The sequence below is a fragment of the Punica granatum genome, chromosome 5, assembly GCF_007655135.1.
Source record: "Punica granatum isolate Tunisia-2019 chromosome 5, ASM765513v2, whole genome shotgun sequence".
Taxonomy (NCBI): Eukaryota; Viridiplantae; Streptophyta; class Magnoliopsida; order Myrtales; family Lythraceae; genus Punica; species Punica granatum.
Window position 1 is genome coordinate 12,525,247 of NC_045131.1, and position 141,822 is coordinate 12,667,068.

Sequence of the window (141,822 nt, forward strand, 5' to 3'; positions counted from 1 at the left end):
ACACTGCTTTGCCAATGTTGTCTAAGTGAAAGGCAGATATATATGCTCGATCACCTCTTTATGCGAGTCAATTTTTTCGACCTAGTCAGTGTTAAAAAGAATCAAGGCGACTCAATTTTGACTCTCCTCCTGCCTTGACCATGTTGCCAGCATGATCTGCCTCCTATGGCAACATGATCTGGGCTACAACCCACCTTAATAAGGCCAGATTGGCTCTGGCATGGAGTGCGGCTGAAGGGGCTCGACCACTCGAGCCCAACCTCCTCCCGAATGCAGGAGGTCATACGAAAACATACTGGGGATCTAGTCTCACTCGAGGAGGCCAAATTCGGGCAATTTTTGAAATGAAAAAAAAAAACTGCATATATTAGAGCCATCTCAAAATCCAAAGGGGGCCTAGAGTTGTTAAATCTTTTTTATTTTTTCAAATTTCTTGAATATCTTTTCCTCAAGCAGACTCTAAACTAGTCAAATTAAAATATCCATACATTTAAGCCCTAAAACCCTAAATTGTTGAGACATTACAACATGCCATGAGAAATATGTCTTCTCAAGGAATTATTATTTATTATTACTATTTATTTATTTATTTATTATTATTATTATTACTACTATTACTAGTACTATTATTATTACTATTACTATTACTATTATACTACTATTACTACTACTATTATTATTATTATTATTATTATTATTACTACTATTACTATTACTACATTTTTTTTCTCCACTCCAAATCCCTTGTTTATTATTATTGAATTCCAGCTCAAAAGAGAGGACCGAGAGTTTTCGAGTAATGTGGTAAATGGATGGTTTCCATTTAAGGAAATAAATCTTTCTAATTATATTACTTTTGCTTTAAGAAGAATTTATCTTAATTTCTGCCCTTTTTTCTGAAAAAAATGTTTCTCATTATGAATTCTTCTGAAATAAATTCAAGAGTAAAATGCAATGATCTCCCTTGAAATTTAAGCAAATGATACATATTGGTTGTAAAAATATGCACTTAACTTCATGTTGTAAAAATATGGCACATGCCATTTATGTGCAAAGATCTCCGTTGAAATTTGAACAAATGACGCATAACATTAATTATAAAAATATGGGCTTAATCCCATATCGTAAAAATGTGGCACCTGTCACATTTATTATTATTATTATTTTGTGAAAATACCACTTTCGGGCAATAATTTTTAGGTTTTTCATTCTTAAGTCAATATATTTGTTTTTCACTGAACAAAGGCACCACATTACATAGAGTGCCTGTATAGTCATTTCTTATTTTTAAAATATATTATTTAATTTTAGAATAAAAAGTTTAAAAATTAAACAAAAAAAAAAGAAGTTGCTCGAAGAGAGAGGAGAAACGTCTCCATCAACACTACTTAGGGAAGTAAATCACTGACAACAAGTAACAATTGCCATATAACCATTTGATGAAGTTATACAGTTCAAAAAGTGCTGCATTTATTTGTGAATTTGATTTTTTCATTTTACCCTTACCATCCTTGGTTGTCTGCATCTGGCCACAACCTTTCCAGATTAGGTCTTTTGCGTCTTCTAATGACATCGCGTGAGGTGATGATGGCCCGGCAATGAGTCAGAACCGCCCCTTTTTCTATGTTTGAAGCTTTCAATTTCCTTTTTTTGTTTATACTTAATTTTTATTTCTCGAATTAAAGAAAATACAATATTTGATGTAATGTGACCTTTTTCAGTTAGAAGAAATGTAGTCTTGAAAGGGGAAAAAAAATCAAAATTCATGATTGCAATTGTTTTTCCTAAAAATAATGATTTAGTCAAATGAGTCGAATGGACTAAATGCATATTCTTTCAACAAATGGGTTGAGTGTAATTTTTTCAAATCTCGAGGGAGGTTATTGCATATTACCCTGAATTTAATATAGCCTAATCATATGAATGAGGAAACAAACCTAAAAAAAAAGGAAAATTTTAAGATCCGGTAAGTATTTTATTAAAAGTACGAAAAATTTACTTAAAATTCATATATATTTATTAATAATGTAAGTAAAAATTCTTCAAAAAAAAATTCGTAGTTTACTCCAATTGTAAGTATCACTAGGGTTTAAGTATATTATTCCAACTAATTTCTTATACTATATATGTGTAAACTTACTTGATTATGTTCATGCAATATACTTAACATTGAGTTTTTTTTCCCCTTACAACTTTATATTATTTTACGTGTATGATACAATCCCTTTAGACCTCTCATAAAGAAGTGTTACGTATATTTTTTCAACTTTAGCTCTAATTGCAGTGTTCCCCTGGAGGTCAATTCTGTGACAATTACTTCCTTACACTTAAAATATTTGAATGATCAACCCCAATATGTTGGAATACGTGGCAAATAGTCCCGTAAATTTTGCAAAGGCGTCCCCTTAACAACTTGTTATTCCTTCAAAGCCAGTTTTTTTTGGGTGAGTGTGAGGTGCTGATGACATAAACATGACTTAGCTTCTTACGTAGAGATATGGACCACTCCATAGAGAGAGAGAGAGAGAGAGAGAGAGAGAGAGAGAGAGAGAGAGAGAGGAGAGACGTGACTATGTAGAGAGAGAAAGAGAGATGAACTTGGAGAATTCTTTTATATATATATATATATATATATTGTTAAGGATTATAAATTAAAGGGCAAATGACATTGAGAATGTCAGGTTCAGGCATGGATATGTAAGCATGGAAGCCATCATGTTCCCTCTTCTCCAAACCCTCCTTCTCTTACTTTCCCAATTATCCAATTCCAATTTACTTTGTCTATTTATATTATTTTGAATCTCTTTGACCAAGAGATTGCTATCCAACTTTTCACCTTACCCTAATCTATTCAATCATTTTAATGACATAATACAGGATTTTTAAAAAAAGATTAGAAGAATTTTATTCACCAAATTCAAGAGATATCCAAGTAATTGCAGTCTCATGAAGCTATTGCAGTTGTCTCAATCTCATAGGCAACAATTGATACAAATTACTAATTCCAACATATTTCTATAAGGATAATACAGACATACATGTCATGCCAGGATGCGGTATCTTAAATCTACTTTCAATCAACCTGGGTCAATTTAGATGGCTGGTTTATCACCGAAAAAAAAAATTAGATGGCTGGTTAAATACACATTTTTCTTAAACATCGTTTTAGATTCGAGTATTATGAATAAAAAACAATTGAGAAACTTTTACCTCATTAATGATTGTTTATTATCTCCTAGTTCAATACAATGACTTCCAATAGTGTATATATATAAATATATATTAAAATATCAGGCTATAATAACATGTATTTCTACATTTATTTATTTATACTACACAACATTAATATTGCATTCTTCTAGTTACAAAATTAGAGCGATGCGTCCTCAGACACAGTTCGTTCACATAATCAAACAGAATATGAGGCTGTCATGAGCTTAATATGTCAATTATTAATACTGGCTATGTCCATGATCTTATCTAGCTAGGCAGACATGAAGCCTATATCGATATTGTTTGCATTAATCCACCGCATCTTATTATTGTGGGGATTTCACTAAACAAATCTAATCTCTTCCTACGTCCTAGATTCTTTCAAATGACAGCTATATATCTTCTGCTCTTTTTTCTTTCAATATAATAAATTATCATGGATATATATATATATATATATATTTCAATTAATAACTCTATCCATCACTTTGTCCAAAGAATGAAGACCGGGAAGAGGATGCAGTGATTATTTAGGCCATTTGATAGTCGGACCAGAAGAATATTGCCGACATCTCGGAACTCTCTTACCCATAAATTTGATATCGTAAGTACTGATGATTAGGGCAGCATATTAGATTCTGATTTGTACACCTCAAATGATTACAGCCCCATTTTCTTATTAATTAAACATCAAATTACGAGGACGATTTATTTGCCTGAATGTACGTATCATTGTGAGCCTCCTCCCCCTTCTTTTCTTTTGGTTATCTTTTTTAGTTTTTCTCATAATTTCATACACAAAAACCTTTCATTTTCCATAAGATTGTGAAGCCATAACTATGGATGTGTTGTCGATAAGAGACATTCCCATTTCACTACATCGTCCTAGCGACATGCCAAAAGACATTGAACTTGGAAGAAAATTGTTGGGTCATGATCGTCAAAACGATAAATTGAATTCTTAGATAATCTCATTGATCTATTATCTCAGGCGAATGGTTTGACTATATCTTCCTCTACATCGGTGTACTTTCATCTTCTACATGAAGCCAAAGCCTCGCATTTTCAAAGTCAGTGACTTGTGCTTCTGTACTGAATCCACTTTCTCATAAACAACATTATTAATCACTTATACATGAGGTCCTTTTGTTAAGGCTACTACGAAGGTCAATGGGCCTGCAAAATAAGGGAGGATAGTTCTTGGGCTTCGGTGACTAATGGGCTTTAGCTCACGCTCTTACGCCGTAAATCCAACTTGTTGCTATGAAGCCCATGGACTTTAGTGCTATGGAGGATAATTTCATCCGTTTTTCGATTTACCCCGAAATAAATAAAATCAAAAGAATCGGTCCTTCAAGATTAACTTGGACCATAAGGTTCAGATTCTGATCTCGAACCAGCAAATCTTGGGCCCATGAGGTTCATTTCCCTTTGATTGTGAAATGAATAGTTGCGTTCATTCATAACGGTTAAAGGACAATTATTGTAAATTTAATGTCTTAGTGACTGCGTTTAATTTATTTCGACCAAATTGATTGTGAAGAGGCGTCAAACTAATTACAAAAGTTCTATTACATTTTGTCGAGTTTATTATTTTTAATGAAATTATCCTTTTGTCACTCCTCTCAATTTTAAGATATAACGTGCCCTTAAACTCTGTCTCCCTTGGACAAAATTCCTAGATTCATCCCACCAGAGGCCACTGGGAAACGACCCAATGAGTAACATGGTGGAGGCAAGAAGATCAAAGAAATTAGATACATAGGGGTGCCGAGTTGGAGCAATTAATCGTAATAACAAGCACCATATATATGAAGCACATGAAATATAAATGAACACTCGGTGAAGAGAGATTATTCGGTAATTCTATCTCGCCACAAGACGAGAAAGAACCAATTAAATTGCAATAAACTAAATAATAAGTGTTAATTACTCGATTAATTGTGGTAAGTCTTCTTAATTGAAGCAATCTTATTGGTTCTTCCTCACCACATCATTATGAGGTAGGATCACACTGTTCACCATCAACTAACTGCCGAGAAGGAACAAGAAATTACTGCCATGTAAACACTCCAAACACTCTTATCACCAAAAATCAACTCATCATCCAAGCAGAGCTTATGCCATGCCAAGAAACAGCATCAACATGTGAATCATTTAATGAAATGGGCTAGCTTTTGTAGCAACACATTCACCACTACGACATCAGAAGTACATATATTATCAAATTAGCAAGGAAAACAAAATTCAAGACTACCTGAGTAAACCCGACGTTTCTTCCCAATTAATTGTGTACCCCGTATTGCTCTTCTTATAGTCAAACTATCACATGAAGCTTTTGTATGGGATCTAAGATGTTCGGACACAATCTATCATCTAAGAGCAACTCCGCTGTCAAGGAATCTATGGAGAAACCACTATCACGAGTTTTGTGAAGAAGCTCTAGAAACAGCTAACTCATCTTTGCTCTCAAGAGCAGTGCTGATTAGAATATTGTGAGTGGCAGCATTCGGGGAACATCCTTTCTGACCCATCTCTTTGAGCGACTTATGCGCCTCATTTACATGGCCTTCCTTACATAATCCATTTATGAGCGTGGTATGCGTCGCTACATTAGGTTGACACCAATTTTGCAGTAAAGTTTTGCAGAGTCTATTGGGATCTTCTATTTTCCCAGCATTGCACATACCGTTTATGAGGATAGTATAGATCACAATGTCCAGATTGACCCCTTGCTCTTCCAACTGTTGAAAAAATGCCATTGCTCTTTCAAGATGACCATATTTGTAGTAACCATCCAAGAGAATAGCATACCCCTGCAGGTTAGGAGAGTGACCAACAGTTTGCATCTTCCTAAATAGTTGCTCTGCAGATTGCATGTCGCCAATCAGACAAAAGCTGCCAATAAGGGTGTTGTATCTTACAATTGTAGGAGTCAAACACTTTTGAAGCATTTCACGATACATAAACACTCCCTTATCCACCGCTTTCCTCTTGCAATATCCGTCTATCATTGTAGTATAAGTAACAACATTGGGTGGACAATCCTTTTCAAACATCAAATGAAATAAATTCTCAGCAGCATCCATTCTTTTTTGAAGGCAATAACCAACAATTAACGAATTGTACGTGACAAAACGTTAGGCTTGATACCTCTTCGAATCATAGCATCGAGAGTAGACTCTGCTTCAGAAAGCATCCCGTCCTTGCATCTATTATCGTGCTGAAGGGGTGCACATTCAGCATGATGTCCCTATGAATCATTCCTCTGAGGAGTACTTCAACCCCTTCCCATTGTCCATCAGTACACATAGCATGAAACAAGGTGTTATATGTGATGACATCGGGTTGAACACCTTTACCGATCATCTTATTGAAGAGCTTGAAAGCCTTCGTCAATCTTCCTTCCTTGCAAAGGCCCTCAACTACTGTGTAGTATATAACAACACTCACCCTGCAGCTTCTTCCTTCCCACTTCACGAGCAACCCGAGGGCCAGAGACGTTTCCCCCATCCCTACTAAGCCTTTGATTATTGCTCCATAGGTGACTGCATTAGGCTCGAACCCTCCATCCTCCATAGCACCAACCAACTAAAGCCATAGCACTAGAAAGGTTTCCCCCAACGCAGAGCCCATTGACCAGAGTGTTGATGGTCACCAAGTCTGGTTTAAAACCGAGTTTGAGCATTCTCAACCCATCGGTCTTGCAATTGTGCCTGACCTCATCCAAGAACAGCTCAGCCTTCTCCGACTCGGAAGTCATAGTTTTAGTGCTGAAATTATGACGACAGAGAGATAAGCGGAGAAGATTAGGTTTGCAATGGAAGAGAGATCGGCTTACTGGCTGTAAAATTTCATGTGAGTCCCCACACTTGGTCACGTGCACATGCCAGGATCATTACTGTGGGGTACATGAGATGAGATAACAGAAAAAATAAGGGGCCGTTTGGATTCAGAGTTAAAGTTACTTTGATTTTGATTATAATTTTTATTGTGGAAAAAGACAAATGAGATGTGATTATAAATTTGACTTGGGAAACGTGTGTTTTTGTTGTATAGTGTGTTGAGTTAAAGTTAAAGTTAAAATTTTTGAATTGGGAAATGTGTATTTTTGTTGTGTAGTGTGTTGAGTTAAAGTTAAAATTAAAGTTAAAATCAATGAACTCTGAATCCAAACGGACATTAAGATTGGACACCTCTCAACAAAAATGGGAAAACATCCCCAGTGCACGGCAGGAGAATCAATAGATAATGAAGCGGAGATTACAGCCCTCGGAGATGTCTCTCTCACTCTAATAACCTATGTTACAGAGAAATTTCTAATTCGATCTCTCAATTCTCTCCAACTTTCTCATTCTAATACCCTAAAGTTACGGAGAACTTTCCCCGAGAGAACTCTGGAAAAATCCATTATCATTATCCTCGTGATATAAGACTCTCTCAACCGGCCCCCAAGGGGACGGGGTTTAATAGCAACTGAAGCTTATTTTACAAGCCGTACAAGAACCTATTTATAACATCAAAAAAATGAGATATCAAGATATCATAATATCTCTCCAAGGATATTTTCCCATTTGAATAGATTATAAGATTACAAGAAATCCCGAAATATAGAAAATAATATTTCTCTTGATTTATTACTCGTTTATCGGGTCTTCAATATCATGGCTTAATGCAAGACACGCCTAATAATTCTCCACCTTGTCTTGCATTCAGCCAAGCATCGCAACAATCAATCTATTCACGGTCAAGGCCTTTTTGTTGGATCTCTAAGACTCCACCTTGACTCATATTTGTCTCCTACTCTGCTACATCCCCTAAGGGCTCCACCTCATTTGTCGTTGCCCGAGTCACAGCCATCGGGGCTTTTCCTCCTAGTGCTCCATCAAGGCCAGGCTGCACTAGCAATACCTAACTCGATCTGCACAATCCGCTGCTGCTCGATCCATCAATCTTCTCAATCTCAAATCTAGCAACCGACATCTTCAAGATTTGATTCCAACACCTAGGCTCTGATATCGATGTTGAATTTTCATTGGACTGATGCGGACTTGAGCCCATTTTCATTCTACCTTAATTCTCTTAGGCAATCAAGGCTCTTTCGACATCCCAATTCTCCAAAACCTCATTGATTTAACAACAAGCTCTCGTGCTTCCTTCCTCTTTCTTCCCCTTACAGAAGTACATTCCAAAACCTTTACTATTTTTTCACTCACTTCGGGTGGTCTTAACCCTCTTTCAGGGCATCCTCTCTTTGCAGGCCACTCTCTCATTTTGTGGCCATCTTTGTCGACTCTCTCTCTCTCGGTAAACTCATCACCCTGGCCCTCTCTATGTCAGGTGCTAGTCTCTATCTCCTCTCCTAAGTTGAGTTGAGTTAAGCTCTTCATTAATCTCTCACTGCGAACAAAGTTCCTTTCTTTTCTTCTTGTAGGCCACTCCCACTGCTACTCCTGACATCTAGCCACGATCTTACCATCTTGAGCTCCCTTTCAATGGTGCCCCTTCTCATATTTCTTTCAACATCTCTGTCAAAGTCACAATGGACCGGCCCATACCGAAAAAGTTTCAGTCACATTTTTAGCTTCTCTATTTCAGGGACTGTTTTGCTTACGGGTGAGTAATGCAAGTCATCACTTCATATTGGATTTCCACTAGTCTAGCATTTTGATTTCATCAGTCTCTCTTCATAGCATGTTTCACTTGGGACAAATTCAAGCTCAATGTCCGACATCTCCCGTTGTGCTTGTGGGGGAGTATTGGAGCGAATCAATGATAGTGATTGATATGATCTAGGAGATCGTGGGGAATCTTTCATATTTATGGGATGTTAATTATTATGTAATATTATGTTTCTATATTGATTGTAATTCTGATCTATAAATTAGAACAATCTTTACACAATTTTGTGTGTGAGTTTTGTACTAATTCTCTATATTCTTTATGGTATCATAGTAGGTTATGCTTCCGCGTGCTAGTGTGGGCTCACAACACAACAAGTCTAGTTTTGAGGTAGCCAAATCGGCCCAAGTGTGGTATCATTATCAATTATCTACCCTTCTCTCACTCGAGGTGCAAGAAGAAGTCCACCTCGTGGTTAAGTCCCGAGCACGGAAGTCCAGTCCTGCCTCATAGTATGTTCTTGAGGAAGAGTGTTCAAGTCCACGTGACACGTGTAGGTAAAACATCAAAACCACATGTTACCACATAAGGACGGGCGTTGAAACATATTGTCACAAACGGAAAAATTAAACATAAATCAACTGGTTTATAAATGATTGGATACCATAACTTATCAGTTCGAGCTTTTGGGTTGGAGATGGATTCATTCGCTTATATCTCATAACCTGCGTGTGTATGCGCGCACATACGCGTAACTTAAGTTCTGATACCATATTGAATTTCCATTAGGCTCATACGGGCTTGGGCCTATTTCCACTTAAGTGCTCAAACTGATAAGTAGTGGTTCCAAATCTCATATAAATTCATAGATATTCTTTCATTTTTTCCCTATGAGATTTTATAATTCCCAACAAGCTTTTTAGTGACAACATATCTCAACACTAGCTGTTGAGTAAATAAGAAGTAGTCGTGTAAAACCAACGAAAGGAAATGAGGCGATACCATCAATATCATCCGCCACGGGCTTGGCAGAGAGATAGAGAGAGAAAGAAGGAAATGTGGATTGTGAGTATGTGGCTGCGACTGCGAGCAAAGAAAGAAGAAAACGAAGAAGAAAAGGAAAGTTTTTACTTTTCACTCCCTCAACCTTTTGAAAAGAATATTTCAACCCCAAAACTTTATTATACACTCGCAATCTATACACATCTAACGTGTAGAGTTAAAAAGATTCGTGCATTTTATTATGCAATTAAATGTTTAATATAAACAAACATGGGTTAGTTCAAGAGGTTTGTCGTTTGTTTTCCTTAAACAAAATCTCGGGTTCGAGTCTTGTAAATGAAGAAAATCCACGCTTAAAGAGTTTTACTTCTTAGTGGGCTAACTCATGATTAGTCAAAGCCCATTGGGATTTCAGATACCAGAAAACACACCGAAAAAAATATTTAATATAATATCGAATTTCTTTTTTTTCAAAGCGTAATTAATTTTGATTTTGTAATTTAGGAAATGCTTAACATAGAAACACCTTGCAAGTTTTGTAACCTAGATAATTTAAATTTTCTTAATAGATGTATACAATCTAATATACTTTATTTAAATTAAACTAGACGGAAAGACCCATTGAAGGAGAGCCAAAGGGGTGCAAGAAGAAAATTGAGAAACAAATTAGGAGATCGAATGGTAGCTCTATGCGAAAAAACCTAAATGAGATTCACATTTTTATTGTAAGTATAGATTCTTTTACCCATTGTCTAGCTATTAGTTAATAGAACACTTTTCTTTTTCCGATTATAAAAGTCACACATGGATTTAGTACAATGAAATAGAAATTTAAATAGTTAACAAAATGGCATAAGTAGTTCCGCAACGAGTATCGAACTTGGAACATCTTGGTTATTAGGTGAAAGCATGCGCTATTACACTACAACCACTTTGATAAATTAATTAAACACTTTATTACCGAAAAAATAATAGAGCACTTAATTATAGATGCAAAAGGTGCATAAAGCCTAGGCCAAATTAAAAATGAAAAGTAGTATTGATGGACGAAATTAAAAGTATAAGGATATTTTATAGAATGAAATATATGGACACCATGATACGCGTTTGACATTTTCTTGGTGTGCCCGTGGTTTTCGAAAATCCAATGGTCACCGATTAATCCAGTTCGAGTAAGGTCGGCCCATTAAGAGGTAAATGAATAGAATTCGAACCCAGGACCTTATTTAAGGGAAATAAGCAAAGAACTTCTTGAATCAATTTATGTTGGTTATATTTTTATATTTCATTGTTACATTTCTTGATGTGAGCAATTTATTGATGAAAAAGTATATTTAGAACGTGATGAGTGGTGTAGAAGGCTTAATATACATGAAAAGACACATCTATCTATTTATACATAAGTAAAATTCACTTGAAATCGATAAATGTTCTTCAATCTAAACTTCACTTGAAGTCATTAAATGCTCTTCAAATAAATGCAACAATTGTTATAAAATTTATTATCAAAATAATATATTAATTCAACAATTGTTATAATATATATATGCTCAATTAATTACTTTGAATAAAATGAAAGTAATTCAATATTATATTTATTTATTGCTTTAATATATTATTTTTCGGGTGAATCCTTAATATATTATTTTCATAATAAATTTTATAACAATTGATGCATTTATTTGAAGAGTATTTAATGACTTCAAGTGAAGTTTAGATTGAAGAGCATTTATTAACTTCAAGCGAATTTTACTTAATTATAGATAGACAAGTCACTAATTAATAATTGATGGTCATATGTAAGAAATACAAATTTAACTTATGATAGTATAAATCTCAAAGAGTACTACTTTAAAAATATGTGCAAAACCATAGTATTGTCTAAACTAGATAGATGCAATAAAGAAATATGAATACATACTAAATAAAAAGATTAGTTGATTGCTACTTGACATAATTTTATTTTACAATAATCAAGTCAGCTTATATACCAGATTTCCAAAAGAATCATTTGCGTACTAATTCTACGAACTTATTTTCACAAAAAGAAAATAAAAGTTTGACTTTGAAAGTAAGAATATCGTTCAATGTTATTTTAAAAAATTGCCAGTGGTGATTATCGAAAAAATTACAGTGGATCATATAAATTTAGCATATTATATTAGAAATTGTTATTTGAAATTAATAGTTCTAAATTTTTATTGTTATTAAGAATTAAAAATTTCATTAAAAAAGTCAGAAATTATGATTCAAAATCCATGCATCCCCTCCTTACCCGGTTGGCATAGAGCTTATGTGTAAACATTGGTTACAATTGAAGGAACACTTGAAGGGATATAAATGCATGCATGTCTGTCAAAATGCAAAGGGCCGAGCATTTTTTAAAAGTAAAAGTCGATAAACTCCTTAAGAAACTTCACACTTTTTTTTTTTGGATGTAAATATAAATTTCATTATATGCTAAATATATGTACAGCATGGCCTCCCTTCATTACAGATTACAGACTTCAAGTTAGGAGGCGGATGATCTATATTCCAACAACCATACACACCATCTTGTCCAGCAACCTTACATAATTTATGAGCCAACTGTACAAAGCTTCTAGGTCTATATCCACATTCCAAAAAGGGCACGGACCCATGGAACCGCTTAGTATCTGATAAGACGCTAAATAAAGACACAGGTTGCTGAGTGCCAGGTCCCAGAGCTGCTAGCAGTTGGTGCAAATCTGTGGCCAGAATTATCGTCTCCCCCCGATGAGCCAATGCTAGTTGCAAACCCGACCTACGACCGATACTTTCAGCCAGAAGCGAATCGGTTCCCACACACCTATCGACAGCAACAGAAAAAATTCGACCTTTACAAGTGAATAACACAGCAGCTCCATATACAAACGCATAATAACCATCAAATGTCGTCGCCTCGTTCATTAATATCACCAGAGAAGGAGATGGTATAGCAGGGCACAACACACACATCCCTCCCTCCAGTCAAGTTGCAGCTGGGAGCTCCGTCGAGTCCTGAACCGGTTCCACAAGACAATTGATTTTCAGTACATAAAGACATAACAACATTCACTCGCAACTCGATCCATCTAAAAAATGCAGCATTGAAAACAATACGGTTCCACTCACGCCAAATCGCCCAAAGAACACAACACTTATAAACAAAAGATTCATGAAATTCCTGCTTCGATGCAGCATTCGGGCAATCAAATAAAAGCCAATCTCTAACAGAACCACAATGGAGAGAATCCAAACGGACATTAAAAGATTCGAGGCAAACCATACTGTCCTGGCTATCTTACATTCCCAACACGAATGGTCCCATGATTCCTCCCTAACTCCACACAGAGGGGCATGAAACATCAACATTTGAGAATCTCTTCCTTAAATTTTCCCGGGTTGCAGGACCGCCATTTTCCCCTTTCCATATAAAAAATTTTATTTTAGGTTGGAGTTTTGCAGCCCATAACACTTTCCATAACCTCGACGGGGAAGAGGCTGACCCATATGCCTGCAGCATATCCTGCATAATCAATCCATAGGCTGACTTGACAGTAAATGGGCCATTCTTTTGCCGGTACCAGCACATACCATCATTATTAAGCCACAATGACGGTGGGATTGAGGTCACATGTTCTACTGATTCATCAGGAAGAAATCTACTTAGATCAGCCACTTTCCAGGAACAGGTGACTGAGCAAATAAAGTTGCTCACTTTATCACCAACATTCCGAGGCTGAGTTATGCCCAAAAGTTCTAAAGGTGGAGTTCCCATAATCCATGGGTTCCAGTTCCTGCGAAATAGCAAGTGCCCTTCAATAATAATTCCCTTGCCTGGAGTATCATTTTCCAGACCGGAGAATCAGTCGGTTTACTCCGATATGTAAAAAGAGACTCACACTTCAAGTACTGCCTCCCGTCATTGTAGCCCATATAGAATTGTCACTAGAGAGGATCCTAAAAGCTTGTTTCGCATGTAAGGCCCTCGTAAATTTGAAACTACGCCGAATACCCAATCTTCCTAAGGATTTCGGTAAGGTGATAGTTTGCCATTTAACCCAATGTATACCCCTCTTCTCCTCCAAAGACTTTCACCAAAAACCCCCAGATTGTTTTATCCAATGCATTCGTGGCCTTTTTTGGAAGTAACATACATGACATCGGTATAGCAGAGGTCATAGCCTTCATCAGAATTTCCTTATCGGCATGATTGAGAAATCGAAGCATCCAACCTTGGATTCTCCTTTGGATTTGGTCAACTAATTCCTTTCCTATCTGCATCCCCCTCCCTTGCCACCTAATAAGAACAGACCCAAATACTTAACAGATTCCCTCAACACATCATCCGGAAAATGCTAATAAGATTTCTTCTCATTGCATGAGAAACATTTCGACTCCGGGTGATTGTAGACTTTGCATAATTTATACGTTGCCCAGATACTTCCTTATAAGTCGATAATAAATTACGACATCTATTGAAGATATTCTGAGTAGCTTTGAGGAAGAGAAAACTGTCATCAGCAAAAAAGAGGTGCATAATATTGGTGCATCCCCTACCCAGACTAATATCACACACCTGATGACGGCATTGCTCGTGCAATAATTTTCTAATAAGATTTGGGCACAAAGAATAAAGAGATATGAAGAAAGGGATTACCTTGGCGCAGGCCTCGTTCTGGTCTGAATGGTTCCCATGGTCTGCCATTAATGAGCAACTGGAATGAGACCGTAGTGATACACTGCATAATCCAATGGACAAAGGCCGCAGAAAAATCCATTTTGTATAAGACACTCTCCAGGAAAGACCATTCAACCCTATCATATGCCTTACTCAAGTCCAATTTGAAGGCAGCCAATCCCGTAGTTGCCCTCCGCCAGCGATGAAGTGTATGAAAGATCTCCGGAGCCAAAAGAACATCATCTGAAATCGAACGCCCCAATACAAATGCACTTTGAAATGGGGTGATAAGGTCATTTAGAACTGAACGGAGTCTATTAGCCAAAACCTTCGCAGTAATTTTATGTAGAGTGGTGCATAAATTAATAGGCCTCCTCCATTCACCAATATATTCTGGATTTGTCTTCTTTGGGATAAGAATAATAAACGTTCGATTCAACTCTTGAGCGAGAAAGCCCGTTTGAAAGAATCGAAGACAGGCCTGGGTAACATCCTTTCCCAAAGTTGTCCAATACGTTTGGAAGAACCGGGGAGGGAAGCCATCAAGCCAGATTTATACGGTCCTATCTGAAACAGCACTAATCTGATCTCCTCCGCGGTTATTGGACTTATAAGAGCCTCTTTGTTGGCCGGACTCAACTGGATCTTAATATTATTCAGGAAAACACTAGGATTTCTAGGTTAACCAGATTTAAAAAGTACTTGGACATGATTAGAGATATAAGCCTGGATAGAGATTGGACTAGTCAGCCACCTGTTAGTATCATCCTGAATCCAAAGGAGACTTTTTTTTTTTATTTTATTTTCTACGAGTGGTTCTCACGTGGAAAAAACCGAGTGTTTGAATCACACTTACAGTATATAGATATTATTGATCAGTACTTGGTGGCTGGTGCACTATTTTATAGGGCCATATTAGGAAACAGTTCGGTTCAATTGCCTGACATGATTTCCACAGCCTCTGCTTTCCTTCATACAGAAGAAGATAAGAGGATGCCATGGTCAGCATGACAATTTATCCCTTTCTTTTTCGATAATAAGGAAGAACAGCTTATCCTTTTCTTCCTCGGGTACCTTCACTTTCCTCCAAAACTTAAAGAAAATTCTCTACTTAGATTAGAAGAAATTCGAGATGCGAAAAAGAAAACCAACTTTGCTTAATTCCTCATTCAGCCATAAAGGAATAATGAATACAAACCTATAACTTAAGGGGAAAAAAATTCTTTACTTTCTTGTTGTCACTTTCTTTGCCGCTTTCAATTTTTCCATCAGTATATATAAAATCCGTATAGGCACATAAGCGAATGAACTGACTCCTACTCACCAATAATTATAGCCTTCTTGCATCATATATACATACAAAGCACTATACACAAGGAAGATGAGTTCGCCCAGACCAGGTGCCGACTATCAAGTGTTTCTGAGTTTCAGGGGACCGGATACCCGATTTTGCCTCTACCATTTCATGGTGGACGCGGGGATTCGCGTCTTCAGAGATAATGAAGAGATTCGGCCTGGTGAAAAGATCCAAGAGATACTGAGAGCCATCAACAACTCAATAGTCTGCATACCTATCTTCTCTAAAGACTATGCTTCCAGCAAATGGTGCCTACGTGAACTGGCAGAAATGGTGGAGAAGAAGAAGAAGATCATGCCCATATTCTATGATGTGACCCCCGACGATGTCAAGCTCAAAACATGTCTATATCGTGACGCCCTGACCAGACACTGGAAAGAAAAGGAGAAGGAGCAATGGGAAAAGGCACTTAAGGAGGTTGTCGAAACCAGTTGTTCGGAATCATCAACAAACAAAGAGGAGAAGGCACTTGTGGAGGTGGTTCAGATAAAGGGATGGGAATTGAAAGATAACGGGTACAATTACTTTTCAAAATTTATTTCGTTGAATATTTATGATTTTTTGCATTCCTTCATACGAGAAATAAGACAACTCGATGTGACACCCGATAATTAACTTAAGAAAAAAATAAAGAATAATCCAAATACAACATTCTAGTGTTGGGAATTTCCCGCATTAAGCCAAGTCTGAAAGACCTGAAGGTCCGTCAAGTGAGGATGAGTTAGAGGAAGTAAGAATAATATCAGATTTGGTTGATATTATATTTTCTATTTCGTAAGAATTTCATTATTTCTCTTCAATATTTGCATGGAGAAATTTTCCTAAGTAATATTAGGGATACTTTTAGGATGTCTTCATAATATTTTAAAGAAAAAAAATATTGGAGTTACTAAGAATATCCTTAATATATAGGGAGGATCTTGTGTATGTATAAAAGCGTGTGACAACCATGTAATCAAGCCGCGTTGCAAGAGACTTACAAGAGTGATGGCTGATAGATTTTTTAGGAATTCTCTTGGGTACGTAGTTTCTCTATAACTCTCCGGTGTTCAAGTGAAAAAGGCAAAAGAACTGTTGGGAATTATAATCTCATATACAAAAAATAAAAGAATAACTATGGGTTTATATGAGATTTGAGTACCACCACTTATTAAAGTGAATATGAGGTCAAGTCCGTGTAAACTCAATGGAAATTCAATAAGAACTAAGATGTCGTGTACCTCATCTCAATATAATCGGGTTGCGAGGGGCTTAAAAAATATGAGTGTGATCTTTATAACAGTTGATAGCAAAAATAATCACTATGGTTGTTTTTATTTTAGCCATTAAATTTTATTATGTGAGATTTGGACCGTACACGTGTTCATATTTCTGCAACACGAAGATTCTCAGCCCATATTTTTCCTTTCTATAACTTCGACCACGGATCATTTCGACAACCCTAGGTCACGTCCGAAACTGGCGATTCTTTTATAGAACCACGATTCACTATCCATATTTTTAGTTTTTTCTTTTTTTTCGTCCATATCTATTTACAATGACACAAGATCGCAACTAAGGGCTAGTCTATTTTAGTTTGAAATTAATTCTAGACCGAACCAACTAGTGCTTCAATACATTAAAAAATAATTTATAATTCCAAAGTGTAAAAAAGAAAAAAAAAAGAAAATTCAGTAATCAAAACACAAATATAATCGATCATTCAGATGGAAGAAAACAAGTCATCACAATAAAAAACCCAATTAAATGTTTGGTTGATAAAAACCCAAATAAATTAAAAACATAAAAAGGAACCTAATTAAGATCGATGACTTGGAATCAGAGTTGTCCTTCTTCTCTGTTGCCGGTCGATTTTTTGGAATATCCCACTTAGCTTCTTCTCCTCCTTGTTGCTTGTTGCTTGTTGCATCGCACATGATTGTGAAGTCCTCGATGAGATCCTTTATTTGATCTCGAGGTGGATTCTATTTGTTCAGCAAGGAAATTCTCTTCCGGTGTAGGAGGCCTCTCTCTTGGCCAGTCCTTGATGGATCGTGGTTCTTTCTTTTTTCTTTTTTCTTTTGTTTGCTTACTGTTGAAATATTGATTGGATTCTCTTCGATCATAGTGCTGCGTGATTAGGGTAGAGGGCTTCTTGTTTAATTTTAAGTAATACGGTTTTATTTGTTTTGTTTTTCTTTTTAATTTTGAAATCATAAAAATTGAATTTTTGTCTTAGTGAACCATCCAATTCGGTGATTTCAAATCAGAATATACTCATCCTCGGGTGTGAATGAGCGTCATCAGAAATATATGCGGATGAAAACATGAAGAATAAAAATATGGATATTGAATATTAGTTGTATAAAAGTATCATAACATGTAGGGACTAGATTTTTTTTATTGAAATCCAACCGCAGATATATAGCCAACCACCATAGGTGTTTTTTCAATCAACCGTTATAGAATTTCCATCTATGGGTTAATAATCCGGCTTTGTCCCTTTTAGGGTTTTATATTACATATATTTGGGATCTTGGCATAACAATGGGAACATCCATATAAAAGACCCGACCTTGAGCACTGAGCAGTCCATTACTGGTTGTTAATGATTGTCTATCCTTGTTCTAAATTAAGAGCAAATTGGCTTATGAATTTTTTTTTTATTATTGCACATTAACTAATTATCATTATTACAATGCTTTCTTTTTTAATCTATCGCCGAACATAAAAGAATTTGAGATGTTTAATCTATTGGAGAGTGTTGGCGAAATTCAAAAGGAATTTGTATCATAAAGTCAAGGGGGGTGAAACATAATAATTTCATTATGAAAAATGGTATATAAACTCGCCAAAATCTAATTTAAATTTTATAATACCCCCGGAAATTTATCCCTGAGTGTTGTAGTATTTTTGATCAAAAGTGGTGCTAGTTTCAGTATTTCATATGAACTGTGTAAGCAGTTCCCAAGTTATACTCGGGAGTGATAGTGATATCATGAAGGTTTTGTAATTGTAACTATGGATCGCGATGTTATCCTTCCTAATGTCATTTCTTTTTTATCTGTGGCAGCTATGGTGAAATATGCAAATCTATCGTCAAAGAGGTACTTGTTAACCTTAAGATAAGAAACAGAGTTATAAGTGACCATTTAGTTGGAATGGATGATCTAGTCGAAACAATGTCAAATCAATTAGACATCCATGTGCCTGGCGTACGATATGTGGGAATTTATGGAATTGGTGGTTGTGGTAAGACAACTCTTGCCAAGATTATGTTCAACCAGCTCTCTGCTTGCTTCGATGCTTGTAGTTTTCTTGCGGATGTTCGAGAATCATCAAAACGTGGTCTCCTATATCTGCAGAAGAAACTAGTTTCTAATCTTCGAGCAAGACACTCAAGCGATATTTCCGATGTTGATGATGGGATTAAGACGCTAAAAGATATATGTAAAAGCAAGAAAGTTCTCATAGTTCTTGATGATGTGGATAAGAGGGAGCAAATTGAGAGCCTAGCTGGGAGTTTCAGTTGGTTTTCCTCCGGAAGTAGGATAATTGTCACAACGCGGGATGTACGTGTCCTCACGGTAGTCCAAGAAGAATTGGATGGAGACACTCCCGTGAACACAAAGATGTCGACTTTGGAAATGAAAGGACTGGATTCTGAGCAAGCTCTTCAACTCTTCAGTACCTTTGCTTTTAAGACGGACCAACCTCCGGCTGACTACCTTGATCTTTCGAAGGAAGTCATTTCTCTTACTGGACAACTTCCTTTAGCTCTTGAAATCATTGGTTCGCAGCTTTTCGATAAGCGCAAAGTAGAATGGGAAGAAAAATTAAGTACTCTAACAAAAATACCTCATCAGAACATCCAAAGAAAGCTAATGATAAGCTATGAAGATCTAGAATACCGTACAAAACAGATATTTCTTGACATTGCTTGTTTGCCTGTTAACTTGAAAAAGGCAAATGCAATTCCCATGTGGAGATCTTACGGTTTGCATCCGGAGGTGGGGATTAAAGACTTAATTTCCATGTCCCTTATCAAAATTGTTGATGAGGACAAGATATGGATGCATGATCTTCTTAGAGAACTGGGAAAAGAAATTGCTTGCATGGAGAATTTCATAGATATCCGAAAGCGCAGTCGTCTCTGGATTCTTGAGGAAGCCTTTGGGATACTAAAGAGAAAAGAGGTAAGCTCCACACACTTATATAAAGCTTGTCAGTTAACTTAGTACAGAGATAAGTATGTTTACTTATTCTTTCACTGAAGCTTATCCTTCTACTGATCTAGCAGTAAGAAATTCCAATTATACATACATTAGCCCACTTGCAAGTGCTTGCACATGCGAGATTACTTTCAGGTTATTGTGCAAAATTAGTATTTATTTTATTATGGTTTTGGTTGAATTTTAGAAGGTAAATATTTTTATTTTTGTTTTATTTTTTAAATTGATCATTATATGGAGATCATGTGTGATTATTTGCAATGAGACTGGGAGATTATTTTAGTTTTACATTTTTTTTATATATAAAATTGCCCATAGCAAATAATTTTTTGTTTTTACTATAAGCTTGAGCATAGAGAAATTCCTCAGGCAGTGATAACTGGAGGAATTCTCCTATATAATAGCATAAGATAAGTTATATATAAGATATATATATATATATATGTATAAGGAGAAGTTTACCTTGAGAAGCTTACCTTAGTTTATTTAAATTGGTTTGTTAATGTTTCCTTACTATAATTTCTTCTCCTTAGCAGGGAAGTGGGAAAACTCAAGTGTTGCATCTATCAGATGATGGTTGTTTGCAAAATTACATCCTTACATGTGAAAATTTCAAAAATCTACGCAATCTAAGGTACCTTAGGTTGTGCGGGTCGAATATTGAAGGAGATTTTGAGCACCAATTTCCACGGTTATGCTGGCTATGTTGGCAATCTTGCCCTTCTGATTTCAAGGCGAAAAATTTGAATTTAGAGAAGCTGGCCGTACTCGACCTCTCAAGCAGTCACATCAGTGAAAACTGGGAAGGATGGAGCCAAATTCGAGTATGTACATATATATCCATATCTCTTTGTTTAGTTGATGCAATAACTTGAGCTATATAAGGATTGAATGATGAATAAATGTTAGAATTTGAAAATATACACCAGTTTTCGTGGAGAAATTGTATGTCACTTATATCTAGTCTCCTCTTTTTATTGCTCTTAATTCCTTTTGTGTTGCTATGTTGTAGGTTGGAGATAATTTGGCAGTTTTAGACCTATCCAACTGCAAAAGATTATATAGGACACCAGACTTATCACGGTATTCAACTCTTGAGAGATTGATTCTTAAAGATTGCTGCTCGTTATGTCAATTAGACTGCTCCATTGGGAAGCTGAAAAGGTTGAAGCACTTGAATTTGAATGGATGTCGGAGTCTTCGAGGCTTGCCTGGAGAAATAGGTTCTGCAGAAGCTTTGGAAGAGATCTTCCTAGAAGGCAGCCACAATAGTTTCACTTTGTTACCAGAATCGGTCAGTAACTTGACGTCCTTAACGACAATCGAAGTAGACAACTCTCATATCTGTCAACTTCCAGATAGTATTGGGCGATTAGGGAAAGTCACACATCTCTCGTTGGAGCAATGTCATCAGATGAGGAGACTTCCAAACACCGTTGGAGATATAAAATCATTACTTGAATTAGATCTATCATATACAGGGATCACAGAATTACCCGATTCCCTCGGACGCCTGAAGAAGCTCAAGCGCCTTTCTTTGATGGCATGTCCAAACATTAAAAAGCTTCCAGACTCACTAGGTGATCTGAAATCTTTAGTCGAGTTGGATATATCTTCCACACAACTCATTGAGTTACCCGACTCCATTGGGAATCTGGAGGAATGAAATTATTGAAGATGGATGGTTGTCACGTGGAGAAGCTACCTAGATCTATTGGGATGATGAAGAAGCTTGAAGAGCTACATGCTGATAGCAGCTCCTTGAAAGGCGAAATCCCCACTGAAATAGGCATGTTGTCTTGCTTGAGAGTCTTGGAGTTATCATCTACAAAGATATCCTCATTGCCCTCTGAAATTAGTCAGCTCTCTTCTCTCCAAAAAGTCTCTTTGAGATGTTGCCATGGACTAGAAGATTTGCCGAGGCTTCCCATTTCGTTGTTAACGTTACAGGTCATGTCATCGGCATTGAGGACGGTCCCTGACCTCTCCGGACTGAATAACCTCACTGATTTACTCTTGCTCGGTTATATCCAAGGGTATCAGTTTAGTCAATTAAGCCAATCTGCAGAATCAATGAATCCGAGTAGATGGATGAGGAATGAGTGGACGGTGAAAAGAAGAATTGGTCAGATTATCAATCTACCGAAACTGGAGAATCTAGTGCTCCAGCTTTCGAATGTTACCAGCTTACCAGTGGAGATAGGTGCTTCTCAAGTACTCAAGTTTCTCGTAGTGGGTGGTCCACAATTACGGCACATCCCTCAGCTTCCGTCCAGTCTCTCCACTCTGGTTTTCTGGTGCTTGAAGTTGAATGGGAAGCAGCCATGCCTTTCAAACTTGAAAAAGTTGACATCTCTAGGTTTCCTCGAGTGTTCGATAGGAGAAGATGGTTTGGAATGTCTGGGAGTTGGAGAACTCGAGCAACTGGAAACACTCAGTATTTACTGTGACACGACAGATCTTACTGGTCTTCAGCTCCCGCCAAATTTGCAGAAACTGTATGTAGTTGACTGCGCTTACGTGAGGAGATTACCGGATCTTTCACACTTGAAGAATCTGAAGTTGTTGAAATTGCAAAACTGCAAACAACTCGCGGAGATTCCAGGCCTTGGAGAGTTAGAACCGTTGCCAAAAATATCTATTGTTTCGTGCGATTCATTGGCAAATCAGGAGATAAGATCAAATATGCCAGAAGAGACCTTATAACGGGCAAAGCGGAACACAGGGGATTATGATTATCCACCCCAAAGACCCCAAAGCAGAACGCAGGTGAGTTTTTGATGTCATTATGTTGGCTAGGTTTGTGTAAATTGAAAAACATCTCCCTCCTATCCTATGTATTTACAAACATGAATTTGCAGCTGCAAAATGATCCTGGGATTTACAGCATTTGACGAACTAATAATGGCTTGGTTAAAAACCGCAGTTAATATGGAGTTTTACGCATCCCTTAAGTGGCTCTGGCAGCAATTTCTTTTCGAATAATTCTTCTATTTTTCAAGAAAAGATCTCATCTCTGCGTGAATGTTCCCGATTTATTTTTTTTTGCCTCGCAGAGTGCTGTTATTTTCTAGTCAGTAACACAATGTTCCTTTCACTGCTCTTATCAGTTCCACCACGTCGAAGAGCCACAAAATGCAAAACCAGAGCAAATATATGCGTCTCTTCGACATGTTGATCTGAAGAAATGAACTGTGGCAAAAGCAGACACTGCCTCCAGCAGATTCATGAGACCAACAAGCAAGCTTGCCGTTGAGTTGAATCTTCTTAACAATACAATACAGAGAAATTTGCTTTGCTATGAGTATGACTTGTAAAGTAAAGTTAGTAAATTTGCTTGGTAACGTCAAAGTCCAACGTAAGTATTATATTTATATTTATATTTATATAGATATATAATATATTGCAGAGTGAACAAGGGAAGTAGCGACGACAGGTAAAGCGATATATATAGTTCATGAATGATATATACATATAAGGGTTGGGTTTGATGTTCAATTCATGTCTCCATCGCCACTCTAGGGCTATCTTCTCCCAGATTTCTAGTATATTATAATTGATGATATGTTGACGATATGATTTATAATTTCGATAAACTTTAGGTACAAACCCCAGTACTATTTAACAACTATAAACTAATATAGGTTTATAAATCTACTGGGAGATAGGAGAAAGGGAAGTAAATATCATAAAAAATTTTGAATTTGAAATCTTTATTTTGGGTCGAGATTGAGTAACACTGCACAAGGTACCTTTATTCTCAACCATGCAGTTATGTTTGACATTATAAGTCAGCCCTCTAATAGTTTCATAAACGGATATAACACCCATCCGGCCCGTCCTTTTAAATTAGGATGACAGCACGAAAAATCACAATTTTATTTTTATTTTTTAACATCATATTTACCATTTCTTTTTAAATTGTAAATTCACAAACTTTCTCTGATCAAATACACCATATCATCAAATTTCGCTGTTTAGTGCCATGTCCATGTTATGGTCTTATAAAAATAACTAGGAAGTAACCACGCTATGTGAGTCAACAAAAAAAATCGTCAATCTTTTGATATATTGTATTAATTTATGTAATAAATATATATAGAGTACAATTGAAACTAATGATAAAACTATTTATGTGTAAAAATTAAAAATTCTCCGTTGCTAATAAATGATTCATATTTTCTAAAAAAAATACTAATTAATACGTCGTATGAGGTAAAAGTTAACATTTTTCCCGCTAAAATTAATTTAAATTTGTAATATTTTTAATGAGAAAATAATTATTACAATAGTGGACCTTAAGTGGGTCCATAAATTTTAGGTGTTGAACTTGCAATGCATGCGTTCGAGATTCATTAAAAGCATTTCTTCATCATGGTTTAATCAATGCACAAGGAAGGAATAGTCTCAATCAATAGACTATCGTATTGCATTTCATTTAAAATTTTAAAACATTTGCAACAGCACAAATAAAAGGAGGCTAGCCAAAATGGTGATCAATTGAAACACATTCTTTATATTTGAATAAGAAAAAATTATTACCGAAAATGGATTGATTTAGGTGGTTCAATACATGTTTTCCTTAAGTAAGATCTCAAGTTTGATTCTTATGAAAAGAGAAAATCCACGATGATGAGAGTTTTACCTCCTAATAGACCGACCAAACTGAAACATGAATTAATCGAGATCATTAGTCTTTGAATGCCAAGTGGTGCAAATTGAGAAAAAAAATATTAATTAATTAATTTAAAATGTCAATTCCTTTTCTAAAAAGGGGTCGGTGGGTCACGCCAGGGGGAAAACCCATCCTACTCGCCAGTGTTATCAGAACCGGACCGGATGATGAACCGGAAGGGGTACGGGGTCATGGGTTTATGGGTCCAACCGGGGGTTCGATGGGTCGGACCGCTCGTTTATTTAAAATAAAATAAATATTCATATTATTAAAAAAATTATGATAATTAAGATAAAAGTATGATGATTTTAAAGAAATATAACAATAGTATAAGAAAGTATCTATATTTAATATTTCTTACTTCAAAATAAATATTTTATTTTAATAAGTACTTAAAAGTAGAGTTAAAAGAACAAAAAAGTGGTGGTGGCTTGGTTGGTAGTATGCTAATATGAAAAGCAAGAGGTCATGAGTTCAAATCCTTACACAACCAACCAATTTTTACATTAAATAGGAAACCCATAAAAACCCATAGAACCGGCCGGTTTAATGAAATTTTGCTTAAAATCGGCCGGTTCAATGGGTCCGGCGATTCAAAGCTGCCATTTCGGTTTTTAGGCGAACCGGACCGGACTTGGTGCCGATTCCCGGTCCGACCGGTCGAACCGGCCGGTCCGGTCCGGTTCTGATAACAATGCTACTCGCCCTATGATTTCAGGATCCTAAAATCATTTCTTGTATTAAAAAAAATACTTTTTGATAGGTGTCTCATAAAAATAATTTAGTTGTTAAAAATGATTCCCAATTACATTACTTTTGTATAATAATCCAAAATATATATTTTAATAACCAAAAGAAAAGCATTAAAATTTCCCAAAAAAATTCAACTATTTTTAAAATTTTAAGGCATTATTAGGAAATCGAAAATATAAGGAATACTTCTAACAACTTTTGGGCCAATTCTTCTTCTCTATTTTTGGCAAAGAATAAAAGATAACCCATAATATGAGGAAGTATCTTATATAAGATACTTTTTCCCATAAGATAGTGATTTTTCTTTTGGCGATAAAATTATTGTAAAAATGGGTTTAATACACCAGAGATTTAAAAAGTTTGCAATGTATAACAATGTGGTACAAAATGTTTTTCTCATAATGATTTGATACAAAACGTTTTAATTTGGTTTCAATCAAGTGCATTTCGTCAATTGTCCTCTAACAACGCTAGCATTTTCCCAACGTGGCTTGTCCTATGTGTTACTGTTGTCATGTAAACCAATCATAGCTCACCACATCATTACTAGAGATACAAATATGAAAAGCTAAAAAAAATGCATAAAAATTATCTAAATTGTGAAAAAAAAAACTCAAAATTCAAATTTCAAAGAAATCATCTCTCTTTATGCTCCCACCCTCCCTACCTACAGCCCATGGGGATCGAAGAAGGAAGATCGAGGAAGGAAAAGAGAGGGCAGAGGCTCTGCCACCATTTTGGCTGCCACCGTCGGACAGGTTCCAGCAGTCTTCTTTCACCTGCGAGCAACTTTTTGCCGGTATCTCCTCCTTCTTATCTCTGGTACCTACTGTCCCCCACATGAGAGCAGATCCACCGCCTCGACCTCTGGGCTTCAGAATTCGAGGGTTGGAATAGGTCAACAGGGCCACAAACCTTCGGGAACCAGCTTTTCGCTGGTCTGTCTTCTCTGTGGTTTTGCTAAGGTGAAAGAGCGAGCGAGCTGAGAAGTGACCCGACAAATCCGTAATAAGAAGTAGAGTTGAGGCGAAGCATAGGACTGAGCAGATAGACAGAGATGACTTCCATTGCTTCCGACCTCCTCTGTCTCGACCCTCTCCACTTGCAATCAGAGCTCAATACCACGAGGCCATCATGAGTTTCCTCTCCTCCGCTTCTATAGGTTCCTAGACTTCCCTATGGTCTAGCACTAGCCCGAGCTCAAGCACGAATCTCATCTCCACCTCGATCCCTTCTTGGCTCCAGTGTGGTCTCACCGAGTCGTTCCTCCTTCGGTGGCATCAATGGTTGCAGGAACTTGCCTCTCCACCTCGATCTCCAGCCTTCAACTCAGACCTAATCTCTCTTTTTTCTTAATTTCTTCAATTTTTAACTTTATTGTGGATATTGAATTTTTTTCTATTTCACTGGATTTTCTTAATTTTTTAAACTTTTAAATATTTTTTTCTGCATTTTTATTATTATTTTGGTATTTTTATTTGAATTTTTCAGATTTCACATCTTCATTAATGATATGAAGAGTTATGCCTGAATCCACGTGACAAAAGTGACACAGAGGACGTGCTATGTCAGTAAAATGTTAACAGCGTCGAAAGCAATTAACAGAATGCACTCGAAACCAAATTGAAACGTTTTGTATCAAATTGTTACGGAAAAAAAAAATCATTTTGTACGACATCATTACACATTACAAACCTTTTGTACCTACGTGGAACTTTGTTTGAATTGACAGCGCCCATCTGACATTATATTGAGTGTGAGCGGAAACCGATCTGAAAATGACCAAACCGAATAATCCATCTACCAAACTTGGATAATGACCCAAAAGTGGAACCCCAACGATCATCAGGATAACTTGGCATTGATCCAGCTCCAACCGTCAGCAGCAATCAAAAATAGAGAAGACTTACCTTTTATTATAGAAGAATCATCGGAATTTCATAAATCCAATTACTTGCAATTCCAATTGACAGATTACAGTGAGACGAAGTATTCGTATTTACATACTAACCCATGAAACCCCAGAATCCATATTGATCCGAGCAATTGAATCGTATCATGGCGGGAGTGACTGATAAGCAAGCCATCTTACATTTGAACAGCAGCTGTAGTGGAAGAACGAGCCAGTCATTGAGCTTTGGGAGGTTCATCATCTTCCTCAATATCCCAACTCAAGTCCTCCTCTTCCTCAGCAGCACTAAGCCGCTTCCTTAAGTCGACTCTGCTCGCACTGCTGGAGGCACCACCATCCCCTCTGCTCTCGTCATTGCTCACCATGTCTTCGATCTCATCCCACCCCAGGTCTTCCTCAGGTATCGAGGGTTGGGTTGAAACAATTGAGACATCGCTGTCTTTACACGACTCCACGCTCTCCACCTTCTCTTTCTCTTCAATCTTTCCATCCGACTTATCGTCCCTCAGTTCTTCAGAAACTTCCTCACCCGCAACTTGACTAGACCCTTCTTTCACTGATTCGAGAATTCCATTCTTGGAGTTTGATGCCGAGCCTTCACCTTCTTCACCATTGCCGTCATCGTCGAAATCCCACCTCAAATCCTCATCTTCATCCCCAGAAATTGCCCGCTTCACGAGCCTAGCCCTGGCGTCCTCGGCCTGCTTGAGCTTGTCCACTCTGTAAAAGTATCTTCCCCAGAAAGTCTCGCGATCAACCATGTCAGGCACGACCCTGTCATATATGTCCTTGATGATTCCATTTTCTTGAATCAAGCTCTCAATCTCTGCACTCCTCTCCTCCAAAACAAACCCTATCTCCCATTCCCCGTAATCCTCCTTATCCTCTGGCTCGTCACAGTAGGTACCAACATCACACTGAATCGCACGCAACTGAGCATCGAACCTGCTGTACTTCTTAACATCTAAGCCCAGAGAGCTATAGCTATGCAACTGAGAGCCGCTACTAATATTGCCCCCAGCATTCGCAATTTCGGCAGAATCAGAATCAAGATCTAGCAAGGCGTCCTTACTGTGGGAGATGATCTCGGCGGTGGACTTCCAGACAGTGGCGCCGATGTCGTCGATGGCCTGGCCGACCGACTCGAGGGACTCCTGGGCGACCGACGCGCCGACCTCGAGCGACGCCGGGAGGTCCTTGACGGCGCGGGAGGCGGCCTCGCGGATGACCGTGGTCTCCTTCCTCAGGCCGGACCCGAACTCCTCGATGTCCCGCCGGTAGTGCTGGATCACGGACTCCGATCTGGTGGCGAGGTTTTTGATCAGGCCACCGAAGCTCCACGCGCCTCCGCCGGAGCCAGTGCCAGGGGCGGGAGCGTCTCCGGGCGGGTCCTGTGGCTCCGGCTGCTTGGGCGAATCGGGATCGGAACCGGACGGCGAGGGGTCGTCGGAGAAGACGGATTTGAAGAAATCCATCGTAAGGGTTTTGGGAAATGGAGAGGAAGTTAATCTTCTTGATAAAGGGTTTGTTATCAATAGCGAGGGGGAATCGGTTGGGGAATTATGAGCGAATATTATTTATTTTTTAATTAATCAATTTTCTCATTAATTCATATTTTGATTTGATTATCTAGATTATTAATTACTGATTTAAACCGATCAAAGAAGCCTGACTGCTTGGTTTGACTCTCTCGGGTTTGAGTTTCTTCGGTTTGGCTTATTAGCTCAAGAGTTGTGATTTGTGGGGATTCATGACCGAGTATCGGTCCAAGACTCCTTTCGGCTAGACTTCTCTAATAGTAGCTATCTATATATGGATTACGCTATGCTCTGCATCTCGATCTTTACTAGGATTCATATAGAATTTAGTCTCAAAAAATTGAAAATAGACTATGATTCATATAGAATTTAGTATCAAAAGGTTGAAAATGGACTATAGCAACTGAAAAGATTTAATTATATTTATATTTTTATGTAAACTGCTTAGTTAAATGTATTTTCTTTTGCAATGATTTAGAAGCACCTGCTATATTTTCTATTTTTATAATGTACCCTCTTGGATATTTTCTTTGATTATAGAGAAAAAAAATCATTAATTCATATTTTGTATTTATTTTGAGGGTCAAATTTCTTGCCGCTGTCAACTTGAAATCAAAGTGGAGAAAGAAACCCAAGATTGTACTGTCGGTTTCAAATGATCCAACGTCTTTTGTCCTCTTACATAAAATTTTACTTTAGTATTTTCTTCCGTTAAGTGACATAAAATTTTACGAACATAAAATTTTACAATCGTATTTTTTTTCGTCAAGTGACGAGATATAATTGCCTATGAGTTCCTCCCTGTCAAACCCTTTACCACATCTGATGCATTATCCGGAAATGTTAAGAAGGCAAACCACGTCATTCCCGTGATTGGTACGACTGAATAATCCACATAATATCGGCATCACTTTACAGTAATCCTGCAGCATATGCCATTGTGATCGGTGAGCTCCCCTCTGTTTTCACATCGAAGTTGGGAATGGAGGAAAACATTAACTTCAAGAAAAGCAAGCAATTATTACAAGTAAATTCTCACGCCACGACACTTCGAACCAGTGAGGTGAGATACTGTAGCTGCTTAGCAAAAGATTGGTCACTCATATGCAACTCAGTACCATAGAGGGACCGATTACATCACTACTGTATCAAATTCAGTATTCACAGCAACGGTCGAGCATTTTACTGAATCATTTCATGGAGTCATCTACCCAAATCACCCATATAATAGGGCTCGTGCAGCAACAAACCTGTTACCACACGACTCCAACGAGGAGGTTCCGGTCTTAATTATTTCCCTCCCTCATCATCCTCAGAATGGTGAGGAACAGGTTGAGAATGTCCAGGTAGAGAGTGACGGAAGCCCAGATGTACTCATCGTATGTGAACCGCTTGATCAGATTGTCAGTGTCATAGACGATGTATCCTGCAAAGACGATGGCGCTGATGCCTCCGTAGATGGCCACTGATGTGGGGCCCAGTGGGAAGAACATCTGCATTTTTCAGAAATTTAGTTAAAGCGAGTGTATTTTCGAGATATTCCTATTTTATTACGGGATCAAAGGCGAGGTTCCGGACCTGCAAGAAGCTAGTCATGATCAGAACGACAAGGCTGGTGAACAGAATCGGACCAAGGAAGCTGAAATCCTTGCCCTTCCTAGAGGCCCAGAATGTATACCCGGTTAGGGCAAACACAACTGCTGATGTTAAGATTAGAGCTTCGAGCACAATTTTTCCTGCAAAGATTACCGCAGGTGAGACATTTATAAGTCCATGAATGAGAGATGAGAGACAAAAGAATTCTTGGATAACATGAAGGTTTTCTATTTCTATCAAAATATCTCAGTGAGGAAGAGATACAAACCATCAGTGTTTGCACAGCTCACTCCGACAGTGAAGCTCAGTGTCAGCGTGAAGAGGCCCAGGAAGACAAAGTTCAAGGGGTGCTTCTGCTGATAAACATGCAGAGGCCACAACACTGTACATACGGAAATTTTGTCACAATTAGATAAAAGTATCAAATCCTCCTCCCAATAGTACGTGCTTTACCACAAACACCACGGGCCACAATACACAATATCGGGTTCCTTTTATGAAAATACTGTTTAACTTGACACGATAGCATGCCACACCTGACAATACAAGCACAAAACTTATGATGCCCAAAACTTTTTACATAATATATACGCTAGTCATTTCTCAAAACCCTGGTTTTATTAAAGAACAAACTACACCGAAGCACGAATCTTAACCTCTAAGCAGTTTCACACTGAGGCAATATGGCCAAGCCCAGAAAAAAAATTTGCAAGTATCCCATGTCGCTACTCGTACAACTCACTCTCCTTCAGATGGTCTCTGAGATAAGTTCATCAGCGTTTGTTGCCAAATGGATAGCATAGAAATGAACACCCAGGCATAGAAGAAGGGAATTAAAAATCAAAACTTAGCCTACTGTCTACCAAGCCCTATCAAATTCATAATTTGACTGCAAAAGTTAAACAAGAAACGGAGAACGGCTACATCAATTATCTCTGATTCCTTACATACTCCTAGATTCTTCATTTTCTTTTATTTTTTTCCACCCCTCGGTTCAATGGTAAACTTATATGGAGTTGGATTTTAATCTCTAGCTATTGTTGATTGAAGCTGATTATCAAGCTACAAGCATGGGGGACCAAAAACATCCTTTGGATCTTGTTTCGCTCATCAAATCATAAAAGCACCGACAGAAATATATGCATAAACCATTGAAATGAATACCACAATTTAATACGAATAACACCATTCACATGAAAATCTTCATCATCATTCAATTCCACAAAATATTGAAATGGGGCTGGTTGATTATGAAAACGGAAGTGACAGCATGAAATTCGACACGAAACCACAGACGTGACACAGATGGGCTAATACGACATTGACTCATGATTCAATTCAAAGCAAATGATGGTATATCTAACGATCCATAATTTCCATCGAAAAAAAAAAGGAAGATCCATGACCGTGTCCAATCTGCCGCACGACCGAAAGGGCAAGCGGATGAAATTGACACCGAATTGCTAAAAGGTTACTCGGATCAAGCCAAGATCAGCACAGAGGTACCAAGAAACGACGCAATTGGGCGATCATAAGCACCCGAATTCCATAGATCTAGGGTATTTAACTTTCATACGTACAGATGAAAGGAAGGAACACGAGGAAGAGCAGGAGGCCGGGGCTTCCCCTGAGGAGCTCGTTGACAGGGGCGTAGAGGACGGTTACGGCGGAGACGACGGTGGTCAACAGGATCTGAGCAGCCAGGATCCCGTAGACCTTGCGGATGAAGCCCCACCGGAGCTGGTTCTCGCCGTGGCTGAGGCCCGGGTAGAGCGTCTCCCCGGACTCGAGATCCTTCTCACCCTTGCTCACGGCAGAGTACCCGAACGCAGCCCTCTCCATGATCTGATCTTGGCCGGAAAATCTCTCTCTCTCTCCCTCGAAATGAATTTTCTTCCTTCTCTCGGGAAAATGGAGGGGAAGGAGAAGGGGGAAAGACTTGGAAGAGTTGACGAGGAGGGGGAGACCAATGTCGACCGTTGGATCAGATTAAGATTGGTGGGACCAGTGGAGTGGGGCCCACGCCAGTCGAAATCAACGGTTGTGAAAGCACCATCTATGTCGACGTCCACCTTGCGATCGTCGAAGGGTTCACCTTGTTTTATCCCTTCAAGGTTTGCTTAACACCATCGGCAGGCACCAATTAACAAAGACAAATTACCAACCAAACCCTTTTCATGAGGTTGTCATTATTATTCTTAAGATTCTTTTTTGCCTCTACTATTTTTAGTATTAATAATTAAAAAAACTTTATTTAACTTGTTTTATTAAAATACATATCAAAAAATGAAAAACGTTAGGCCTGTTTATTATTATTTTTTTTGGAAATTTTTTATAAAAATGAAAGACCGTAAATTATGTACTTGCTTACCTAAAATGAAGAACAATTTTTTTTAAAAAAAAAGAAATTTTTGAATTTTTTTGGATATCTCACACCACAAAAAAAGAATTTTCTAATTTTTCAAATCCAAAACAATTTAGAGAAGTATTTTCAATAGTTTTATAATTCTTTTCTCTTTAATTGGAAGGTTTTTATCTTTTTTTGTTTCTTAAATATATAAATTATCCTCTCTTTAATTATTTCAATACTTTTTTATTTTAAATTAAAATACATAATTTGAAGTATGTATAAATTAAGATTTTTATTATTTCAAAATATAATATTCTAATCTTCTAAAAGGATCATTTACAATTTAACTGATAAATGTATTTAAATGTTATATTAATTCTTTGTATATGGTGAATTTTGTTTTTAAAATGCTGTATCAAACTTTGCTAATCCCATGTTTATGTATCTATATGATGATTGGCAGATTTATTATATTATAAGAAGTAAAAGAGTTAGTTCTAAAATTAATCTTTTCTTTAACATAATTAGCTAATTTAAATTTACTTCTTTTATCAAAGAGGGTGTTGCACAGCGATACATGCCTTCGCTTAACAAACAAGATATTCCAGATTCGATACTCGTGCGACTACTTGTATCCCTTTACTAGCTATTAAAATTTTTATTTCATTGTACTAGTACATAGACCTTTTTTATAATTAAAAGAAATACTTCTTTTTTCTAATTACAATCATAGAAAAAATATACATAATAAAAAATTAATATAATTTTTAATTGGATGAAATTACTAATTTATTTTAGTTTGGATTGATATTCACAATTATAACCCTATAAATTATATTGTAGTCAAATTTGTAAATATATATATGCAACAATTATATATAGTAAAATTGACGCATCTTATCATAAATACTATAAAAAATGGATCGACTATACTTAAAGGTTTTCTGAAAACAACAAAGGATTTAATAAAAAAATATGAAAATATATATGAATAATTCGTTACTCGAGAATAATTAATAAAGTATATATATATATTATTAGAACACACTAATTATATAAATTTACGACCATATCAATAGTAAAATTTAAAGTATGAAAATAATGATTTTGAATAGTATTATTTCAGAAAATGGAAAAAACAAAGTTTGTATATCTACACTGGATGTTTTTAGTATATCTTTTTATTATATTGATTGTTAAATAAATATACAGTATATATTAAATGAATGATTAGTTTTTTTCCTGTATGTCATTGTATCTCCTAAGGCTGGAACAAGAGACCCAGACATTAGTGTATTTTATTTTAGAGTTAAGTAGAGTTGAATTTTGATTTTAATTGGGTTGTAATAATTATGTTGTTGAATTATGAGAAAAAATGTGAAAAAATAATGAATAGTTGATAAATTTAATATTGAAAATTGAATTGAATAGTTAAAAAAATTAAAGAAAAGGGAAAAAGTAATAATTGTGTTGTTGACTTTTATTGTGTAGTGAGTAGAGTTAAAGTTAGAATTAAAATTTTAAAAACCGACCCTAAAATCAAACATCTAGGACCGCCTTCATGGCTGTATCAGAGCCATAAGTGGGGATAGGATGTATATTCCGTTTAGAATTCTCAGATCCAGTAGAACTCGTAGGTCATGACATCTAGGACCGCCTTCATGGCTGGTAGAAACTCATGTTGTGTTCTTCCTACAGTGTATTCTTGCATATCCTATACAATGAACTGAAGCTGGTAAACATAGTAATTAGGCAGCCATAGCGTAGGTCTCTCTAGAGGTTTAGATCCAATATCACAATGAACTGATGCTAGTTAGAAGTAATGCAGGAGGCTCTAATGTCCATCTCGTCGCTCTAATGGACCCTACACATTCACCGTTCATAGGAACCCGGGGGGAGTCCTAAGGTGTTCCCGTTTGTAAGACCCGACGGTTAGGGCAGTTTCAGGGAGAAAATTGGACAATGGCCCGTAGTGTTATGGACACCGTCTAAGTAGATGGAGGTTATCGACAAGAAAAGAGTTATCCTTGTGTATTACAGAAAGTCTAGGTACAGCAGTTGTGGTGGGGTAAAGATCGATAGAGAGTTTTACTGTGTGAGCATGTCTGCCTACTATTATTGTTAAATCTAGGTACAGCAGTTGGGTGAGGTATGTGCAGGATTCTACAGGGAAACACTGTGTGAGGTTTCTTCCAATCGACCAGGTAAGTCTTAGATTTTGATCTTGAGAGAAGCTGGGTAGGAGAGTTAGAAACGGTTTAGCATCTTAATACCACTAGGCCGTTGGTTCTATAGATCTGTAGAGCTTTCGTCTAAGATAGGTATGGAATATCCCAAGGGTAAGGAGCTTATATGCAAAAGTATAGAAAGTCTTGATAAATATTTGAGAGACTGGAAAATTTATTGTTTTTGAAAATGAGTTTGTTCAAAATGATTCCTTCATATGCATGCACAGGTTCCAACCATAAAATCGATAAGAATTCTGTCTGTAAAAGAGGTTCTTTTCATGATAGAATTAATGAAAAAATAGCTTAATTAAATTCCCAGCTTTCAATATCTGTGTCAGTTGTCCCTATGGTAGACACAGTAGTTAAGGAATTTAAAATAGATTACGATAAGCTTAGGAGTGACTTCCTAGCACCCCATAATGACCATAAGAGGAGATGGCTCCATGAGTCTTTCTCTGAAGAATATACCAAGTCTCATATTATGGCAAGTTGGACAGCATTTGTGCTAAAAAACTCCACAAATATCCTATTTTGGGATTGGTTTGAAAATCATTTCGTACATGAAAGAATGGTATGTGTAACTCAGAAAACCATAAAGTGAAATCTGCCAAACGCGGATCCGGTTGAGTCAACACATCCACCCTTAGGTACAATCATAATTCCCCATCAAAATGAGGAGATCAAAGCTTCTCCTTTCAAAAAGAAAGTCGATGATTCACTGGCCCCCAAAGATATTAAAAACATCTTTGAACAAAATAATTTCACCAACCAGTGTCTTTCCACCATAGGTTCCCAGTTGGATAGGATAGAACAAGAAGTCACCAAGCCTGTTTCTAACCAGGTAGGGACCTCTAGTCGTCCAAACCAATCAAGGCCTACACCCATAGAAACTCTCAGAAAACCTCCTTTTAAACCCCATGAGATTCCCATCTCTAGGAGACAAGAGTTTAATCAGGAACTAGAGAGAAGAATAAAAAAACATAAATCTCCAGAAAGAATCTACCTCCATGAGTCTGCCTAAAATGGTTATCCCGGACACTCCCTTGTCAGGAATAGAGCCTGGAACACCAATGAAAGCAGCCAAACATAAGACACAAGAATCTGAAGGTTCGAATGTCAATGCCATTGATAAAACTGGAGAGTTGAACAAAATAGTGTGGCAAGAACCCCAGAAACCCTACTACACTACCATAAGTGCACCAGACCTAGTTTTGGAAGAAAAACCCAATATTGTCCAAAATAGGTATAGTGCCAACGCCATATATGAGTGGAACATAGACGGACAGTCTGAGTACAACATACTCAGCGTCTTGCAGCAAATGACAATGGTGTCAAATGCTTACAAAACCCAGACGCGACTGTCTGACCCAGCCATAGCACACATGCTAATAGCAGAGTTCACTGGCAAATTGAAAGGATGGTGGGATAACTACCTATCGCCTTTCCAACAAAATGAAATCCTGACCAGCGTCAAGACAGATGAATCTGGTGAGATCATCTGGGATGCTAACAACGAAGACATCCCTGACGCCGTAGCAACCCTAGTCTTTGTCATCTCCCAACACTTCGTAGGAGATCCCTCTCACCTCAAAGATAAAAACCTAGAGTTGCTGTCGAACTTAAAATGCAAAAGACTGTCTGATTTCAGACAGTACAATGATACCTTCCTCACTAGGGTCATGTCTAGGGAGGATTGTAACCAACCGTTTTGGAAGGAAAAGTTCTTAGCAGGTCTGCCAACCTTGTTAGGAGAACAAGTCCGAAACGAAATCAAATCCATAAATCATGGCCAGATACCTTACAAAGAACTGAGTTATGGAGAGCTCATCAGCTTCATCCATAAGGAAGGTATCCGAATGTGTACTCAGCACAAACTCCAAAAACAATTGAAAAAAGAAAAGACCCAGACCAGGAAAGAGCTTGGCAATTTTTGCCAGCAATTCGATCCCTCTTTTCAGGTTGACAAAAAGGTCGAAAAACCAAAAACCTGCAGTGGGGACTGCAGCAGAAAACATAAGCCCAAACATTTCCATAAACCCAGGATTCCCTCAAAACCACCTCTCACTGATAAGGGTAAAGGAAATCCAACTCTCCCTTTAAGTGTTTTAAGTGCGGGAAAACTGGCCATACCCAGAGGTACTGCTACCCCAACAAAAAGATTCATCAACTGGAAATTGATGATGACATAAAATTCAGATCTGTAATCTATTGATAGAGTCCTCTGACTCTGACACAGAATACTCATCTGCAAGTGAAGGAAGCCTGCAAATGGATGAACTAGATTGTTCATCCGATGATGAAAAATCGATAAATGTCTTAACCAGGGACCAAGAATTCTTGCTAGAAATAGCAGAACAAATCCATAACCCTCTGTTAAGAAAACAATATCTGGAGAAGTTGAAACAGGGCACTCTCGAAGGCGAGATCAAAACCCCTAATTACAACCTCTCTGAAATCCTTAAAAGGCACGATCAGAAGCAAGCTCAAAAAACCTCGTTTGATGCCTAAAAGGAATTCGAAATTCTAAGGAATGAAGTTATTTGCCTCAAAATTGAGCAACAACAACATTCCTCGATAATTGCTTAATTGAAAGAGCTATTCACTGAGGCACCAAAACCCTCAGCCAGCTCTGATCAGAATTTCATACACCAGGACAAAAACCCAGAGGAAGATCTGGCCTTGGTACAGAGAAAAAATGATCAGCTTGAAAACTTGACCATGATAGGAGACCCTTCTCCTAACAGATGGTTGATCAAAATCACGCTTGTCATTAACCATAATCTGTTTATCAATGCAACTGCTCTATTTGACACAGGAGCAGATGAAAACTGCATTAATGAACGACTCATTCCTGCTAGATTCTATGAAAGAACAACTGAATCACTTTCTTCGATTAGTGGTACTAAGCTCGACATCCAGTATAAGTTGAGTGAAGTAGAAGTTGAACAGAACAGAGTCCGGTACAAAACATCATTTCTTCTAGTAAAGAACCTTAGTCATAAGGTTATACTAGGAACCCCATTCATAAGGATATCAACCTTAGTCTTGTTTTGTTTTCTTGAACATCATGTACTCCCTTCGGCCCATCATGGGCTAAGTTTCTGAATAAATCTTTCATGTTGATCTTATATTTATCTTGATGGTCTATGCATATCAGATCCTTGTTCTTTCTGTATTCCATGGTTATCCCCTACGATAGATCTTGGGTGTAAATGGTATCAAAGCCATAAGATGGTTCGATATATATATATATATATATATATATATTATCAATGGTGAGACGGAGACCATTGTCGGATCATCGGATGGTTCGAGCGTGAGCTTCCCTGATCACGAAGTGTGATCTCTGAATTGCCAATGAAATCCACATATCTCAATTTTATTACATATGAGAAATAATGTAAATGTCCCGAAATATTCTTGTTCTTAATTAATTTCAATCCCCAATCCCCAGCGCTCCCCCTCCTCCCCGCATCAACAACCCGCTGACAACAACTTGCAGACTAGCAGTTCATTGTTGCTCCATATTTTCATGTATGTATCATGTCATTTGTCGGAATCTTCGGTCAGCATGGATCGTTCAGTGTAATGTATCGCTGGTTTGGAACATCATTAATGGGAACAGAACCGTTTTACTCCTGTTCGAGCAGGACAATGAATCTAAATATAAGAAAAGAATTATTCCGGAGAAGGCTCTAATAGAAAAACCCACCAAAATCCGGGGGACAAATGATCTACTGTGACAAGGTTCTGACAAAATTGGTACATAGCTGAGTTACAAGAGCTAACCTAGACAAAACTCCAGCTGAATCTTTATGTTTCGATGAGACCCGACTCCCCCTGACGGAGCTTGTGGATGAGTGGACGTCTTACGACTTTGTGACAACCTGCCTTGAACATAAAAGCTAGGACTGCAAATGAATTATTGACGCTATTCCCTTCCGTAAGACACTTAAGCAGTCTCGCGAAGGTTTCCATCCGAGGTTTGATCTCTCTCTTTCGCATGCTCACAAGCCCATCCCTTGCTTCAGCAGCAAGCCCTTTTCCGCACAATCCCCAAATGAGAAGATCATCCAGAGGCAATGGAGTGAAGCGCTGCTTTTTCATCTGTTCCAAAAGTACCTTTACTCCTTCTACATCCCCCATCTCTTTCAAGAGACATTGCGCAATGGCTTCATCAAAGAGCTTTCTACAGAGCTTTCTGCACTCCTTTTTCTCCCCTTCTGCCAAAAAGTACCCAATCAACGCATAGTATGTCAAGTAATCACGGGCAATGCCCTTCTGGGGCATTTCCTGAAACAAGTCCCATGCTTCTTCTATCTTTTTATGGAAAATCAACCCACAAATCATCGTGTCGTAAATGCTGGTTCTTCCTCCAAGACCCTTATCTGACAGCTGGGCAAATAGCTTGCGGGCAACTTCGACGTTACCGACCTTGAAGAATGCGTTGATCATTCTACAGATGGTGTCCTTTCTGGGAGAAACCCTTTACTGATCATCTCATACAACAACTTCCTCGCGTCCCAAACCCATCCAATCTCGCAAAGGCGGTGAATCATAGTTGCATACATGATCCGATCTGGGGCATAGCCTCTGTCCTTTAATTCATTGAAAACACGAAGAGCCTCAAACTGCTGCCATCGCATGAGCAGCCCGTTAATGACTGCCTGATACGTGGGAAGACTAGGAGTGCAGTTCTTCTCAATCATTAAGTGCAGGAGTTCAGACACTCGATCGAATTTACGCCTTTTACAGTAACTAGAGATCAATACATTGAAGGCCACCGGTCGAGGGACCAGCCCATCTTCCAAGACCAGCCTGAGCAGCTTGTAACCCCTCGACACTTCTCCATCGAGACAAAAAGCTCGAATGAGATGCCCGACAGTCTCCTCTCCCATGTCAACTAAACTACCCGATGCCACCAACTCCTTGTACAATTCCCACACGAGGCCAGTCCTCTCGGCCTTGACACATGCTGACAACGCCACATTCCACGTCTTGGACTTAAGGGTAAGTCCCTTTTTCTTCAACCTGCGGAACGCATCCATTGCATCATCAACTAAGCCCCCCTTGAAGAGACAAATAACATACCGTTCAAGCGAGGCAGCTTGGGGAGCAAAACCCGTCTGAGCAATGAACGACTTCGCAGCATGACAAGCCTGGGCCTCCACAAGCGAATCGAAGAGCAACTCGCAGGAACCGGGGTCGAGCCGGGCACCATAATGGGAGAGAGACCAGTAAAAGAACCTGATAGATATGAGCAAATTACTCTGGTTCTTGAACAGCTCTTGCAAGAACACCGGATTGGAGAAATCAAAGGAAGGGAAATCCGAGGCCAGGGTCTTCTCCCATCTAGGTCGAGTCCTCGTAATGTGACAAACCCTTTTGGCAATCTCAGACATGCTAACGTTCGAATTGAGTTTTTCGGCATCAACTCCAGGCTCTGTGCTGAGGAACCGAATTAGGGCAGCGGGTCTCAGCGGAGCGCCGTGGCCATGGCGTAGGACTGAGATGGACCAGTAAGCTCGCGCCATGGAATGTATCAAGTATTAAGTCTGTTGCTACTATCATCAATGCTGCACATATCATCAGTGCTGCTGATGTGCATGAAAAGCTTGAATTTCACTAACAGAGCTCGAATGGGAGCGGCTGAGTCGCCCAAATAACTTCAAACCAACCATGAAATGATTGAATTCACTCACCGATAATGATGAGACGCGTCCAGCAATCAACACACCACAAAACCCCGAAATCGAAATCAAAATCGTTACCTCTCGGAGTTCACCTGTGCAGTGATTTGGCAGCTGCCGAGAGGCCGCCGTCGCAGATAGTAGACCGGCCAGAGGGAGAAGACAAAGCAGAGAGAGAGAGAGAGAGAGACGGAAGGAATCAGAGGCTTGAATCTGCCGGGGCAAGATCAGCAGCCGTCGCAGAGATAGAGAGAGGCGGCGGAAGGATCGGAGACCGCCACCGCAGATCAGCAGCCATCGAGCAACGGGGAGCAGACCCGGAGAAGGAAAGGAGACAGTGGACATGGGCCGGGTCTTGAATATGTTCGGATACGGGCTTAAGAATTGAGGCAGGCCCATGCCAAATTGTTTTTCTTTCCTGATCCAATTCAATCAGTGATATTCTATTCAGTTCAGTCACCAATTCAGTTGATAAATGAATTCTGCCATGTGGGACGTTTATGAATCGTGCTGGAATAAAATGAAGCACTGTTGCTTCGAAAGGGTCATCGGATTTATTCAGTCCTCAACCAAATACAAATCGCTGGTGTTAACTTCCCGGGATAGGCGGACTTTGCGTATAATTTGCACTATCTAAAAGCTTCTCCTGGAAGTACTTGAAAACAGTATCATTGGTGTTCGATAAGAACAGCATTACAGTACAATGTCTCAGGTTTGTGTCTGCCAGATAGGCATGCATAGTATGTACGAGAAAACTTATCCGATCTCTTCCCTTGAACGGTCACTTGATCCCTCTGGTCCGTCAACTCAGCACCAGGGGATGGAGTTTCGTGAGAATCTAACGGCTCAAAGGGACCAAAAGATCATCCAGGAAGGGACCATAATATTATTTCCATGTACTCATGTGATCAATCTTCTTCTGTAAAGTATGAACCAGGTGGATCGCAGATAACGATCGGGGTCAAACCCTTTTTTGTTTTGGCCTTTATCCCTGCTAAAGAATACACGGATGAATCCGCAAGTCAAACAAAGATGTACTCTGACAAGATCGAAGCGCCTACAAGGCCTGCCAAGCACACCAAGGAGATGACATTGGATGTAGCATTCGATGAGCCAGACAGAAAGTAGATCTTGTGACTGCAGCTGTTCCCCCTAAAGCCTCTGACAATCATCGCCTGTGAATTTGCACAAAACCGTTAACGAAACAATGTTGAGCATTCTTTAGAAAAATTACTAGGGAGGCGGACAAAAACATAAAATAGTGTGCTACTATGATATATATCTCCCTTAATCGATACAGAGTCCAGCTCATTTGCCACTCTATATACAACTATAATGTCCAATATTGCTGCAGATATAGATAACAGCCAGACAGAAGGGGGAATTCTCAAAGGAGATAGAGGAGATAAGTAAGAAATACCTAAAAGAGAGAGGGTACCTGAGAGATCTGCTCTGCATGGTTAAATATATTTTTGAAGATCCGCGTTGGATATAGCCAATGAATACTGCACGAGAAAGCTTGCTCATCATGGGTGCCGATAAACAAGTAAAAAGAACAGAAATGGCTATCACTAATAAAATCAAGCAGTGTTCACGATTTATCCTTACTATCAATTGTCTCCATCATGGTTAGCTGAACCCAATTTATCCTACGAGAGACGATTCCCAGTGCAACATTTCTTAACTGTCGACAGTACAGGAGGAAGCCACTTTAACGAAGTAAATAGTCGATTATGCCCAAGTTTACCATTGACAGTCACAGTCGTACCTCATCAAAAACTATATGGATGAATCTCAAGGAGAGTAACAAGGTCAGAATAATTTCATCCACTGGTACGCCAACGTATGTTAGTGGGATCAAGTACCATCTTAAAGCAAATGCTAGTTGCTCAGGTGATGTGGTTGTCAGGCAAAGGCTTGCACTTTGGAAGATCTTTCAAGGAAAATAAAATGAGGGGATGATTATTCTCGGAATAATAACGAAACGGTTTCCTTTATAGAAACAATTGTAACAATGATTTTCCATACTTTACCATCTGAGTGATTTTTTTACTATTTGCAAATCAACTGCAATTTCGTTGTATCAACTGAACCAGCAGCCCATAGCTTTGGAAAACAAACTATGGCTTTGGATAAGTAGCACCATTGATTTCAATATTTTAGAACAAAAGTTCTACCAAAAAAGTGGTGATAACCGACAAAAGATGGTAGAATATGAACCTTTTTCTTTTGAGCTCAAACTCCAAAAAGAAATGCTAATCGAAACAAAGAACAGGAAAATAAATAAATAAATAAATAAATAAAGGCAGGTAGGAGAAGATTGATAATTACAGTGAAAGTTAAGCATGCTGCTGTGCTAGCAACCGACAAGCCCTTCCTCGTAAACTGAAGTGGTCCGAGCTTCATAATCAGGTAAGAGTAACTCATGAAAGATGCAGGAAGACTAGGGAGTCCCATCATGGCAGCTGGTGGAGTTTTTGATTGGACAAGAGCAGGCGCACCATCCGATCCCAGACCCAACATGATGAAAAGAATACCCGAGAGCAAGGATACCCTTCCCAGTTGATCCTACACAGATTTGTACAATCCGTGAAAGGGCATCTTTCCCGAAAGCATGGGAACTATTACAAAAGAAATGAATACAAGTTTTTGAATCAAAGGGGCATAGTGCAGCAACAACTAATATCGTTTCAAAGGAAGGAAAAAACACAACATGCCTAAGTAACTCACCATCCATAAATGTCTAGGGAGGATCCATATCGAAAGGAAAGCCAAGTACACGACTAATCCAAAGCGCATCATTATGTGGGACCGAGCAGGCAAAACGACAAGAGCCACAACCCATACCTGCACAGAGCAATGATAATGCTCAGAAGAGAACAAAATCACAAATGCACGCCATAACCTGCATTGTCGTTTTAAGGAACCGAGATAAAAAGTTACTGAAAGATGAAGAAAGAAGATAAAGCAGGGTTCTCAGTTCAGTCACTTGTAATTCTCAAAAGAGAAGAATCCATCAAGTAGTCTCTATTACCATCATCATTAGTAGTGTTTAGAATTATCGCATCGAAAGAAAAAACAGTAATCTCTTCCGGAAAACGAATCAAGGATATCACACTTCTATGACAAATGTTCCACGAAATTCAGAGTTTCTCCTGACAAAGGAAAAAGTTTCCATTTCCACCTTTCCGACATCTCACAACCGCCGAAATTCGGCTTTCCCTGAAGAACCGCAATCTCCAGTATATCTAATTGAGATACTTTCTCCTCTCTACCGTAAGCAAAAGTCACTTTAGAAAAAAACCGAGAGTAGCACGAAGTAACCAAATCCGACCTCAGCTATCAAAACCAATCATCAATCGATGTTCCCCTAATTAAACATACTTCACACTAATGTAGGAGTACGAAAAAGGTACCAGTTTGATTCTCGGGTCGACCGAATGCAAGAACGTCCCGGGCGAGGGCACGAACTGGCAAATGGGGCTGGCGGTCGCGTTCGCTATCAACCGGAAAACCTTATCAGGTCCGAGAGAAATGATGGGCAATCGGTTGACCCAGTTCTCGGTTCCACCACCATCGCTGCCGACGGAGGCCCCGACCTTGAAGCCCCGGTGTCCCAACAACTTTAGGGTTTTGACCTGAGAAGGGGGCAGCCTGGGGTTCCAATGATGAAGGCCGGAATTCGACGAAATTGAGGGTCGTCCGCTGGGTTCCTGCGGGAGAGGAGCTAAGGTTGCCCGTTGGAACGTACAATTTGCGCACAACATTGATGGGAATCCGTAATTCTTCAGCCGAGGTTTCGGAGGTTTTGGCCAGAAATGGCGGGAACTTGGCGATAATATGATATATGGCGACTGGCTGGTTATTAGTTCTGGAAATTTGATTTTAAACCCTGAAGTATGGACTTATACTGTTTTACCGACCTATTGTTTTTGTTATTCCAATATACACCATGTAGTGGCGATTTATTTATATAAGTACAAAAACTTAAAGCAATAAACCATTTATATCGTAGAAGACATTTACAATTATAAAATGCAATTAGATTGAGGAAGGAGATCTGGTGCAGTGACACAAGTCGTTCCCTAGAATCATAAGGTCTCGGGTTTGATCCTCGTCAATGGGACTTATGTACCATTTTATTTGCCTTCGCTATTTCTATTCTTGTAATAAGCCATAGATCTCGCTTATAATCGAAAAAATGCAATTAGATTCTCTAAAAAAATGCAATAATTAAACTCTAAAAGCGGATTTTATATGAATAATACAAAAAAAAATATTCAATGGGATTTTAGCATAACTTATATAAAAATAATAATCAATTCATAATATATAGAACTACAACAAATTATCACATGCCACTAATTTTATTAACTTATTGTCATGTAAAAAAAATTAAAGGGAAAATAGCTTGAAAAATCAATTACTTTCATGAAATTTCTCGATCTACCAATTTTTAAAATTTTGGCATGAAAAATCACAACGTTTACCTATGTTTCCCTAATTTACCAATCCATTAATTGGGCCTTCAAAACTGCTGACATGGCCGTCAACGGTGCTGATGTGGCAAACGATTGCCTTACGTGGATGGCATGACACAAGTTTTTTAACCTAAAAAATCACACAGTTTGCTTATTTTTCCTCCATCTACCAAAATATCAATTACTTTCTATCATCTACCAAAACATCAATAACTTGGAGAAATCACATAGTTTGCTTATATTCCATCATCTACCAAAATATGACTTCTTTGAATGATTATAAGTTTGAATTAGGGACCTTAATATATATGTTGATTTGAATGGTAAAAGAATTTTTAACAGAAAAAAGTGTTAGAACAGTTACAAGTTTTTGTCATTTGCAATCAAAAGAATATTCATTTAGACATATTATACTGCAAAGACGATAACCATGCCAAAATAACTATTCCATTAGAACTTATGCACACCAATATCTATAAAATTTTAGCATGGTTAAACTTGTTGGACATCATGACTGATTATTTTAGCATGGTTAAACTTATTTTGGCATGGTTCATGTAGATATTGACTTTTGGGACCGATTGTTATTAAATTTTGATAATGCAAATATGATGAAAATGCTGAAGATAGAAATTCAACATATCTACATTATCAAAATATAATACATAAACTATAAGAATAAAATTGAAAAATCCTAAAATTCTGAAAAATTTTATGTGCGATAAAAAAATAGTTGAAGAACTCACCTTCAAAAATCTAACTGTGGATGTATCTAAAATTAAACTACATACATGCGAGAAAATAACAATCACTACAGATATCTATATCTATAGGCTTTAAAAATAAAACTAAATTCATTTTTTAAAAAAATAAAAAATTCGAGAAAATAACGGCCGATTCACTAATCCATATATATTTATTTTTAAAATTTAAATTAAAATTAATAAAGAAAACTCAGAAAATCGATAAAATAATGAATAGTTCCACAAATCTATATCTATATATTTCTAAAATTTTAAATTTTATAATTTAGAAAAAACTCAAAAGATCGAGAAAATTTCATTCAGAAACGAAGTGTTTTGGGACATTTGGCACGACCTACTTTTATTCTGCTTTCACATATATACAGATAGAAACTTAGAAATATTATACTGTAAAGACAATAACCATGATAAAATAACATTTCCAACAGAATTTGTGTTCAACAAGTTAAACTATGCTAAAATTTTATAGATGTTAGTGTGCACAATTTTTGTTGGAAAGGTTATTTCGGTATGGTTATTGTCTTGATAATATAATATGTCTAAGTTCCTATATTATTTAATGTGATATCAGATATGGATTTTCTTTTATTTTCCAAATGACAAACTCGTAACTGTTCTAACACTTCTTCTCTGGTAAAAATTCTTTTAACATTCAAATGAACAGACATATATATAAGTTTCTTATTCAAATTTATAATCATTCCAAAAAGTCATATTTTGGTAGATGTGATTTTTGAAAGAAGTCGTATTTTGGTAGATGAGGGAACATAAGCGGACTATGTGATTTCTTAGAGTTATTGATATTTTGGTAGATGAGGGAAAATTTATTGATATTTTGGTAGATAAGGAAAAAAAGGTAAATTGTGTGATTTTGTAGGTGAAAAAGTTTATGACATACCATTGCCATCTACGTAGACAACCGTCTTCCACATCAGCGTCGTTAATGGCCACGTCAACAATTTCGACGACTTAATTAACGGATTGGTAGATCAGGGAAATGGAGGTAAACGTTGTGGTTTTTCAAGCCAAAATTTAAAAAATTGGTAGATCATGAAATTTCATTTAAGTAATTGATTTTTCAGGCTATTTTTCCCATATTAAAATATATGAAAATAAGGAAAAAAAAATGTATAAGTGAAGTTTGTAAGAGAAGTTCATGACCTGCATATTTGTCAGAAATCCCTTTAACATATGGACGATTTTACATGCAATGCATAGAACATTTAGTTGCGAAATAGTTATTGAACAAACCAGATTAGCCAACTTTCATAATGATTTTAATTTGAAAAGCAAAACTATTTATTGAAAATATTAATTATTTTTAAGAAGCATATTATTTGCAAAAAAAATCAAATAGTTATTATAAAAATATTTAGGGTAAAGTGCACTAACCTCCCTTAAGGTTTGGGGAAATGGCACTTAGCCCATTTGTTGAAAAATAGACACTTAACCCCATTTGACTTATTTGACCAAGCTATTATTTTAGGAAAAAAATATTAATTGGGTTCACAACTTAATAATCTTTCTTTTCAAGACCATACATTTACTTTTTCTTGAATAAAGCAACCACATTAGATAAAATATTTTTATAAGACTTTCTTAATGTATTTTTGAATTTTAGAAATAAAAAATTTTAAAAATAAACATAAAATAAAATAAACTGGTCAAAGAGGGAGGAAAAAGGCCTCCAGTAACATTTCCTAGGGCGATGGTCATTAAATGAAGCAAATTCAAATGACATTGAGTATAATACTTACCAAAATAGAAACCAATTTCATATATTCAAAGTCACGTAAAACAAATTTAGATATTTAGAAATCTTAAATTTATTTTGAAATTTAAAATTAGTTAAGGTCAGTCCCTATTGGATTTTTTCAGAAACCCTAGAACCGGATTAAGGTATGAAATCATCCAAAATTGAAATTGGGTAAGTAACTTGACAAATAATGTGGAGGGTGGTTCTTTAACAGACTCTATCTTTAGATTTTCGAATTGGATCGGGTCTCGGTTTTCGCCTCTTTTTTTCATCCCTAGTGCCCGACGGCAGGCCGATCCCCTTCCTTCTCTTTATTTATCCTCTCTAATCAAAGCTTTCAATTATTTTTATTTTTTACTCCTTAAGTAAAAATAAAATATAGAAATGATAAAAATCGTGTATAGACATTCTATGAAAGGGATTTTTACCATAGTTTATCTGTTTTGTCAAATTTATTTTATACTTTAAAAAGTGTCTAATATATCATATGGTTTATATTTTGCCTCAAATCTATCCCGGCGTTATATGTTACGTTAATGAAACGGTAGTAGGCTCCAAATCTATCCCATGGTTTTAATTTTTTTTCTCAAATCTATCTTATGGTTTTAATTTTTTTCTCAAATCTATCCCGAATAAAAAGGGCTACAGTGGCAAGGCCGTTAAATGTTGACGAAGATATAACGGCGGGATATATTTGAAGAAAAATGTAAACCGTGTAATATATTAGATACTTTTTTAAAACATATGATAGATTTGACAAAACGCGTAAACCATGGGCTGTATGAGGTAAAAACCTCTTCATGAAATGTGAACCTTATTTAGTAAAAAAAATAAATGTATGGACTGAAAAAGAAAAAACTAAGAAATAAGACCCTAATAAGTAATGATAATTTGGTCAACTAAGTCAAATGGAGCTAAGTTCAACAAATGGTATTTCTTCAACCTCAAGGGAGGTTATTGCATTTTACCCAAATATTTAAATGTAAAGATACAAAATCAGTTTTTCCTATATAATTTATTCAAAAAGAGATTATCACAAATTACTAATTTCATAAACATACGGTAATATGAAAATGTATAAATAATAATTGATAAGGATGCACAGAATATTAAGTTAAAAAAATGGAAAATAAAGGTTATGTAAAAGATATCTAACTGATTATTGATATGCGATAAATTTTTGTCATGCATTAACAATTAAATAAGTATAATAACATATTAAATAAGACAAATGGTTGCAAAATTATTTTAAAAATTAATCTAACTTTTACTAAATATTAATTATTTAAGTTTGCAATTAATTATTGAAAATTCTTAGTTTTCAATGATAAATTTTGATTTTCTTAACTATACATGAGAATAATTTCTATGACAAATATCAATGAATATATGAAAAATAAACATGTGTAACACATGGGATAGAGGACGAGTAAACAGAATTCCTAACTATAACCCAAAAAAAAAAAGGAATTCCTAACTTAGACCGTACAGTGTTTAACTGTTCAACTCTTAATTTTCTCTTTTATTAATCAATGCTTCGAGCACAAACAGAAAATGTGCACAAATAATTTAACTCTGTTCATATCAATGTGTAGGTTAAAGTTTTTTATTTTTCCTGTAACACAGGTCCGAAGCCCAAAAGTCGATGGAACTGCATTACGACTAGCCTCGATTTGGAGTTGTGCCCAAGTTCATATGTGGTCCAAACTTCTTATCCCCGTGAAAAAAAGAAAGGCAGGAAAGTTCTTTGCGTATAACTAAGCAAATAGCTGGCTTAAGTCAATAATATTAATGAAGGAAAATATATTAACACATTCACCGAAAAAGAATTATAATAATACCGTATCTCGTAATTAATAGCTTTTCATTAATTATATATCGGGTGGGGGAAAAAAGGGGTATTATTTCTTCCTCAACTAATGCTTATCTGTCCAAATGTGTTATCTGTAAAATATCCACTTGAGCCTACACGGACTTGAGCTCATCTGCAACCCAAAAGCTTAAGCTGATAGGTTACTGGACTCAAGTCTCATATAAGCTTGTGGTTTCTTTCTCAATTTTTCGATATGGGACAACATATCTCAACACCCGCCCTCACGTGGTAACGTGTGGTCCAACACGCGCCACGTGCCTTAAACACTCGCCCTTAACAACTGACCTGAGCCGGGCATCCTCTTCCGTGCTCGGGCAAGGGGGGACAAATACCAAACTAACCTCGAGCTCCACACCTTTAGCTACCTCGGAACTGGACTGGACCACTCTTGGGCCTGATTAACATGAGGCGCACTCTTGGCTACCTCGAAATAGAATCTGGCGTGGTGTGAGCCCACATGAGCGCGCGGAAGCATAACCCGCTCTGATACCATGTAAAATATCCACTTGGGCCTACACGGACTTGAGCTCATCTGCAACCTAAAAGCTTAAGCTGATAGGTTACTGGACTCAAGTCTCATATAAGCTTGTGGTTTCTTTCTCAATTTTTCGATGTGGGACAACATATCTCAACATTATCTATAATAAATGCGCGAATTATTTTTACTCTGAGTTCCGCTCTGTTTCTTTTAATCTTTCGATGCTTGAGTCAGAGGCCCCTTTAGGTATCAACTAGTCAGGTAGCCTTGTGCGTTGCACGGGCGTTTTTTTATCAATCTTTTGTAAATTAAATTTATGAACATTTATGATATTAAAAATGACAAAGAATATGAAGAAAACTTGGAAGAAAAGATGTGCAAGTGATAAGATATCACGAGAGTGCGTTCATAATGAGAGGATTTTGATTTAATTATTTATAGATGAAGATAAAAAAAATTAGTTAATTACCTCTATCTTAATAAGATAATTAATACTTAGATGGACTTAATCTGAAATTGTTACACATATTAATTTGTTTATGTGCATTCCTTCAAATTTCTATCTTTATTTTTTAATTAATATAAATTTAATTAATTCTTTTTGTCTAATATTGCTTGAACGGGAAGAATTCATTAAGGAAGTGGACTTTAAGGGACGAATACATTAATGAGATAGACTCGAAATATTGATCGAAGAGGAGCTGAGGAATGATTTAAAATGGGAAAAAAGATATTTTTGATCCTATAAATTTGACATTCAGTCAATTTTGATCCTAAAAGATTTAAAACTTCCGAATCAATCCAATACATTTACTCCGTGAGATAATTTCGGTGCTATAAATTTTGAAAAAGATAATTTTGGCCCTATAAGTTTTGAAAAAGAGAGACAGTTTTGATCTTATAAGTTACGAAATAAACCAAAATTGACTTATGAATCAAATGTATAGGACTAATTCGATACTTTTAAAATTTAGTGGATCAAAATTAATCGAAGAATAAATCTATAGGATAAAAATGACTTTTTTCCCATTTAAAAAGCACAGTGGCGAGTCCTCATTAAGAGGAGTGAAATTGTTATTATATATTACTGGTGCCAGAGGCAAGGAAGCGGATGGTGCTGGTAACACCGACGCAGGGGCAAAAAGGTGGAATCAGTTACAAACAGACTTCTAAAAGATTCGTTTGAGAAAGACGTTTTCTTATTAATTATTTTTTGAGCACAAAAGCTAAAAACAAAATGAAGGTCGAAAGCTAAATGCAAGAAAATGAAGGATCCATTATTTAAATGCTCCGAAAGTTCTCAAAATGTTAATGTAGCACATTTTGGTTACATTAATCAATGTACCCTATTAACCTCAAGGGGTTTGGCCTAGTGGTTAATGGGCATCCAATTTGCCCCGAGACCCGGGTTCAAATCCCTTTGGGGTCACCGGAGCGCTTTTGGCGTGATTACCCGCTCCGTGCGTCGCCGGGGGTTCACGGAGTCCCGGGGATTAATCGGGCGAAGCCTGGACACTCCGGGTCAGCAAAAAAAAAAAAGAAAAGAATCAATGTACCTTATTGCACGATATCGAGAAGTCAAAATTAAAATACTTATAACATAATAAATTTATGTGCATTCCTTCAAATTTCTATCTTTATTTTTTAATTAATATAGATGTAATTAATTTTTTGTTTAATATTACTTGAACGGGAAGAATTTATTAAGGAAGTGGACTTTATAGGACGAATATATTAATGAGATAGACTCGAGATATTGATAGAAGAGAAGTTTTAGGAATAATTTAAAAAGCTTAGTGGTGAGTCCTCATTGGGAGGAGTGCAAATTAATATTATATATGCCAACAAGAATTGATTTAGCTTTTCAAGACTTATTTCTCTGAAGGAAGATTTATGAATAGAGAAAGTCTTTGATTATGAGAATTTTATCCGTAATAGACCGACTAGGCTCGAATTAGATTAATTATGGCATGTCGGGCTTCTGAATGTACACGCTGAAAAAAATTAATATTATATATTGCTAGCACAGGAGGCAAGGAGAAGAACGGTGGCGGCAGCACCGGTGTTGGAGCAAAAAGGCAGAATCAGTTACAGACGGACCCCCCATAAATTTGTTTGACGTTTTCTTTTTATTTATTTTTTGGGCATAAAAAAGCTAAATACAAGAAAATGAAAGTCGAAAGCTAAATGCAAGAAAATGAAGGGTCCATTGCTCAAATTCTTCGAAAGTTCTCAAAATGTTGATGTGGCGCATTTTGGTTACATGAATTGAGGCACCATATTACACGATATTGGGGAGTGAAAATTAAATACATACAATAGATTAGCCGCTTCACCCGCACTTTACGGGTTATTGTTTGACTATATATTTTATTTTATTTTATTATACATCATTAGATAATAATTCTATTATATTGTGCATGTGATAAATTGATATTATGAATTAATTTATGTTATGTTATTTTTTTCTTTTGAGGATTATCATGGTTTTATTAATGTGGTCGTTTAATATACGTTGTGGGTTAATAATTTTAAACAATGTGATAAATGAAAATACTTAATTAATGTCATGGATATACAAAGGGTTAGGTCATGAGGAGTTAAGGTTTTGAAGATTGGAGTGACGACATTAATCATCTCTCCCTATTTTGTAATTATATATTATATATAGATACTACCATAAAAGGAGAATGAAAATTTTGATCTAACATTAGTTTTTATAAATTACATAAGATGTAATGTTATATATGTAAATTCCATTTTTAATATCTCTTGCAATTCAACATCTTTTCTTCCTTAAATTTCTCTCACCTTTTCCCTCTTTTTCGTCTTACTTTTCCCAAATAAACCTATGCTTTTTTGGGCAAGCATTTTCATCTTTGTTCTAACTAGTTATGTAGCCTGCGCGTTGCGTGGTCATTGCATTTTAGATTTTTAACTAAACTTAAAAAAAATGAAACTCATGAATATTGATAGTATATAAAGTTAGAATAGAAATTGAAGAGTCGTGGGATAATCGTTCGTGTTAAACATAAAAAAAATTTCGATCATTGCAAGAAATTAATATAAAGGGTCCTCACAGCGAATTTGAAGGCAGATTATGTAATTAGTTTTAATTTTTATATAAAGCTAATCATATCTAATTTTATTCTCTAAAAAAATGATTCATATAAAAGAATCCTTAAAATTTTATGCATCAAAATAAATATAAGTTTTCAAAATAAGTCCATGCTCTAAAATATTCAAAAAAGATGTCGTCTGCAGGTTATATGCTCTTATTTGTATTGTAGCAGTTAAAGTATATATAATATGTATATTAGTTTTTCAATCATAATATCTATAAATATTATTATATTATAATCATTAATCGGAAGAAGTTAATTTCAGATTATTTTATTATATATTATTATGATACTAATTTAAAAAATAAAGCAATTTATATGATAAATGGTTTAATTAGGCAAACATGTTTGATTTTCAATCGAAAATACTTTATATTCATTTGAGATAGAAGAATTATAGGTAATTTTATCATAATTATATTTTATATACTTTATTTTAAGATCTTAAATCACACGTATAATTTTTATTTTTTATTACAACAATTGAAATACGAATTTGTCAAAACAAATTCTTCAATTAAAAAATTCTTCTTTTCAGAATATTTTAGTATGCTATTTATTAATATGACCATATATTAAAATTATCCTAGATATTTACATAACGCATTAATATACGGCATGCAAAGGAACGATTCACCATAAGGCACGAAATTGCTCAAAAAGTTTATGTGGAAGGCTCTTGTTGAACGAATGAAAACCTTACATTACTTGATACCGAGGGGTTTAAATTAATAACCTATACGTATATATTGAATTTATTTAATTAAAAATTTCCTAATATGAAGGTTAAGGAAAGACATTTTATAATTCATTATAAAAAAAAATTTGTTTACCTCTAATCTAAATTTACAAAAGAATCCACCCAATAAGAAACATTAAGAAAGGAAGAAAAGAAAAAGAAACTTGTGTTTGAGTCAACCACGGTCTCTATATTATTTTTTCTTCCACAAACAACGCGGATTTGTCGCATAATTATTTTTTCCTGCATTTAAAATCGTTAATTAATTATTTTTCTCAAAGAATTCCCTTTTCATTAAGAGGTTTAAAAAAATATATTGTTTTCGCCCATGTGAGTCCATTGAAGGGGGGAAATTTATTCTACTCTTATGACACAGCTTCTTGCTTTCCGTTATCCATTTCAAACATAAATGATATAAAATAAAATAAAATAATAATTATATATAAAATTATGTGATTTATCTATTTTATCGAGAAAACCAAACGTTTCAAATTTGAAAAATAAAATCACACAATCTCATATTTTTTCCAATCAAGCTAATTTGTCATTTTCTGAAGTTTAAGTGAGATTTAAGGGTCGGAATTAAAAATACCATAAATACATTAATATAATTATTTGGTAAATTTTATAGCACCTTTCGCACGCGAACGATTAAAAATTCTTTTCCCTCTTCTTTGCAACTCAGTGTGCTTATCAGAGAGACGCAGTCGGCCATACCAGTTTAATTGAAGTCACAGATCTGCGTTGCGCAAGGGAAGACGAGGTAGCCAATCGAAGACCTGCGACTTTAGGGCTTGCGACAAGAACACTTACACTACTGAGAAGAACAATGAAAATCAATAAAAATCAAAGACTTAATCGAACAGTGACGTGTTTTTGTTACAAATCTCATTAATGTTGTGAGTCTCTGTCGGGGCTATGTTACAATCCTTCGGTCACAAACCTCCAAGTAAATTTGGCTGATTGCTTCTTCAATGAGAAGACTATTTAATCGTTTGCATGGGAAACAGACAACGAAAGATCGAATTACAAGTTAACTAGAGCTACCGAATAATCTTATATAATTGAGAGTTTAACGTCACATTCATAATTTATTTAGTTCGGTCCCAAATCTCTCTTAAATTTTGAAAAATGACTAATTGACTTGATTTACAAAAAAAAAACGGAATCTTTTCTGGGCAGAATGGGTAAACATGATTTTATATCTAATAATTAAACCCATGACAAAAAAAGTTTTGGAGCCGATTCACCCTTATATGGTCACGATGTTACTCATCAGTCATCGGCATCTCCAATATAACACACGATCATGAGTCAGCTGCCACATATGCAAAAAATAAAAGGGGTGGTAAGTGAAGTAGGAGATGTTGCTGGCATGTCACGAAACTACAGGAATGAGCGTGGAATTTATCCATATCGCATTTACGGAAGGAGAGGACAACGGCAGTGCGGTGACTATGTTAGGGCGGAACATAGTGTTCACGAAGCCAGGAAGTTGCCGGTGGTTGGTGGGAGCGGTGTTTTCCGGTTTGCAATACTTGCAGTCAAAATAATTCTTTCAATACTTGTAGTCAAATAGATTCTCGCAATCACAGGGAAGTACCTCATTTCATACCTTATTATCTCATGGACAAGGCCAAACCGATGTTGGAACGAGATTAGTCTTGATCACTATGCTGAGGACGCGTGATCGGATATTCTAATGTGGTAAAGTTCATCAATTGATAATTCTCAGTGGGGTTGAGCCACCCGGATCATCGCCCTTACCTTAAACCAATTAACTTGTTATATCTCGGTTGCCGGTCAAATAAGTTATCAGTACGATACGATGAACCAGAGCTAAGCCTTGCTGCCACGGACGTAATTTGGCTCCCTATCCCCAAGACACCCCGTATATTTCTTTGATCTCATCCCAGGATGATTTGCCATTCCCGTTCGCACAGCCGAACATAACATTAGATATGGTCACAGAACCGTCGTCGGATGTTTTGAACATCGTCAACTGTACCTAATTAGCTAGTTCTCCTCTCGAAGATGGCCCCTCAAATACGTTCGGTATTACATGTGCTGACCCGATGACCCACACTAACCACTTGAGACGTTCTTGCAATAGGCCACAATGGTCCTGAATTTTTATAGTTGAAATTAATCCTTATTTATTCAGGCGTTAACTTGGCTTTAATCACAATTTATTTTCAATAAATTTTGAACCACCGTACTGCCCGCAAAATTCGCCAACTGAAAACTCAATTACCACTGAAGTTCCTCGTGTTTACAAATCACCAAACTAATTGCTACAAATTACATATCTATTTGGTGGAAAGTAATTATATTATTTCTTGTACATCAAACTAAAAACTATATTATTTTCTATAAGTAAACAAATTGCACTTATGGGAACGTTTGGATTGAAAGAAAGTTCCAAGTTTTCTAAGAAAATCTCCACTTTTCCACTCATTTTGATACGTAAATCCCCACTTTTCCACTCACTTTAATAAGTTTGGAAAATCTTAACCGTGAAAAGCATTTCTTTTCGCGGTTAAAATTTTCCGGCCATAGATAGTAAAGACGTTCCCTACGTGACACAAAGTATTGTCACAATACCATCGCAGACCCAATGTATTAACTCTTTCATGATTAAATATGATATTATTTTTAGTTTGAAAATAATTAATGAAAATTTTAATTACAAATAATTGAAAAATATTTACTCAAGTGAACTTATAATGATGCAGGTTCGTGGATTGCATCCGGGAGTCTCCCTCCATTACTCACTGCACAAGCTAGAGGTATGCTTAACTTTTGTTGTACTTAAATAGCAAATTCTGAATTGATTGTTTACGACCCTAGGTTAGTTGCCATTATGAATGAAATAATTGTGGAGAAGGAGGATGGGTTTTGAGGAAGGGTTGTAGCCTTCCCATTGTATTTGGTTATTCTTGTTGATTGTTGCGGAGTAATAAGGATACTATTATCGATGAATCGATCAAATTTTTTTTCGCTTTACCTGTATATGTTTTTGAAATACATATATTGCTAAATTCATGTTTCTAGATGAATATTCCACCATATCGAGAGCTTTTTTTCGGATGTTAAGTGTTATAATATTGATTAACGGATGTTGCATGTTCCAAAGACTTATTTGGACACATTTCCATCACCAGGACAACGTCAACAAACAAAGTCACTTACGGGAATTCTCCTAGGGATCAGGTGCGCAGGACACCCAGGGAGGGTATTGGTCCATCACCTACATGGGTCCTCATGCCACCGAAAGGCTAGTGGCCTGATGAGCCAGGGTTGTATAATGGGATGCTCTATCTCATTCCCGATTTCGGTGACAAGTACATAGTTTCTTTCCTTTGCGTGTTACCTTATAGCATGTGTTGTTAATGTACGTTGATTATCATAAATGAGATCAAGTAATAAATGATGTTCTCCTTGCAGGTTTATTGATTCGAGACAAGGTGTGAATAAGATTGTGGCGGTATTGGAGAGCAACATCAACTGCTTCTATCAGCCGAGCAAGCCCATCTATTCGTTTGGTAAAGTCCCAAAACCCCGATGTCAGATGATGTTCCAAGAATGAAAGGTAATTATGTATACTTTATATATATATATATATATATATATATATATAGTATGTATTTCATTTAAAGTAGTTTAACTAGTTGTCATTTTTTCATAATGCAGAAATTATGTTTTTGAAATCCAATTCACGAGGAACATATGAGAAAGGCCTTCATGAAGAAAGCCAATGATCATTTATTAGATATATATCACGATCACCGGGTCAGTAGACTTGAGCTTCATTTCATCGGGGAAGTGCATTTGGAGGGGCTCCATAGGCATTAAAGTGATTGCAAGTTCAAGACTATTTCCGAGAAAGCCTTGGCGAATCGAAATTCCAATGTCGACGCATCGGTCCACTGCGGAGGATTTATATCAATGGGTACACTTGCCTATAAAGTGGTAAGACATTTGTTGTGTGTCCATCATCATTGAAATATCATTAATGGAATTAACCATCTAACTATTAACTTTTGGAATGATTTAATATATGATTTGAGCGATCATCATTTAACTAATTGATACTATTATTTTTCAGATGAAGAAAGATGGGAAACTGCTCGATGTAGTGCGGCTATATGAAAAAAGAACCATAAAAAAGTCAAGGATAAATCTTGGGTTAGCTCGTACGCACCATCAGAATATGATAAGTTATTATATTATATGGAACATGTTCTTTTAATATATATATGAAAGAGAATAATGACTTTCTAATTACGTTCATTTTAATGATTTGCGGATATCTAATTTTTTTTGTTTGATTCTCTTGACCGGGGAAGTTCGCTGAGACATCCCAATCTGCTAGTACCAGGCTTTCAAATGAGATGAATGCCAAGCTTTGGGCGGATACGGTCAGAACAAGTAAAAAGGGTCGTATACCAGGGATGAGTTGTGTGTGCACTCGAATATCGTCTCGTCGGGACACGCATGCGCACGCCTATGCAACGCGGCTTGGGAGTGTCCACCTTCTCGGGGACGCGTGACAGACGCACGTGAGAAGGAGTCGCCACTACCTGTTTACAACCCGAAGGTCGAGGGTCGGTGAGTTGCCCGGGTTTAGGGGTACAGGGTACACCTAGTATGCTAAGGCAATGGTCTGTACGGAACCGAAAATTTCGAATTCGTGGGTTCTATTACGTATGGGCCTACATTTCACACCCCCTTTCGGTACTCTAGCTTGTTAAGCTTGCCCTTTTATTTATTTATCTCGTGATTTAGGGTTGCACTTGACTCGCCTGTTTTGATACCGTAAATTTGATTAAACGCTCAGGCCTTTTCTGCTTATTGACCGGGGTCCTTACAACCGACTAAATGGAAATGCAGAAGAGAATTCTTACAGTGTGCTCTCAAGAAAAATGCAAAATACAGACATGATACAATACTTGGACCCGATCAATTTGCCTCAAGCCAAATATTCCGCTCATGCTCACCATGAATTTTGGAAGAACCGAAAAGTGAATTAATGCAACGTGGGCTCAGAGAGTCGGGGGTCGGGTTCGATCGGACCGACGAATAGCAGAAGAGTCGCTTGACTCTTGAGACAGCCGTAAACGCCACTAAGAGCGACTCACTTATCCGATCCGAGTTGTCTTCCACACATAGACGCCACTAAGAGCGAAGCAGTGAGTCGAGACAAGACCCGATTCCGCACTCGGGTTGCGCGCATTCGGTGTGTATGGGCGTTGGACCCGTGATCGATGTTTTGGGGCGTTGGACCCCGTGCAAAGCGTATCCTAAAAGGTCGGACTCGACCCGCAAGAAAACAATAGAAAAATAGATAAAAGCAGACAAAAACAGACAAGTTGTGTGTTAATATCATATTTACATGATTTATCAGGCTCGTGTGGATTTTGAAAAAAAAAACTCAAACACTACAACACACAATCATAGACATGTTCAATCACGTTAAGACTTAATTTGCCGGTTTTAAATCCAAGTGATCGATTAAGCCAGTCTTGTTTGTTTAGTCGATTTTATTCCTTAAAATCGAATGAATATGAGATTAATTCGTGTGGGTTTATTCTCACTTCAAACAACCGATTTTAAATCCGATTCTTTGAAAATATTCAAATTCGTGTTCATATCGGTTTCTTTTCACACTCCCCATTTTCGAAAGTCGGGTTTAGTTATTAGACCGATTCATGCTATTTTCATTCGAGATACACATTTCACGTCATCATAGTTCATGCGAGTATTGAATCGACAACACAACAATATCAAACAAATACGAAACCGGTGTCGCCATAATCTCGAAAATTTCAAACAAACATTCGAGCATGCATAACAATATGAGATTTAACGGAATCGATAAAACAGCACCGGTTCATACCGAAACATTCACGGAAATCAGTTTAGGACAGCCTTATCACCCCACAATGCTCGAAAATTAAAAGACCTAACTCCTCTAAGGGTTTAGGGGGTGTTATACCTACGCCTTGGGGTTGGAAATGAGTCGGGAAATGTCTCAGAAAGGAAAGGAACAACTCTGGACAGTAGGGTGCCTGAGTGACCCAAGAAGGCTCAAACGCGCCATAAGAAGGAAATTGGCTGGAGTAGGTTGTCGAGGGTGGTTCCAGCAAATTGGCACGGTGGATCTTGACTCCCAAGGGACCCCTGGACATGGCTATAGGTGAAATTCAATGAGCCATGGTCTGATTTAACCTGAAAACAAGAAAGAAAACCGGTAAAGTATAGAGGAAACCCGGAAAAGAAAAGAAAGGAAAGGAAGTGGTTCGTGCGACGATGCACAACGGTTCACGGCTCCTGGATGACCATGGAACATTGCTGGAGATGGCTCATGGGTCTATGGGTCGTTGGTTGACCCGGCCTGGTAGTGGAAGGGACGAACTCGTCGAAAAATCGGGAAAACACCTAGGAACCCGGTTCTGAAAACTGCTGGAATGGGATGTTGGAGGCCTTAAATAGAGAAACTAACCTCACCAATGGACTCGGGAAGTCGAAAACTAGAGGGGCATGTAGTTTGTTTTGTGCTCGGGCCAAGACAGGATGAAGAAAACACCTAGGAACTGGGAAAACTCGGGGGAGACCCGAATCTAGACCATGCTGGAATGGTGGGAATGAGACCTTAAATGGAAAAACTAACACCACCAATGGACTCGGGAGGTCAAAAATAGGTGGGATATGTGTTTGGTTTGGGGTTTGGGTGAAGGTGGATGGGCAGTTGCTGGAAAATGACGTTTTTTCGGCAATAACGGTTTTTCCTTTGCTCTCTTCTGTACAGCTCTAACCTGGACGAATTCTCTCTGTCTTCTGCTCACTCTCCCTTCCGAAAATTGCTGAATCAATTCTTAATCAATGAGGGTGATGGGTAAGAGAGGAAGGAAGGGTTTAGATTGGAAAGTTGTGCGAGACGGGAAAGCGGTTTAATCATTTTTTTCTTTCTTTCTTTTGCTCTCCTTGAATCTAGACGAAATTATTCTCCTATTCCCTCTATTTCTCTACTGAATCAATGCGTGAAGGTGAGGGAGAGTGGCAAGGTGGGAAGGTGGTCCAAAACCGGAAAATTGTGCAAGACGAGAAAGCGATTAATGAGATTTTTCTTGCTCTATTCTACCCCGATTGTACTTGGACGAATTTTGCTCTTTTCTCCCTCCTCTCCTCTTGCTCCGGTGCTGGAATGAATGTTGATTGCTTGAGGGTCAAAGGTAAGAAGAGAAAGGAAGGTTTAGATTGGAAAGTGGTGCCAAAAACCAGGCAAATTCCCACGAACTTCCTCTTTTTCTTTTCAGCTGAACTTGGCTCCTATTATGCTCACCATGCTGACTTAATTCTTCCCCATCTTTAGCTGAAAATGAATAGGAGCAATGAATGAAAATTATGGGCAAGGAGGAAAGAATGATCTAGTTAGGAATGTTGCTCAAGATCGGGAAAACGGTTTAATGAACTTCCTTTCTTCTTCTATCCATGAGCTTGGCCGATATTTCCCCCAAAATGCTGACTAAATTTTTTGAGCTTGCTGAAAAATGAATGAGATCTTTGGGCAAGAGAGGGAAAGAAACAAGAAGGAAAATTGTGAAGTTGAAAAAGGAAAAAGTTGAGTTGGAAGTGGGGTTCAAGAATGGAAGAATGAGATCAAAAATGGAAGAAAAGTTAATAAGGAATAAGTGGAGAAAAAGTGACCAAATGTAGAATAAAATAGGAAAGAAGGGGCTTGGATGTGAGTTAAAGAGAAATATGGATGAAAATATGCTAGATTAGGAAAGAATGGGATTAATTTGCCAATGAAATAAAGAATGTGACTAGTTTGTGAAAAATAAAAGAATGGGGCTAATAAAAAATGCTAGTTTGCAAATAATAAAAGAGTAGTGCTGGATTGCAAATAAAGAAAAATAATGGGGCTAGTTTGCAAATAAATAAAAAATGGGAATTGGCCGTGGGTCCCACATGGATTCAAGAGATGTTGGAGAAGTTTGGATCACAATCAATTGCACATTCAAATTTCATAATACAAAGGACAAGGTACTGTTGATATGTGCAGAAGGGTGATCCTGACAAGTCCGATATTGGTTTATCATGACTTGATGCATTGGGAGCTTGGGAACCGATTTTGCCCGGTTCGGGTGACCGGAGCAACATTAATTGATTCAATCGCCGGTTTGCATGTCTATGCGCTGTACTGCATGTTTGGGCATGATTTGTTATCCTTCCATAAACTTTCTAGGAGGCCCCGAGACCTTCCATTGTCATCATGCTTCTTGAGTCACCTGGTTGGCCCTGTCGATCTTGCCATGAATACTAAACAAATTTTGTTTGATTATCTTTGGTTGAATCTCATATTATGACCCGGTTGGTTCAAGACTTTGTTGTAGCTGGTGGACCAAAATGGGGTGCTGACAAGTTAGTGTCTTGGCAAAACTAATACCCGAGCACCTACTGCATGCGGGCCATCCGACACGGCTGGGATGAGCAACCAATGCTATGATGAAATCACAGGCTAGATGTCCCATTTGAGGGGCCTTTTTGAAACGCAACAAGAACTTCTTAAATTTGTTGCGGGGTACGTCGCTCAACAGACAGGACAACGCGTTCCTGATTCATCTGAGGTAAGCATCATTGCATTGGGCGATCCACTCTAGGGTGAGGGTCGCATAAGAGTAGACATGTTGAGGAGGAGGAGGAAGAAGAAGAAGAAGAAGAAGAAGAAGAAGAAGAAGAAGAAGAAGAAGAAGGCGATGGAGATGGAGACGACGAGGAGTCACAATAAATTATGTTATGTTATGAACACTGTTGGTTGTGTTATGTTATGGTATGGACAATGTTATGTTAAGATTATGTTGTTTTCAATGTATGGTTGTGGAACAAAGAGATTGATCCTTCTCATTCTCAATTGTGTTTGCGAATCACCAGTTAATGTTGGGTTCAGTGGATATTGTGTTTAAATATGCTTCCAGAATGATGGAAATACTTACTATTAAGACGATTCTATCATGTTTGTGATTTTGTGCACAAGTTGTTTGTTAATATTGCAATCTATCCTTTCTTAGGTATAGCTCAACGGTTAAGAAGAATGTCATGGAGGAGAAGGGGGCATGGGGGAGGTCTTGGGTTTGAATCCCTCCAAAAATCAAAGAAAATAATGGGAGAGGTGGGGAACGACGACCGTCTTTTTTAAAACATTAGGGCGGAACATGCCATTCATGGAGCTAAGGGAGTTGCCGGTGGTTCTGGTTTGCCACGGGTTACGTTGAGATCAGCACCCACTTCATGGACCTCAATGCCAGGCTTGTCGTTCTCGAGTATGAGCATAAGGAACATTTGGCATGTAACTTATCTCAGCTTCGCTTTTTGAAGATGAGTGAGTAGACAATTTAAAGTGCGAAGCCAAAGGCGTACCTACCAGCTTGGAATCAGATTGATTAAAACGTTGTAGAACCTTCTGGAGGTAGATCTTCTGTGACAAAAACAGTGTGCCTGCAACTATGTCCCTACTAATCTCCATCCCGAGTATCTTCTTCGCAACTCCTAAATCTTTCATCTCGAATTCCTCATTTAGCTGATACTTCAACCTATCAATTTCCTTTATGTCTTTCGTAGCTTTTAGCATATCATCAACATATAATTGCAGATGAACATATTAATTGACCAATGTCCCCACATTCATGGGACGTTGTTGCAGTAGGAACTGTTGCGAAGGCCTTTGGAGTAGATGACTTGATAGGGTAAGAGACAGGAGTAGTTTAAGAGCAATTCTTGTAAGAGAGGCATTGGACCTACAAAAGGCCGCTGGCAGCTCTGATTGGGGATGGTGGCAGCTGGTAAAGCCCCCACCGCCGACCCCCTCTGCCTTCTTTCTCTTTCTGGCATAGGCATTACTTTTTTTCATTTTTTGTTTTATTTTTATTTTTTGAAATAATTTTTATCAAACAGTTTTATGTGATGGTCGGCTGACCAACCAACGTATCCCCTCTCATTTGTTGTTGCCCTCCGGTCGCAACTCCTCTCTCTCTCTCCTCTCTCGTCCCTTCCGAGAAAATGATACTTGTTTGTAAATTTTACAAAAATGAGAAGCACCAATGCAAACAAGCAAAAATCGCCTCTTTAGCTTTGCGAATAAGTTGGAAAAATAACTGTATTTTATTGAATTATTAAGTGCTTTTTCGACTTAACTTTAATAAGTTAAGTCAAATTCTCTTTTACTTATCAAACATATTTAATTCAATTAAGTGCCATAAATTAATTTTACTTACTTTAGGTAATTAAACACCATATATATACCACACATAGATATATATCTCAATCAAGCCAAAGCATGGAATCAAGACGTGCGGTCACGGCAATGAAGGAGCGGCCAAGCTAATTAATGATGTTGAGTTTAATCATACGTAAGGGTAAAACAAATTATTCATAAAATGAGGGACAATACACATAGACATATGGATAAGCCTTTAAATAGAACATAGAGAAAATCAATTTATACATTTGGAAAAAGAGAATAAATCAATAAGAAGATATATGGAATTACCGAAATGACCCTATCTGGAATCTCTTCTCTGACTATGTATATTAGTAATTAGATATGTTCAATAATTTCAGTTAAGACCAACTTGCATGTAGGTTTAAAAGAACATATAATGCTAATAGCAATTTTTTTGCTGACCGACACGAGAGATGCTATTGATAAGCGAGCAAGAACTAGGCGCATGTGTGGCCATGATATGCATGTTTATTTACCTCTTATTTATTTCGCTCACAATAGTGGTCTTAGGTAATAAGGAAAACTATCTTTTACCTTTGAGTACTTTTCTATTTTCGTTATTTTCTATTTTCATCATTTACTTTTAGAAACTTTTCTATTTTAGTACTTTTGTTACTAACATTGTCAAAACATGCTGAGTTGGAGCCATATCAGCTGTTATATGTGATACCCATTCCACATCATCAATAATAAGAGGAAAACAAATGCAAAGAAAAGTTATAGTGAGCCAACTCGCCTCAACTAGATTCATTGGAATCCAATTGGGTTTCCAGATACCATGGTTCATCCAAGAAAAGGCTTCTTAGCTCTGCGACTCCAACCTAAACACCCAACAAGTTCTTTTTCTTTTCTCGCTCCCATATTTTATTTTCTTCACAGTAAAGGATTTATATTCCTTTCGATTCCCCCCCCCCCCCAAACTTTTTGTTGGTGTTTGGGAGTCAAACCCTCACACATCGAGATCTAAGAACTGAGCTCATAGTTGAATTCGAAGTAGCTCAAGAGAGAGAATGAGTGAAGATTCAGTGGGCTTGAGCGAAATCTGATGGAAGCTTTCTTTTTGAGAGGATTCTTGAGCCGGGAAAATTGAAAGCCGAGATTTTGTGGGAGAGACCTCAACTGGGTTCTCTTCTATCTACTTGTCCATGTCAATTAATACAGGGATTCATTATTAATTTGGCCATTTTCATAATCAAATGGGATCTATGTAATTGTGCTCTTGAGAGGAAATAGGGAAGAATGGGCTTGCAAGGAGATGTTAGTGCATGTTATGTAAGCTAACTATGTTCGCTAGAAGAGTTCTATTGAGAGAGGGAGAAGAAAAAAAGCAAATGACTTGCTGTTGTACAGCTCAAGAAGTCAATATTTTTTCGCGAACGGAGAAAGAAGCTAATTAGGAATTAAATCTTTCATTTAGGATCTACTGACTTTTATGTTTGTTTTTTTCTCCCCTTATTGTTGATGATGTGGAATGTGTATCCCTTATAGTAGCTGACCTGACTCTAACTCAGCATTTTTAACAGTGTTACTAACAAAAGTACTAAAACAGAAAAGTTTCAAAAGGTAAAGGATGATAATAAAAAAGAAAATAAAAAAAGAACAAAAATAGAAAAAGTACTCAAAGATAGAGGATCAAAATTATATTTTTTTCCTAAATAATAATTTGGCCTATAAGCCAATAAATATGTCAGGGGCAGATTCTAAATGGCCCTTTAACTTTTAATATTGAGTAATTTTAGTTAACTTCGTATGAATTCTTTACTGCCAAACCAAAAAAGGGCACGGAACCTGATGTGCTGAAAAATTCTTCGGATTGCTCCTCGGGATCTGGCTACCGCTCGATACCTATAAGAAGAGCTCTCGAGTTGGTACTAGAGAGCCCCCTCTAATGTTTCAGTTAGATCATGTGTTTTTCTTTGTAGAAAACGTTTATATATCTATAGAGTTATCTTAGAAAACTTCTTATATTTCTCAAAAATCGAAGTCATGATACATGTAGAGTATATGAAATCGATTAGGCCTTGGTGATGGGCTAATAAAGTTCTTCATGAACCATTATTAGCTAATCAAGACATGTAACATTACAAAAGTCTTTATTAGCCCATGAAACCAACTTGCAATACATGGACGGTTCTCTGAGCAAAAATACATGGACTGATGAAAAAATAATGGAGATGTTGAGCTTCAGCAGAGAAGAAAAAAAAAACACTTAAAAATTGATGTAGAGGAAAAAGACAAACACACTTTCACGTATGAAGAAGACAATTACTTACAACAGAGAGGATCGATTTCTTTTGGCTGAAACAAACTCATAATTGCATCATAATTGGAGAAAGGAAGAAAAAGACAGCGAAATGATGGGACAATATTTTCATGATTAATCCAGTTTGAATCGAATCGACCTATCAAGTAAATTTCTTTTAAAATTTTATTTAAAGAAAACAAGTAACGAATCATTTAAATCTAAATAAAAGATTTTCATCAGTCTACTACGAGAAAAACATAAATTTAAATAAATGAATACATATGATTTCAGTGAGATCAAATCTGAAAACTCTTGCTTTCTAAATAAGAGAGTGTGCTGTTACACTACGTTCCTTTCTACTATTCTGAATTGTCCTTAAAGATAACAAGAATCGGTTGTTTTCGATTTATTAGGGACATTAATGGGCTGTTTGGATTGTAAGTTAAAATTTTTTAACTTTAACTTTAACTTTAACTCAACACACTACACAACAAAAATACACATTTTCTAAATAAAAAATTTTAACTTTAACTTTAACTCAACACACTACATAACAAAAACACACGTTTCCCAAGTCAAATTTATAACCCCATCTCATTTGTCCTTTTCCACAATCAAAATCAAAATCAAATTAAAATTAAAATTACTTTAACTCTCAATCCAAACGGGCCATAAAATTCTAGTTAAGAGATATAACAATAGAGAAAATCAAAGTGGGATAAAAAGAGCCTTATAGAAAAAAAAATAAGGGAATAACTTTTAATATTGAGTGATTTTAGTTAAGTTCGTATGAATTATTTGCTGCCAAACCAATAAAGGGCACGAAACCTAATGTGCGAAAAAATTTTTCGGATTGCTCCTCGAGATCTGGCTGCCACTCGATACCTATAAGAAGAGCTCCCGAGTTGGTACTGGAGAGCCCCCTCTGATGTTTAAGTTAGATCATATGTTTTTTTTAAGTAGAAAAAGTTTATATATCTATAGAATTATCTTAGAAAACTTCTTATATTGCTCAAAAATCGAAATAATGATACAGGTAGGGTATATGAAATCGATTAGGCCTTGGTGATGAGCTAATAAAGTTCATGAACCATTATTAACTAATCAAAACTTTTGTAATTTGGGCCCAATATATAATGACATGTAACATTACAGAAGTCTTTATTTATTAGCCCATGAAACCAACTTGCAGGTTGTCTGAGCAAAAATACACGGACTGATGAAAAAAGAATGGAGATGTTGAGCTTCAGCAGAGAAGAAAAAACACTTAAAAGAATTGAGGTAGAGGAAAAAGACAAACACACTTTCACGAATGAAGAAGACGATTAGTTACAACAGAGAGGATCAATTTCTTTTGGCTGAAACAAACTCATAATTGCATCATAATTAGAGAAAGGAAGAAAAGGACAACGAAATGATGGAACGAGATATTTCTTTTTTCTTTTGCATTTCCAAAAACATAATTTTATTGTAAATTTTATTTAAAAAATCAAGTTGCGAATCGTTTAAAGTGATTTAAGTTGTTAGTGGAATGAGAATTTAGAAGAAAACAGAAATGGTCACATCGTACCTGCTTGATTGAAGGACAAAAGGAAGAAACCGCTTTTGGGAAGAAGTAAAAAGTGTGGAGGAGACAATGCAGAATTTTGAGAAAGTGAGACGTGGTGGCTAAGCAAGCGACCTCAACTGACGTTTTTCTTTCTTTTTTTTTTCCTATAATTTATGTAAAAGTTAATCATTTTTTATTATTATTTTATAATTAGAGGAATTTTATGGATTTAGTTGAGTTGTTGAAAAGAGAAGATAAAAATAGATACAGTAACCTCTAATAGCGAGATAAATACCGAAAGCTACCAGTGAATAGATTTCTTATAAGTGCAATTCTTGCAAATCGCCCAGTAGTACTTTAGTATATTTAATAAACTACAACATGTCATTACCATATTGAATCAATATTTATCAATTAATTGGGACAAGAATCATCACTCAATGGACTGCCTTCTTCATTCCACATGACACGATGCGGATAATTTCGTTTCTGTTTTTATATATTGTATAAAACATATATTATTTTCACCCATGTGCGTCCTCCGTAGAAAAAATTAATTATTGCACTCTTATTATCTATTTCGAAACAAAAAATTGAAAAAAGAATCAGAAAATATGAAGCTGTAGAACCGGTAAGGCCCTATATATATAGGCACGATGTTATTCATCAGTCATTTCTCCATCAAGACACAACTAGTCGTACATACACCATACCGATCAAGAAGAATTTGCGTCTCAAATTCCATGACCATTTTCCTCACAAAACTCTCACTTTTTGCTATGCTATTCTTCTCCTCCACTGTACTCATAGTGAAAATCCGATTTTGCGAGAAGTTTGTTGCCCGAACAACTCGAGCTCACGACTCGAAAGCTAACCCATCTCCACTTCTATTTGCATGAGAACATAACTGGACCCTTCCCTAACGTCATACAGGTTGCCCAGGCCCCGACAACTGACAAGTCCCGGTTCTCGTTCAGGGCCGTCAACGTGGTAGATGACCTGATCCTAGTGGGGCCCGAGCGAAGCTCGAAGCAGATCGGGAGAGCCCAGGCAGTGACGGCATTCGCATCTCAGAATGACTTTGCGGTGCTATTGGCCATCAACCTAGCATTCACGGAAGGAAAGTACAACGGCAGTACTGTTACCATATCGGGGCGGAACATGGTGTTTACGGAACTAAGGGAGTTGCCGGTGGTCGGCGGGAGTGGTGTTTTCCGGTTTGCCACCGGTTATGTTAAGACGAGCACCCAGTTCATGGATCTTAAAGCCGGGATCCTTGTTCTGGAGTATGATGTCTATGTGTTCCATTACTGAAATTTCTAAATAAAGATTTACTTGGCTTGTGTTTGCTTGACAGAGAATTTATCGATAAGCCAAGTTCATTAAGAGTCTTGTTGTCTAGTTAAAATGCTTATTATTTTTAATGAAGTTTTACGTATTGGAATACTTTAAGGGTTACTACTATTGTTTATGTCGGTAACTTGGTAGTTTAAGAGTTGCTTCGTAATTTAAGTGTTTAAATACTAATGTAATCTCGGTTTATCAGTATGTATGGGAATAATTCTCCACCATCATGGAATATGGAGGAATAAGTCATCACTCTATTGAGATTGTTGATTTTTTTTTTTTGGGGCCAAATTAAGGTTGTTGATTCCAAATTGATCTGAAAGTCTTTTATGTAAGAGAAAGTAATTAGCGTAATACAGTGACATATGCTTTCGCCTCGAACTAACAGGATTGGCTGTCAAACTTGTAAGTAGAACTTTTGGTCTATTATTGCTTACCCTTCTAATTCCTTTTTCTAAGCTCATAAACCTCCCTTTTATTATCAGATTAGATATGTTAACGAGAACTTTGTAGACCATACAGGACTGGTTTTAATTAATTTACCGATTGGGAAAAAAGAGAACATAACGCGGTCAATCGTCGAGGAGTGCACACTCGATCCTCTGAAAGTATACCCTGGCCCCTGCAACATCGTAGGCGACGTTATAGTACTGTTGGGCCATCAGCCCGATGATTGACAGCCCCTCGAATTCACTCGGGGCAATAGCCATGCAGAACACATCCCCTGCTTGGTAGAACAGGCTCCCCGTGTCCAGGGATAGCTCGGCCCCATCGATAAAATGAAAAGTCACCGCTGGAAACCCTACCAAGTCTCGGCTCGCCGAGCCCTGGTAGCAAAGTCTCAACGGTTTGCGGTCGACTATTTCTAGTACACCCTCCAATAGGCCCTTGACCTCATCGAAGAGTGCCTTGTATGCCCCCAGCACCAGCCAAGTGACTGTAGTCCCAGAGTCGATGATCGAATTGCCAATCCTCTGGGTCCGGTGACTGAATACCCCGAGGTCTATATCGAGCATTTTCTCCCCGAAACTTATGCCCTCGAGAGTGATATGATAAAGTCCATCAATAATTTTCACAGGGGTCGAGTCCCCCTCGATTATCGCCCCCTCGCCTAAAATCAACTTGTTATAAGCATACTGCTGGTCGAACAAATTGCCAATGCAATACGAGAAACCGGAGCCGAGCCTTGATGGCACAGATATAAGTTGGCTGCCTAGCCCCAGGACACCCGTGAATTTCTCGTCCCAGTACTTTCCGTTCTCGTGTCCACAACCAAAGACAACATTGGACACGGCCACAGTGCCATCATCGGATGTTCTGAACATCAACTGCTCTCTAGCTAGTTCTCCTTTCGAAGATGGCCCATCGTAATACGTCTGGTTATACACGCACTGATCCGATGACCCACACCGACCACCCGGCACGACCTTGCAGTAGGAAGTGTTGCAAGGAACTTTGGAATAAGTAGATGACTTGATTGGATCAAAGATCAATGGACTAGTTTGAGAGCAATTCTTGCAAGGGACGCATTGGACCCACAGGAGGTTGCTCCCGGTGTCCATAACTGTGAGCTGTGGAACCGGCGGGTCCCCAAGGGAGAAGTTCACGAAGATCATCGGAAACGAAGGGATGAGATCAAAGCGCAAGTCCCTCGTCACGTCAAGGGACGACTTTGCCTGAAAGTAGGCTAAACGTGCAGCCGAGATCTCGAGGGATCGCTCGACGCGATCAGCTATGGTGTCTTTCGGGTTATAGTATGGAGAGAGAACCGAATCGCGATGAATGAGATTCGTGATGACCCGTTTGGGGTCCGACCCAGAGGCATAACTTATTGCGAAGATTGAGAGGAGGAGCGGACTAGAAACAGAAACGAAGTACGTTCCCATGTTCCAGATCTATGTAGATGGGCAATTCAAGAGACACACAAACACATATATACAACATATATATACATATAGCTTTCCTTTGGGAAAGACAAAATTGTCCGTTAAGGATGTCAAAGATTGCTTTATGTTTCTTTGATTCGAAGGGACGGATTATATATTCGACAATAAAGATCTTATGGGAGACCGAAGCACGTGAAGGTATATATGAAAATGCTGCAATCTTGGATTAGGAAATTAAGCTTATTTTCATGTGAGTTATCCACCTTGATGGGATCCAATTTTAACCTTAAATTTTCTTCAATCAAGTTGAATGAGCTCACAATGATGACAGTCGATCGATCTGAGAATATCATGCAAACAATCTTGTGGAACGCTTGCACATCTCGATTGGCCCGTCTAGTTATATACATCCATATGTATCTTGAAAAGAATCTATACGATCGTACCATTAATTTCGTGAAAATAATATAGTTGGGTAATTATGAGTTCGGTGTTTCAGACGTGTGTAATTAAGTTCCGCGTTTCATTGTTCAAGCTTTCTTTACTAGTTAAGTTTTGTGGGATTCATCTAACACGTATCCACCGTATAACATGCACATGGTTTTATTGGAAAAAAATGTTTTCACAACTCATACCATCAAGCTTGCACGAAAAAGAATGGGCAGAAAAAGAAAAAAGAAAACAAAGGTCAATGTGCCGATAATACCCGAAGAACATATATGCATATACATGCATATTATACGTATAAATATACATACACACGGACAAATATGACTATTTTTTATGTCAATGCGGCATTGGAATTCATTCACTTCATATCCTTCCTTCGGCCCTATACAGTGCAGTAAGTTGCGAGACTCCAGTATGAATTGCGCCAGCGCAGAAGAGTTGCGTAAAGGTCACGATTATCGTTATCACCTCCAGGGTTCGCTGCAAAGTTTTACGATATCAAGTAAACAATGCTCATCAGCAAGATTTTATACAATGGGATTCGACGAACACATCTCTTTAATCTTTTCCATTAAAACCACTAGTGTGAATTGGCATATGAAGCATCATGCAGCCTTACCAGATTTGATTCCGTCCACCCGATATTGATTTCTTTACACGCAAGTCTGCAGATAGAGAGGCGGAACCATTAATCATTAGATACGTTACCACACTCAACACGAAAATTCGAAAATGTTTCTGGCTACGAATGAATTGAAGTATTACCCCATTGCCAGGAGGCTGAGGAAGAGAGTTATGAGGGAGGAGGCAGCTGCAGAGTGAAGAGTCGGGGCGGTTCCACGAGCGACATCCTGAATGCCTGTGGCTGAGGTTGTCATCCCAACAACGCCAGCAATGAGGGCGAACAAGATGAAGAGACCAGTAGCCATGTTCCCCATTGGGAAGAATATCGGGAATATTCGAGCTGGTGTGGGTAGAATTGAAGCTGCATCACATATGCAAAACAGAGTTCTATTAGATGGCAAACCTCTGTCATGCATCTCAATCACCACGTTTGAGAATTTATCTGAGAAAATTAGATGATACATAGCACTTCTTAGAATTTACCACCCGAATTATTCGAACTTGTGCATTAGATGAAAAAAAATCATATAATGTCCTGCCTCCATCGACCCGTCCAAGTAGAAATGACAGATCAAGGGGAGAAAAAAATTACTTGGTCTAGCTTACCCGTTTCGTGAGTTCTTTCAATCGCGTGTTTCATGGCCCACGAGGCGATGACGACTACGATGAAGTAGAGCAAGAGATTGAGGATTAGCAGCATGAATGCTGCTGATTTGGCTGCTCCTGATGCCATGACTTGGGTTGGAGCTTTTGGAATGGGATGGAAAAGAGACTTGAAACAAATTTCAATTTTTTCTCGGGCTATATGCAAGTAAATACATACATATATATATATTTATATACTACTCATGGCTATGATATAAAATTGATTCGCTTGATTCCGAGGCTAGTTTTGTACCTTATTTTTAATGCAAAATTTGAAGTATCTTCATTTCGAAGAAATGGCTCTCATTCCTTAACTCCTTTGAATGTATGCTTCATGGAAGAGGAAGGAATTTCTTTAGGGGACGCAATTCATTTGTACATTTTGAGTTCAATGGTTTTCTTCCTCTACTTTTTTTCCTTCTAAATTCCCTCGAAGTTTCAAGTTACTTGGACAATATCCCATGAATTGAGATCGGAATCTGCCATCGCCTATTTAATAGAATGGAACCCGACAGTGGCCCGCAATAGTTCTAGTGTCTTTGTTGTTGATGATTACGTCGTGAGGAACTTTTTCAGAACTTCCTCCATGTTAGTTTGAATGTGAAAATGTTATTTCCGACCAGATTGATGAATCGCAGGCTTCAAAGGAATTTCCTTTTACATCAAAGATTACTCCCAGGTTATATAGCAGAGATTATTCACCACCCAGAAGAGCCCCGAACCGACCATATAACCAAGTATGAATAAAACTTATATGTTCAGTTCCAGGAATCCCAAAGACACGCGATAAGACACCATCAAGAAGCTAGCAGTTGGGAGGAAACACCGACGGAGAAACAAAATTGAAATCTATGATATTCCGGTCTCCCCGTCAATTCAATTTCTAGCAACATGCACTTCAAATCGGTGAAAAAGAATGGAACTCACAGGAAAAAATTTGGCTGTAAAATTTAAGATGTATTCAGAAAAGAATAATTTCCTTGTGAGGTATTGCTCGAAAGCTGCTGAATGCAGGCAGTGAAGGCTAGACACTATTTATTGAGTGCAGAAATGGGAAACTTAAGGTGCACTTTCGTAGACAGTCAAACCACTTGGTAGTTCTCTGTGATCAACTGAGTCCGCTGAGAGAACTTGGGAGGCGATCCACTACCCAGCGGCAAAATATTGACAACCTGCAAAAGAGATGGCTCGTTAGTACTCGAACCTAAATAGCAATGTGATTGATAGAGGGAAAGAGTTACAAGGCAGATGGCAATGCTACATAAGTTTTTAACATGGATCCATTTTTGTCAATCTACTCTCACAGTCACAGGCAGAGAAATGGAAAAGACAGAGCCACCTTGTGTATAGAAGAAGCAATACGATGACAGTATTGGAAAAGAACAGAGGATCGAGAAATGTCATCAGAGAACACATTTTTCGTAATGTAAGAAAAGCGCAGCATGAGTAAGAAAAACGAGGTCACAAAAGAATGACATGATGTTGGGGAAAAGAAATCTCAACGGAAGCAAGGCTGCTAGTGAACAAACCTTTAGATCACTGAATGTACTAGTGGCTGAAAACTGCACTGATATGGGGAAAAATGCAGAAGAATCTGCTGGAGGAACAACGAACTCCATTGACCCACTGCAAGCAACATTGCAGCATCAGTTAGTGAAATCGAGTAAAATTGATCTATGTTTGGACAGGTCCAGGCGAAATAAGTGAAAGGGTGCTGTTAAAAACCTGCGATTTGAATTATCTATGAGAAGTATTGACCACTCCAAAATGGAATTCCGGGAGTTATATCTGCAAACAGTGCGTATAAACATAAGTCAAACAGCAAAAGAAAACCGATAGATGTCAAATTTACTTCATTCTTACAGTACTTTTAGCAACTTACATTTTCAAAAAGCCAAAACAAACTTCATTGTGCCCCTAGCTAGGTCTAATTAGACATACACACGAATCGTATCTATCATATTATCCTCTTCACTGGGAAGCTCTCATCTAAAGGTGCCTCTCAGATATACTATCCATGGATCTCTATATCACATCAATACCATAAGAATGATTTTAGATAATCGAAGCAGTTCACCTCCATTCTCCATCAATCTGTCTCACATTCGGTGCTTCTCGAAGAGGCGGGAGAGGTACTGAGATCACGACATTTCTCAGATCAAACATCGATGGGGCTTCATACTCAATGCTGACATAGGTTTCATTTCCAGAGACTGAAGGCCAGCAGTTTACTGGAAAACAAGCATGTTTATACATCAAATACCATGACAATTAGACTATTAGATAACCAACAAAGCAGGAAAAGCTTTTGACCTACTTGTGAGTGGCACCATTGACTCATCAACACTCTGCATCCTCCACTTCAAAAGACCAACACCCGCTGCATCACCAGCTTGGCCAGTTGGAAAAGGCCTTTTTGGATCTTTGAGTCCTAGGATGTTCTCATTTGCAAATAGCTCTTTGTTGATGTTAGGGTGTGTCTTGAACAGAATTCCTGGATTTCCTCCAGTTTCAATCTGCAAACGCGAAACATGTCATTTATTCAGGGAAAAAGTAAAATTCGTGCTGATTATTGTGCTGTTAGAGGATTGGAAAGATTTCCCTTATCCATTGAAAAATAACGAATTAAATAAAAGCAGATTATTGATATATTTTGGAACCCTCCATATAATTATGAAAACAAATCATAAATGAGTTGCATGTTCAAAGCATGGAGCAACACTAGATGCTGCTCAGGAAAAAATTATCACGTAGTTATACGGCTTTATACTTTATAACACCATCAGATGCTGCAAGTTCAATAATTTCATAGTACCATGCCAGAAGTTCTTTGGAGCAGGAAAACCTTTTAGTGATAGGTAATGGGTGAATGTTCATTGTTGTCAAAAATGCATTCCCATTTTTTCAGGACCTAAAGAAACTCTTGTCACCATCAAATCAATGAAGAGGTGTGGTGTGCAGCCAAGATTCACCATACCGTATTCTCTTTTCCTTATGATGAATCTACTGTTCTATCTTTAATTGTGCCTGGTGTATAGTACTCTCTTGATCTCTTCCATGTTAATGGACATAAAAGGGGGAAATTCGTTCCTTGAAGTAATTTTAAACTCTGAGAATCGGGACATGCAGAAATGCATGATGTCTGTCTCCAACGGTGAGCCTTTATCATCACATAGAGAGCGAGAAAGAGAGAGAGAGCACCTGAACTTGGACCGAGGCATTATCCTGATTAAGAATTTGAAGTGATAAGGTACCCTGCACATCAAAGTTACTTAATCCACCATCTCGTTTAAGTGCCACATTGAGTTTCTCCTCAATGGTCAAAGTGATGGGATCAGTTGGTGGTGGTGCAGCCACTTTAGTATTCCCTGCTTTAGGCTGCACATCTTCGAGAATAACTTCACCTTCCGCTTTCAGGCTTTCCAAAAACTGATTTGTCTTTTGGCTTTTACCAAGCTGCATACCAAGACCTTTTGGAGGAGCGGCAGCAGATGAAGGTGTATGACCTGTAAATTATTTGCAAATAATGTACAAGTCACGAACTACAATTATTCTCAATCAACTGCATTAGCTACAAGGTTTTCATAAAGTATATTCGGGCATAAAGGAAACCCCACATTAGGTGTGCATCATTTGGAGACTCATAGAAGCAAAACACAAATAAAACATTTTTTTTTAATGAATGCTGCTTCTATTATACGGTCAAAACTTATGTACAAAAGTGTTCCAAAAACAAACAACAAATCAAATCAACTCTTTGATATTTGTTTTGGGTGTGAAACATGTTCAAGTTCTGGCATTCCTCACACCATAGTTTCCACTGATTTGCCACTTCAATTCATGGGCTGGGGCATAAATTTCTTGAACCACATGAAACTACCACAATATTGTTATGCTCTCCAAATCAGTGCCCTCTCTTCAAATATCATAGAGAATCATATCCTTCAATTGAGCAACAATGCGGAATACTAATTTTCATTTAATTTAAATCAATTGGCAATTGCACAAATCTACACATGCAAGGGAAACATAGCTGTAATAACTTTTAAAAAGTTAAGCATGCCATATTCACATTCACATGGAAACTATATTTTAGACAACTTCATCATCGGTAGGACCATAATTGCTGAATCTATCAGTCTGTTTTTACACAAAAATGAAGATGCAGTACAAACCTTTAGACTTGTTGGAGAAGGAATCAATATCAGTGCTCAACCCAAATCCAGAACCATTTCCAAAACCACTTCCATTGCTAAATATGCTCATGTCACTGAAGCTACTCTCAAGTCTTCCAGAGCCCATTGACTGCAAAGCCTTGAACCCTCCCCTGTCACCTCTAGACTTCTCAATCTGAAAACAGTGAACCAACATCTCAGCAGATCGTTCGAATTCAAAAAAAAAGAAAAAAAGGGAAACATTATGATGGAAAGACTACTGAATCCTCTATGAATATCTAACTACTTGTATACCTTGCTTTTGTCAATCTCACTAGCTTTGCGTTTCATGACGTCCTTCGTCTCATTAATCTTGCTTTGCATAACCATCTTGTGCAACTTCTCTTCTTGACTCTCCATTTCACAGTACTGCTTAACTTGGGCAACAGTTACATTTTCCTTGTGCCCAAGGGAGATGACTTCATCAAAAGCAAAAATCAATTCAAAAGCTGCATGCCCAATGGACTCTTCATCAAGAGAGAGACAATATTCAGGTACCTAACTACATTTAAGGAGTCAACTGAACCGAATTTTTAAAACACCCCTGCTCTTAATATTCTCCCAAGAAATATCCTGTCTATTAGGAGCATTGCACAATATAAACAAAGCATGGAAATCCAGGTACAGATTAGCAACTACAGTGAAAAAATAGAGGAGACAAAAATGGTGTTAATACAATTTAATAGTCATAGATCGGTCAAGAAGGATACAGTCTTGGAAAGAAGCCTCAATGTCTCCAGATCTTCAAGAATGTTGCTTTGTTTATTGGTAACAAGTAGCAGGTACAAAGCTTCTATTGGTTGGTAGACATAGCGAACATTCTCGGTTTCAATGTAAGTATGTTGTTTTCCAGTTCCAATCAACTTTGGGAAGGCAGCAAGAAGACCTTCAATTCTTATTCGAGACATATCCACAAACTGTCTACTGAGAAGCACTGGAAAAGAGAGAGAAACTACTGCTTAAATCTACAGAAGAGCCCCATTATGACATGAGGATAAAGAAGCAACTACAATTAACAAGAAGCACTACATTGAAAATAAAAATGACATTCAGATTAACAGAATTATTCATGAAAAAGTTCTGCAAATTATCATAAGTAAACTCTCTTAATTTCTAGCTAAGAACAGGAGCCAAGGTTAAATTATTAGAAGAAAACATACACTACAAAAGCGTCATAAATATTCAGAAAGAAAGCAAAAACACTTTGAAGTAGATAGGCTACATTGGCAACATTCCTGTGATAGTACCATCACTATATTGTCCCAAGTTTTTCTAAGAGTAAGCTTTCAAAAGTAACACACATGAGCATACACTATTTATAACATGTCAAAAACCTATTCTTGGGATCAAACATTGAGAAAAAAATATTTAATGTCAGCAAGATGACTAAGTTGAAATCATTGGGCACAGTTACTTGTTAAAGTCAGCCCTTAACGAAATATCAAGAACGGCAGAATATAATATTCTTGAGAGTGAAAAGGAGCGAACTAAAATTTGAAGGAAGATGTCAAAAAAATAAATAAAAGAAAAAGAAGAAACGAAAATAAAGAAGGGATTTAAAGCAAGAAATCTTTCAATAATCCTAGCATATTCATCTCTTAGTTTTACCAGCTTGCACTTCACTTGGAAGTGTTAGATAACAAGGGATATTGTATGAATAGTATTAACAAGACACCACAATATTGATATGATTGATTACCTTTTCCAGACTTGCTCACAACTGAAGCTGCCAATACAACCTAAAACAATGAAAAACAAGCAGTGAGGACGAATGCAGAAACAAAGATAGAATGCTGATCTGTTTCATTTGCACACTATCAAGCGAATAAAATTCAATTGCAGAATCCTAAGGAAACTGGATATCATGTTTACTGGCGTTCATGGAGTAAGGAAAGTAAAAAGGATTTGGACATGCTATTCATTGATCCAGCTTCTGCTAAGCCCCAGTAGAAGTTTTCTGATGATTTCGTAAGTGTCATTTGCATTACAACTCTTACAGGTGTCTAAAGTGCAGTCTGACTTTCGCATGCATGTCAGGGAACTGACTAAGCCTTATTTTGTCATTGAATAGGAATTTTCATTTGAATGATATCAAGGAAGTCCCACAGCTATAAAAGAGTGAAAAAAAAAAAAACGAAAACCAGAAAGCTTAACATACCCAAACCCCCCCCTCTTTTAAACTTCATCCCATCCTTAAACTTGGGGTTTTTTTATATGAAAATACTACATGTAAGTTTTGGTCCTTTATTCACCCTAACAATTGAGAACTCACCACTGATGGTAATGGTGCATCTTGGTGTATTAGCCGTTTTTACTGAGAGAAAACTCCTACAGGAAAATTGTTCGCTCAAGCAGGGCACTGCCCTATGAAACAAAGAATTCAAAAACCATGACCATAATAAGGCCTTAATGTCGAAGGAACATAAAATGGATTGCTTCAAACCTGAACTAATTGCATAGAGGGAAAAAGAAGAAAAACTAGGCGATGCTGAACATTCTCCATGGTCTACTCCCATAAAAAGGAGTGCTTCAAACCTGAACTAATTGCATAAAGGGAAAAGGAAGAAAAACTAGGCATTTCTGAACATTCTCCATGGTCTACTCCAATAAAATGGATGGCTTCAAACCTAAACTAATAGCATAAAGGCAAAAAGAAGAAAAACTAGGCATTGCTGAACATTCTCCATGGTCTACTCCCCAAAAACAGATTCTGAATTACGAAATATTCATGTCCAATTTCAGGGAGATGTTAAGTTGGTCAAGAAATAACATAAATCCAATATCATCAGTGGACTAAACCGAATCAAAGACATCTGTCCGTAGATCTGAGTATACGAAAGGATGGTACCTATCTACTAGAAATTACGAATTCACATAATCCGATCCCAGCGATCCAAACAAGCTAAAAGAGCCCTTTTTTTTTTTTGGTTCACCCAAAAAAAAAAAGTTCACCCAGAAAAAGAGCTGTTTCTGGGACGAGTTAGACAAGCCTTTTCTTCTATACATGACAACAATGTGCCAAATCGCGTGATCGCAGGTTCAATACATTGACAGAACTACTCAAATCAAAGCACGTAAAGTCTGAAAAATCACTCAATAGGAGAAGCACAGCATGGTCAGGACAGGGACCTCACCATCTTGGCCGACAGAGAGACAGTGATCACCGAAAAACAAAGACCGCAGCTGAAAATTCCAGTCCACCTGCAAGAAAAAAGATTCCGCTGGTATCAGAGAACGAATCGACTCTGAGTTGATACATTGATCCGTGATCGCATTGTTGGATCCAGATCACAATCAGAAGCTAGGAAGAAATGGAAGAATCACTGATGCCACTGAAGAAGAAATGAATGAGAGAGAGAGAGAGAGAGATAGTACTTGGTAGCTGGTTGTGGAGCGTGATGGAGCTCTGTTGCGGAGCGGAGGCTTGGCCTTGGCCGCTTTTGGTAAGTTGATAGAGAGGAGAGGAGGGAAGATCTCCTTCGCCTTCGCGCGTTCTGTTGATGCGTCGTTGAAGGGAGGAGAAACGACGAACCTGCCGTTGCAGTTGAAAGGCTCGATCTATTCGTGATAATCGGACAGTGACATAAATGGTCCTTCAACTCTTTATTTTTAGATTTTCGGCTCCTCAACTTTAATTTTATTTACTTGATTTCCTCATCTTTCTGAAAATTGTATTTATCCTTTCTATTGGAAAAAAAAATTATTTTAAGGTTATTGTATCCTAAATATAATTTAAGGTAAAATTGCCGAAGAAGTCCTAAAACTATGCAAAACGTTAAATTTAAATCCTAATAGTATCAGATTCGCTCAAACATGAGGGGCAACGTCCAAATATGAGGTTTTATTACTCTCTTTTTTACAGTCCTTAAACATGAGGTTTTACCACCTAATAATGAAACTACAATGGTGTTTTTGAAATCTATATATACAAAATAAAGTTTTGAATTGAATTTTCATGCCGTCACATGTATAAAAATATAAAATGAGCTCTCTTGCCATATCGTCGTCATCATCATCATGTATACTATGAAAATTTTTCTCTTTTTTTATCAATAAAATATTCACATATGGATGGTCTTTTATATTCATAATATTTTCTTATTTATTATGAAGGAAAGTGAATGCATAGTGGAGTATACAATATATTATTCTAATTAAGTAGATGTCATTTTGTTTTGCGTGTATATATAGATATTATAGTAGAGTATCTATACTATTATATAAAGTAAAAACTTTCATATTCAGTGTCACTTTTTATTTCCCAAAATATTCATGAAACTTTCTTTCTAATTTTGCAACCACTATATTTTGTACAATTTAGTAATTTCATCAAATAACTTTCAACTCCACTCATTCACTTTTCTCTTCACCTGTCACTCTTTCCCTCTCTATTTTCTCAACCTTCCCCTTCTTACTTTCCTTTTTTAAATAATTTCTCTTTCTTTTTTTTTTCATGCATAGTGCAGGTGCGTTCGTTGATATTGTCTATATTACAAATTGGAATAAGGTGGTGATTGGGGTATCATTCATATTCCCAAAAATACCCTCACAAGATAATATTATCAATTTAGTAACCACCAAAATTATTGAAAATTAAGAGAATAATTTAGTAAATTTATGTGTCTCTTAACCACAAAAAATGAGTTCTCACTTTCTCTCCCCCCCCCCCCCCCCTCTTTTCTCTCTCCTTCAACATTTTATTTATTATTTATTATTATTATTTAATATTAATATTTGGTATTTAACCTATTATATATGTATTGAAAAATTATGAAAGCTTGTGCATAGCACAAGCTCTGTGTCTTGTTTTAATCAAAAGGAAAGGAATTTTTTATTAATTATTAAGAAAATAACTTGCATATATATTTTATTTCCAAAATATTAGATTATAAGAAAATTTTGAAATATGCACGATAGAATATTATTTAGTAATTTGAGGTTAAGAATGATATAGTTCATATATGGTGTTTCCTATTACGTTTTGTTAACTCATAAAATCCTATTAATTGTGTGATATATAATTACACATTTTATTTCTGTTTTCTCTTAATCCAAGCTTTATGTTTAGGTTCTTCTCTCCATTCATACTCTATTATTGTCAAGCTTATATTTACACGTAATTTGTCATTTTATTTTGATGAGTAATCACATGCTTACATAAAAAAAAAAGTTGAATATTTGTAATTTTTTCTCTAAATTTGTGTAATTAGGTTAATATTGTTTGAGGAATAATTCAATGTTCGAAGAGTCAATATCGAAAATGAGTTGTATAGCTGTTTTATTATTATAAATTCTTCTTTTTTTATTGGAACTCTTATGTTGATCATACTTTTTTACGTGAATAATATATATAATGCTTTTTAATCCTAAATAAAAGGGGGTAATTTATTCGATATTAATTATTACTGTTTAAGAATTATTTTCTCTATCTAATTCAAAAATACAAGTTTTTTAGATATATATAGTAGAATTTTTTAATTTTTTTAACCAGCGCATCAGCCGAGTCATCGTCTAGTTTACCATAATGTAAAAGATTATTCCAGTTTTCTCCACTGATATGGACGTGACGCGTTTTCCAATTAACTTAAATGAATCATGCATTTGAGAGATGATCCATTGAAGTTAAAAACTTAATCCTACAATAAAGCTAAATGTATGTGCATTTAACCCATAGATACATACATCCAATAATGTACAACAAGTAAACTATTATGAAAAAATATATGTCATAACACAACCTTTTGTTTTTGTGTTAATTTTATCACAATTTTTAAAATTACACTAAATGACACAACGTCTAGGGTGTAATGTCAATTATAACATGACTTTAAATTTTCCGTAAAAATTAAACGGAAGGTTGATATGAGGCACACGTGGATGAATATGGGCCTAGGCTTTTGCTCTATGCGGAATAACCCATATTTCGACTTACCTGGTGTTCTTTTACCCACCCGACTCTCTCAACATCAATACATGAATCTCATCCTCACCTCTTCACATATAAAATTGCTCTTTTTGAAAACAACCACGTCATCAATAGAATGAAAAAAAATCATATATTGAACTTGTTACAGTTCACACAATGAATGAAAAATTATTAGAAAGAAAATGGAAGCTAATACCTGTCAAATGAATTGCAAATCTTAATTTGCTTTCTTCTATGTGAACAAAAGAGTGAGAAGTGTGAAGATAGACACTAACAAGTTCATGAGTGAAGAGGGCGGAGAAAGTGCAAAGCTTTGAACTGAAGAAACGCAGTAAGGCGGAAGATGTGTGAAGAGGCAGAAATGAGATTTAGGCATTTGGTGTGGGAGTTGGGTGGGTAAAGAGCACCGGACGAGTTGAAGTATGGGTTATTTTGCACGTGCCAAGAGTTTAGGCCCACTATTCATCTACGATGTGCCACATTAGCCTTTTAATTTTGATGAAAAATTTGATGTCATGACATAATTGATACTTCACCATAAACGATGTGTTATATAGTGTAATTTTAAAAAGTTATGATAAAATTGACACAAAAGTAAAATGTTATATTGCACCCTAAACGATGTATTACATAGTGTAATTTTAAATGGTTGTGATAAAATTAACGCAAAAATGAAATGTTATGTTATATATTTTTCCCAAACGATTATGTCTTGAGATGGGATTTAGTCCAAGTTAGTTTTGATTAGTTCACGTGTCATAATAGATTGGGCCATAAGCAAAAAGGCCACAAACCAAAGCTCGCACACATCTTACCGAACCCGAAGTCCGATGACCCGAAGCCAGCCAGGAGGACGCACCTTCGCCATCGCCACGTGCCTCCACCTACACCGAGGTGAGTCCCGCACGTGCGACCCCCTACCGAAGGCACAATGCCCCGCAACCCGACAAACGGTGCATCCAGTACATACACCGGGCGCAGGAAATTCAAAACGACTCCCAGCCGGCCCCACGGGTCTGCCGTCTTTGGGCCTACGTACGCCGAATGTATAGTGAAAGTGTCCGGAACAACGGCTTTCCCACTAGGGAAAGGAAATCTCGATTCAGGATTCAAAGGAAAGGGGGGAGAGAGAGAGAGAGAGAGAGGGGGGGGGGGAAAAAAAAAAAAAAGACAGACCGAGGCGACGTTGCGACAAAGCGCTGCCGGGTTGGCTGCCCCTTTATCCTCGTCCTCGTCTTCCTCCTCCTGGAAATCGAGTGTGCGCTCCGCCGCTGCGGGGAATTTCGCTCGGTTGTCTGTTCCATTGGTTCGAGTGAGAAAGGAAGGGGAATCGTCAGAGGCAGCTCGGCGGCGGGGGCGGGAGGTAGAAGAGATCAGTTGCGGGCGTTGAATTGCATCGATGGACCAGCTCGTCAACTTCGTCATTCGGCCCCCCAGGTGATCGATCACCCTGGTGCTGTACTCGGCTTCTGATTATCTGTTCTGCTGAGTTCACCGTTTGCTTCATTTCTCGGGTTTGCTTTCGACCGATCGTCGGAGTTTGGTCCGCCAATCGGAACCGGTGCTGTTCCGTTGTAGGGTGCCAGCTAGGTTGTCTCTGTTGTCACCGGTTCCCTGAGCTGTTTCGTTACGGGATTAGGCTGTTTGTATTGTGTTGTTGGTGCTCCGACATCGAATTTGCTTGCAGGCTTAGCCCAGAGATTTAAAGTTGAGCTTGAATGGTGAGGTAAGAAGGGGGAAGATAGTTTGTGAAATTTAGGACGAAGTAATGGAGACAAAATTTCTGAACTTGGAAGGATATACATGAAAAAAGAGTACCAATCTAATGGACAAAACTGAATCTATAGCTGTTCAAAACCCCACTGTGAATACTAGTTTGCTAGTTTAAAAGGTATTTCAACAGGCCTCGGGAGGTCCTTTTGTGCGCTTGTGCGCACACGCAAATTGTGTATATATATATATATATATATATATATTTTCGTGAAGCTAAAATTGGAAACATGAATTGTGAGTAATCTTGTTCTAGTTTTGACAGATGCGAATCCTGTGATAGGGTGGATCAAGGGGCCTAAGTGAAGCAATAAGTCCTAATTTCAAATTTTAATGCTTTCAGCATCTGCATTTTGATGCCTTACTTAAATAAGTGCAATATTTAAATTTAGTAACAATCGTAGAAACTAAAAATGGAGTATTTTTTGTATCTTTTGGCAATGTTATGAACCTCCTTAAGTTCGGCGGATCTTTTCTTCCCCCCTTTAGAGTAATCAGTTTTCACATTATACTTTCATTTCGCCAACTTAATCTATGATTTTAGAGATTCATTGATAATGGCGACCGACATGACATGGTCAACTCTTGGGAAAAAAATAATAAAAGGAATGGCATCTTCTTCAGCAGCATTTTCGAAGTAATTGAGAAGGCAAAAGGAATAATGAAGCACTGGGTTACCTCAAATAAGGTTTATGACGCATCATTTTCCCCTCTGACAATGCTAATATCCAGTGGACTTACTGTGGATCGTTTGTACTGTCCTCTGCAAAATTGGGCAGGGAATAGCTTTTTCATCCGAGTGCAGCACAATTATTGGACTCTCGCGTAGGCAATCGGGTTCAGTTATCATCTCTCTGTGACGGATATTGATAAATTAAGTAAATAGACAAAATGAGGGTCTGGTAGATCAACTTGGAAAATATGAAGAAATCATATTCATTGGCCCAAGTTTGGATGTGGATTTGATACTTTTGTAGACATTTTAATTTGCCTTCTATAATTTGGAGAGATCGTGAACATACATTTTTTGGACTGCAGGGCTGAGTATGATCCAAAATCAGATTTATTAGATGATGAGTTCATGCTGAAAGGAAAATTGTACCAAAGAAAAGATCTGGAGGTAAAATCTATTTGGTCATGCTAGAAGCAGTTTTTTCGTTTGTCTTACTCTGAATCTGTACCTTTTCTCTTCTTAACATGTTCTAAATGCTTTCTAGTCCAGTTATCCCATTTCGTTCTTCACTCTTTATATGGCTTATTTGGTTTGCATATTATTGGCTATGGAAGATTATTTTCTGCTGACGTTATAAGTTCCCTATAGTAGAGTCTATAGGAATCTTCTGGTACATTTAATTGGCTTGTTTTCTTGTTTATAGCGGTGCTTCTTACATGTTCACTTTAAATCTGGCCCGGAGAACTTTGGAATCTGGATTTTTTATGATAGCTTAGTAGATTACCTATAGATCCCTAGAGGGAAATAATTGTGGCCTTGCAGAGGCATTGTTTTAGAGCTAGCAAAGAGCCCTAAAGCATCTGGACCATCACTGGTCAAAGTACCCATTATAGTCTAATTGGGTGAAGAGCCTAATTGTTAGTGATATGACTTCTGGTTCTGTTCTGATTCTGGCCTTTTTTGGGTTAAATGGTGGAGATAACCTTTTTTGACCTTTCTCCGAGACTAATTTGGGATACCTCAGAGAGCTTCTGCTGGAAAACCTGACTAGTAATAAGGATGTGAGGGATAGTGTACTTACAAGGAGAATTTTTCCATCTTCATACATTTTATAGGGAATTTAGCTGTGTTAGACTGTCTGCCTGCTACCTTCTGGTTTAGATGTACTCTAAATTTCTTTAGAATTTCTTACCGCTGCTAAAATGTGGAATGGGTGTATATGTTTGTGATTGATGCAAATTTATTTTCCACTTGTTCAAAGCCCTTTTTTCCTGTAGAATTTTCCTTTGCTTCAAGTACACTATCATTGAAGGAAATTGAGCTTTCTGCAGGTCACAAACAGCCGGGGAGATGTCCTTAAATGTAGTCACTATGTGCCTGTTCATAGTCCTGAGGGAAAGCCCTTGCCCTGTGTAATTTATTGCCATGGTAACAGGTTGATTCTCTACCTGACCAGCACAGTTATTTTAGAAGCATCCTTTGTTTATATTTCATGTTTGGCATTTTGTTTTATGTGAAATAGCCGCAATAGCGACATGGAAATTTCATGCACAATTTGCAGACTGGTTCATAGATTGTCTTTTAACATGGCATATTTACTTGACTACTTAATTACATCCTGTGATCATTCTATATATTGGTCTGCGTTGATGCATTGTTTTCCCGCAAGACATGTTTGTTAATAAGTTGTGTAGCTATTTGAGCTTTTCATGGGGAGATATTTCATAAACTACAATCCATTGAATGTGAGAAACTCGGGGGGGGGGGGGGAGAATCTCTTCTACTAGACATAATATTCAACTGTGGATATCACATATATTCAGCAGAAGGATGAAGTTCCATGAAGTTCTTGCATATGCATCTGTTCAAATAGTACTGTTGAGTGTTGACTGCATCTTCATGTAGCTCCATACCCAGCCCAACTCCTCTTTTTCTTTTTTCCCTTTTTCTTTTCCCTTTATAAATGTTGCAGTGCATTTTCTGTAGTAATTACTTGACTCTTTAAGCGTAAATGAATTTTGACAGACCGGGTTCATATTTGTCGCAGTGGGTGTAGGGTTGATGCCAGTGAAGCAGCCATTATTTTGCTTCCTTCAAACATTACAGTTTTTACCCTTGATTTCTCGGGGTCAGGACTTTCTGGAGGAGAACATGTCACATTGGGGTGGAATGAAGTAAGTGTCTGCTGATTATGTTGAGTAATCAGCAAAGATTCTGTTGAATTGGCTCTGCATGTCATGCTAGAAATGTAAACGTTATCAAGATGCTGCCGTAATCCAGATAGTTAACAACTCAAAATATGAAGATGATTCCTTGAGTTGCCATAGGAGTCATAAATTCTTAGGACCCTTTGCAGTGTTTTGCATATGTGAATGATCATGCACATGCTTGTATACGCATGTCTTCCATTTTGCATAGAAGTTCTGGATAGGATCTGCAGTTATATTTAGATTACCATATTTGTGCTTTGGGTCCATCCACATTAATTTTTCTATTAGTCCTATTAAAAATTCCAATTCTTATTCTTTGCTTTCAGAAAGATGATCTAAAGGCGGCCGTTGATTATCTGCGTGCTGATGGAAATGTCTCTTTGATTGGCTTGTGGGGCCGTTCAATGGGTGCTGTCACCAGGTTTTCTTCACTCACTCTCGCTTTTTTTAAGCCCTACAGCAGAGCTATAATAAACTTCTTGGACAGATTTCTCCATCCATGCTTGTCTAACTTATTCAATCTGACACCCTATGATATAAAACACTTGAGAACTATTGGTATTCTGTTTTGGATCTAGAATAACATGTATCTGTACACCGCTCCACATGTGATCAAGTGTACTACCAAGATGCTCATTGCTTTGAAGGAGAAAAATAATCACTAATCTGTATTCTATTTTGAGAACTACAATAGCATATACTTCCTGTACACTGGAGCATAGGCAATAAAGTGCACGATCAATACACCCTTTGCTTTGAAGGAGGAAATGATTATTTACAATGCATTTCTCGTTCTTTCTATTTTCTTATATCATATTATGTAATCAATCTATTTTATTTTCACAGCCTTATGTATGGAGCTGAGGATCCTTCAATTGCTGGAATGGTTCTTGATAGTCCATTCTCTGTTTTGGTTGACCTGATGATGGAACTAGTTGATACCTACAAAATTCGGTTGCCTAAGTTCACTGTAAGTAATCCTTTTACGAAAGGCCTTGTTACCAAAGATTGAAAGAGATTAAAACAAAAAAAGGAAAATTAGAAGAGATAAAACAGTGCAAGAAGATGGTTTTTCTATTGAAAAATAGGTAGGTATAAGATTGGAGATATGCTGGTGACAGGACCGAGGTATTTACTGAAATGTTTTCCTTCAGCAAACTTTAAGAAAAGAAACTTATAGCTTTTCTGTTACTAATAAAAAGAATCTCATACCTTTGGGTAATTAGCAAGATGGAGAGATTTCCCCCTAGTCATGAGTCGGTGTTATGAGTCATTCACTACTTTGCTGCTGGTGCATTGAAATAGCTCTTTCTTTGCTATGTGTGGTAAGAGACTTTATCTCAAGAGCCCAAAAAAGAGAAGGAAAGACTGGAAATGAGAAAATATCTGTCTTTAAGCAAAGTGGTTAGGATAAAGTAATTTGAGGCACATTTCGAGCTACGCAGTTCCTACTTCTGCAGCTATAGGTTTGCATTTTTACCCAATATGGAAGCAGCATCTGTTGATGAATGGTTATACAACGGTGGTCCTTGTCCTGCGAGGTCTCTCTGTGGGAATAGATTATTTCACTAAGCCAAAACTCAGACGTGGATATTTTGACTTGTTCTCACATTGCTTTTGTGATAAATGAATCTATGTTAGAAGTTAAACCCTCCAACATATACATTGCTAGTTAATGATTTCGTTGGGATGGTTGTTAATGCTGTATAGCTGTATATTTCGAGTCATATATTGGGTACTTATAATTGCGCAAATTAATTATGAAGGCGTTCTTTGTTACTTAATGGGATCTAAGTGCTTTTATCAATCTGCTTGTTACTCCTTGAATTCTTATCTAGTGCCTTATCCATTTTGTGGGGCTTGTCTCAGGTGAAGTTTGCAATTCAATTCATGCGGAAGGCCATCCAGAAGAAAGCGAAGTTTGACATAACTGAATTAAATGCACTAAAGGTTCTATCCCATCTATTCCATATTTAATTTCTCCATGTGTTTGAGTGCTTATTTCTTGTTGGTGAACATGTATGTGTTTGTACTTCCTCTTACATCAACTTGATGAATCTTTTTTGTGTGTGTGTGTGTGTGTGAGAGTAATCCATTACATTCTATTATTTAATTAATGAAAATGCTGGTAACATCAACCAAAAAAAATAAAACAGAGAAAATGCTGGTACAATTGAATTATATATTTAACATTGCGTTTGGTAAAGAAGTTAAGCTTGATTTAATCTGATTTAGTTTGATTTGAGGAGATGAAGACAAAAGTAGTTGGGAAAAGTATGCGAGAGAATTTGAAAAAGAAAATAAAAATGTAATGATTGTGTTGTTGAATTGAGGAAAAAAAATTGAAATTGAGGAAAAAGTATTGAATAGTTGAGAGAATTTAATATTAAAAATTAATTGTGATAATATATAAGAAAAAGTATGAGAGAGAATTTGAAGAAAAATAAAAGTAATGATTGTGTTGTTGAATTGAGGGAAAAGTTAAGTTAAGTTAAGTTAAGTTAAATTTGATTTTGTAAACAAACATAGTATTGTGGTTGCGTATGGGGCTTATGTTTGGCAAAGGCACGTTACTGCTCTTACGAATTTGTTGACTTTTCCTGTAAGTAGCAGAAAGAATTTCAGACTGAAAGATTTATTTAGTTGAGATAACTAAAGGGATTTAATTTTGTAGGGGTTTATGGATGGAAAACCACTATGAACTTTTTGTTTCAAGGAGGATTTAATAAATATTATGAGTATGCATACCTCAAAATTCAGTTGTTAGGGTTTGTGTGAGCAAGTTTTTCATTGTTACAGGTTGCAAAGACGTGCTTTGTTCCTGTACTAATTGGCCATGCCACTGAAGATGATTTTATACGGCCCCATCATTCCGATCGCATATTCGAAGGCTATGTGGTAATTTCTTTCGTACTGTTATGTCTGGGGATGTTCTCCATTACTTTTATACGTAAATATATGCATATTTATGTGTGTGTGGGTATATATATTAATATATTTTGTGGTATTCTGGAATATTAAAAAAAAACAAGAAGAAGAAAGAAACATATTCCATTGATAGCATCCAATTTTATTGTGTAGATCTCCACATATTGTGGGAAGTAAATCAAACTCAGTATCTAAAAATGCTAAGCTCTGTCATTTTCTTGGTTTGCAGCTCTCCAGTTCATTGGTATTTACTAACTGATGCCTTTTGCTTTGGAAATGTTATTTACAGGGAGACAAGAACATTATCAAATTTGAGGGAGATCACAACTCACCGCGCCCGCAATTCTACTTTGACTCCATAAACATTTTCTTCCACAATGTTCTTCAGCCTCCTGAGGACGAGGTGGTGGGGACCTTTTTCGATAGTTTTCCAAGTTTCATTGGAAAGGTCAATGTAACTTCTATTTCCCTGTTTCCTGATTAAACCTCCGGCTTTCTTGGGTCCTCAATACCTTATCAGTAGTTGATCAATTTGCCTTCAGACTGGATGGAGTGGTGAGCACGAGCCAGGTTATGCCCACAAATCTTCTGTCTTGTCTAAAGGTGAGAATTCTTCTGGTTTAGGATACCTAATTGGTTTTAATGCCTGACTGAGGATAAAATCCTGTGCTTGACTTTTCGAAAGAGAATTTGATGCAATTGGCGCTGGATTTTGCAATTTTCTTAATTATGGTTAGTCTTGCCTTAGGATGATTCTGCAAAGCCTGTGTGCTCTGGGGTCCCAGAAAAATTGGTGACATTTACTTATTAACAACTCATCGTATTATATAGCGAGTTACCGGCGAATTAAGCTGGTGAATTGCTATATTAAATAACAAGAAACATTTGCTGAATATAAAAATTCATGTAACTAAAATGAGGGGATTAACATAATCCGGTAGATAACTGTATACAACTCCTGGGGGACAAAATGGGTTGGCTTCCATTTGGAGCTTGATTCTTTCTGATGGAGAAATGTTCTCCTTGAACTGTTGTAGGACTGGTGACTAGCAGCACAGCTGATGCCATTAGAGAACTGCGCACCAAACAGACTATGAGTCAAACAAAGGTTGGTGCTTTCTAGTCTGAGTTGCTGAATCCATTGGCAGCACAATTTCTTATCTTCCTTTGTGCGCTTATTTTAATCATTCTGTCCTTTTCTTACATTCTCAGGTGCCTTTTGATATGCGATCAAAAGATGATCAATCTGATGCTGAGGTGTGTACTTGCATGTGCTTTTCGTTTCTGTTTCTATAAAACAAGTAATCAATATTATGTTGTTCGACTTGTACGATATGACCTAACAAGGCCAAAAGAATTTTGCTAGTTTGTGTGATGCTAATAACGGAGACATAGGAACTTTGGATGTCTGGCACTGGACAAGTAAAATAAAAACTATTATAGTACAATGTGTCAACATTATCTGATACAAAGGTAGACATACTTGAAGAATTCATTAAAATTGATATGCTTCTATAGACGTGTGGAATCTGACGCTTAGTTTGACTAAAGATTTTCTTCCTTCTCTTTTCGTTCTTCACCATCTGAAATTAAGTCGATGCGTTGATTCAGGACTTATCAGTTGATGATGATTCTTGTACGTCTTCTTCCCGAATGATAAACTTCGAGCTATCTAATGGGAATCCTTACGGTCCTCATGTTCCAGCCTCCATAGAAGATGAACAATATGTAGAATACGAACTTGAGGACTTGGCAGGTTTCCCGAGCAGTGTGGAGGAGGAAGAAAAGGTAGCATATCTGGACCCCCAAGCACTCGTACATATTGGAGCTGGGGCTTTTCCATGGTGTATTGACTATTTCGCTTTTTGCCAATATTCCTCAGATGCTCATGGAAGCAGTCGTGGCTTCACTGAAAGATTTGGAGAAGCGTGGTCCCCAAACTGAAGACTTGATTCTCGCCAGTGGAACTGATTCCTTTGAGTCCTCTCGTGTAGGTGATCCAGAGACCTCATCCACCACAGTAACTTGTGCAGCCTCAAAAACAGAGTCTGCTTCAAGCTCAACAATCCATGGCCAAGTTTTGGTGTCAGAACACCCCTCTCCCGAGACAAGCGTATCATCTTCTCGAGCTGTGTTGGAAGTTCCTCCATCGAGTAAAACCAAAGAAGAAGGGTCTTCTCAGTCCAACCCTCCAGGAAACGCCCCAGTCCAATCCGATGAAGCAGCAGATGTCTCGGGAAAAACCAAAGCCACCTTGACAGTCGTTAAGAGCCCCACGAGCCACATTTTGGAAGGTTTGATTCGCCGTTGGGATCTCAACTGCTTCAGAAGTAGATGAAATTGGAAGTCTTTAAGTTATTTTTCTCGCTTCTCGGTTTGGATGTGCTGATGATAGACATTTATATTTTTTGTGGGCATATTGTTCCGTTGCCACGGGGTCGCCGATCTAATTTGTGTTGTAAAAAAGGATTGTTTTGGGAAGGAAAATGGGAAAAAGGGAAGAACCAAGGGGGGATGGTGGGTTGTAAATGCTTACAGAGGATGATAGTGTCTGCCTTTTGATTGAACGATAGATGATTGCTGTTAATGCCATTGTTGTGACTGCTTCTACGTCCGAGTCGACTTTCGAAATTGTTAGGGGGCATCGAATTATTGTTGCCCAAAGCTTGAGCTCATTAATCACTAGAAACTTGAATTCGAGAAGAATGGTTGTACCTCTCGTTAGGGGGTGCAGGTCAAAAGACAATTCGCGAACGATTCGGGCTTGACTCGATGAAAGCTCGAATCCTGCTCAATTCTCCCTAATCAAATTAGCCAAGCCGTTCATCAAATTCGACTCGGTTCGACTTGATTCAAGCTCGCTAATGAAATGAGCTAAGTCAAGATCAATAGTAAAAGCTCATGAGCTTAAACAAGTCTTTTTATTTTATAAACATAGATATTAGAGTAAAATGTCACTTTCATTCTCTACTTATTCATTAGTAATCGTTTTTGTCCCTGATATATTTTTGCCACTAGTTAGCCCCAAATGTTGTCATTCCGTCTAACATTTATATCTTTCCGTTAACTTTCATGACGAAAAATTCATGGACGGCGTTATATGTCATATCACTTTTTCATTATGGAATGGTATAAATATTAGACAGAATGTCAACGTTTGTGGCTAACTGGTGATAAAATTATGTCTTATTGCTTATTCATTAGCAATGTTCAACGGAATGTCAACGTTTGCTTATTCATTAACTGGTGATAAAATTATGTCAATGTTAGATTATGCTTTGGATGAGATAGTTATCTAGAGTATTCGGCTCGAAGAGCTCGCGAGTGTAAACGAGCGTTCGATTTATTTAACGAGTAGAGCTCGATCTCGTTTGTTCAGGCTCAAAAAACCTCAAGTCTAAACTTGAGCTTCGGAGCACATTATCTCAAGTCTAAACTTGGGCTTCGGAGCACATTGACGAGCCAAGCTTGAGCCTTGTAGGATTGCGTCCAGTTTGGCTCGTTGACGCCCCTACCTCTCGTGTAATTATGCAGTGGAAAAGAGTAGATATATTTTCCTTTTTGACGAGAATGCCCTCTTCTTATCGGCATGATTCGTTCAACAATGTAGGTAAACGCAAGGGTAAAATTGGAAACACGGACAAAAAGCTGGGCTCGATATAAAGAGGGCGCGATGAGGGGGTAAGAGCTTGCTTGGGGTTGCCATTGCCGTCTGAGCCTCTCAGCGGCTGTGGCTTCTACTCCCGAGCCTAAGCTGGAGGAGGGTTTGTCCTCGGAGAGGGCACGCTGGCTTCCGCTCCGGCGGTAGCCCTTCCCTCTCCGATGGCGCCCTGTGATTTCACTCTTCCTTCCGTCCTCTCCTCTCCTCTCACACTCTTCTCTTCGTGTTGCATTTCACTTGCCGATCGATTTGTCGCGTCGGTGAAGCACGCGAACGTACATACGTACATATATATATATATATATATATATATAGCTATGCATCGATGACGACGATTGGAGCTCCCCCGGCTCGGAGACTGAAAATGCGCCAGGTAAGCTTGAACCGGGCTGTGAGGACGAAAGAGACAGTGGCAAGGTCAGGCCGATTTACAGAGAACCGTCCGTATCTTGGCGTGGCGGCTTCGGGGGCCGAGCCGCAGCCATGGCGGGGTTCCTTCGTCCCATTTGCCTGAGAAATCGCATACCACGCCGATCTGAGCCCTTTACCTTCTCTTCATTTAAAAATCTGAGATTGAGATCTACATTATCGGTATCTGTTTTTTCGATTCAAAACAGGGAAAAAAAATGGGTTTCTTTTTCTTTTTCTTTTTTTTCTAATTTATTAGGGTGCATTTGATTCGTTATTGTTAAATTACGGGATGTATGGTGCGTTTGGTTCGAGAGTTAAAAGTAACTTTAATTTTGATTGTGAAAAAGAATAAAATTGTGTATTGTGTTGATTTGAAGTTAAAATTAAAATTTTTGTCAAATGTGTATTTTTGTTATATAGTGTGTTGAGTTAAAGTTAAAGTTAAAATCAAAGTGATTTTGGGGCCGTTTGGATTCAGAGTTAAATTATTTTTATTTTTATTTTTATTTTGATTGTGGAAAAGGACAAATGAGATATAGTTATAAATTTGACTTGAAAAACGTGTATTTTTATTATGTAGTGGGTTGAGTTAAAGTTAAAGTTAAAGTTAAAGTTAAAATTAAATTCTTTGAAAACAAACGGGTTTAACTCTCAATATAAAAGGGTCATAAATTGCTAAGAAAGTAATTCCGAAATGAAAGTTTTCGAGAAATTTATTGAAATTTATAGTGTGTTATCATATTTGGTGAGTATATTAGACCATGTATAATGGTGGGACTCTAACGTGGGTCCACTATTTGGCACATAGGCGTCATCTCAATGAGATTTCCATTCGATTTACTTTTTCTTATTATTAATATTAACTAGACGGTGATCCGCTAAAAATAAATTTTATTATACAAATATTGAAATATCAAAACTTATTTATATTATTAAATAATGTAAAATTTGATTGTAATATATATATATATTATATAAATGATTCAGTTTTATGTAAAAATAGGAATTGAGAAAAAGAATATGTAGAAATTAATTTAGTATTATCTTTTTGGTTTAATTATAATTATAATATGTAAAACTTGCATGAATATCAAAACTTAAAATTTGCATTGAAATGTTCATTTAACAAATCAAAATTGAACCATGAAAAAGAAAATTTTAGAGAAGACTACTAAAATAATTAATATCGAAGTAATTAATTTGAAATTTGCATTAAAAAAATTATACAATTAAATTCAATCAAAGAATTAAGAATAAATTCATAAAGCTTATAAACTTGAAGTTCATGGAGAAAAGTTTTCCATTATATTATGATATGATGAAATAAGAGTAAAACTTGGCATAAAAGTTAGAAAAGCCTGACCTTTATGAAGGAACACCTGTAATGGAATTGCAACATAGAAGATTATTAAAACTGAACAATCAATATCGAAGAAATTAGTTTGAAATTTGCATTAAAAGATTTATTCTACCAATTAAATTTCAACTATAGAATTAATAATAAATAACTAAAGCTTATGACTTCGAAGTTCATGGAGAAAAGATCTCCATCAAATTATATGAGGAAAAATTATAAAATCCCCCTTGTGGTTAGGGACTTAGGGGTTTGGACAAATTGGATCATGAGTTTTTTTCAACGGACGACTAACACCTTGTGATTTACTCCGTGGGATATAAAGAATCTCACCGTTACTTTTTTCTTCACTTTTGGTACATTTTATATTTTTTTACTTTCTAGTTCTAAACTCTTTTCTTTGTCATTTTTATCCTCAACTTTCAAGAATTTTTCACTTTAGTCCTACCAAAGGGAGGGAGGGGCTGGGGCCACAAATCAACAATCTCGACCCCACACTCGGTGGTTGACTGCACCCAAGAGGTCAATCGCACCCACAGAGATGCCACTGACCACAAGGGTAGGCGGCCCTAGCCTCGAATTGGCTGGGACTTGAGGGTGAGCTTGACCACGGGGGTGGGGTTAGAGTCGCCATCAATTTCAAATTTGCATTAAAAAGTTCATTCAGCGAGTCAAAGTTCAACCAAGAAAAATAAAAAAATTAAAGAAAAAAAGAAAAGAAGAGGTTTAAGATTATACATAAAATATAGAATTATATATAAGTTTGTCTTATGCCTTCCCCTTTTTTTCGGTGGAATTGTTCTGCCTTCCCTCTTTGTTTCCCCATATATATACATGTATATACATATACATATATATATATATATATATATATTTTTTAATTTATTTATAAAGGCAATATTATCTGATATATATATATATATATTGTGGTTTGCACTTATGTTATTTTCTTTTTTTATAATCTCATGTATATTATTGAATATATATACGTATATTCCGTTAATATGAAATTCACCGAATATATCGATATTGGCTGGATCTTCCTTTCTACTTATATCTATGCAAAGAATCAATATATATATGTATATGTATTTGTTTTGAATGTCCTTTCTACTTATATGGCCATGTAATATATTTATATATGTTTGTAAGAATTGATATATATTCTGGTTTATATTCTTAAAAAAATTTATTAATACATAAGTGATGACGTGGTAAAGCGAAAACTCCGTTTTTTATTTTTTATAATGTGATGGTGTGAGAATTCGGCTCATGTTTTGTTTTAATATATATATAGAGAGAGATTAAATGAAAATAACTAATATAAACATTGAAAAACTATACTTTGGTCCTCTAGATTTGGATGCTTTCTATTTTTATCCTTTTTAATTTTTTTATCGTTTAGATCCTATACCTTTGATTCTTTCAGTCCTTTTCCATTTTTTAGGTTTGTTTTCATCCAATATTTTTAATTACTTTTTTTATTTTCGTCATTTTATTAGATTTTTTATTTTTTATTAGAGAAGATTTTAGTTTTGGTCCTTAACTTTTTAAAGTTATTATTTTATTCTAATTCATTTTTTGTTCAATTTTTTCTTAATATTAAACATTTTGTTTCTTATATTTCTACCCCTCAAATTCCCATAAAAATGCCCACGCGACATTTTGAATTTTATAAAAAGTTTATTATTTTAAATCCAAAAAAAAAATCGATCGAATTATACTTTGAGAGGGTTAACGGTAAATCGAGAGGGAGAGGCGGTCGGTAGGGGATGAAGTCCAACACCACCACTTTAGAAGAGGTCATCTTAGGCTTATACTTCCATTCACGATTACACTTTGCGACATAATTCGTTACATCAAGATTTATCATGTCCTTACATAGTGTGTTACTACCAACCTTATAGGTGTGGTTCGTGGCTATCGAACCATGATCGTTTTTATTTTTTCTATATTTTTTTCATTTCTTTACTCGTAATTCGTTTTTATTGACGTTGTCCCTATCGAGATTATCGACAACCTAAACTCTCGACCCTGCTTATTCTCTTGAATAGGTTCACAATTTTTGTGTTACTATTTTGATATATTTTGTTTTTGAAATATTTTTGAAATTAAAATAATAGTCTTTTTAGATTTAAAAATGCCGTGTGGGCATTTTATGGGAATTTGAGGGTAAAAGTATAAGAAACCAAACATCCAATATTAAGAAAAAATGTACAAAATAAAAAAATTAGGATAAAAAATAACTTTAAAAGGTTAAGGACCAAAGTTAAAATCTTCTCTAATAAAAAAATTAATAAAATGACTAAAATAGAAAAGTCATTAAAGGTATTAGATGAAAATGAATCAAGAAAAAGGAAAAGGAATGAAATAAAAAAAATTATTCAAAGATAGATGATTTAAACGATAAAAAAAATTAGAAAAATGACGAAGATAGAGAAAGTATTCAAATTTAAAGTACGAAATGTATAATTTTTCAAAAAAAGAAAATTGAGGTAAAGTAGATTCAATCTAGGGCTATAATTTCATTAAACCCCAACTACTACATAACCAAATCCATACGCATCATTAAACCCTAATACAATAATCAAAGGAAATTAAAAATTAAAACTATCATGCTTGCGATACATACTTTTAGATGCTTCCAAATTTTCAACTTTCACCGACCGATCCATACACCACCGTACAACTACATAACCTAGACTTTCTCCATGGAAGACGAAAGTGAGGAATACTGCACTATGGATTATGGAAGCTGACACAAAAGATTGAAAAGCCGAGAGCATGTATGTCCACTGATTAGTGAGATGACGAAGAGAGAGCACACGAGAGACCGTCGTCGAACAAACACTACCTTCTTTCCTTTCCAACGTTTTTTTTTTATTTTTAGGCTTATTCAAGAAGTTTTTTTTCTTTTTCGGTAGGTTTTAATTTTTTTTTATAGGTGGCTTATTCAAGAAGTTTCATAGGTCAATTAAGTTAAAAATAATAAATATTAATGGTGCGTTTGGTTTTAGAGTTAAAGTAATTTTGATGTTGATTGTGGAAAAGTACAAATGATTGTATAGTGTGTTGAGTTAAAGTTAAAGTTAAAATATTTGACTTGAGAAATGTATATTTTTGTTGTGTAGTGTGTTGAGTTAAAGTTAAAGTTAAAATTTTTGTGATTTTAACTGCGAAACCAAACGGAGCTATCTACTGTCTACTGATATGGTAGAAAGCATCAATGGCCAGGATTTAAGGGTCAGATCTAACGACTTAGCACGCCGACGTTATGATACCGTCGTGGTTTGCTAAAGCCTCTCTTGATATTGATAACTAATACTCGATTGGGAAATTTATCAAGTCTCGGGGCGGAGCCAGTCTAGGATAATAAAGTCGACTGAAAATAAAACATAGTCGACTGCACTTTACTCCAGACGACTATGTTTATTTTGTAATCAATTATGTTTCCTGGACCTGTTCCGCCCTTGGATTGGATAAGCTCCAGATTGATTACCCCTTCGAGAAAAAAAATTGATCACCCCAAGGTCTTTTTCTTTAAAAATTAGGTTAATATCACCGTATAACACAATATTTTGAAAAAATTCACCACATAATACGTATCATATTAATTTCACCATTCAACGCGATATTTTCAATTTTTTTCACGACATAGCACGACAAGTAATACTTTTACCACAGAGCACAAAATTTTGAAATTTTTTCATCACGGAGCACGTTGTTAATTTTTTGCCCTTTTATTGTGCTATATGGTGAAGCAATTTCACAATTTTGTGCTATTTAGTGAAATTATTACTTGTTATACTATGTCGTGAAATAATTTTAAAATATCGTGTTGAATGATGAAATTAATAGCATTGAAAATTTTTAAAATATCGTGATATTAAACCTTAAGGGTGTGTTTGTTTTTTAAAAATTTTTTAATTCAACTCAACTACACTCCACTCATTTTCAATTCAACATCACAATCATTACTTTTTTTTCATTTTTAAAATTTTTTAACCATTCAATTTAATTTTTAATATTAAATTTTTTTAACTATTTATTATTTTTTCATAATTTAACAATACAATTATTGCGCACTCTAAAAATTTCGGATGTGGATTATTACTCGACTTGTCGACTCTGATGATACGCCACGGAGAGGCACGCGGTCGGTGACCAGAGGCCGACCTTCCTCCCCTCTCCGATTGAATGAAAGCTGATAATCGGAACCCCACCCTTTTTTCCTCAGAATGCGAGACGCGTACACGCGCACGCACACACTCTCTCTCTCCTATGATGAGGTAATTGATCGAGGCTTTTTTGGCCGTGGAACTTGCAGCAGTTCTTCTGCTAATAGTTCTCCGGTCTCCGACGCGAGATCCGAAATGCGACTGAGGCTGTGATGATGATAATGGCGAAGAGGAAGAGGACCCTTTTTGCTGCTCCAGGTGCATGCAGCCTTGTGTCCCACAAAACTAGAATGCCGGGCAAGTTAATCTTGGCGTGGCGGCTCTTAGAGTGAGCTGCAGCCATGGCGGGGCTACCTACCGCTGGTTCTTTCTATTTGCCCGAAAGAACAGAAAAGGAAAACCCTAATTTTGATCGCTGAGCCTCTCCGATTGAGCCTCGAGGAAAAGCCCTAATTTTATCCGTTCACCTTATGGGGTCGTTTGGTTGCCCCCGCAGCTTTTTATAGGTGCGGACATGCAAAATGATAGATAGATAGATAGATAGATAGACAGACAGACAGACAGACAGACAAGTCTTGAGGGCAACTGTGGTTGCCCACCGGCGAAATCAATATACTGAGGTTCAGGGCTATTGTAATGATTGTCTGAATGAAATATCGATATTTGAGGGAAAATTCTCGAGAACTGTCCGTATCTTGGCTCGGCGATTCCGGTGTGTATCGCAGCCATGGCGGGGTTCCATTGTGGAGTCCTCTCTTTGCCTGTGAACAGGCAGGAATCTTCGAAAGGCCTAACAATTTGCTTGGATACGCCTCTTTCGATATGAACCTCCTTTTGCTGCTTTTAAGTGAGGCAAGAAACTGCAGGTTCGGCACCTTGAAGCAGAATCATAATATATTTGTTTACTCCTCTATGACTGGTTGAAAGCTGCGGCTTTGCTCCTAGAGAAGCTGGTGGAATTTTGCTTGCATCGAGTTTGCCCTTCTCTGGTTGCTAGCTTAGCTGATGTATCCTAGGACTCTTGATTTCTTAAGCTTTGACATTTCAATGCTCGCTATCCCCGATGACAGAAGTTACTTTTCATCAGGCATACGATGACCATGGCTACTGCCATAATGATGATTATATTTCTGAGGGGAGCTCTGTACTTGAATGGCGGTACCAGCAGCAACAGCAGTGGTAGGTAGTACTGAATATGGAGAAGTGCTATAATGCAATTGGTTTTTTTCCTCTATTAATGGCGGAAGGATGCAGCTTTGCTCCTAGAGAAGCTGGTAATATGCTTTCCCAGCAAGGGGGAGTGACTATCTTAGAGTACTAGCAAGATTACTAGTAATGTATGACATTACCAGTCCATACCAAAAATGATAATGAGCATTACCAGTGATTTCAAAAGTGGTAATCTTATCTCAGTGGGAATGTTAGCTTGCGTTTGGTTTTCGAGTTGAATTAGTGATCCAAGTATCAGTAAGTATCAGTCTTCTACATACAAATTTTGGCTATTGTGCATTAGTACGTTTCCTTCGGCAACAACACTCCCCAACCTAGCCTTATTAAGAAACATGCATGAACTAGAAGTTGATGCTTAAGGCAAAAGATTAAGGAATAAGAAGGGGCGATGAGGATTTGTGGAGAAGGAAAGTTTGAAATGTTTTGCAGTCACAAAGAACTGTGCATAGCTTGGCATGGTGGCTCTAAAAGCTGCAGCCAGTGCAGGGTTTCTTCATATGGCTGATGATCAGATGAAAATCTGAGCCTCAGTTGACTATTGAGAGATACAAGATCGGCGATTTGTTTAAAATTTGTTTTGTGAAAACCTACTCATTTTGATATTTCACCAGATCTATCTGATAAGGGAAAAACTATTTTGTTTTTTCGTATTTCACCAGATCTACCTCTCTGTAGAATGTTAAGCCCTGCCTCTTCTCCCACCCCCCCCCCCCCCCCCCCCTTCTCTCAAACTGGCTCTCTTCTCTCTGCTAATGTCCTTAAGTTTCTGTGCTGCTTCACGTTGTTGCTTGGTGGCTACTGAACTTAATACTTGACGGCTTAAACCTCTTCTTCTGTCTCTTATCATTCTCGGCAATCTCTGATTTGCAATGCAACTTCTTCTGCCTTTGCAGGCATTCTGTCATTTGCCAGGTGAAGTGAGGAAGTGATTATTTTCATTAAAGGATTTATCATTTATAAATATCTGGCCTAATTAGTGATTTCTGGCACAGACAATCATCCCTAGCTTGGCATGGTGGCTTGAATAGCTGCAGCCATGTGGGGCTCCTTATTTTTCTTAATCAGAAGTTGAATATAAGCCTCTGTAACCGAGCGCTACTCTTTGCTGGCATAGACTAACTAGGCAATGCTACATTCTGAAAATGGTAGCCACTAAAATCAACTTTCTTTGATCAACAGTTGGCGCTGATGATTTCTTCCCGATTTGGTTTTCAAGATCTATCAGTTTTTCTGGTCACCATAGACTGGAGGAGCAATACAAGTAGAAGCTAGAAGAAGATACTTCCTTGTACTAAATGGAACTATCGTATCAAAAGGAGAGTCCAACTAAATTGCATGCCAGAATCCATGTATATTTGAATCCATCATGATAGAACTCTCTTTGCGCTGAGCCCCTTTAGAAATGCCTCTGCTACATTGATGATCACTTCATTATCATTTTACTGCCCTGCAGAAACTAGAAGCTGATGCTTCAGGTGAAAGATTTAAGGTTGTGTTTGATTTTAGAGTTGAGTTTTGGTTTTAATTGGTTTGTAATGATTGTGTTGTTGAATTATAAGAAAAAGTGTGAAAAAGTAATGAATATTTGAGAGAAAGTAATGATTGTGTTGTTGAATTGCGGAAAAAATAATGAATAGTCGAGAGAATTTAGTATTAAAAATTGAATTGAATGGTTAAAAAAATTGAAGAAAAAGGGTTAGTAATAATTGTGTTGTTGAATTGATGGTGAGTGGAGTAGAGTTAAAAATTTTTTTTGTAATCCAACAGGCTCTAACATGTAGAGTGTGGAAAAGGAAAAGGTCAGAAAATTTGCAGGCAAAGTGAACTGTCTGTTGCTTGGCGTGGTGGCCGTGAAGGGCTGCAGCCAGGTCTGCATTCGCTTTAGATGACTGATGATTAGTTGCAAATCTGAGCCTCAGTCAACTGCTGAAAATTCAGATCTGTGATTTCTTGAAAATTTGTTTTACCAAAACCTCGAATTTCAAACTTTCACCAGCTTTTCTGGGAAGGGAGATCAAGATGATATGAAATAGCAAAGGTTATACGGACAAGATTTGTTTCTTCAAATCTCTCTCTCTCTCTACGCAATGATGAGGAAATTGATTGAGGCACGGTTTGGTCGTGGAACTTACAGCAGTTCTTCTGCTAATAGTTATCTGGTCTCCGACGCGACATCCGAAATGCAACAAGGCTGTGATGATAATTCCGAAGAACAAGAGGAGCTTTTTGCTGCTTCAGTGCATGCAGCCTAGTATCCCATAAAACAAAATGCTGGAAGGGTTGATCTTGGCGTGGCGGCTCTTAGAGTGAGCTGCAGCCCTGTTCTTTGCTTCCTCTGGATTTTACCATTTTTTTTAGCCAATTCTTTCTTTCATGCTCTTTTTCTTCAAGATGTTTCTGTGCAAGTGTTAACGGTGTTGGAGGGGAAGTGAGAATGTTTGCTTTTGTTGACATGTTACATATTTGTATCAGGCTCTGTGCTTGATGTAGATATCCAAAGTCAAGACGTTGACTGGCCATATCTATGTTAGTACCAGCGGGAGCTTGCCCCACTTGAATCTTTTTAAAAGCCCATGGACATTTTCATCCTATGGCCTGCCTCAGTATTTCTACCTATCTCTAAGATTTTCAATTCCCAGCCCCTTTTTAAGCTGGCTCTCTTCTCCCTGCTAATGCCTGAGTTTCTCTGTGCTGCTTCTGGTTGTTGCTTTGTGGCTGCTGAACTTTGCACTTAACTGCTTAAATCTCTTCTGCTGTCACTTATCATTCTCAGCAATCTCTGATTTGCAATGCTTCTTCCGTCCTTGCAGGCATTCTGTCATTTGCCAGGTGAAGTGAAACATGGCGACAATTTTCCTTATAGGGTTTGTCATTTATAGATATCTGGTATGTTGTAATTTCTGGCACAGACAATCATCCCTAGCTTTGCATGGTGGCTTGAATAGCTGCAGCCATGTGGGGCTCCTTAATTTTTCTTTTTTAATCAGAAGTTGGAACTGATGATTTCTTAAATTTGGTTGTCAAGATACATCAGTTTTTCTGGTCACCAGAGACTGGAGGAACAATACAAGTAGAAGCTAGAAGAAGATACTTGTAGTAAATGGGACTATTGTGTCAAAACGAGAGTCCAACTAAATTGCATGCCGGAATCCATGTTGCATATTTGAAAGAGGTTGTCCTTGCTTCCCTCATGATACAACCCTCTTTCCACTGAGCCCCCTTAAAAATGCCTCTTCAACATTGATCATCACTTCATTATCATCTTACTGCCCTGCAGAAACTAGAAGCTGATGCTCCAGGTGAAAGATTTAAAGATATGAAGGGGCAGTGGAAAAGAAAAGGTTGGAAAATTTGTAGGCAAAGTGGCTGTAGCTTGGCATGGCGGCCGTGATGGAGCCAGGTCTGCATTCACTTTTAGATATTCTTTGTCCATATACCATTGCTATTTCATTTCATCTTAGAAATCTTGTGAAGGCTTGAAATTCAACAAATTTGCAATCCATTTTATATCTATGATTCATGGTATTATACAAAGCCAAACCCCCATATTTCTCCTTCCGAATTTGCAAATTTTGTTGTTTGTGTTTATAGCAAGACTTGAACAAATTTAGAGAAAACAGCAATCATGATAAAACTGAGGTCATAATTTATTTAGTAAAAAGTCCAAGTTCAGGCATCAAGCTTTAGCTGTTTAAGCAAACCTCTTTCTCTACCTTGACAGGTCGTACTGTCATCCTTGATATTTCAATGGAAGGGTTAATGTCATCCTTCTGTTTGATCTAAAACTGTCATTACCAATGAAAATAGTTCTAAAATATTATTCTTACGTATCATACTTTTGCAGGAGATGCTTCTGTTAAAACATTGGTCTGCATCATTGATGTCATCCTCATACTCTACTCAGTAGAGGGGAACGTGATGACTGGTACAACTGAGATCACTGAGGCATTTAAATTTTGAGAAATTATTGCTTCATAACGTCGGTTTAGCCACTAGCCACAGTTTGGGCAGCCAACTGTGCAGAGAGCCTCAGCATGTATGCCATGTAGCCGAAGCTCCCCAAATGTACTATATACTTAAGCATATGCTGCTGCATTCTGTGATGAAAGTGAAGAGGCAGTGCGGATTTGTTCGCATGTTTTACAGGCAGAAAGGACCGCCTCTTGCTTGGCGTGGCAGCACTCAGTTAAGCAGCAGATATGACAGGCTTCCTTCAGTTTGTCTGATAAATATCAAATCTGAGCCTTGGTAATTAGAGATTCCCCTTGTTTGGCCCAAAGGAAGGGAGCAATATGAATTACTGAAGTGCCTCCTTGAGGTTTCTGAGTTTTTCTTCTTCAACTTGTCTGTTTAAGAATGAATATTCGAACATTGTAAGTTCGGAGAGCTGCCTGTGGTGGCTTAGTAAAGCCAGAGCCAATGTGGGCTTCTCTCAGTTTGCCTGATTGAAGGGGAATCTGAGCCAACCGCCTTTCATGCTGCTTCTTGTTTTGCTTGGATTCATTCAACGTTGAAGCTTGCTGGATTCATGGTTTTAATTTTAGTTGATCCTGTGCAAATTTTTGGTCTGCTGTTGTTATCTGGTTTGATAATATATCTGAGTGTCCTTTGAAGGTTTTCTAGATGAAGCTCTTCGCTAGACCGACCAAGGTTGATCCAGAGTCTGCGTCTGGACTAGCTGAACCTTAGGTTGGATATGGCATGAGCTCATCCACCATGAGTGATATGAAAAGCGCACTTACGCTCTATATCCCAGGGCCTGCTTAATTTTGGCGATCGCTGTTGATGCAACTTCTTCTGCCTTTGCGCCTGTAGTCTAAATTTTCTAGATGAGGTGAGAGAGATGACAATTTTCAATTTTTTGCGGTTCTGTAATTTGTAGATTTGTGACCTAGTCAATGAAGTTCAGGCAATACAGCCATCCCTAGCTTGACATGGTGGCTCAGGGTAGCGGCGGTAGCTGCAGCCGGATGTTGGGGGAGGGAGAAGGGAAATCATATGATGCCTCGGTAACTGAAATGTTACCTTTTTGTTGATCCACAGCGCATGTAAACTCGCTCGCAATGTTTCTTATGGGGAAGTTTTTGAGTCACTAGTTTCAGAATGAGACTCCCCCTCGCCTTTGACAACAGCCTTCCCTGTCTTAACAGCACACCTGATGATTTATCGAAGCTTTCTGATCTTTCTTGACTTATTCAGTTTGTCCGATCACTAGAAGAACAGCATCAGCAGCTACAATCAGAAGCTATAGATGCCTCTGCAGTGATTGTCATCATAATCATCATCGACTTCTTATCATCTCCATTACCTGAGAGAAACTAGAAGCTGATGCTTCAGGTGTAAGACTGGAAAAATGAACGGGCAATGAACATTTTTAGACAAAGAGGTGGGAATATTTCCGTTGCACAGGGGCTTGTCTTGCTCGGCATGGCGGCTCCAAAAGGCTGCAGCCAGGACAGGTTCCTTTTGATGTGTCTGATGATCAGTTGCAAATTTGAGCCTCAGTCGACTGTTAAAAGTTCGGAGCATGGTTTCTCAAGAATTTGTTTTTCAAAACCTCGATCTCAAAAATTTCATTAGATTTTCTGGTGAGGAGATGAATGAAAAAGCTACTAGAATAAGAACAGTCTCTATCTGTACTATTAAGAATAGCTTTAGTACTCATTTCTCTCTTTCCTAATATTCTAACTTTGATTTTCTGGGTATCAAAAGTCAAAAAGTAATCATATATGCATTACGGCATGCCATTTTATGTAACCTAAACTATGTGAGAGCACTTGGCATGCCATTTTATGTAACTTATACTACGTGTGGCATTTCCAGATCCTCCTGAAAATAGAAGGGCAGTTGAAATTATGTTGTGCAGATGTTTGAAAGAAGAATTTGGAAGGCATAGAGAGCCATCTGCTGTTCGGCACCGTGGCTGCAGCATGGTAGGGCTCCTTAGAGCTGTGTGATCAAAATCAGAATCCGAGTTACTGAGTCCTTCTAACTGAGAATTACTGTTTCTTGGCAGCCAGAATGAAGGCTGTTATGCGATTTAAATCATTCCGGAACCATGTTGACGGATGCTGAGTTCTTTATGCAAATCACAAGAGTAAAAATGAGGTTCTGCTATTGGAGAAGCCCTCAATCGCAGCCTTCTCCGATTTATAGCTGGAGCTGGTATTTGAAAAAGAAAATGGCTTTTGGAATTTCACATATTTCTCTGGCATGCAGAAAGAACTACAAACAGCAGCATGAACAAGGAAGGAGAGCAATTGTATATGTGTTTATGTAGTTCATTGAGTGTACCATTCCACGTCAAATGTTGGTTAACCCTTATTGGCTTGTGATACATGCCGCGGGGTATACCGGTTACATATAAGACTTTCTTCAAATTTGTTGGCCCAAAAAAATTATTATTTGTGAAATGAACTTATGATTACCAAAATGTTCATTGTGGCAGCCGTGACGGGGGCTTTCTCCAGTTCCAAGATAAAAGGAAAATCTGAGCCTCAATTACTTCAAGTTGTTCATCTTTAGTGATTTTCGAGTGATTCGGATTCAGTGTGGGTTGGTAACCGGGATTCATAACGGCCCGTTTACATGTGTTTCCATATCCTGCCTCAATTCTTCTGCGTCGTTAGGATTTTGAGTTCCAGCATTCTTTCGATGGTTTTCTCTCTCGTCATCTCCTGAAGTTCCTTTTTCTGATATTCATTGTTGCTCAGTGACCGGCGAGCTAGAGACTGGACTGCTTTTCACTGTTGCAAGGCACCCCCCCTCATAGACCGACTGCAGGAAAATTTAGATAATCCAACTGCAGGGTCTATGAGGAGTTCCTTGCAGCCATGGATGGGTTCTCAGGTCCCTTCAGTTTCCCATGTCGGTATCCTGGTGGTGGCTTGGAAGATTGGCCACAACCATGGCGGTGGTTCTTTCTCTCACTTCTTTGCTCTGAGAAAGTTCTAGTCGGAGCCTTTACCTAGCTCCGTTCGAGTTCATCTACCCTGATCTTTTGAGAAAATATTTCCCTCAGACGAGGCAAATATGAACTTTGTTGGGTTGTTGCAGAATGCAGTGTTATCCAAACTTTTGCAGGCTTAAGGGCAGAGGAGCTGGGAACTCCAGCATTGCAGTAAAGATTTCCGTGTTGTGAAACAATGCTACTCGGTATCCAACCGACACGATGGAAGCATTGAGGTGGAGTTGCTATTTCGGTTCAAATACAACACGGGAGATATTATTTGGTTCAATGCCTACACCTCACCCATAGCTGTTACTTTAAGAGACATAAATTTGGCCGTAAGTCTTTTTTCCTGATTTATAAGGCGGTGCTTTTCTTTTACTTCACATGCTTCAGGAACCAATCCAACATGTCTCTGTGGGCCTCCTCGGCGCTCTTGACCGCCGATTCATCCTCGAGATTGTACCTCACCGACCAGCCATGCGAGACCCCAGGGAAAATCTTGACGTAACTCTCAAACTGCATTTAATATTTCCAGTGATTATAATCCTTCATGCAGGGGTTGTGAAATTATTCCCAATCGAAGGAACAAAAGCATTGAACTTGTGGAATGATCAACTTTCACTTACCTCAGATTTAGCTGACAAAATCTCTCCAAACTTTTTCAGCTCCTCTGGAGGGGAAGCGTGGTCGATCTCGGCCCCGAGGAAGGCGATTGGGATCTTGACAGCTGACGAAAAAATCAGTGTAACAAAGTAAAAGTTACTCGTGAGGATAAAATTACAAACATCTCCGTATTTAGTCTGTAGTGTAGTGCTTTGGTCTAAAAATGAATGCCTTTCCCTACTACCCGTTTTCAGAACTTCTCTTGACTTGTTAGCTTCAGAGAAATGTTTGACGGCAAAGGGGAGTTGGCTTACCGTCGATTTCATCTTCGGTTATTTTTCCAGGATGTAAAATAACAGCTGCCTGAATGTCATTACTGCTAGCCAATTTCACCAGCACCTTCCCTGAAAAATGAAGCCAATGCAAACTCAATACGGCCCGAGCTCGTAACAGCTCCCGAGGTAGGGGTTATTTATTTTCCTGCCGAAGCATCCTGGTAGATAGATAGGATTCGAGATCGTCACTGTTACCTCCCCAACAGAACCCGGCAGCGCCTATCGCTCGCACGCCTTTGGCCTTTAGGGCGGCAATCACTGGCTTCGCATCTTCATATCCTTTATCCTGAAAGATGTATGTACATAAAAGGTTCTAATTTCTGGTATATGTCGGATTTTGGTTAGAACAAAGGACCAAATCTAACCTTTGAACAGCCTTTAAACCTTACTGATGTCAAGGCCGACAATCATTGAAGAGACTTACCGGGCTATGCAGTTTTCGCCACGCCTCGCGATCGAAGTTAGGTTTACTCAGGTCTACAGGGTCCCCGTACAAGAAATCGGGAACCACGACTAAGAATCCGGCCGCTGCGACTTTGTCCGCAAGTTTCCTTCACATCAAAAGAGCTCCAGTCATGACTAACCGCAAGAACATACATCTTGTCAACGAAAATATCGTGACAGATTCGTCGTTAATCAAGCAGAACCCTTTCCTCGCAGGAATCATACCTCAGGTTCGGCGCTTCGTAACCTGAAAGAAGGTTTCAGAAGAGTAAAGATTAAACAACAGCATTGAACGAGCAGAGAAGCTACCGAAAGAGAGAAAATTGATGGATGGCGGGGTAAAACTTCCGACCGACTCACCGAAAACATCGGCAATGAGGACGACCGCGAGCTCGGAATCAGAAGGGCCGGTGGTGTAAGTCTTCAGCCCCGCAAGCTCCTCAACTATCCCTGCTCCAGCTCCAGTCGAGAGGCTTGGTGGGTGCTCAAAGCACTGAGGGCCTGACATTTTTTTTTTTTTTTCCCCCAGGAATCGGTTGACTGATTTGGTGGAGATGGTTGACTGCTCTTCACTGATTCTTTGATTTCCTAATGAGAGGGGAAATGAGAGTTTATATATAAAAGGGAAGGACACATCAAATCAATGTCATTTTCTTGTTCCTCCCTTCTTGGTTGGGACGATTTGGATTTGTAATGGCGTCACCCCATGCGTCATAAAACGACAAATGGGCACAAATTCGCAGGTTGTGATTCCGACCGCCCCAGTGTTGTGTCCTTGTTCTTTCTCCAAGATAATTTGAACAATATTTGTAATTGTAAACTCCAATGTCTGAATTGGCAGTTCATTCGAATATCCAGGCTAAAGTTTGGTGCGTGCGCGTCATATTTTTCACGTGCAGTTCTGATCGTTTTCCGCGGTTGCTCGTTTCGTTCAGTTCGCTCACGCTCGACTATCTATCCGACGATGAGTAAGGGGTAAAAGAAAATGGCGAGTCATGGACAGTTATGAAGCTCTTGACAGAAAAAAGAATCGTGTTTTCAAATGCCGAACATGAAACGCTCTGTACTTGCACGGTCGTCATGCTCAAGGTCCAAGGTCGGTTGTCGAATCGAATTTATCGGATGCCTTAGCTGGACCTTTCCCGACCCTTTTCGTGGATGCATGACCGACGACAGAGCCCGTCTCCAAGTGCTGATTCCACGCTCCCGAAGGTCTGGAGGGACCCTGCTAAGGATTCGGCATTGGAGTGTTTTTGGCGAGTGTTGGAAGTCCAACGAATTTCGAACGGGTTTCAATTAGTGAATTCGAGCTAGATCAGCTCACTAAAAAGAGCACTCTCAACGTGATTTTCTCCGTTCACAAAAATCGAATATGAAATCTTATTTAAGAGAAACAAACGCCGAACTACTTGCCTTTGTTGGACTTATTGACCTTGGACTTGCGCAATTTCTAGTTTACCATCGGGTTGATTCAGTGGGCTATAACATCACCATTAACATACATGGGGTCCTGAATCAACTTCTATATATATTCCAACTAATTTATTTAGAAAACACGTACAATCAAAACCTCAAGTTTTTATGTACTTTTTCTGGTCAGACGATCGGGTGGTAAATCTTATTATCTTCAAACTTTTAAGTCGCAGTCCATAATCGTACAACAACATGAGAGGATGACCTTCAATTTCAAATCCTAGACCTCATATAGTTCCTCTTAGTCTTAGGTTACATAAACCAGTCCGTGAATCAATCGCCTTTTCCTTATTTTTGCAGCGGTGCTTTGCTTTCACTTCACATGCTTCTGGAACCAATCCAACATGTCTAGATGGGCCTCCTCTGCGCTCCTGACAGCCGATTCATCCTCGAGCTTGTACCTCACCGACCACCCGTGTGAGACCCCAGGGAAAATCTTGACGTAACTCTCAAGCTGCATCCACAATTCCCAGCAATCATATAGTTCTTCATCCAGGGACTATGAAAGTTTTCCTGAGCGAATGCCGAACATGGAAGTCTTAGTGGAACGAGTAACTCTCAACCTACCTCGGATTTGGCTGACAAAATCTCTCCTAATTTTTCGAGCTCTTCTGGCGGGACAATGTGATCGTTCTCTGCCCCGAGGATAGCAGTCGGGATCTTGACAGCTAACAAACCAACCAGAAAACCTGAGCTTAGTTACTTGCAATGATAAAACTAGACCATGCTTGGTTCGGTCTGGAAATCATTGCATTGGCTGCTACTTCTTGACAATGTCTCATGATCCCACAATATGCTTATTGGTTTCTGAGGATGTTCGGCAGCAACCGAACTCAGCTTACCTTCAATTTCATCTTTGGTAATTTTTCCGGGATGCAAAATAACCGCTGCTCGAATGTCATCAGAACTTGCCAATTTCGCCAACACCATCCCTGAAACAAGAGGCCGGTTGAGAACATTACTATGACTCGAGCTAGCTAGTAAAAACTCCCAAGTTATTAGGAGTAGTTCATTTCCTGCCATTTTTTGAGAATTCAGCTGAAGCGTTCCCGAAGACCGATTACATAAGAGATTTATTGTTACCTCCCCAGCAAAACCCAGCAACACCTATCGCACAAACACCTTTAGCTTTCAAAGCTGCGATCACTAGCTTCGCATCTTCGCATCCTTTATCCTAAAAGAAGAGTTCAAATGACATCCAAAATTCAGAGTTCGTTGGAAATTTTAGAATTAAATGAAAAATCAGGGCTTTGTTTCAAACAACCTCTAAACCTATATGTGTTATCATAAAAGCTTAATAAACTGATAGAAACCCAAAGATCATGCTGGAACTACGTCAGACCGAAATGGATGGCGGTGTTTTGACTTATGGGACAGAACAGAAGTGGATGAACATAGTACTTAAATAACATTCTGCATAAACTCGGGGTCGGTCATTTCTTTCTCCGACTTGATGTCCAAACTAACAAGCTTTCAGTGAGCATAATGCTTACTTTGCGAGTCTCATGCAATTCTTTCTCGTAAAATCAACTAAGGTTTCAAGCTGTGGAGCAAAGAGATTTACCGGGCTGTGCAGTTTTAGCCATGCTTCTACACTAAAGTCAGGTTTATTCAGGTCGACAGGGTCACCGTACAAGAAATCGGGGACTACTACTAAGTATCCAGCTGCCGCAACTTTATCTGCAAGTTTCCTGTTACAATATCGAAAGAGCTTCAGTTATATGCTCACTGCTAGCAAGTAAATGTCTGCAACAAGAAACTTCGTGAGTTGAGAAGGTCCTATTGCTAATGAACCGTGATCAGTGACATGACAACCAAACTGTTCGGTCCAAAACTCAAACAACATACAGATAGTGGGATGGCACTGATAAGGGAACGACAGGTACTGCCGATAAATGATAAATCGGAGAAGCAGAATATATCATGCCATCGCAGGAATCATGCCCCGGGTTTTTCCTATGTTTGGATTGAGTGGTTCAGGGGAGTTTTGGACGGGAAGGGGTATGGAAGTGTTACAAAACCACTCCAAAGACCTTATTTGGCAAATTTTTATAAGGTTCTTGCAGGGGTTTGAAACACCAAGATCACAATTCCTAAACCTCCAAACTGGGAGGTTTAGGAGGTTATCAGACATTTCTTCATGAAAAGATAACAAATTTAACATTTCGGGCCCGAAACAACTCCGAAATAACAAATCGAATCGAGTCAAACCCCTCATCACCCTTTAATTAGTTCTATCCGAAAAAGGGTTTCGCGACCTCTCCATACCCCTCTCAAAACCTTTCCCTCCTTAGAATTTCATAGCCTTCCAAACCCCTCCCCCTCCAACTAAATCATACCTGAGATTCGGCGCTTCATAACCTGCGAGACGCATAGGGAAAAGAATACAATCAACTTACAGCAGAAACATGTACAGGCAGAGAAAGTAAGTATGATCGAACAACAGTACTGAACGAGTAGAGGAGTTGCCGAAGAAGATCGATGACTGGTAACGCTTCCGACTCACCGAAAGCATCGGATATGAAGAGGATGGCGAGCTGGGAATCGGAAGGACCAGTGATGTAAGTCTTAAGACCGGCGAAGTCATCGACCGTCCCATCTCCGGCTCCAGTGGGAATAGTTGGTGGGTTCTCGAAGCACTGGGGACCTGACATTTTCCCAGAAAGGAATGAATCAGTTTTTTTTTTTTTCTTTTGAAGTTTCTACTTTGAGAGGGAATGAAATAAATGAATTGGAAGGATGATGAAGACAAGGGGAAATAGCCAACTCCCCTGTTCTTCTTCCACGTTAGAGTTTTTTTTTTCCTTCTTTCCTTTTAAAATTTTCCAAGATGATTTTTAATAAAGAAAACTCGACCAATCCTTACGTGCCACGTTGTAGAGCAATCAAGCCGAGTCGAGTCCGAACACAAGAGGCTCGAGCTCAACTCATACGTGAAAGCTTGAGCTCAAGCTCGGGCCGAGCCTCAAGAGCCGAGCTCAAGCTGACTCTTGGGCGAGTCGAGCGGCTAGAGTTCTAGCTTTTCGGGCTAGGTCCAATCAAGGTAGGGCATGCACATTAGCTCGAGCTCGAACAATTTACGAAATGCCTCAACTTACTTACGCTCTTATCACGTGCCATATATAACTATACGTCATTTAAGTTTTGTTTAAATTAACAAAAAAAAGTGATATCATGCTGATACTGATATCAAACCAAACCGATAAGGGGTGAATTTTCATACTAAAAAAAGATTGTTCCTGCCAATATATATTGATAATAACGACCAGGGATCAAAAGAGTGAATAGCACAGTGGTGCACCTCTCACCTGGTGACTAAGAAGTCTTAGGTTCGATATCCAGTAAAACTATTCGTGGTCTTTTATTAAATATTTAAAATTTATGTATTAAGCCCATGACCTTCCTTGCAATCGAAAAAAATAATAATAATAACGGCCAGGGCTTTTATATATATATATATATAGCTAAACCCTTCATTTTATTTTATTTTTCTGGTCGAAGGATATGCACACAGTTTCGTTCGACTTCGAGTTTGCCATTTTTGGACCCATTTATTTCATTGGGCTTTCCCCCATAAAAGAGAGCATTATGGGCTTTAATTATTGGGCTAAAACCATTTTCTGGCCTACATAAAGCCTTCTTTGCATGCATAGGTATTTTGGGAGCTGATCAGGGCAGCCTTTTCACCTTTTCGTCCTGGTAATTAATTTAAATCATCATTATCGATAATTCAGATGGATTAACAGCTATTAAACATGAAAATATTATATATGCTCTACAAGTTTGAATAGATCTATGTATATCTCTGTGTACATATATATGTATATATGTGTGTGTGTGTATATAATATATATATACGTGTGTGTATATGTCCTCTTCCGTAAGCATTGTTGTTCTTTCTTAATTTCTTCCCTTTCGTTTATTTTGTAGGGTTTTTCAGATTATATATCCTTTTAGGGTGTCTTTGAAGTAGTTATGATTAGTTAGGCTAGAAAAGTGAAAACGGGGAGTCATGGTGTCCCATAACGACATTGTTGAAATTAAGGCTTGTATTAATTAGGCTCATTAGTTATTATTCAGTCACAATCGATCCTTAATCGGATTTCAACACGTAAAATTTATCATCATCATCTCATATCTTTGAAATTATTAAACGAGGGAGTAGATTGAAGCTTTGAGAAAATTGAAGAAAACTGTACGGAATTATGTTTGTCGACGGATTGTGACTGCTAGGGCTGAATTGGTAAGAGCCACTTGATCGTATAATGATGTGTCTAAGTTGAAAATTCTTCCCCCAGTGGTGGAGTTTAGATCTGTTTCTCTTCTTAATAGAGAAAATAATTTTTCTATAACCCTGTCTCGTCATGGGAGAGAAAATACAAAATGTATTGAATCAAACAAATTGAATATTGACTTATAATATAAACGTAATAGACTAAAAAATTAATGCATCGGAATCTTTTTTTTATTCTTTCACATCATGTTAGCGTAAACGGTATTGGCTTTTTTAAAATATATTTTTTCTTCGGTTTGCCCTTCCTAGTATTCAAAAGTCATATGGACCCTGACTAATCTAAATTCAAGCCGTGGATAAAACTCACCCAAGTGTGACTTTTTTCCATTTATAAAAATCGAATTCAAAATTTTATTTAGAAAAAACAAATGTAAAATCATTTGAATGAGTTGATTATTTAAGATTTTTTTCTTTTTTCTAGTGTGCATTGACTTTTCAAGTGATAAAGTCTCTTTGACACAATGATTTTCTAAGGGATGGTGGGCACAGAAGCAAGCTTAGCCTTATTTTCCAAAATAGTCCAATTTAAAGTTCAAACCATCCATAACTTGAGATTTTACATATGAAATTTGATAGCATTTGAAGCATCCCTTAAAATACAACTTTTAAAGATAGCTCTAAATGATAACAAGGCTATTATTATTTAGTAGTTAATTTGCTTTTTTATTTTGAACATATAACACTATAAGTTTTAAATAATTAAGTGTCTTATATTATTTAACGAGTATTTTAATATATTTAAAAATAATAGATTTCTTATTAAAAAAAAGAGTCTTACTATTCACGAGATATTTGACTAATTATTTTTCGACAACATATGGCATGTTGACTTTTGGTTGGCAACCCTTTAAGGAGCCTCCGATAGAAGTTAAACTTTTCACATATGGAGGGCGTCTAGAGGCTAGAGCATATTTAAAATTGCATTTTTATGAATGCTTAAAATATTATAATTCTTACTATTTGAAATCTGACGAGTCATATTATTTTACTGATGCCTTAATACTCTATCATAAAAAAAAATGTCTTACTACTTTGGATGAAACACTTTAAGTATATAAAATAATAAGAAATAAACTAAATAGCAATAATTACACTAAAACTAGTAGGTTTCTTAAAAACTAAAATGCAACTTAAAAACGACGAGTTTATTACATTCTAGCTATAATGAGGGTTAATCTTAAAAATAAGAATTTTTTTATTAAATAACAAGACTTTTATTATTTAACCAAGAAGCTTCACTGACACTAATTTAACACATTATGTTATGTGATTCTCCGACCGGTCTCTGTAAATTCCTCTTTTAAGGAGAATTATAACAGAAACAATTCAATCATTAACTGTATGATATGAGATTTTGAAGTGTCACAACAATTTAATTTAAAAAGTTAACATTATTAGATACCATGTGATTTACCCTCACATGTGGGCCGTATCAGTTTTGAAGGCATCGCATGAAATATAATTAATGGTGACAAATATGTGCGGGACATATCGAGCATGCTCTCTAATACCATGTGAGATTCTAATGTGTCAAAACTAATCTAAAAGGTTAAATGCGCTGTATTTTATTTATTTATTACTGGACGACCGACTTAAGTGAACTTCCATATATTCCAGCTCATTTATTAAGCAAAAAATAGAGAAACATGTTTCAACAAAATCCATTCATTTTGAATTATTTAGATCTTTTTATTTTATAAAATTAAAATTACATATATCTTGCCGACCCCTAAATAGTAAAAAATATGTGCAATGATATCCTTACGGGCAGGTGCCATTTTGTGTTTTATTTACTTGTGGTGGTTGTCCCAATCAGAAGGGCACTCTTTTGTCAATGTAATAATTGGGGCTCTATCCATTAGCTTTTTGGGGGAATGTTGTCTCGTTTTCATCCCTTCCACAATTTCGCATCTCTTCACGGTTGGCTTTTTGATGTTATATTATATAGTTTTGATCTCATGAAAGATTCTTAAGTAATGATGTGTCGAGGTGCTTGTTGTTATTAACGTGGCAAGGATTTTCATAATTAATTATCATCAAAGTGAAAGGGATTAATAATTTCATGATTAATAGAAACTGAAAATGAAAGTTCGGTATAGTGATATAAACTCATCCTCTATCTGATCAAATTGAGATTAGATTTTTTATTTGATTATTATTATCAATTAGTTTAGTATACTCTTTTTTTTTTCTCCTTCTCATAGACTCGTATTATACTCATGGTCCTCTATTTAATGTAAACAATAAAAAAAAAATCCTAGTTGAAAGGACCACGAGAGCTTATTTCCAAAATGAAGCATCTTCTGACATATCTCTTCTTATGTGTCTATATATAAGTATGCCAGCCATGTATTGAAGGCTACGTACAAAAGCTTGATATACATGATAACGTGGTTCATATATTGCGCAACTTTTCATCAATATGATCACTTTGTTATGAGGTCTTTGAATTGGATAGCCGGAGTTTTTTGTTTTCAATTATAAGGGAGATTTATGAACCTAATAGCTGGAGTAATAATTCTTCGTTTTTAAGTCAAATGTACTTATATCTTTCTCCATATGATCTATATTATTTATATCACGTTACATATAAAATTTTAATTATCTAAAAATAAACTTAAAAATCTTTCAATTATAAACTTGGCCTAATTATTACCATCATATGCTACGTCTTTGTTTAACTGATCATAAGTACCAATTATATTCTGCTTTGGCACAATCACAATTATTGTCGTATTGATTTCCCAGGTTTTATGTTATATATAGAGATGTTAATTCATTCATATATATTTTATATCTTCCTAATGGTGATGTTAACATGTAATATTATTTTTTTTTCGGTTGTTAACATGTAATATTATTATAGGTAAGGCACGAATTTATTTATCTAGCTTAATTGCAAGACAATATGGACAAGATAAGGAAATAGATTATTATTTGGATCTTTAAGCTCAGTTACTAATTAATTAATAAATGTACTATAAATGTTTTCTTATTTATTTATTTATGGTTATTTATTGTGGAATTCTCATTTAGCTTCTTCTAAAAGATATGCATATCTTGACGATGTACAAGGTCAAGAAAAAACAAAAGAACAAAAAAGGATATCCATATTCCTATTTGTTATTATTGACGATAATTTATGATACTCGAGAATATATAGCTATAGCTCGGATTTGCCATAATCCAATTCATACAGTACCAACACCTTGGTCCAAATCCAATTCATATCAAATTGATCCATTGGGAACATCCACATCCAATAATCCAATGAATTTTGGATATCCATCGTAGCCTCAGTTAAGTTTCACCTGACTTTTGGATCCTTCGACCTTCATTAACTACTAATTGATGGACAACTAAATTTCATCTACTGAATCCCTATAATAATTTTCACATAATTTTCAACCACCTACTAAAGTCTCAGAAAGGACAAACGCACAAATGCTTATATAATTGAATTTTTATGACTTGATTTGGGAGGAAACCAGGTTGGGCTATCAACCAGGCGAACGATTGCCAGTCTATGTGATATATATATATATATATATATATAAAGGAATGAAATGGTGTGGATATTTCGTCCAGTCCTCCATTTCCTTTTTTTTTAATATCTCTTTTATATGTCAGAAATAATATTCCATTATGATAATCTTTTTTCTTTAAATAAATATAATGATATTTCCTTCTAAAAACTTAAAGTAATACCCATTTCATCATTTCAATTAGTTTTTAAATGATATATATTTTTTGAGATTTATATATCTAAATATATCTATAAATTGTGAAATCTTAATAGTTAAATTCACTCATTCTAATTATATTCCTCCGCATTTTTCAAGTTTAACTAGTAAATGATCATTTTTCTCTCAATAAAATTATATTTCACATAATAGAACTCATTTCATTCTAGTGTACCAAACGCGACTAGGAAATGACTTTTCACCGCACACAAACATATACAAGGAGAGATTAATGTAATTCACCATATAATTTTATTAGACTATATGTCTATAAAACTAATTCTTTTATTATATATTTAAGGATATATCGATCAGATTATATATCTCAATAAATCATGCCTTGAGATGCAAATCCAATCAACATGCTTTTCGGATGGCATGGAATAGATCTAGAACTAATTCTTTTGTTCAAATACGAGGGAAGGGACACGAAGAGGAGGAAAAATTATATAAGAGGGAAAATCTTTTTGTACAACTTTTAAATATTCTCCATTTTTCTTTGTTTCCCTCTATTCAAATGGAGAATAAAAGTTGTATTTCGATATTTATTTATTGGAGAAATTTTTCATACCCTTTTATTTTTATTTTGTGTACTTCCCTTTAACCTCAAAAACACAAATCCGCCTTAAGAAGCAAAAGTTGAGTGTTGATTGATAATAATCAATACTAGTGCCACTAGGGGTGAAGCGTGAATCAGGATACCTCGAGACCTGGTTGCACTCAAAATGCATACCGATCTAGCTGGTATCTTTAATTAATAGCTAGTACCTTGCCCTAAATAGCAAAACAAGAGGTCTGAATGGAGATGAAGACATCAACCACCTTAGAACACAACCATGTACGTAAAGTTAAAGCACATGCAATAATTCCCATTTTACGAAATATTTCTTGCATTGTAAATACGAAATTGAAGAATTTCCCTTATCGTAATTGAACAACTATAGTTTCTTCGAATTCACTCCTCCCGAAGCCTAAACGTCAGCTACTCTTACCTACTACTCTCAGTTAATTTTAGAGGAAATAACATGAAAAATCAACAACCAATTTTTTAAATTTTGGCATAAAAAATCACAATATTTACCTCAGTTTTCTTGATTTACCAATCTGTTAATTGGACCGTTAAAACTGCTAACATGGCAGTTAACGGTACTGATGTGACAGACGGTTGCTTATGTGGATGGCATGCCACAAACTTGTTAACCTAAAAAATCAAATAGTTTGTTTTCTTTCCCTCTGTCAGCACCCAATTTTGGTCCATCGGTTCCAGGGGGGACAAAATTATCATTTTTCTATTTATCACCTTTTTTAAAAAAAAAAATTACTGTTCCGGGCAGTCCGGGCAGGCTGGGCAGCGGCAACCGGCTGCTCGTGATCTGGCTGGCCGCCCAGAACAGGAAATCGCGGATTTCCGCGATTTCCTCCCCAAATTGGCCGAAATCTCAACCAAAAATTGCAATTAAAGGGGGGGAAATCGAATTCGATCGGGACACAACAGAACCCACGGAGAAAAAAGGAGAAATTGGCTCTCGTTTCGGGATTTTGGCAAATCGTTGCCCGATCGGAACAACGCCGGAAAACTGTGAAATCGCCTTGATTCCGACCGTCCCGGCCATCAGTGAAGCCCAGATCGGAGCCGGCGTGACCCAGGCGGTGCTCAGACCCCTCACCCGATCCTTTTCGCGTCGTCGTCGCGGCGTCCAACAGCCGGAACCGCCGCTCGCAGCCGATCGGCGCCGCCAGCACCACCCTCCTCCGGAGCTCCTCACTGACGGGCTTCGGCTCATTATTTCTCTGTTGCAGGACCAGCCCAGACGGCCCAGTCCGCCAACCTCGGCCCAGCTATCCTTCCGCAGCCCAAGCCTTCGTCCGGCCCGAGTTGCTCCAGACCAGCCCACTCCTTTCGGGCGGTTTCTCCTTCGGACCGGCCGACCGATCCGATCCGATCCGACCCGTTCGTCCGGCAGCTTTCGTATATTACAGAAACGCCCCCAAACTTTTGGGTTAGGGAAAATCTCAACTTAGCGGCATATTTAGGGCTTTATATTAAATATCATGCTTGCTTGAATGATGATGACATGAAATAAGTGCTTGTTGGTTGCATAGATTATCAAAATTATGCCGAATCCGATTATTCTAACTTTCTAATTTGTTCCATTCTAGTCCTGCAAACGAATTTTCATATTTTTCAATCCTGCCCAAATTCCCAAATCAATTTTAAACCAGTCCCATGACATTTTCGATATTTTCATCACGTCCCTAATTTTTTTCAGAATCAAATACTGCTCCAGCAAACGTTTGCATTTGTTTCAATTCAGTCCCTGGAGCATTTATTAATTTTTTTAAAATCAGCCCTAAATTTCAAAATTCATTTCAAACATACTCTGGGCTATTTCATTATTTCTAGCACATCCTCCGAATTTTTCAGAATTTAAAATCACCCCGTAAACTTTTCAATTTGTTTCAATTTTGTCCCTGCAACATTTATTCATTTTAAAACCAGCCCTGAATTTCAAAAAATTAATTTTAAATAAACCCTAGCCCATTTTATACTTTCCCGAACATTCTCAAAATTTTATAGAATTTAAAAAAATCATTCTTCAAATTGTTTTTGATTTGTTTCAGTTTAGTCCTTGAGACATTTTTCCGTTACTTTATCAGTCTTTATTATTCTACATTATGTTGTTCGATCTTTATGCAAATTTTTCGAGATGACTGGAAATTAGAGTTTATCGGGCGATCTATTATTGATCGTTTCGACGGCTTGAAACCCAAAAATAAAATAAAATAAAGCATTCAGCAGATTTTAATTAAACTTAATGATTTCACCAATCGAGTAAACGGGACGTTCATTTGACTAATTAATTCACTCGACCTTAATAATTTTGCACGAATTGGTAATTAATCGGAAATACGCATCGATAAATTGCAAATACGTGTTGACGCCTTCTTTTCAAAATTCGCAAATTTCATACTAAAATCTGAAACTCGTGATCCGATGTGACATGGACGTTTGGGAAGAACTTGCATGTTTTGACTCGAGGCCTCCTAATTTTAGGTAACTCAAGTCGGGGTGTGGAAGTTCTTTTTAGATCACTTCCTGATAGATTGACCGTTTCTTTGACTTTTTGGGGTTCTCGCATAACCCTAGAAGAATCAGGGAATCAGTCAACGCCGGTCACAGGCCGAGGTGGCCCGCATTGCGCAGTCTCTCTCTTTTCAAAAATAAATTTTCTATACAAAGGGAAAAAAGGCGTATTTACAATTTATTGTTATCTATGCATGATCTTGGGTAGTTAGATCGGGAATAACGGTTTAAGATACCAACATTTGACTTAATCGCATACTCGGCCTAATAGAAAACAGAATGGGGATAGCGGGCTAGGCACTAGGCTGTAGGATTCTCGTGTCAAAATCCACATTCTATAATAACCTATCATAATCAAAGTGTCACGATACATAACATTTTAAAATCAACCCACACATTCGAGACTTGATCACGGACACACACAGTCTGTCAGGTCCGGTAAATGATGCTAAATGCTACATGCCATTCCCCTCTTGCTTTTTGCTTGTTTTAGGGTACGATTTGTATGCCAAGATACCTCGGTTAATAATCAATTAATCCACGTAAATTTGGTGATAACAAAACCCCATTGATTGTTTATTTGAGCTTGCTTGTTACATCTTTTGCACTTGATTGTTATGCGGATCGAGCCCGATCCTTTAGGACTCGATTCACATTGGGTCCAACGCCCATAACCGTCGATCACGGGGTCCAATGCCCTTATACACCGAGTGCGCACTTTAATTTCAATTTCAATCTTTTCAAACCACACGGTGAGCACGAGTGGAATAATAACCGAATGCGAACCAACCGGGATCCAATTGTTATAATTTGTATTTCATTTATTTGAGAGAACAATGTGAGGATTTATGTTGTATGTTTATTCATGTAAGAATCCCGGTCGGAGAGCAGATGGTTGGAGTGTTTCTTCGAATTTACGGTGTCAAAACGCGTAAGATGAGCGAAACTTAATTAAGCGGTAATTAAATAAAATGGCAAGCCTAGACAAGCTAGAGTACCGATAGGGCATGCGAGATATAGGCTCGCATGTAACAGAACCCCCGAATTCGGAACCTTGGGTTTCGCAGACCATATGCCTTAGCAATTAGGTGTACTCCGTACCCCTAGACCTGGGTAACTTGCCGGCCCTCGACCTTCGGGTCATAAAATGGCAAGTGGCGACTCCTTCTCACGTGCGTCCGTTGCGCGTCCCCGGGAAGGTGGATACTCCCAAGCCGCGTTGCATTTAGACACGCGCATGCGTGCCCCGACGAGACGAAATTCGGGTGCGCAAAGCTTGGCGACTCCACTGGGGAAACTTAGAGGGTTCGGGCTCGTTTCCGCTTGCTTTGTTTGCTTGTTTATTTATCGCTTTCCGCAATTTTTCGCTTATCTACTTTATGCATTTTTATTTCCCGCACACGCACTGCATAACATACTAGCTTCTAGGTACCTATGGGTCGCGTCCCACGACCGGTAATAGGAGCATAGGTTAGATAGGGGTTCGAAGTAGGGGTACGGCGCGCAGTTCGACTGTCGCTTAGGCCTTGAAAAAAATCCCGCTCGATTTCAAGGAATTGACACCCTTGAGTCGGGGGCCCCCATCCCTAGGTAGCACGGTCCTTGTAGTGCCAAAACCATGCATACTGCAGGAGCTCCATGCCATATTCCAACCCGACTTCAGTAACAGTCCATCGAGTCGGCCTGCGCGCCATTTGAGTCCTTTTCTGTTTTTGAGAGAGATGTACGTTGTATACATTAAGCCGTGGGCATTTATTTTCTGTACCCACGCATCATCTAATTTCAAAATTAGGCGTCATTTATATTAACTAGTCCTAAATCGGTTTTCCTTTCATCTTGGTAAGAGATGGCGCGCTCGGTCTCCTTTCCACACCTCGACAGGGTCACGCCACCACTTGAGGAAATCAGTCACATCTGGGCTCATCTACATCAGGTCAACCGCGACTACATTAGTACCTTTGTTGGGGATATACCAATGCTAGCTATGTGCCGAGTGGATTGGAACTTCTTGGGAGCAGCGGTGACATTTTGGGACCCAGTCCACGCCGTTTTCAACATCCAAGGTACCGAGCTCACACCTACCATCGAGGAATATCGCACTCTCGTCGGAAGAGTTGCAGCCACCCGCGACATTGTGGAACCTAACTTCCACACCACCCGACTTGTTTTGGTATCGCGTCTACTCGGGGTGCATAGGTCTCAGCTACAAGCCGAACTTGCATATTCCGGTGGCACAGAGATAGTCACCGCGAAACTACTCCGTTTTATTGAAATACGAACGTGCGAGGTTCAAGGGGATCTTTTACAAAAGAATTTTCGTCATGCAATCTTATTTTTAATTTTCGGGACTCTATTATTCCCTCGCTCGGCCGGTCACATTGACGCAGCCTTAGCTAGCGTTGTCCTCCAAGTGGTGGGAGGCCGCGAATACGAGGTGGCCTTGTTGGCCGAGACCATACAGTCCCTTGATCGCGTTACAAGAAAGACCGATCGAAGGTTGAGAGGGTCCCCAATCCTTTTGCAAATTTGGCTCCAAAGCCATGCAAACCACTTCGGCCTTATTCGTCCGGTTATGTTTTTCACACGTCCGGAGTCTATCATTTCGCGGTTACTACCTCTGTTGCGTGTGGAAGAACGCAAGGTCTCCGAGTGGATCAAAATTTTTCGGGAAATAGCACCAAAGGGCTTTAAATGGCGCGCCGCGTGGATGCCACCCGGACCCATGACCATTAAATGTCCTGATTTTAACGGAGTACCACTCGTGAGCCATGCGGGGTCCACCACCTATTTTCCGGCGCGAGTAGTGAGGCAGTTAGGTGGCTTACAGACAGTTCCCAAAGGTACGGCGCGAACCGAATTCGAACATACTTGGCGGGAGGACCAGACGTCCATAGATCGCCTAAGTGAAATCGAACGGGTTATGACCGCGTGGCGGACTACGGTCATCGAACATCTTTACTTCCCCGAGCACCCGACCCAAGATGAACGGGACTTTCAAGCCACGGAGGAATATATCCTCCGCTTTTATCGATGGGGTCCATCAGAGAATGACGATTTCACAGATTCCCCTCCAGTAGAAAGTAGCGCATCATCCGGGGCACCGGTACCGGACATGACCATCCAAGCCGAGCTCGCCAATCTCAGGGCTGAAAGGGATCGCCTCCGCCGAGAGATCGCTGAGAAGAATGAGCAGCTGGGCGATCAGCACCAACTACAGAAGGAACTTGCACAGACCCGCGCCCAACTCCAGAAGCGTGACCAGGAGTTGGCGCAAGCGAACGCTGCCTTGGAAAGGGTCAGGAAGAGGGCCTGTGTAGGTCCACGCACATCCTAGGATAGACACCTCAACCAGGCCCTCACCGGTGCTTTCCATGGTGACGGTCGCTTGCACCTCGAGCACGTTGGAAGACCGACTTAGGACTATCTTTTCAAAATTTGTATTGCACTTTGAACCATTCAGAGTTAATATGAATGACAGCATTAGTTTTTGAAAATTCATGCATCTCATGCATTTCTGCTTTTATTCATTGCTTTGCATGTTATTTTAGAGATAATTTCTTACATTAAACTCACACACTTATGGAATCCAGGTGTTAACAACTGGCGGCACCTCATCGGTATCCTACTCGTTTCCAGCAAAGAATGGCAGAAGAAAATCAATTAGCTGTCTTTGAGGAAGATACGCCTATCACCCCAATTCATTCTCAAGCGCCGACTATGCATGCGCCACCACCACACGTGTCTCCTGTAGGCGTGCCACCAGCACATCGGGGAGCTTCCCCGACTCATCTTCCGCCACCTGTATCTTCGGGCCCACACCCGGCATATTCAGGAGGGCAGCCATCTTCCGCAGCTGATGATCGTGCACGTATTGCAGTACTTGAGAGCACGGTCAATCAACTGGCTGCCACCATGGCCACCAATATGGCCGAGCTCATGGCCCTACTCAAAGGCCCAAATCGTGCTTCTTCGAGCTTCACCCCACCTCCTGGGTACGGGCCAGCGGTCGATCCAAGCCCATGGGCCCAGCCGACCTTGATCCCCGATAATGGAAATACGTCTGCCCCAACGATAGTGAATGTGTCGGCAGCCCATCCGGTTAACAATCTTCCAGCACCACCGGCTTCAGCGACAATGTTGGAACCGCCTATGCTAGTACCTCCACCGATCTCCACGTCAGTTCCGGTTCCAGTCTCTGCGTCGGTCCCAGCTCCGACTTCCGCTGTCCCACCCCCGATCATTTTCCTGCCTACAACTGCCCAGGCTCCTGCTCACACTGCTGAACCTCCCCCGTACCAAGCTCCACAACCCCATATCGGCCTTTCTTACCAAGCTCCACCTCCCATAAATATAGCCTACTCTGAACCGGGCACGCCGAACCACGCGGCCCCTAGAGCTCCACCCACAAATTTTCTCCCGGAAACGGGGACTGAACAGGAACAGAGATTGAAGAAGTTGGAAGAGAATATCCGAGCCCTACAATCAGGCGGCTCCCGCCTCGATGCCGGCGACGGCGATTGGAGTCTTTTCCCAAGCATGCAGCTACCCCCAAAGATTAAGGTACCTGAATTTCAGAGGTACTACGGCACCACCGACCCTCGTCACCATCTCCGTCACTATCGGGGAAAAATGCTGCAGTACTGGGACTACGAAGAGTTTGTCATCCATACGTTCCAGGATAGTTTGGCAGGAGCGGCTCTGGATTAGTACATGTCACTGAAAGCTGCGGATATCCCCACGTGGGCAGACCTCTCAAGCAAATTCATCGACCAGTACAGGTACTGTGCGGAGACGCCCCCGACTCTGCTGGAGCTCAGCACGATGGAGATGACCGATGACCAGGGCTTCGAGGCCTATGCAGTGAAGTGGCGGGCTAGAGCGGCGAAGCATATCCCTCCGATCAGTGAGGCACAGCAGATCCAATTATTCCACTCCACTCTTAAAGGTGCCTACTACTTGCACTTGTTGGCCCATACGTCGTCATTCTCCAACCTTATCGATGCCGGAAAGAAGCTCGACATCGGCATTAAGCTCGGCAAGATAGAAGGTCCGGCTGAGAAAAAGGAAGGAGAGTCCTCGAAGAGGGCCACCACTGGGACAGCGTGAAGCAGGAGAGGGAAAGACACGTCCGTCAATGCTGTCAACTCAGGGCGCCAGGCCCCCCAGCAATATTCCATAAGCTACACGCCCGCACCACCAGCCACTCAAGCATATGCTCCACCTTCGATACATTATCAACAACAACCCCCAGCGCAGCAAGCTTACTATTCCGCCCCACCGGCTTCCTTTCCATTGCCGGTCCCGCAGCAATACGCCCATAATTATGCTTCTGCTCCTCCTCAGACCCCGCAATACAGGCCTCCGGCTTCGAGAACTCCTCAGCCGACACAACAGGCCCCAGCCCCACAAGGTCAGCAAGGTGGCGCAACGCAAAATCGGCAGCGTAAACAGTTCACACCTCTGCCGGCTCCGCTCTCCTACATATACCGGCAACTCCTCGCGGGTAACAAGATCCGATCGATAGCACCTAACCCTGATTTCGACCCAACCATCCAAGATCAAAGTCGACGCTGCGAGTACCATCAGGGCGCACCCGGTCACACCACTGACAATTGTTGGAAATTACGGGAGAGGATCCAACAGTTGATTGATGACAAGCAACTCACGTTCAACGCCGTCAAACCCCCGAACGTACAATCAAATCCTCTTCCCGATCACGGGTCGAGCTCGGGACCTAGCATTAACATGATCGGTGTTTGCGCTATAGGGGAGTACGAGACCGGACAGGAGGCACCGGCCCCGTTTGTGATCGAATATGTTCCCGCAGAAGCTGGTGTAGGGTACGCAGGGTTCGATGCCACGCCCACCCCATTCGTGATAGAAGTCCCCGCACGAGAGCCATATCAAGACAGCAAGGTCCCGTGGACCTACGAAGGAAGTGTTGGGAACCTCGAGAGTCAATTTAGCGTCATGGGCGTGACACGCTTGGGTCGAGTCTATAAAAATCCGAAGGTCGCAAACAAAGGGAAAGCCCTGGCAATGCCCGAAGTCGCCCCGAAAGCCTCGTCCATTCCCCAGAAGAAGGTGACTGAAGAAGAAGCTGAGGCCTTCATGAAGATTATCAAGGCAAGCAAGTACAAGGTCGTTGAACAAATGGGCAAATCTCCAGCCCACATTTCACTACTCGCCCTCCTCTTGGGTTCAGAGCCACATCGTGAAGCGCTTCTGAGGGTCCTAACAGCAGCGCAGATCCCCAAAGAGACGGCTCCGGAGCGGATTGAGGAGACTATCAATTCGATCTTCTCCAACAACATTTCATTCTCAGATGATGAACTTCCCTCAGAAGGGTGGGCACACTCGCGGGCACTACACATTGTCTGCAAGTGTAATAACTTTATCATCGGTCGGGTCATGATCGACAATGGCTCGGCACTCAATGTTTTCCCGGTTTCCACGTTGAAGCAGATGAACGTGGACTTTAACCGTATCCGTCCGAGCAAGACTGCAGTTCGAGCCTTCGACGGCTCTCGGAGGGAAGTAAATGGAGAGATCGACCTGGTGATCGAGGTGGGTCCCTGCTCATTCGTTGTTACGTTCCAAGTCCTAGACATCCCGAATGCTTTCAGCTTGTTGCTCGGGAGACCGTGGATCCATGCGGCTGGCGCTGTTCCTTCGTCCCTACACCAAAGGATTAAATTCATCGCAGAAGATCGACTTATCACCGTCAAGGGTGAGGAGGATTACGCCATTTACAAGGAGACAGCTGTTCCCTACATCAGTATCGGGGACGATCAAAACCTCCCCTTCCATTCATTTGAAACCATCTCCGTCATTCGAGACTACGGAGAGATCGGTCCAACCCGCGCTGACCGCATGGTGGGGAAGATTTTGCTGCGCCATAATTACATCCCGGGTTCCGGGCTTGGAGCACATGGGCAAGGGATCAACCGTCCCATCGTGGTTGAAGAATACAAGAACAGGAGGGGACTTGGTTTTCGCCCTTCCTGTCACGAGATTATTGAGGGCCGCAGGGGCAAGCGCCTTCACCGTCTCGCTGCACGCTATGGGAAGATCAACAGGGGCATCCCGGTTCAGCCGCTCTCCTACTTCTTTCCTGGGCCTCCACACATCGTCGAGGGTACTCTTGACGGTCCCTCCTCAGATTCAGACAGCGAGCCTGTTGACCTGCCAAACATATGCGCCGTCACCGAGGAGACAACTCCAGGGGCTTACATCCGCCTCGCGCAGGAAAATGAGGAACTCAACAACTGGACCTCAGTCCCGCGTTACTCGGCTGTAATCGCCGATGTGTAAGGCCATCTATATTTTGATATTCCCCGCGTGTCGGCATAGCCATAAGCCACACGACGGAAGAGGGATTCTTGTTATGGCATTGCGCCCTCATCATTAATAAAATCCCTACATGCATTTTTCAGAATTCTCGTGTCTACTTTCTCTTTCTCTCTCACTTATTCGCAGCACTTTAAAGTTTCTAAGACAATTTATTTAAATCGCCAGACTCCACTCGAATCTGAATCTTCGACGCGTCGATTCGAACCCATCTGAGGAACTCCTTGAAGAGTCCCGACCCATATACTTCGGGGAAGGACTCGACGAGGATGGTCGAGTGCCCGAGATAGAAGAGAGTTTGCGCCGCCTTGAGAACCGCCAACTCACTTCCGTGGAGCCGACGGAGGAGATCAATGTGGGTACCGAAGAAGAACCTCGCATCCTAAAGATCGGGACAGGTCTCGACCCTATACAACGAGCCAGGATGATCGAATTTCTAAAAGACTACCAAGAGGTCTTCGCTTGGTCCTACGCTGACATGCCGGGCTTAGATCCATCGATTGTCAAGCACTTCCTGCCGCTTGATACAGAGAGGTTTCCACCCAAAAGACAACACTTACGGCGGCAACGTGCCGGCCTTCTCCTCCGCATCAAAGAGGAGATTATTAAACAGATCAACGCAGGGTTCCTGGAGGTTTGCAATTATTCTGAATGGGTAGCGAATATCGTGCCCGTAGAGAAGAAGGACGGAAGAGTTAGAGTCTGCGTCGACTACAGAGACTTCAACAAAGCCAGTCCCAAAGATAACTTCCCCTTACCTCACATTGACGTCTTAGTCGACAACACAGCACGCCACACGTTGTTCTCCTTCATGGATGGCTTCTCCGGATATAACCAGATTCGGATGGCCGAAGAGGACAAGATCAAGACGACGTTCATCACAATGTGGGGCACTTTCTGTTACCGAGTCATGCCCTTCGGCCTCAAAAATGCCGGGGCAACATATCAGAGGGCGATGGTCACGCTATTCCACGACATGATGCACAAAGAGATCGAGGTCTACGTTGACGACATGATTGCCAAATCCAAAGAAGGAGAGGACCACCTGGTTAATTTAAAACGCCTTTTTGACAGCCTCAAGAGGTACAAACTCAGACTCAACCCGACGAAGTGCACATTCGGCGCTAAGTCAGGGAAACTGTTAGGATTTGTGGTCAGTGAGCGAGGCATTGAGGTTGACCCGGACAAGGTGAAGGCAATCAGGGAGCTACGTCCGCCATCGACGGCCCGCGAAGTACGAGGTCTCTTGGGACGGCTGAATTACATTGCAAGATTTATCGCAAACCTGACAGACAAATGTCAACCACTCTTTCGTCTGCTTCGTAAAAATGCAGCAATTGAGTGGGACGAGGAATGTCAGAAGGCCTTCGATACTATCAAGGCATATTTGGCTCAGCCACCAGTGCTAGTTCCGCCGACACCAGATCGTCCGCTGATTCTTTACTTGACAGTGCGTCGGCAATCCCTAGGATGCATGTTAGGGCAGGAAGACGAGTCCACGCGTACAGAACACGCCATTTATTATTTGAGCAAGAAGTTTACCGAAGGGGAGTCTAACTACCCGGAGATTGAGAAGATATGTTGCGCGCTAGTGTGGGTTATGCAGAGACTTCGACAATACACGCTCTACCACACTATCCGCTTATTGTCAAAGGCGGATCCCCTGAAGTACTTGCTCGATAGTCCATCTTCCATGAAGAACATTTCAAAGTGGCGATGTCAGCTGACAGAATATGACATTGAATATGTGCCCCGTACATCGGTTAAGGGGCAGGCAATTGCAGATCACTTAGCGGAGTTCCCAATCGAAGACGATACGCCAATCAACTCTAATTTTCCGGACGAAGGGATTCTCCAAGTGGATAGTGAGGAGAACAAATTCGCATGGAAGATGTATTTCGACGGCGCAGTGAATTCCACCGGTTCTGGTATCGGCGCACTGCTGATATCCCCTGACGGACGTTATTATCCGATTGCAGCAAAAGTCGATTTTCCTTGCACCAACAACGTGGCCGAATACGAGGCATGCATCCTCGGCCTGCAGGCGGCGATCGACTTAAAGGTGAAGGAATTGGAAGTGTTCGGAGATTCTATGCTTACATTCTTCCAGACTCTGGGGCAATGGAAGACGAAGGACGAAAAGCTAGTGCCATATCACGAGTATCTTGAGGAGTTAGCGGAGAACTTCGAGAAAATCTCATTCACATACACACCTCGCATCAAGAACCAATTTGCAGATGCACTCGCGACGCTCGCATCCATGGTGAGCATCACGAAAGAAAACCTCATTGAACCACTCGAGATCGAGATCGCCAAAGGCCCTGCTCACTGCGACGCAATCGAAGCGACCGATGAGCAACCTTGGTACGAAGACATTAAGCATTTCTTGCAAACCGGTCGATACCCTACATTCGCTAACCGTCGTGATCGAAAAACGCTTCGGCGACTCGCAACACATTATTTCCTGAGTGGAGAAACTCTCTATCGCCGTTCTTTCGACGCCACACTACTCCGGTGTGTCGACGAAGTCGAGGCACAACGTCTCATGGGAGAGATACACGAAGGGAGCTGCGGACCCCACATGAGTGGGCTTATGCTTGCCAAGAAACTCATGCGTTTGGGTTATTTTTGGTCCACCATGGAAGCCGATTGCGTCAAACACGTCAAGCACTGCCACTTGTGCCAGGTATACGCCGACCAGATCAAAGCACCGCCTAACGAGTTGCGCCCGATGGCAGCCCCATGGCCCTTTTCAATGTGGGGTATCGACGTGATCGGTCCTATCAACCCCAAAGCATCCAACGGACACCAATTCATTTTGGTGGCGATAGACTATTTTACCAAGTGGATCGAGGCCGTAACGCTTGCTTCAGTCACAGCAAATGCCGTGGCACGTTTTCTCAAGCATGACATCATCGCCCGATACGGAGTTCCCGAGACGATCATCACCGACAATGCCAAGAACCTGAACAACAGGGTCATTGACGAGTTTTGTGAGCAATTCAAAGTGCATCACCGCAACTCCACTCCATACCGTCCCCAAATGAACGGTGCAGTGGAGGCTGCAAACAAAAATATCAAGAAGATCATCGAGAAAATGACGGTGACTTACAAAGATTGGCACGAGATGCTTCCTTTCGCGCTCTTGGCGTACCGAACATCTATCCGCTCTTCAACCGGGGCAACCCCGTATTCTTTGGTCTACGGCATGGAGGCCGTCCTCCCGATCGAAGTAGAGATTCCTTCCATGAGGGTCCTCGCCGAAACCGAACTTGAAGAAGCAGAATGGGCGAAGCAACGTTGTGAACAGCTCAATCTCATTGATGAGAGGCGGCTAACAGCACTCTGTCACGGCCAATGCTACCAACAGAGAATGGCCCGAGCGTTCAATGCGAGAGTCCGCCACCGCGAGTTCAAACCCGGTGACCTCGTCCTGCGGAAAGTCTTACATATTACACCTGATTCTCGGGGCAAGTTCGCATACAAGTACGACGGGCCTTTTGTCGTCAAGGAAGTCTTCTCCGGAGGGGCAATCATTTTAAGCGACATGGACGGGACCGAAAATGCGCTCCCAGTCAACGCCGATGCCCTCAAGAAGTACTATCCCTAATTGGGTGCTTCGTCGTTCCACAGCCATTGCATGTCCCCGCAGCTACAACTCACACTTCCAACACTTGCCTTCCTCTGTATTCTTCAGGCTTCGCGCCCGTTTTACTTCAGCGCATCTTCTGTTATCAGCATTTATGCCATCTCCATCCAATCCTTTCATATAAGAACATCTATGAGAGAAAAAGAATAATTTTCCCGCTAGGTTGAAAACCTCCCCGAGGCGACCTAGGCAAAAATTAGGGAATGAGGGGCACGACTTAAAATCCCGCAAAGGGGAGCCGTGGCAAAAGGAGAGCATGAATTATATCCTTGCTAGGCTGAAAACCCACAAAGGGCGGTCTAGGCAAAAGTTAAAGGAACCGAGAGGTGCGATCGGACTCTATCTTGGGCAGTCGTAGCAAAAGGAGAGCATTCATGAGAGAAAAGTCAAAATAAAATACCCCGTCAGGTCGTTGCGCGTTTTGCGGCCTGGGCAAAAATTAGGGAAAATTGTCGGTTCAACCACGAAAGAGCTGCGACACCTCGTGTGGAGCTATGACAAGTAGTGGTTTAGCGGTTTTCAGCGCAAGCAAACTCTCTTCGACTCTACGGGTTCAAGACATGTCTCGAAATGAGTTCGAATCGTCGTATCCTTGATTTAGAAGATTCCTAAAGATCCTTCCTTTTACCTTCATGCAAAAACTCTGCGGGTCATGCCCATCTTGCAAAGGCCATTCCTTCAAGTCAAATACATGTCATACTCGGGGACGCGGTCACCCCTCAAACGGCCACTGAATCTAAATTCCCGGAATATCATTACATAGATTTCTTTACATATTGCAATTTCAGCAAGTTTTGCCCGACTGACAACGATCGTTGGTTATCGTTTTCCTGCATACAGGTCTGAGTGTACAGATCCCGGAAGGTGTCCCCCGAGCGGGCGTATGTCTGTCTCGTTCGACAAGCCGCAGTCCCTATTCGGGTGAAGGACCCAAAAAGGAGCACACGTCAACTCCGCCAGACAAACCCATGGGCGCACGACCAGCGACAGGGCGCAGTTATCACTGCATTATTTCAGCACAATACCGGCTTAACATCGAACAGATAGCCCTACGCTACCTCATAACAGTGATTCTAACTCTCGCATTCACCGTTCTTTGGACTTCGTGTCCTTATTTACTGTTTTCCGGACTTCGTGTCCAAATCTACTGCATTCTGGACTTCGTGTCCACATTTACTGCTTTTCGGACTTTGCGTCCAGGACTTCGTGTCCATCTTTAACGCTTTTCGGACTTCGCGTCCAGGACTTCGTGTCCACATTTACTGCTTTTCGGACTTTGCGTCCAGGACTTTGTATCCACCTTTACTGCTTTTCGGACTTCGCGTCCAGGACTTCGTGTCCATCTTTACCGCTTTTCGGACTTCGCGTCCAGGACTTCGTGTCCATCTTTATTGCTTTTCGGACTTCGCGTCCAGGACTTAGTGTCCATCTTTATTGCTTTTCGGACTTCGCGTCCAGGACTTCGTGTCCACATTTACTGCTTTTCGGACTCCGCGTCCAGGACTTCGTGTCCATCTTTACCGCTTTTCGGACTTCGCGTCCAGGACTTCGTGTCCATCTTTACTGCTTTTCGGACTTCGCGTCCAGGACTTCGTGTCCATCTTTACTGCTTTTCGGACTTCGCGTCCGCCTCTTACTGCATTTTGGACTTCGTGTCCACATTCATTGCATTCCGGACTTCGTGTCCGTGTCTACTGCATTCCGGACTTCGTGTCCTCATTTACTGCTTTTTGGGCTTTGTGTCCACATTCATTGCATTCCGGACTTCGTGTCCGTGTCTACTGCATTCCGGACTTCGTGTCCTCATTTACTGCTTTCCGGACTTCGTGTCCGCATTCACTGCATTTTGGACTTCGCGTCCGCATCTATTGCATTTTGGACTTCGTATCCACATTCATTGCAATCCGGACTTCGTGTCCGTGTCCACTGCATTCCGGACTTTGTGTCCTCATTTACTCCTTTTCGGACTTCGTGTCCTCATTTACTGCTTTCCGGATTTCGTGTCCGCATATACTGCTTTTCAGACTTCGTGTCCGCATTTAATGTCCTTCAAGTATGCGTCTACATTTACTAATTTATGGTTTGTACTATTTTGCAACAGGCCAGACGATCGCTAGGATCAAACGAGGTGCTTCTCATAGTCTTTGGTTGTATCCTCTATCCGAGCACGCAACCAAAGAGGGGCAAGCTGTCAGCACCCAATTTCGGTCCATCGGCTCCAGGGGGGCAAAATTGTCATTTTTCTATTTATCACCTTTTTTTTAAAAAAAAAAATTACTGTTCCGGGCAGTCCGGGCAGGCCGGGCAGCGGCAACCGGCTGCCCGTGATCTGGCTGGCCGCCCAGAACAGGAAATCGCGGATTTTCGCGATTTCCTCCCCAAATTGGCCGAAATCTCAACCAAAAATTGCAATTAAAGGGGGGGGGGAATCGAATTCGATCGGGACACAACAGAACCCACGGAGAAAAAAGGAGAAATTGGCTCTCGTTTCGGGATTTTGGCAAATCGTTGCCCGATCGGAACAACGCCGGAAAACTGTGAAATCGCCTTGATTCCGACCGTCCCGGCCATCAGTGAAGCCCAGATCGGAGCCGGCGTGACCCAGGCGGTGCTCAAACCCCTCACCCGATCCTTTTCGCGTCGTCGTCGCGGCGTCCAACAGCCGGAACCGCCGCTCGCAGCCGATCGGCGCCGCCAGCACCACCCTCCTCCGGAGCTCGTCACTGATGGGCTTCGGCTCATTATTTCTCTGTTGCAGGACCAGCCCAGTTGGCCCAGTCCGCCAACCTCGGCCCAACTATCCTTCCGCAGCCCAAGCCTTCGTCCGGCCCGAGTTGCTCCAGACCAGCCCACTCCTTTCGGGCGGTTTCTCCTTCGGACCGGCCGACCGATCCGATCCGATCCGACCCGTTCGTCCGGCAGCTTTCGTATATTACAGAAACGCCCCCAAACTTTTGGGTTAGGTAAAATCTCAACTTAGCGGCATGTTTAGGGCTTTATATTAAATATCATGCTTGCTTGAATGATGATGACATGAAATAATTGCTTGTTGGTTGCGTAGATTATCAAAATTATGCCGAATCCGATTATTCTAACTTTCTAATTTGTTCCATTCTAGTCCTGCAACGAATTTTCATATTTTTCAATCCTGCCAAAATTCCCAAATCAATTTTAAACCAGTCCCATGACATTTTCGATATTTTCATCACGTCCCTAATTTTTTTCAGAATCAAATACTGCTCCAGAAAACCTTTGCATTTGTTTCAATTCAGTCCCTGGAGCATTTATTAATTTTTTTAAAATCAGCCCTAAATTTCAAAATTCATTTCAAACATACTCTGGGCTATTTCATTATTTCTAGCACATCCTCCGAATTTTTCAGAATTTAAAATCACCCCGGTAAACTTTTCAATTTGTTTCAATTTTGTCCCTGCAACATTTATTCATTTTAAAACCAGCCCTGAATTTCAAAAAATTAATTTTAAATAAACCCTAGCCCATTTTATACTTTCCCGAACATTCTCCAAATTTTATAGAATTTAAAAAAATCATTCTTCAAATTTTTTTTGATTTGTTTCAGTTTAGTCCTTGAAACATTTTCCGTTACTTTATCAGTCTTTATTATTCTACATTATGTTGTTCGATCTTTATGCAAATTTTTCGAGATGACTGGAAATTAGAGTTTATCGGGCGATCTATTATTGATCGTTTCGACGGCTTGAAACCCAAAAAAAAATAAAATAAAGCATTCAGCAGATTTTAATTAAACTTAATGATTTCACCAATCGGGTAAACGGGACGTTCATTTGACTAATTAATTCACTCGACCTTAATAATTTTGCACGAATTGGTAATTAATCGGAAATACGCGTCGATAAATTGCAAATACGTGTTGACGCCTTCTTTTCAAAATTCGCAAATTTCATACTAAAATCTGAGACTCGTGATCCGATGTGACATGGACGTCTGGGAAGAACTTGCATGTTTTGACTCGAGGCCTCCTAATTTTAGGTAACTCAAGTCGGGGTGTGGAAGTTCTTTTTAGATCACTTCCGGATAGATTGACCGTTTCTTTGACTTTTTGGGGTTCTCGCATAACCCTAGAAGAATCAGGGAATCAGTCAACGCCGGTCACAGGCCGAGGTGGCCCGCATTGCGCAGTCTCTCTCTTTTCAAAAATAAATTTTCTATACAAAGGCAAAAAAGGCGTATTTACAATTTATTGTTATCTATGCATGATCTTGGGTAGTTAGATCGGGAATAACGGTTTAAGATACCAACATTTGACTTAATCGCATACTCGGCCTAATAGAAAACAGAATGGGGATAGCGGGCTAGGCACTAGGCTGTAGGATTCTCGTGTCAAAATCCACATTCTATAATAACCTATCATAATCAAAGTGTCACGATACATAACATTTTAAAATCAACCCACACATTCGAGACTTGATCACGGACACACACAGTCTGTCAGGTCCGGTAAATGATGCTGAATGCTACATGCCATTCCCCTCTTGCTTTTTGCTTGTTTTAGGGTAGGATTTGTATGCCAAGATACCTCGGTTAATAATCAATTAATCCACGTAAATTTGGTGATAACAAAACCCCATTGATTGTTTATTTGAGCTTGCTTGTTACATCTTTTGCACTTGATTGTTATGCGGATCGAGCCCGATCCTTTAGGACTCGATTCACATTGGGTCCAACGCCCATAACCGTCGATCACGGGGTCCAATGCCCTTATACACCGAGTGCGCACTTTAATTTCAATTTCAGTCTTTTCAAACCACACGGTGAGCACGAGTGGAATAATAACCGAATGCGAACCAACCGGGATCCAATTGTTATAATTTGTATTTCATTTATTTGAGAGAACAATGTGAGGATTTATGTTGTATGTTTATTCATGTAAGAATCCCGGTCGGAGAGCAGACGGTCGGAGTGTTTCTTCGAATTTACGGTGTCAAAACGCGTAAGATGAGCGGAACTTAATTAAGGGGGTAATTAAATAAAATGGCAAGCCTAGACAAGCTAGAGTACCGATAGGGCATGCGAGATATAGGCTCGCATGTAACAGAACCCCCGAATTCGGAACCTTGGGTTTCGCAGACCATATGCCTTAGCAATTAGGTGTACTCCGTACCCCTAGACCTGGGTAACTTGCCGACCCTCGACCTTCGGGTCATAAAATGGCAAGTGTTGACTCCTTCTCACGTGCGTCCGTTGCGCGTCCCCGGGAAGGTGGATACTCCCAAGCCGCGTTGCATTTAGACGCGCGCATGCGTGCCCCGACGAGACGAAATTCGGGTGCGCACATCCTCGTCTACCAAAATATCAATAACTTTCCATGATCTACTAAAAAATCAATAACTTTAAAAAACTACATAGTTTGCTCATATCATCTATCAAAATATGACTTCTTTTAAAAATCACATATATCAAAATATGACTTCTTTAAATTATTATAAATTTGACTTAGGAACTTATATATGTGTTCAAAAGAATTTTTAACATAAATAAGTGTTGTAACAATTATAAGTTTGTCATTGCCAAATATCCGCATATGTTATCGCATTAAGTAATATAGGAACTTAGACATATTATACTGTAAAGATAATAACATGCTAAAATAACCATTCCAACAAAATTTGTACACATCAACATCTATAAAATTTTAGAATGGTTATTTAGCATGATTAAACTTGTTGGACACTAGGACCAATTACTTTAACATGGTTCAACTTATTTTGGCATGGTTATTTTAACATGGTCCATGTAGATATAAATTTATGGGACCTATTGTAATTAAATTTTAATAATACAGATATGATCAAAATGATGAAGATAGAAATTCATCATATATGCATTATCAAAATTTAACGCCTAAATTGCAAATGCAAAATTGAAATAAATCCTAAAAGTTTTTAAAAAATTATGTGCGATAAAAAAATATATAGTTGAAGAACTCACCTTCAAAAATCAAACTGTAGATGTACCTAAGATTAAACTACGCGCATGTGAGCATATATCTATATCTATATGTTTTAAAAGTAAAACAAAAAATCATTTTTTAAAAAATTAAAAAATCGGAGATAATAACAATCGGTTTTAAAAATCTATATTTATTTGTTTTTAAAATTGAAAATTTAAAATAAAAACTTAGAAAATCGTTAAAAAAATACTGAACAGCTCTGCAAATCTATATTTATGTATTTTTAAAAAATCAAAATTTCATTATTTAGAAAAAACTCAAAAGACTATGAAAATTCCATTCATAAGTGAAACGTTCTGGGACCATCTGGCTTGACTCACCTTTATCTTGCTTTCATATATATACAGATGAGAATTTAGACATATTATACTACAACGACAATAACCATCATAAAATGACCATTCCATCATAACTTGTGTTCAACAAGTTGAACTAGGCTAAAATTTTATAGATGTTGGTGTGCATAAATTCTGTTGGAATGATTATTGTCTTTGTAGTATAATATATTTAAGTTCCTACTATGTACGTTTATAAAATCAAATTTAACTTAGCTTAACTTTACTTTACTTTTCCCTCGATTTAATAACACAATCATTACTTTTCTATCTTTTTCTTCAAATTTTCTCTCATACATTTTCTTATCTATTATACAATTAATTTTTTAAAATTAAATTATCTCAACTATTCAATAATTTTTTCCTCAATTTTAACACTTTTTTCATCAATTCAACAACACAATCATTACTTTTTTATTTCCTTTTTCAAATTCTCTCACATATTTTTCCTAATTATTTATGTCTTCATTTTTACAAATAAAGCTAAATCAAATTAAATCAAACTTAACTTCTTTAGCAAATGCAATGTATATTACTTAATGTTATAACAAATATGGATATTATTTTGATTTGCAAACGACAAACTTGTAATTGTTTTAACACTTCTTTTTTGTTAAAAATTCTTTTAACATTCTAATCAATATACATATATATATATATATATAAGTCCCTAATACAAACTTATAATCCTTCAAAGAAGTTATATTTTGATAGAAGTAATTTTTGAAAGAAGCCATGTTTTGGTAGATGAGGGAACATAAGTAAATTATGTGATTTTTTTAAGTTATTGATATTCTGGTAGATGAGGGAAAAATTATTGATATTTTGGTATATGAGGAAAAAAAAGTAAATTACGTGATTTTTTAGGTCAAAAAGTTTGTGGCATGCCATCAACGTATGCAATCGTCTGCCACATCAGCGCCGTTAACGGCCATATCAGCAGTTTTGAGGGCCCAATTAACGGATTGGTCAGGAAAACGGATATAAACATGATGATTTTTCAGGCCAAAATTTAAAAACTTGATAGATCGAGAAATTTCATGAAAGTAATTGATTTTTGAGACTATTTTCTATTAATTTTAAGTCTAAATTAGCTAGGATTCTGACCATCCAATTAATTGCATGCATTTTCACCCAAAAGTTTTGCAAGTTTATCACGTAGTAATCCCACCTAAGTTGTTCGATTTTTTTTGGGGATAGTTTTTTATTTTTTATTTTTGTTATAAAGAAGATACATGTATCCAGTACAAGTAATAAAATATAAATTTAAATAAAGAAGTAGAGACAACCTTGATAGAAGTGTACTGCAATACGGGATGAAAATTAAAATTAACATTCTTTGCAAGTGCCTATGTGGTCCCCCGTGAAGGTTGGTGAGAAGTATATTCCTTTTTCTTTTCTTTTTTTTTCTTTATAAAAAATATTTTATTTTATTTTATTTTTAATTTTATGAGCAACAAAATATGTAAATGTAATATATAGGTTGGCCGGTAGGTAAAGAACTTTTCTCCCATACTTTGATTATCATCATTCGGGTTTCCCCTGACAAAACTAGCTAATGATTATCATTAATTGACACTTGATTGAGCTTGAAGAAACACACGAGATGAGGCATGCATATAGTTCATGTGATATAACCCGGAGGAATTCCAAAATGAACATATATCAAGCATTTAAGAGTTTGTTTAATCAATCCAAATCACCCGATATTCTTAGATCTAGAAAAACCATCGATCTCCGCTATGAGATTGATGATCTCGTACACAATGTAATTTAATTAAATAAGTTTACCACGACGTACAAATTATGTTTGAATAAATGAATAAGCAAATAGATCAATGGAGGAGAATGGGAGGATTAGCTAAGGACTTTCATGTCCTTCGTCCATTAATTAATTTATTTAGTTATACAATTAAGCTAGTGTGGGAGGTTCAACG

General features: G+C 38.5%; 14 protein-coding genes, 1 long non-coding RNA gene and 1 pseudogene across 24 annotated transcripts; 6 read left to right on the top strand and 10 right to left on the bottom strand.

The window, feature by feature from the left end:
• Positions 1–5,162: 5,162 nt before the first annotated feature.
• LOC116208391 lies at positions 5,163–7,012 on the bottom strand (annotated as a pseudogene).
• An 8,830-nt stretch (positions 7,013–15,842) lies between these two features.
• Positions 15,843–23,593, top strand: LOC116208388 (TMV resistance protein N-like). Its single transcript, XM_031541795.1, has 5 exons — positions 15,843–16,393; positions 18,931–20,053; positions 20,626–20,913; positions 21,102–22,858; positions 23,200–23,593. Exons 1-4 carry the CDS (start codon positions 15,903–15,905, stop codon positions 21,753–21,755), a joined length of 2,556 nt encoding a protein of 851 aa, XP_031397655.1. The 5' UTR covers positions 15,843–15,902; the 3' UTR covers positions 21,756–22,858; positions 23,200–23,593.
• On the top strand, positions 21,767–22,795 carry LOC116208982 (probable leucine-rich repeat receptor-like protein kinase At5g63930). Its single transcript, XM_031542559.1, has one exon. The coding sequence runs from the start codon at positions 21,767–21,769 to the stop codon at positions 22,793–22,795; it is 1,029 nt and encodes a 342-aa protein (XP_031398419.1).
• Positions 23,594–27,413: 3,820 nt separating the features above from the next.
• On the bottom strand, positions 27,414–28,979 carry LOC116208392 (BSD domain-containing protein 1-like). The gene has a single exon (XM_031541797.1). It carries the CDS (start codon positions 28,902–28,904, stop codon positions 27,645–27,647), a length of 1,260 nt encoding a protein of 419 aa, XP_031397657.1. The 5' UTR covers positions 28,905–28,979; the 3' UTR covers positions 27,414–27,644.
• An 875-nt stretch (positions 28,980–29,854) lies between these two features.
• LOC116208394 (BI1-like protein) lies at positions 29,855–32,488 on the bottom strand. The gene is made up of 4 exons (XM_031541800.1): positions 32,144–32,488; positions 30,832–30,945; positions 30,546–30,703; positions 29,855–30,460 (listed from the first exon to the last, which is right to left on the bottom strand). The coding sequence occupies exons 1-4, from the start codon at positions 32,403–32,405 to the stop codon at positions 30,254–30,256; spliced, it is 741 nt and encodes a 246-aa protein (XP_031397660.1). The 5' UTR covers positions 32,406–32,488; the 3' UTR covers positions 29,855–30,253.
• Positions 32,489–38,504: 6,016 nt separating this feature from the next.
• Positions 38,505–41,160, bottom strand: LOC116208390 (pentatricopeptide repeat-containing protein At5g18950). The gene is given in 3 exon segments (XM_031541796.1): positions 38,505–38,779; positions 38,931–39,610; positions 39,613–41,160. Coding segments are annotated over 2 exon segments (1,719 nt in total). The 5' UTR covers positions 40,676–41,160; the 3' UTR covers positions 38,505–38,779; positions 38,931–38,954.
• Positions 41,161–41,443: 283 nt separating this feature from the next.
• Positions 41,444–44,684, bottom strand: LOC116208393 (protein ABCI12, chloroplastic-like). Its single transcript, XM_031541799.1, has 7 exons — positions 44,248–44,684; positions 43,562–43,678; positions 43,163–43,399; positions 42,600–42,764; positions 42,440–42,515; positions 42,270–42,336; positions 41,444–42,006 (listed from the first exon to the last, which is right to left on the bottom strand). Exons 1-7 carry the CDS (start codon positions 44,596–44,598, stop codon positions 42,000–42,002), a joined length of 1,020 nt encoding a protein of 339 aa, XP_031397659.1. The 5' UTR covers positions 44,599–44,684; the 3' UTR covers positions 41,444–41,999.
• Positions 44,685–68,936: 24,252 nt separating this feature from the next.
• Positions 68,937–69,725, top strand: LOC116206894 (dirigent protein 21-like; the record flags this gene model as incomplete). The annotated part of the gene is made up of 1 exon (XM_031539728.1): positions 68,937–69,725. A coding segment is annotated over one exon (501 nt), but the record flags the coding sequence as incomplete, so codon positions are not given.
• A 317-nt stretch (positions 69,726–70,042) lies between these two features.
• On the bottom strand, positions 70,043–71,356 carry LOC116208983 (aspartic proteinase CDR1-like). Its single transcript, XM_031542560.1, has one exon. The coding sequence runs from the start codon at positions 71,354–71,356 to the stop codon at positions 70,043–70,045; it is 1,314 nt and encodes a 437-aa protein (XP_031398420.1).
• A 581-nt stretch (positions 71,357–71,937) lies between these two features.
• On the bottom strand, positions 71,938–73,251 carry LOC116207210 (membrane protein PM19L-like). The gene is made up of 4 exons (XM_031540098.1): positions 73,037–73,251; positions 72,572–72,791; positions 72,426–72,471; positions 71,938–72,286 (listed from the first exon to the last, which is right to left on the bottom strand). Exons 1-4 carry the CDS (start codon positions 73,161–73,163, stop codon positions 72,170–72,172), a joined length of 510 nt encoding a protein of 169 aa, XP_031395958.1. The 5' UTR covers positions 73,164–73,251; the 3' UTR covers positions 71,938–72,169.
• A 564-nt stretch (positions 73,252–73,815) lies between these two features.
• LOC116209647 (coatomer subunit delta-like) lies at positions 73,816–80,850 on the bottom strand. 2 transcript variants are annotated; one of them, XM_031543360.1, is made up of 13 exons: positions 80,665–80,718; positions 80,424–80,490; positions 79,562–79,653; positions 78,989–79,028; positions 78,000–78,223; positions 77,545–77,787; positions 77,251–77,425; positions 76,277–76,581; positions 75,393–75,591; positions 75,153–75,306; positions 74,801–74,863; positions 74,605–74,701; positions 73,816–74,247 (listed from the first exon to the last, which is right to left on the bottom strand). In XM_031543360.1, the coding sequence occupies exons 5-13, from the start codon at positions 78,195–78,197 to the stop codon at positions 74,158–74,160; spliced, it is 1,524 nt and encodes a 507-aa protein (XP_031399220.1). In that variant the 5' UTR covers positions 78,198–78,223; positions 78,989–79,028; positions 79,562–79,653; positions 80,424–80,490; positions 80,665–80,718; the 3' UTR covers positions 73,816–74,157. The 2 variants fall into 2 exon arrangements, with proteins under 2 accessions (XP_031399220.1, XP_031399217.1); XM_031543357.1 differs by lacking the exon at positions 79,562–79,653 and having other exon boundaries at positions 80,665–80,850.
• A 3,504-nt stretch (positions 80,851–84,354) lies between these two features.
• Positions 84,355–93,410, top strand: LOC116208310 (uncharacterized protein YqkD-like). Of its 4 annotated transcripts, none has more exons than XM_031541682.1 (14): positions 84,357–84,652; positions 86,024–86,105; positions 86,990–87,093; positions 87,706–87,832; positions 88,195–88,289; positions 88,715–88,838; positions 89,738–89,818; positions 90,668–90,766; positions 91,086–91,244; positions 91,339–91,399; positions 91,834–91,904; positions 92,009–92,053; positions 92,408–92,584; positions 92,679–93,410. In XM_031541682.1, the coding sequence occupies exons 1-14, from the start codon at positions 84,615–84,617 to the stop codon at positions 93,132–93,134; spliced, it is 1,719 nt and encodes a 572-aa protein (XP_031397542.1). In that variant the 5' UTR covers positions 84,357–84,614; the 3' UTR covers positions 93,135–93,410. The 4 variants fall into 4 exon arrangements, with proteins under 4 accessions (XP_031397546.1, XP_031397542.1, XP_031397544.1 ...); XM_031541684.1 differs by having other exon boundaries at positions 84,535–84,668; XM_031541683.1 differs by lacking the exon at positions 84,357–84,652 and adding an exon at positions 84,693–84,941.
• A 6,872-nt stretch (positions 93,411–100,282) lies between these two features.
• Positions 100,283–108,192, top strand: LOC116208479. 6 transcript variants are annotated; one of them, XR_004157080.1, is made up of 7 exons: positions 100,283–100,658; positions 101,488–103,936; positions 104,441–104,516; positions 104,656–104,802; positions 104,908–105,030; positions 105,475–107,563; positions 107,647–108,192. It is a non-coding gene; the product is annotated as an uncharacterized LOC116208479 (long non-coding RNA). The 6 variants fall into 6 exon arrangements; XR_004157076.1 differs by having other exon boundaries at positions 100,286–101,579; positions 102,524–103,936; XR_004157077.1 differs by having other exon boundaries at positions 100,289–103,498; positions 103,783–103,936.
• A 528-nt stretch (positions 108,193–108,720) lies between these two features.
• Positions 108,721–110,555, bottom strand: LOC116208478 (endo-1,3;1,4-beta-D-glucanase-like). The gene is made up of 7 exons (XM_031541954.1): positions 110,325–110,555; positions 110,190–110,211; positions 109,945–110,071; positions 109,716–109,806; positions 109,500–109,589; positions 109,209–109,309; positions 108,721–109,098 (listed from the first exon to the last, which is right to left on the bottom strand). Exons 1-7 carry the CDS (start codon positions 110,470–110,472, stop codon positions 108,958–108,960), a joined length of 720 nt encoding a protein of 239 aa, XP_031397814.1. The 5' UTR covers positions 110,473–110,555; the 3' UTR covers positions 108,721–108,957.
• A 967-nt stretch (positions 110,556–111,522) lies between these two features.
• LOC116208476 (endo-1,3;1,4-beta-D-glucanase-like) lies at positions 111,523–114,167 on the bottom strand. Its single transcript, XM_031541953.1, has 7 exons — positions 113,944–114,167; positions 113,777–113,798; positions 113,002–113,128; positions 112,521–112,611; positions 112,280–112,369; positions 112,005–112,105; positions 111,523–111,891 (listed from the first exon to the last, which is right to left on the bottom strand). Exons 1-7 carry the CDS (start codon positions 114,089–114,091, stop codon positions 111,751–111,753), a joined length of 720 nt encoding a protein of 239 aa, XP_031397813.1. The 5' UTR covers positions 114,092–114,167; the 3' UTR covers positions 111,523–111,750.
• Positions 114,168–127,269: 13,102 nt separating this feature from the next.
• On the top strand, positions 127,270–134,483 carry LOC116208984. The gene is made up of 3 exons (XM_031542561.1): positions 127,270–127,606; positions 127,709–129,337; positions 134,347–134,483. The coding sequence occupies exons 1-3, from the start codon at positions 127,270–127,272 to the stop codon at positions 134,481–134,483; spliced, it is 2,103 nt and encodes a 700-aa protein (XP_031398421.1).
• The last annotated feature ends 7,339 nt before the right edge of the window (positions 134,484–141,822 follow it).

What these genes read in the sequence shown, in the direction of transcription:
- LOC116208388 (XM_031541795.1), top strand. Translation starts at nt 15,903, where the DNA reads ATGAGTTCGCCCAGACCAGGTGCCGACTATCAAGTGTTTCTGAGTTTC. An exon ending in TGGGAATTGAAAGATAACGG is followed by an intron (nt 16,394 to 18,930) that starts GTACAATTACTT and finishes TATCTGTGGCAG; the next exon opens with CTATGGTGAAATATGCAAAT. An exon ending in AAGGATGGAGCCAAATTCGA is followed by an intron (nt 20,914 to 21,101) that starts GTATGTACATAT and finishes GCTATGTTGTAG; the next exon opens with GTTGGAGATAATTTGGCAGT.
- LOC116208982 (XM_031542559.1), top strand. Translation starts at nt 21,767, where the DNA reads ATGGATGGTTGTCACGTGGAGAAGCTACCTAGATCTATTGGGATGATG.
- LOC116208392 (XM_031541797.1), bottom strand. Translation starts at nt 28,904, where the DNA reads ATGGATTTCTTCAAATCCGTCTTCTCCGACGACCCCTCGCCGTCCGGT.
- LOC116208394 (XM_031541800.1), bottom strand. Translation starts at nt 32,405, where the DNA reads ATGGAGAGGGCTGCGTTCGGGTACTCTGCCGTGAGCAAGGGTGAGAAG. An exon ending in CGTGTTCCTTCCTTTCATCT is followed by an intron (nt 30,946 to 32,143) that starts GTACGTATGAAA and finishes CCGTATGTACAG; the next exon opens with TGTTGTGGCCTCTGCATGTT. An exon ending in TCATGACTAGCTTCTTGCAG is followed by an intron (nt 30,461 to 30,545) that starts GTCCGGAACCTC and finishes TGAAAAATGCAG; the next exon opens with ATGTTCTTCCCACTGGGCCC.
- LOC116208393 (XM_031541799.1), bottom strand. Translation starts at nt 44,598, where the DNA reads ATGTTGTGCGCAAATTGTACGTTCCAACGGGCAACCTTAGCTCCTCTC. An exon ending in TCCCTAGACATTTATGGATG is followed by an intron (nt 43,400 to 43,561) that starts GTGAGTTACTTA and finishes AAATCTGTGTAG; the next exon opens with GATCAACTGGGAAGGGTATC. An exon ending in CAGCATGCTTAACTTTCACT is followed by an intron (nt 42,765 to 43,162) that starts GTAATTATCAAT and finishes TTTCCTTGAAAG; the next exon opens with ATCTTCCAAAGTGCAAGCCT.
- LOC116208983 (XM_031542560.1), bottom strand. Translation starts at nt 71,356, where the DNA reads ATGGGAACGTACTTCGTTTCTGTTTCTAGTCCGCTCCTCCTCTCAATC.
- LOC116207210 (XM_031540098.1), bottom strand. Translation starts at nt 73,163, where the DNA reads ATGGCATCAGGAGCAGCCAAATCAGCAGCATTCATGCTGCTAATCCTC. An exon ending in TGAAAGAACTCACGAAACGG is followed by an intron (nt 72,792 to 73,036) that starts GTAAGCTAGACC and finishes TATGTGATGCAG; the next exon opens with CTTCAATTCTACCCACACCA. An exon ending in CTCAGCCTCCTGGCAATGGG is followed by an intron (nt 72,472 to 72,571) that starts GTAATACTTCAA and finishes CTCTATCTGCAG; the next exon opens with ACTTGCGTGTAAAGAAATCA.
- LOC116209647 (XM_031543357.1), bottom strand. An exon ending in TGTGAGCAAGTCTGGAAAAG is followed by an intron (nt 78,224 to 78,988) that starts GTAATCAATCAT and finishes TCTCTTTTCCAG; the next exon opens with TGCTTCTCAGTAGACAGTTT. An exon ending in ATAGATAATTCAAATCGCAG is followed by an intron (nt 74,702 to 74,800) that starts GTTTTTAACAGC and finishes TGTTGCTTGCAG; the next exon opens with TGGGTCAATGGAGTTCGTTG.
- LOC116208310 (XM_031541682.1), top strand. Translation starts at nt 84,615, where the DNA reads ATGGACCAGCTCGTCAACTTCGTCATTCGGCCCCCCAG. An exon ending in ATTTATTGCCATGGTAACAG is followed by an intron (nt 87,094 to 87,705) that starts GTTGATTCTCTA and finishes TATTTGTCGCAG; the next exon opens with TGGGTGTAGGGTTGATGCCA. An exon ending in ATCTTCTGTCTTGTCTAAAG is followed by an intron (nt 91,400 to 91,833) that starts GTGAGAATTCTT and finishes GAACTGTTGTAG; the next exon opens with GACTGGTGACTAGCAGCACA.
- LOC116208478 (XM_031541954.1), bottom strand. Translation starts at nt 110,472, where the DNA reads ATGTCAGGCCCTCAGTGCTTTGAGCACCCACCAAGCCTCTCGACTGGA. An exon ending in TACGAAGCGCCGAACCTGAG is followed by an intron (nt 110,072 to 110,189) that starts GTATGATTCCTG and finishes TTTGATGTGAAG; the next exon opens with GAAACTTGCGGACAAAGTCG. An exon ending in GGCGAAAACTGCATAGCCCG is followed by an intron (nt 109,807 to 109,944) that starts GTAAGTCTCTTC and finishes TACATCTTTCAG; the next exon opens with GATAAAGGATATGAAGATGC.
- LOC116208476 (XM_031541953.1), bottom strand. Translation starts at nt 114,091, where the DNA reads ATGTCAGGTCCCCAGTGCTTCGAGAACCCACCAACTATTCCCACTGGA. An exon ending in CTTCATATCCGATGCTTTCG is followed by an intron (nt 113,799 to 113,943) that starts GTGAGTCGGAAG and finishes TGCGTCTCGCAG; the next exon opens with GTTATGAAGCGCCGAATCTC. An exon ending in TTTTGTCAGCCAAATCCGAG is followed by an intron (nt 111,892 to 112,004) that starts GTAGGTTGAGAG and finishes TTGTGGATGCAG; the next exon opens with CTTGAGAGTTACGTCAAGAT.
- LOC116208984 (XM_031542561.1), top strand. Translation starts at nt 127,270, where the DNA reads ATGTCACTGAAAGCTGCGGATATCCCCACGTGGGCAGACCTCTCAAGC. An exon ending in TAAGCTCGGCAAGATAGAAG is followed by an intron (nt 127,607 to 127,708) that starts GTCCGGCTGAGA and finishes CTGTCAACTCAG; the next exon opens with GGCGCCAGGCCCCCCAGCAA. An exon ending in GACAGCTGTTCCCTACATCA is followed by an intron (nt 129,338 to 134,346) that starts GTATCGGGGACG and finishes TTGCAATTTCAG; the next exon opens with CAAGTTTTGCCCGACTGACA.